The 111,823-nt window shown below is 47.6% G+C and overlaps 6 protein-coding genes across 8 annotated transcripts; 3 read left to right on the forward strand and 3 right to left on the reverse strand.

Moving 5' to 3' along the window:
• The first annotated feature begins 842 nt into the window (after positions 1–842).
• LOC149339697 (uncharacterized) lies at positions 843–9,280 on the forward strand. Of its 2 annotated transcripts, none has more exons than XM_089548377.1 (3): positions 843–999; positions 2,563–2,774; positions 9,024–9,280. In XM_089548377.1, exons 2-3 carry the CDS (start codon positions 2,601–2,603, stop codon positions 9,249–9,251), a joined length of 402 nt encoding a protein of 133 aa, XP_089404503.1. In that variant the 5' UTR covers positions 843–999; positions 2,563–2,600; the 3' UTR covers positions 9,252–9,280. The 2 variants fall into 2 exon arrangements, with proteins under 2 accessions (XP_089404503.1, XP_089404504.1); XM_089548378.1 differs by having other exon boundaries at positions 846–995.
• Positions 9,281–19,109: 9,829 nt separating this feature from the next.
• Tap42 (immunoglobulin binding protein Tap42) lies at positions 19,110–39,582 on the reverse strand. The gene is made up of 10 exons (XM_089548384.1): positions 39,430–39,582; positions 39,110–39,222; positions 36,252–36,336; positions 34,390–34,541; positions 31,113–31,221; positions 29,572–29,641; positions 29,401–29,489; positions 24,706–24,863; positions 22,764–22,906; positions 19,110–19,323 (listed from the first exon to the last, which is right to left on the reverse strand). Exons 1-10 carry the CDS (start codon positions 39,568–39,570, stop codon positions 19,283–19,285), a joined length of 1,101 nt encoding a protein of 366 aa, XP_089404510.1. The 5' UTR covers positions 39,571–39,582; the 3' UTR covers positions 19,110–19,282.
• A 144-nt stretch (positions 39,583–39,726) lies between these two features.
• Positions 39,727–58,967, forward strand: LOC149339699 (protein FMC1 homolog). The gene is made up of 3 exons (XM_089548391.1): positions 39,727–39,854; positions 55,374–55,526; positions 58,659–58,967. Exons 1-3 carry the CDS (start codon positions 39,783–39,785, stop codon positions 58,764–58,766), a joined length of 333 nt encoding a protein of 110 aa, XP_089404517.1. The 5' UTR covers positions 39,727–39,782; the 3' UTR covers positions 58,767–58,967.
• Positions 39,777–45,845, forward strand: LOC149339700 (sentrin-specific protease 1-like). Its single transcript, XM_089548385.1, has 2 exons — positions 39,777–39,854; positions 43,325–45,845. Exon 2 carries the CDS (start codon positions 43,415–43,417, stop codon positions 44,396–44,398), a length of 984 nt encoding a protein of 327 aa, XP_089404511.1. The 5' UTR covers positions 39,777–39,854; positions 43,325–43,414; the 3' UTR covers positions 44,399–45,845.
• Positions 58,968–64,195: 5,228 nt separating the features above from the next.
• Positions 64,196–79,437, reverse strand: LOC149339701 (sodium-dependent phosphate transport protein 2C-like). The gene is made up of 8 exons (XM_089550974.1): positions 79,185–79,437; positions 76,214–77,011; positions 75,053–75,313; positions 74,027–74,218; positions 73,819–73,934; positions 73,572–73,689; positions 68,519–69,097; positions 64,196–65,113 (listed from the first exon to the last, which is right to left on the reverse strand). The coding sequence occupies exons 1-8, from the start codon at positions 79,435–79,437 to the stop codon at positions 64,866–64,868; spliced, it is 2,565 nt and encodes an 854-aa protein (XP_089407100.1). The 3' UTR covers positions 64,196–64,865.
• Positions 79,438–91,220: 11,783 nt separating this feature from the next.
• LOC149339702 (sodium-dependent phosphate transport protein 2B-like) lies at positions 91,221–110,890 on the reverse strand. Of its 2 annotated transcripts, XM_089548387.1 has the most exons (7): positions 106,944–107,129; positions 103,837–103,952; positions 99,131–99,233; positions 98,411–98,553; positions 95,524–95,858; positions 93,671–93,872; positions 91,221–91,461 (listed from the first exon to the last, which is right to left on the reverse strand). In XM_089548387.1, the coding sequence occupies exons 1-7, from the start codon at positions 107,101–107,103 to the stop codon at positions 91,267–91,269; spliced, it is 1,254 nt and encodes a 417-aa protein (XP_089404513.1). In that variant the 5' UTR covers positions 107,104–107,129; the 3' UTR covers positions 91,221–91,266. The 2 variants fall into 2 exon arrangements, with proteins under 2 accessions (XP_089404513.1, XP_089404512.1); XM_089548386.1 differs by lacking the exons at positions 91,221–91,461; positions 93,671–93,872; positions 106,944–107,129 and adding an exon at positions 110,568–110,890 and having other exon boundaries at positions 95,460–95,858.
• Between the last annotated feature and the right edge of the window lie 933 nt (positions 110,891–111,823).

Consider the following 111,823-nt stretch of genomic DNA (forward strand, 5'->3'; position numbering starts at 1 on the left):
CTAGAATTTGGCCTCAATCGAAATTCGACCTCCGAGACCGGGATCGAACCCGTGTATTTCGAGTCAGCAGCCAAGCGCCATAACCACTGAGCCATCGCAGTGGGTTTGTACGTGGTTTGCAAAGATCGGACAAACCTGTTTTTACGAAGCAGTTTTAAAAATGCGTATCAGCCTTCGGATCGAGACCGCATTGAAGAAGAAATCACTACAAACAATAGCTGGAACAACGGAATAGTTCCCGGGAGGGACATATACAACCCTCATGTGAGTAGAACATGAAATTTCTCCGAATTCAACATGAAGAACTGCCAGCCGCTATACTGTCAACAGCGCCGCTCCACAGTGTTCTCATGCCCCACATGACATAAAAAAAAACCAGCACCACCGCCAGCATGTAAGGTACGCCGATGGCTCACGCACGAGGAATGCCATATTCTCTCGCTACATATTTACATGGGGTACATCTGTGTTTCGCCAGTCTATGTAAGCAAGGAGGGAGCTTGCCAAGTCAAGTGAGCCACCGTGTTTTCCTTCATCTTTGCCCTTGACACCGATCGTCCCCACCATTTGCGCCTATCTGTTGCAACTGCGGGCGCGTGCATGACATTGTTGTCAGGTCCGGCAACTCTGTCGTCGCTGTGGCACAGCAAAAGAGAGGGTTCCCAGATAACATGAACCGGCGGCGGCCAGTCCACTGCCTGAGAGCTTCGTCACCTACACGGGCATAATTGGCCGCTTGAGCAAGACTGATGCAACTGCTTTGCAGTGACCCAAAGCTGAAGGGGCGGGTGTGGACCTATCAACGAACTGCTGGGGTTCGAGGTCCGCGCACAAGGCGCTGCGTTATACAGCCTGAGGCCCAATGGCGCCCAACCTGCTTATCAAATGCGAGGAGTCGTAAACGGGCCGGGGGGTGATTGTACACGCTGCGCATAAGAGCTGCGGCCGCAGCCCACTGCGACACATTCGAGCCACGCGGAGCTGTGTGAGCAGAGGTGGGTGAGTGTACGAAAACAATCCGCATGCGGGCAGCGCTTTGGCGTGAGGAAGAAACGATGGCTCTTAGTGTTTCCTGAGCCTTGTACGACAGTGTTAACCTTAACCTTGAGCCACTCTGCGTTGGTTTGGTTTATGGAGTTTAACGAGTTATGAGGGGCGCCGTGGTGAAGGGCTCCGTATAATTTAGACTACTTGGGGTTCTTTCACGTGCACTGCCATAGCACAGCAGATTAGCCTCTAACATTTTGCCTCAATCGAAATTAGACCGCCGCAGCCGAGATGGAACCGGCGTCTCTAGAGTCAGCAGCCGAGCAGCATAATCAGTCTGAAGTTTAAGTATAATGTAGAAAGCATGAGCTCTACCAACAATGGACTAAAGTTGCTGTAGTCTAGCAAGCCATGCATGCACAGATCTTGAAGTTTTTGCCGCCCAGGGCAAGCGAGCGATAGCAGATGCGAGATGCTTTACGGTATTTTAGAAGCACGTTTACCATCTCCCCCCTGCGAACACATTCGCAAGTTCTTCATACAATTTCGTGTTATTAACGGCAAGTCATACGATCATACGTCACCAGAAAGACGAAGGGACGGTAAGCGCGCAAAAAGGGCGATCACGAGTGAAGAGACAGGACGGGGCGAGCGCAAAAGAAAGTTCACGTAGACAAGTACAACATAATTACTGAAAGCTAAAGGAAAGATAAATAGTTCGATTTTTGCTCTCTCCCTCAGTAAGAAATAACGATAGCGACACTCTTAGCTCTCTCTATCTCCCTACCCTTTTAAGTGAGGCCACACCCAGGCCCATCTGGATTGCATGGACATTGGTGGCACATTTTTGACATGTCCCAAGGCCATGGTTCAGACACATTCGGATATTATTTCGTTAAGCGAGCGCGAGAGCTCAAGACTGGCGTGCAAATTATTACTGTATATGTTGCATCCAGCAACTCCTACCGCCTATGAGAAGTGACAGTGGACATGTCAGCACACTTTCGCATGCAGATACATGCGCCAGCAAATTTACTTCATATTCTACCTCAAAATTTAATTTCTCTTTCTTATTTTTCTTTTACTTCAGCCGACGTTTCTTCAAGCTTTGAGTACAGTCAGGGACAAAAGTCTCCGGACCACGTGTTCCTCAAACGAAGCTTATAGCTCTACTATCAGAAAGCGGCTGGAGACCGCACTTGCGGAGATGAAAGAACAAAAAATTAACTTTTACCTCCACAAGTGTGGTCTCCAGCCGCCGACCAATAGCAGAGCTATCGGCTTCGTTAGAGGAACACTTGGTCCGGAGACTTTTGTCCCCGACTGTACATTTGTACGCTGTATGCACCCTTTCATGTTGTGCTTGAAGTACCTATAAAGACCATAGCATAGCTGAGTGCAGTCTTCCTTCCCTTCCCACTCACTGATGCTGTCGGCCACTGCCTGGATTGTGACTTCATAGTCATTTTCTCTCTGTCTCAAAAAAAGAAAAAAAAATCTGTTTCGACACATTTCTGTACTTAAAATAAGCAATGCGGGTGTTTATTACTTTTTTCTCCCGCACTTTCTTTACAGGACCCGTTGCCCTGTTCTTGTTGAAACAATAGTTAGCCATGCAAGCGAAAGTAGTGGTGCCTGTTTTCGTGGTCGTCGCTGTCGTGGCTGCGGCCGGTGTCCCGTTGCTTGTCCCAGATGACGTGGTCTGTCCCATCGTGGACGACAAAGGCACCAACGCCACGCTGTTCCCCAACAAGTACAACTGTTCCACATTCTACCTGTGCGCCCAGGTGAGAATCTTCGCCTGTGTCGCGTGCATGCGCCACCGTTTCAGGCGATACTGATATTAACAGCGTGAACGATTTAAGCGGAACATAACAGTTACCATTACATTAAGTGCTGCACCTAAGCCACTTTCAGTAGTAGTAGTAAAAGACCTTTATTCGACCATAATTTATAGGCCGAGCATGTCGACTGCCTGGACGACCAGAAGTCGGCTGTTCTTCCTCCCCTTCAGCGCCAAGCCAGTCGAGCCAGGTGGTGTTGGATAGAAATGGTGGGCGGTAGGAACCCGACTGCTGAGCAGCCAGGCAATAGAAGAGGCAATGGGCCAGTTCAGCATAGATACAGGGGCAGTTGGGACAGGAAGGGTCCGACCGATAGCGATAGAGAAAGAGGCGGGACGGTGTCACCCAGACTTCGCGCACTTTTACGTGGGAAGCTCCCAGACACCCTTAGAGCGTGTGGGGGTAGCAGTCTCTGACTCGAAGGAGATGCCCTCGACTCAGCGTGGCAAACTCAGCGGAGACCAGCTACCAAGTGACAATAGGTTTTTGGGCGTTCGGTGCCCAGCTTTCGCTGGTCGCAAGCCAGAGAATGGGTCGGAGCCAAAGGTTCCCAAAACAAAACAAAGTTTATACAGCAAAGAGACGATACAGAGGATTTCACAGTCACTAGTACAGACACATACAAAGTGATTAACGAAACAATGCAATTCGTGCAATGTTAAACTCGAGAGAGAATACAATACAGAGTCAATATTGCACCTAAAGTGCACTAACACAAGAGAGAGAGGTAAACAAACAAAACACAATTTGTTCACCGGGCACTGCGGCAGTCCGACGACCAGAGTTCCATGACGATGCCGTCCCGCAGACTGGCGACCGTTGCCTGGTTGGTCCGTGGCTGGCCGAGTGGTGTTTCCCGGGAGTCGAACGGGTGCGCTTCGATGAAGCTTGAACGGCGGTCCGGACTGACTGATAGTTGTTGTTGTTGTGACTGAGAGAAGGATAAAAAGGAAATTGCACGGGCCTGCTTACTGGCTCAAGCCGAGCCACCACCGCTGCCTCGTACAGACAGAGGAGAGTGAAAAGATCAGAGGAAAGAGAGAAAAAGGGAAGAAAAGACGCGCGTCGCAGCGGTCAACGCCTTCATTTATAGGCTCGCTTCCACGTCTGTTTGTTCAACGCGCCAGAGTAGGCGCGCACATACACGCAGCATTTGCAGTGCTGTCTCCCTTCCCTCTTCTCACTGGCCGCGCGTCCCCATTGGTCAGAGTCAGGAGTCGTTTCGCGAAGGTTCCAGCGTGTTCTAGCGTGGCGCCGTCGTGGCGGCGTCGCCGACGTCCGAGTGCAGAGGAGGGGGACGTGACTTAGTGCACGCAAGGCTACGCCCTTTTCCTCCGGTGAGCAGAAGAACCGACTCGCATGTTCGAGAATCTTCGGCGTGGATGACTCATTCCTTCGGAGCACGCCGTGGCGATGGAGAGAGAGGCACGCGCTCGGCGGGGGCTTTCCCTCTCTCCCGTTGGGCTCGTGCCGGCGAGACGCCGTGCGCGCGGCGGTTTTTCTTTGTTTTTAAAATGCGCCGAATTTTGTGACACTGCCCCTTCCTTTAAGAATATTGTGTAACAATATTCACAAAACACAAAATTCGCGCGCACATGCATGCGCTCACAAAGTCAGTGGCGAATGCCAAAATACATACATCAATACCTTGATGCTTTCACATACATAACACAGTGCAATAGACAGAGTGCACTCCAAACTTCACAACACTTCAAAGCACGCCGCGTTTCGGCGGTACAATTCGCGCGCACATTCATGCGCTCACAAATTCAATGGCGAATGCCAAAGTGCATACATCAATACAATGATGTTTCCACATGCGTAACTCTATGAAATGTTCACAATGTACATAAAAACACACCGCGATTGGGCAGTACATTAACACAAGGCTACAAACATGGAGCACGCAAATACAAGGCACACTTTCGCCTATATTTCCAAGTTTGGCTGACACAGCGGGCGCGGAGCAGTATTGTTTCGCTCAAGGTTTCAGTCGCACTTTTAATTCTCTTACGCACGCGACTCTGACCTTTCTTTCTGTCGCGAGCTCTGCTCTTCTTTCGCCTCATGCTGAGGCTTCTCTTCCGAACGCGGTTTTGGCTCCGCTTCCTGCTCGTACTCCTGTCTGGTTCTGCGGCCAGTCTTCGAGCCCTTCGTCTTTTCCTGCGGCCAGCGCGTCTGTTGCGAGCAAATTTAACGCCAGTTCGCTTACGACGGCTGCGCTTCAGGTGTTCGCTCTCTTTTCCGTGTGCGCTCTTCTGTTTCCGTTTGCGCCTCCGCACTGAGTCCTTGCTGTAGGCTGGGCTCGTTCCTCTGAGCTTCTTTCTGACTTTGCTGCGATGTTCGGGCAGCTCGCTCGCATTCGGCTCGGCTGTCTTCAGCTTGGTTCTGTCTCTGTTCTTTTTCTTCCTGAATTTTCTCCAGGGCTTCTGCTTTTCGGCTTCACCTGCTTCGGTGGTGTCCGACTCATTTCTCTTTCTTTTTACTTCCTTCCGAACTCTTCTTTGGGCTGAGCCCGGTTCACTGACGATTGCGTCATCCGAGTTGTTCTCTCGCGATGCAGCCACTGGTTCAGCTCTCTTTTGTTCTTCGAGGACTGCTTTTTCTTCTTCCAAGTCCTTTTTCCTTTTCTTTCGGAGCCTTCCTTGTGAGGGGCATTCTGAGCATGGCTCATTAGTCGTTGATGACTCATTCTCCTCACTTTCGCTCAGTGTTGCTTCCTCAGCTTTCTCTGATACTTTCCTGAGCTCGTTAGTTTCAGTGCAGTGGTGCTCCATTCCTTGTACTGCACTGTCTCCTTCCTCCGAGGCACAAATTTCCTCGCCTTCCTCTTCGGGAAAGCCCTCCTCGCTGCTCGAGGGTTCACTCGGAACGGCTTCCGGGTCTTCACTGAGTGAGCTCTCCTCAGCTATGATTACATCGAAGCATTCATTCTCTTTGACATTTGACCGCTCTTCCTCACGGTCCCTACTGCAACCCTCAGGCGTGCAGTACAGTGATTTGTCGCTGGAGCTCCAACTCTTTTCATCATCTTCAGGCAACTGCCCTAAGATGACCTCTGACTGAAGCGTCAGGTCGGCCTTTACTTCAGTGGCTACTACCTCAGCAGTAGCTACACTTTCATATTCCTGAGGAAGCGTCACTTCGGTCTGTTCATCACATTCTGTGCTTTCAGTTGCAGGAACAGGCTGTTCCACAACCTCACTCTCACTAGTTGAGCTAGTTACATGCTCTTCAGTAGTTGTCAACAAATCAGACTCGTTAGTCTTCCACCCGGCCTCTCCGGGGTTATGCTCCACTGGATCCCTGACGCTCCTCAAACGCCGCATTTCAGCAAGCTTCCTCTGAAGGATTGCCATTTCTATTTCAAAAGCTCTTTCGGCCGCTTCTTCGCGCCTTTTCCGTTCTTTCTCTTCTTCTTCACGTTTCCTTTGCCTCTCTTTCTCAGCGGCTTCTCTAGCGCGCTGTTTTTCTCTCTCTCTTTCTTCTCGAGCCCTCTCTCTTTCCTGGTCCACCCATTCTCGCAGTTCGGCTCCGGTCATCCCCATCTGGAGGCCGGCCTCTATTAGCTCCTTTAGCTCCTTTAAGCTCATCTTTGGAGACCGAACTCTACATTAAAGGCAATGGATACCTCTACGCGGTGAACCTCACTAACCGCTTCGGCGCGGCACCTCACAATATCGCTCTGCTGCTAACACTCGTTTACGAACGCTTCGCAAACTCCTTCCGACTCTTTCTCCGTTCCCTGTGCTTGCAAACACCAAACGTCCTGTCGCGGACGCCAGAATATATTGTCACCCAGACTTCGCGCACTTTTACGTGGGAAGCTCCCAGACACCCTTAGAGCGTGTGGGGGTAGCAGTCTCGGACTCGAAGGAGATGCCCTCGACTCAGCGTGGCAAACTCAGCGGAGACCAGCTACCAAGTGACAATAGGTTTTTGGGCGTTCGGTGCCCAGCTTTCGCTGGTCGCAAGCTAGAGAATGGGTCGGAGCCAAAGGTTCCCAAAACAAAACAAAGTTTATACAGCAAAGAGACGATACAGAGGATTTCACAGTCACTAGTACAGACACATACAAAGTGATTAACGAAACAATGCAACTCGTGCAATGTTAAACTCGAGAGAGAATACAATACAGAGTCAATATTGCACCTAAAGTGCACTAACACAAGAGAGAGAGGTAAACAAACAAAACACAATTTGTTCACCGGGCACTGCGGCAGTCCGACGACCAGAGTTCCATGACGATGCCGTCCCGCAGACTGGCGACCGTTGCCTCGTTGGTCCGTGGCTGGCCGAGTGGTGTTTCCACTCGGCCAGTGTGGAGAATTCAAACCTACCAAGACCTTTTATGATTATTTTAAACCAATTTTTGCAAGCCAGTGAAAAGGACCCGCGTAATAAGTTCTTGAAAATCATTTCCATATTGATGTTTAAGCTTGGCACTCCCTGAACATGACGAGGCGCAAGTTCTCCGCATTTGCCCTTCATTACAGCAAGAGCTGTTATTGGTACGTACACCACTACAGCGCGGCTTCGGTCGGTCCACAATCACGTGACCATCACCTGCACGCGCTACCATTGCCGTCTGCTGGTGGGATGCCCCTTTTCACGCACGCTTCGTGCAGCCTTTGTCATCATCGGGTGGGACGCGTGGTAGTGACAACGTTTACTTAACCTCTAGCTGCATTTTGTAATTTACGCAACAAGTACAATCGTTGTACAATCACAAAGCTTATCAGAGTTGCAGAGGATCAGTGCTTTTACCAAAATTTGCATGATATATTTTAATATGTGTGTGTTGCGGTAAATCGTAGTTCAAGATGCTTCCGAGTTACGGATACAACACGACCAGCGTCTGCATACTGCGACTCCTACACTAAGCCATAGCGCATGTAGAGTCGGAGTACCCGGGTTCGAACCCGACCGCGGCGGCCGCGTTTCGATGCAGGCGAAACGCAAAAGGCGCCCGTGTGCTTGTGATGTCAGTGCACGTTGAAGATTCCCAGTTGGTCGAAATTATTCCGCAGATCTGGCACCTCTTGCTGTCTTTCTTTTTCACTCCTACCTTCCTCCGTTTCCTTGCGGTGCGGTTCAGGTGTCCGCCGAGATATGTGAGACAGATATTGCACCATTTTCCTTTCCTCAAAAACCAATTTACCAATAAAATTGTTATTGACGCAGGCCTGAATTCTGTCACTGCAGGCCTAGGTTGGCAAAAATTTTCGCTGGAGCCGAGAGTCAAACACAGCGCACTCCAACCCCACTTCGGCAGCGCAACACGTCGCGTCAACCAAGAGGAAATAATGAATAATGGAATTGAGTGGGCGAGTTGGTTTTTCATTTTGACAGTGAAAGTGCTCAAAAGGACAAGGACGACAGAAAAGGAGAGACATAAAAAAAAGGAAATAATGAACGTACGAATTATTCCTAGCTCCCTCAGGGCGTAATCAAGGTCATCCAATCGAGAGCGCCACCTCAAACGTTCTCGGAAATCATGAGATATTGCTCCCTGTGTTTGTGCGAAGCTCCGGTCATCTCTCTCCGGCGTCGAGACGTTCTGAAGATAACCTGCTAGAGCTATAAACGTGTGACGTTACCGAAGAACTTAGCTAACATTCCCGTCTACTTCTGCTTTTGCTCAGCGAGGTATTTATAGAAGCAGTTAATTAAAGCCGATGGACGGCGGTTATTCGTTGTCTGTGGATTATCAAAAGAATAGTTTCGATAACGACCTCAGCGGTAAAAAAAAAAGGCTTAACACGCCTGTCCTTATGCCTACAGAGTTGAAATAATGTGCGCTCCCGACACTGTGGGGCACCAGGCTTTCTGTATGTTCCTCTGTACGATAGGGTGCACGTGTCCCTACGCGAACACTATATCGTACAGGTTCGGTTCCCAATCAAAGAATACCGCGTTACAACCAGGAAAGGTTGCGAAACGGACTTAGTTCTTCTTTGCATGAAAATGAACGCAGGGAGGCTTGGACTAAAGAGAGGTAGAATAGGGCCTCGTGAATCTCATACAGTTGACGTGTGCCGCCTTTTATCTGTCTGCCTGAACGTGATGGAATAACCTTGAACCCTAGCAAGATTTTTTTTCTTTTTCATGAGGCATCGCGCAGCCAGCTTGCTCCATAAAAAATTCACCCTCCTTCTCTCTTCTCCCCCAAACCCCTGACGTCTCGTCCAGGGCGTTCCGAAGCTGATTCCGTGTCCGGCGGGCCTTCACTTCAACAGCGTGCTAAACGTGTGCGACTACCCGTCCGAAGCCAACTGCATCGAGGTCGAGCCCGCTGTCCCTGAAAAGGCGGATGAAAGCACCACCCTGAACGAGCAGCCAGCCACCGAGAAGATCATCATCACCCAGGTCGTCAAAGAGATCATTAAACCCGCCGAAGATCCAGCGGCAGCGGCATAGGCAATAAATGATCCGACAGCCTTACACAACTAGACTTCATAATACTGGTTCTGTAGAAGGACTGCCTCTAAAACCTGTAGGCGTCAGTGAATTTGGTGGTCCAGGGTTTGTGGGCCGCTAGTCAATGCGCTATACATATTACTGCTGGAGTATACGACGTATGGTGTTCTTGGTGGCATTAACAAGGAGATGAAAGGGCGCGGGCAATTTTTTTTTGTTCAGAGCGGTGTTTATTGCCTCAAGGAGTTATAACTGGTTTGGTTTATTGGGGTTTAACGTCCCGAAGTAACTCAGGCTATGAGGGACGCCGTAATGAAGGTCTCCGGAAATTTCGACCACCTGGGGTTCTTTAACGTGCACTGACATCGAACAGCACACGGGCCTCTGGAATTTCGCCTCCATCGAAATTCAGCCGCCGCGGCCGGGATCGAACCCGCGTCTTTCGGGTCAGCAGCCGAGCGCCGTAACCACTGAGCAACCGCGGCGGGTTGAGGAGTAATAACTAAGAGATAATTACGTGAATGGGAATGTCTTCGCTTACGTAATCAAATTCAGAAGACACCAATGTTCAGTCCCTAGTGGGAATGGATGGATGGAAAACTTTATTATGCGAGCGAGTTTGGACCGTGCAAGGTCTCTGGGCCACCGCACAGCCCTCACATTTCGCGCATGTGTCCAGGCCACGTAGGGCCATGGCACCGGCACCCCGGTTCACACAGCGAAGTTGCGTGTCCGGGTCCTGCGACGCAAGGAGGGCCTCCCATGGCATATTCTGGCAGTTGGCACCCTATAACATCAATAACGAGGGAACTGCTCCCGGTTTAAGCAGGAATTTATATTTTATTTCGGCGTTAAAAGTCGCGTAAAAATGCATGGTGGCGACCCCAAACGTTCATTTTGTTCAAGAAGGTGGTAGTCTTTTTTTGTAGAAGCATAAGTGAATATACTAGGTACCGTTTGTACTCGTATGTCCCAATGTCAGAGAAACGCTCGTTTTGTTCTAGTAAACTGTAGAAGGCGTACCGCTCGCTTTTTCTGTGTCACATGAATATTTATAGCTACACGTACGCAAAATGCAGGCACATTCCCACTTTTAGTTCAGCGTATGCCAGCAGAGACGCAAAAATAAACTCAGCCTATAGTGGCGCCATCTGGTTGACGGGACGGGAACCATTGCTGAAAACAAACCGACTCTCCACTTAAGCCTAGGAGCGGCAGAATCGTCACTCTAATTATTAAAATAAAGCAAATTTATCTCTTATATGTTTTCTTATAGGCGAGATGAGACGAACCGAAAGACCGGCGCCCCATTTATAGCCAGTGAACGCACTGAAAAAGGCAGCAACAAAGACCTTTTTCAGGTGCGTGCGGCCATCTTTCGACAGCAGCGACGTCTTGCGTCTGGCCGATTTCTCCGCCATGCTGGCTTGGGTGGCCGCCGCTGCAGTACAGGCAGCGAGTACTCGCCGCGCTGTTCAGCCTTATCCCAGTGTTGATTTTTGCATGATTTTGACCTGCAAAGTGTTGCACTGTATGCACTGAGCAACTGCCAACAAAATGGCCCGTGCTTCGGCGAGCGGCGACGCGGATGTTTCTTCGCAAGTTGTGCCGAAAATCGACATTGGAGGTGCGCTTCTACGAAAGTGTGCGCAATTCATTTAACGGCTTTCCGGTATCTATAATGGAGACATTTATTAAAGCGAGCACGAAACTTGCTGAGCGCTTCTATGTTGTAGTTATAATTATAAAAGAAAAACCGCTCCGTTCCGATCTAACAGCAGTGTTGCAGTCAAGCTCTCAAGCGGTCTGCTCTGCGTTGCGCCGATGACACGAACAGATTGCAACTGCGTTCGACCGCGCCCTTCACTACATTTTCCCTCTGCACTGTCCTAAAAAACGGTACTTTCTGCAGTGCTACATGGAGAAGGCACCGCTGGAGCGCATAAGCGCACAGAATTCTGTTGCGGCTTTTGGTTTTGCATAAATTTTTTGATTACTTCGTACTAACGGCAAAATAACTGGCGAAGCTTGCAGATGTAGGGTGGTCCACTATTAGCGTGAACATGCGAGTGTGTGGCAGCGCTCTTCGGAGCGCCAGCGCATCCGTCGGCGCCGCGCGTCGAAGCAAGGTGTCGCAGGAACAGAGGAAACTGGATTTGGAGCTTCGCGTCGTCTGACATTTCGCTAAACTCGGAAAAAGATGTAGTAGAGGCATCTGGCCTTCGAACGCGATGTAATTTATACACTCGAAACTGGTACACCTGCAGTGACAAATCCTGAGGGGCGTATCTGCTTGGTCAGTCTCGGGTGCGGCCGCTGATTAATGCCGAAAGAGCGAGAAAGCGCGTGCGTGTGGTCGGGTGGGCACTGCGTGCCTGCTGATTGCACGTCCTTAATAGGCACTCTTTTTTTAAACAATCGGCACTTTGCATTATGGCGTCAGTTGAAAATAGCATTTGGTCGAAGCATGAGGTGTCACGATGCAAGGTGGACGCGTCAAAGCTGCGGCCTTCAGTTTTTTAAGTCCTGCTGGTTTATCGGATATTTACTGCAAGCAAACAGCTGTGACATTTGCAGAATGCATCATGGCTTTCAAGTACTGTCAAATAGCCATGTTTACAGTGCCGTTGTCGTTGATAATCAGTCGCCAGTGTCGGCAGTTATAACAGAAATGTTCCACGTAACCCTCAGTGCTGCTGCATCATTTCCCCGAATTATTACTTATGTTTTGATTTTGCAAGGGTCACAGACAATACATATCTTAGCGACATTAGCAGTAGGTGCTCGCGTGTAATGTATATGTGTAGCAGAAACAGCCCGCAACCGCACTGCCGCCGTGGCTCTCTGTGTTATTCACACTGCTCCGCTTCAAGCCGCCTTCGCGTCCTGTAGTTGTTTGAACAGCAGACGACAGCGCAGTTGGTTTCCCGAAGGCTTTAATCACACATACACCCAAATCGGGCTACCACAGCTAAGCAACCGCATGCAGTAAACACGGAGAACCGCAGAGAACGCACGGGACGCACGGACACCGCCTTCCCGAACCAGCCAGAGAAGAGGAAAGCAACATGGCGGTGTTCGGCGCGCTGGGAGCGAGGCTAAAACTGAAAGAGGTCCGGCTTCGACGGACGCCGCCATGTTTGTCGCCGCGCGGCGGAAATCTAGATGGTTGCCAGATGAGACTACCATCTCATACAGATGTGTTCCCACATCAACAAATTCTATTTTAAAATGTTCTACCGCACTTCTTGACACCACATCTGGCTAAATGGTAATTTGAGTAAAGAGCTATCGGTTGCCGCAAAGAAAATATGGTCGATAAAATTCAGTAGACTGACCCTTTAAGGGTAACGGAGTGAATTACAAGAGAAGGCAAACGTAGCTGGAGGCGGCAGAAAGTTAGGTTGGCGGACGAGATTAAGAAGTTTGCGGGGATACGGTGACCGAAATTGGCAAAGGAGAGGGTTAATTGGAGAGGCATGGGAGAGGCCTTTGCCCTGCAGTGGGCGTAGTCAGGCTGATTATGATGATGATGAAAAACAAGAACTAGAGTTTATTCCCTAGTTTAGTGGCAGGGACTCCACTTTTTGCATCACCGTTCTGTTCACCCCCCCCCCCCCCCCCCCCCCCCCCCCACAGGCGCCGGTTGCGGCACGGGTGCTGCTATACACAAGTGCTGCTAAGCGGTCGTCAGGGGTTACATACGTAGCTGAATGCTGGCGACTGTTTTCAAAGAACAGGGTGCTTGGTAGCTTGGTGGCGAACCCCACGACACCCTGCTGATTCGCTGTTCATAAGAGGACGACCACGAAGGGATTTCGCGTTCCTTCCCGGAGAGTGCAGAGGCTGTTTTTTAAGCGAAGCATATTAAAGTAGGTTTCGGGCCTTCGCGCGACGCCCGGCGGTGGCCACCATTGACCTTGAAGTGAGATCACATGATGTGACGTCACGTGATGACGTCACACCGGCTGCAGATGGGGCCTACACTAGAAAATATCACATGGACCTGCCCTGAGGCAGACTTATAGCCAAGAATAAACCCGAGTGTGATGCAGTGGGAGCACTTGCTGGCCAGCGAGGACGAGGAAGCGCAACGATGTGCGCCGAGCCACGATGGCAGCAGTCAAGTGCGGCATCCTGGACCAAGGATCGACCACGGCGCCCAGTGACCCGTAGGGGTCACGAAGACCAATTTATTGGCAATAAAGTTTTTTCCATCCATGGGGCCTCATATCGCGCCGTCGGACGTCGCCCGGCGGAGGCTTCCACGCTTCGGTTAGCGCCGTCGCGCGCGACGCGGCGGCGGCGCCACCATCGCTGCATCACGTGATATGTGACGTCACTCCAGGGATGAGGCAGCGCGCGCCCGCCGTCGCGTCAGTCTCTGTGCCCGCAACCGCGCCAGCGTCTTTGCGCCGGGCGTGTATGCGGTCAAGATGCCTCCAAACACTAAGGACGTTAATAATAAGAATGCAAAACGAAGGCTGCTTCGCATCCACTGGGCTTAACCTTGATAAGCCTCCAACTTTTTTTACTTGGGGCTCCCATTTCTTCACTATTTCATTTTGTGTTATTCAAGCAAAGGCCAAACGAGCCGTAAACCGAGCTTAAGCTCGATCACTTTGTACAGTTCATGAATTGGAACACATTCTATGGGATGAAAATGTCATTTACAGCTAACTAAAACTCAAAGTTGATTGCATGTTGTTAAGAACGAGTTGTTCAGACATAGAGGACGAAAACAGGAAAGACGATACAGAGGGAAAGGGATCCCCTTGCAAGAGGAGGCCGGAGTCCTTAGTCCGGTATTCTGTTGGCGAAAGCTGTTGCCCTTGCTCGTTCAATAAGCTGACGATGACGTCTTTTGTCCGAGCAAGACAGGGCTGCCTCCCAAAACTCCCTCGTTAGCTGAGTTATATCACTGACTTGGTTTTTATGTCAGGTTCATAACATATGGCACAGGTGTGTCTTCTGTCCGCAAAATTTGCATCTTGATTCGATGGAATCCGGGTTTATGGCGCATAGTATATGTGGGCTGTGGAACGTCTGAGTCTGTAGTCTATACGGAAGTAAAGATCTAATCGTTACAGCCACTGTGACTGTTTTTTGGAGAAACAATCACAGTTTTGGAAAGGAAATGGCGCAGTAATTCTCTCATCTCGGTGGACATCCGAACCGCGCCGTAAGGAAGGGATAAAGGAGTAAGTGAAAGAAGAAAGAGGTGCCGTAGTGGAGGCCTCCGGAATAATTTCGACCACCTGCGGATCTTGAACGTGCACTGACATTACACAGTACACGGGTGCCTTTTGTGTTTAGCCTCCATCGAAACGCGGCCTGCAACTGTTACTGAACTAGAACATAGCGGTAATGAAGACTAATGGGCAAGAAATATAAAGGGACGGCACTGTTTCGTTCTACATCCGCCTTCAGTGGGTATCCAAATTACCCTAATTACGACGAATAACACAGGAACTGCTCCTTTATCTTCCTACTCAGGGCAGGCACGTGCGCGTGCAAGGCAAGCTTCAGTGTTATCTTTGTATACCTTGAGTGCGAATGCCACATAGCTAGCTCCTATCGCTCGCCACAGCATGCCGGAGTCCAGAAGAGAGCCGCTTCGGCTGTCTGAAACGCCTTCTCGGGAGAGTAGATAAACTGACTCAATCACTACACTCCGTCGTCCTGAACGCCTGAGCCAAAAAATACACTTCTAGGCGGAGCAGAGAACCCACAAAATAGCGCGAAAGGCGGCGGGTCCTTCCTGGCGACTTTATCATGCTCACGCCCTCCTCCTTTGCGGGCTATTGGTAAGATTCTTTCAGGCGTCACGCAGCTCAGGGGCGTAGCCATGGGGGGGTTCGATGTCAGAACACCCCCTCCGAAATTTTCTGAGCTATGCATAGCGCACACCCCCTTCAGTGGAACCTTCAGGTCAGGCAGCCTTGTCTGCTTGCTTGATCAAGGGCAATGTTTCTGTCAAACATATCGGACTTCCCACTAGCAAGTGACCCGAGAAATCAATTAGTTGATGCATTGTAAATAGCCACTGTTTTTCATATATTTTTTGAGAAAATAAATGTTCATTATAAATCAAGTCCTCGGAGTCGTGTGCACTCGTATTTTATGTAGATATTACAATACAATTACAAACTGACCCTTCGGCTTTATTAAAGCCGAAAAATGACTAAGATATTGCTTTGGCGCAGGTTCTTTCTTTTTATTTTTTATTTTTGGTAGCGAAAAATACCCCCCCCCCCCCCCCCCCCCCCCCCCTGGAAAATATTTCTGGCTATGCCACTGACGCAGCTACCATAGCCGCAGCCAGTCAGCATCGTCGCTCCGGCGTGATTGCTCTCGTAGCCATTGCCTGCCAACAAACGAACCTCAAGTGCATGTATGTGGCACTTTCTCTCCCTGCATACTGTCGTCAGCTTTAAAGGGAACGCGGGAGCGCGTGGCAAGACAGTCTCGAAGCCTACTGTGGCGATGCGCAGCGGCTGCATTTAGCAACGAGGTTGAAAGGGTGCTGCTGCATTGCCTTGCCTACTTCTTGAAATGGAGAAATGCACCTCCACTTCCACTTGGGTTCTCGAAGTGGGCACTGCGTATCGCCACACGCAGGTAGGGTTCCAGGCTACCTTCCAAGCGCTGGTGCATTCCCTTTCATAAAGCTGACGATAGTACGACGAGAGTCCCACGAAGCCATCCTCGATGCTCTTGAGGAGTCTTAGCATTGGTGACGAAATTTTTGTCGATGCACCTATTGTTCTGGAGAATCTTGTGTGTTGTGAAATAGCCAGGGCGTCACTAGATGGTGTAACCTACAGCTCTGAATGTCTGTGCTTCTGCAAGGTCGTCCAAGAGACTTGGGCTATCTCATCGTTCTTTGCTGGGCTAGTGAAAAGCATTAGGCACACTCGCTGCACAATAACCTTTGTGCGCAGTTAACTGAAAGGCAGGGAGGATAAGCCAGCGGCCCCATCATTTTTTTACGAAGAAGCGCACGAGCTGGTGGACAGGACGTTAAGCCTACCCTCAGCAGCGTCGTACGTAAGCTGGCCAGCTGGCAGTTGAGGATTCCCCATCGTGCTATTAAGCGCTTTAGAATGCAAAGAATAAAAGCAACCGAGCACTCATGATAAAGGTGTAACCTAAAGACCCATCTGCATGTTGCCGATCTACCACAGTCACCCTGAGTAGTGCTGAGGGTGCCAGTATGCTGAATCTTGCATGAATGCGCAGCGACTCCAACAGATCAAGTAGTTGTCTCGGTGCGGTACCGTAGTGGAAGCCAGATATAAATGCAGTTTCTGCGGGTCTGGCGAAGCGTTGCACGCTAGCTTCTCACCAGAATGACACAGCACTCATTCCTCTGGCGGGAGCAAGATGGCGCTACCGGTGCCACCTCTGTGGTATATTGCTTTTTTGGTTCGTCATCGCTACATACAATGGGGATTTTAGATTCTTACTGAATTAGGGAAGTACCTCACCCAACGTATACAAACACGAGATGCAAGCAAAAAATCGTGAGGCACGGGCACAAGGAAATCGAACGAAATGGAGTGTACAAAAGCAAAAGCATGTCAAATGCATCCTTTTGTGTGTGGTCCGTGTGGGCGATGGCTTGCAATGCAGGGATGGAATCATATCTTATATAACCCCCATAAACCATAAACCATATCTTATATTGTCAGAGCTTTCACAGGCAATCGCTAGGTGTGGCAGTTTGAGAAATAAGAAAATATTTACCTAGCTCATTTCTGTTTAAAAAGAGAGTTGTTTTAACCACTCTCAATGCCATAGCTGTCATTTGGCCCAGAAATCATGGTGCGAAACTTTGTTCACTATCCCTCTAGCGGATTTTTTTACATCACACCTATGGGGAACAACCAAATGTTCTCAGATTGTTCGTAATATCCGAGAATTTGTCCTAACAGAGTTCATCTTAACGGAAGCCATCTGTACGTAACGCAACATCTGACACAACAATGCAACATTTTACTCCTTCAAGATGTTAAGTACCACAGTGAAGTACCATAATTAAGAAACCTGTAATTTCACAGACTGAGTAGAATATCAGGAAGTGGCAGAAAGCATACAAGTTAGAAGTTGACATATCTGATTAATAGCTCCCTTCGGATTTCAAGGATCCAAAAGGAGTGAGAAAGAAAGTTCACACAATGTGAACTGTGAGACACACAGTCTATGCGAGGTTTAACATCCCGACGTTGTACAGGGAAATGACGGGCACTATAATGTTGTGCTCCGGATTAATTTCTACCTTCTGAGGTTTTTAACAGCAATAGATCCGTGGTTCGAATGACGGTGCCGTCACAATTCTCCAGCGGTAAAAAGAAAAACAAAAAAAGGGTTGATCGAATTAAGCGACCAGGCCTGTCCCCTGCCCGGAGCACTAGTGAGGCCATGCTAGTCAACTTTCAACCCCATTAGAAAGGCTCACGGAGGGAACAATGAAAATATGTTCCCTCACTAGAACAGGATTTTTCCACCAACTCCTGTATGAACTTATAAATACAGTACAACCACCGCCCTCAGACCACAGCGGCTGCGGAGCAACTGACCAAGGAGGCAGTCAGACTCATTACACAGCAGAAGGTGCTAAGACTCTTAGGATTTAGAAATAACTGATGGTCCCCTAGGTTGATGCTTGCTGGGGTATGGTGGCCGCAGCTAGAGCAGGACACAACTATTTGGAGGTTAATGGGCGAGGGCTCTGAACCTGCAGTGAACATGATTAGGGCGATGATGATGATGACAAAACTGCACTGCACAAAGGCTGCTACAGCCGGGATTCAATCTTACGACAGTGGGATCAGCAGTCAAACCCCAAAGCCACCGAGCTACCTAAGCGAGTCACATTCAAGAGATCTGAAGCACTGATGACGACACACGAACTATACACTGAATGGCATAGAAGATAACTGAATGGCATGCCAACTTTGCAGGAAAAAGAAAACGCGATAGCCGGTCAGCTGGTGCCTACATGCCAAAGGAACGTTGCAAGTTATGAGGCGTGCTGTAGAAGAGTGTTCCAGGTTCATTTAAACCAACATACTGCGAAATCTCAAAACATGAATGCTTTGGCATTGCACCTCCGTTAAAATATGGCCACTGTGGCCAGGAGCAGACGTACAACCCCACTTACAGCAGCCAAATGCCACCAGTGCCGAGACGTGTCCGCTGGAAAGGCATGGCAATTCAAGTACGACCTACATACTACAGTCAAACCCACTTATAACAATACCGGTTATAACAATATACCGGATATAACAATGGTCAGTCGTGGCACAGTCAGCTTTTGCATGTGTTCTGTGGTATTTTCAGCACAACCCTGTTATAACAATTATTGGTTATAACAATGGTATTTCCATGGCACTTCAGTATTGTTGTAAGTGGATTTGACTGTACTAGTTAATAGCACATAAAAACGGGGCCTTCTTCCTTCAGAGTTCATGATTCATGTTTTACTGATCATGGAGACCTAAATTCCATGACCTACTTCACAATCTACTGATCATGAGCAGAGGTAACAAAAGCTCCTTACATCGGAGGTTCATAATTCATGACCTACTTCAAAATCTACAGGCAAGGTCAAGCAACCTCGGATTGTTTGTCCTGTGCATGTGCCAAATCAAGAAAAAAAGTTGCCCTAATGTGAGCAAAGCAACACTTTATCCTCATTACAATAACACAGTCAAGAGCGTTTCGGTGATGCTAGTATGACCAATTAAAGCTTGAAGATCTTAAGACTAATGTCGCATACAGCTGAAATCTACAACAAGGCCATTTTAATATCATATCTGCAATATGTACATCACAAATTGAAGGAACATCAAAGAAAATTAATGTATTTTTTTATTACATTCTTGTCAAGCACAATAGACACCACAAGGAAATTTTACTGGGTGACTACGATTGAGTTATATGCCACGAAAAACAAACTAAATACACAATGCCCAAAGGGGTTCCTATGAATCTCATCATGTAAACACACATGTTGTTGATCTTCTTCAGCCCATGTTTTTCCTGTTGCCACTGCCTCTTCGGTTCTCTGAAAAAAAAAAAAAAAGAGTCATTTCCCCGCACTCAAAAGATATGCTCCTAACATCTACTTGTCATACTCCTTTTTTTTTTTTTGAATTTCATTTCATTCATTAGGGCCCATTTACAAGAATATGGAGGGGGCCAAAGAACAAGCTGCTACTACATTTGCACGATTCTAACATGCACCTTTTTAAAATGCAAAGGCGTTCGAATCTGCAAGTGCATTAAAATCGGAGTCAAAAATTGAGATGAAACAAGGTAATTTTCCGATTTTGGGGTTCAAAATATAGCTGTGTGTTACAATCGGGGGCGCGTTACAACCGTGCAATTAAGGTACTTCGCAGCTTGACTGTTGGAGCAAGACTTCAAGCAAGAGAGGATTGAAGCTGTTGCAGTACCTACACAGGGAGGCATTCATTTTAAGGATAGTTTTCTTTTCAATAAAGAGCTGCCTTTCTCTTCTATGGCGTCCTTCCTACCCCATCAGGTGGAGCTCTAACCATGAATGAGTCAAAAATGAGGGTACTGGTTGAGAAAAAAGAACAACCTGCTTGAAGGGTTAATGTAATGAACACTATGAGCACTTTAACGAACCCTTCAACTTTGTGAGTATGACAAAATGAAGATACGTTCGTGAATAAAAACAAGGAGAAACTTGCTCAAGGGATTAAACAACACTTCAGGCAGATACAGCCTTATGCAATGTGCGATTAATGTGAGAAACGGCAAACTTTTCTAGAGGTAAAAAATTTTCTCTGCATGCTTATTGAGCTTACCAGTAAGTGGCATGCCACTGCTAAACTGCACTTCGCGCAAGTGAGAAAGTATATCGAAATAAAAACGAAAAATAAATGTTTTCAACAGACTCCAAGGCAGCTGTTGACAGATCAAAACCACAGCACAGATGTAAACGCTCTGGCTCCGGCCAAAAAGTATGCGATGAAATGGCATCTGTCAACAGTCCACCCACTGCACACACACACATGTAGGCCTGCAGCCAACGTCAGAAATGTGAAAAAGAGATGCGAGCTATCTGCATTTGCGGCAGAAGTCAAGGGATTTCTTTGATGCCAAATAATCTTGCTAGCGAAAGTTTACGAAATGTAATATAGAGCTGTGCACGGGCCGCAAATTTCAGCCCGCGCCCAGCCCGAGCCCTACACTACTGACGGAGGCCCGGCCCGGCCCGACACTGAAGAAACCTAAGCCCGCCCGTGCCCGGCCTGCAAAACTGAAATTGAAGTGACGATGAAACAGAAAGAGATAATTTAAGGAAAATCAGTTTATTTCAATGTTTTTAAAATGCTCGGCTCTCATGGTCTAGATGAAAATTGGTGAGTATATGCAAACACGGCGCATGTAGAGAGTTATCACTGCAAGGTATTATGTAAAAACAACAAATCGTCCATTGATGACGGCTTGAGGCAAGTGCGGCGCTCCTGCAGATTAGTTTCGAACCTTGCAACAGTAGGGCGGCTGGAGCCACGCAGGAGCAATCGCGATCGCGAGGCCCGGCCGGCCCGTTCGAGACAAAAATACCGTGGGCTGAGCCCAGCCTGGGCCCGGGTGAATAGACTTCCGCAAGGCCCGAGCCCGGCCCGCGGGCCGGGCCGGGTACGGGCTTTCGGGCCGGCCCGAGCCCGTGCACAGCTCTAAAGTAATACTCACACACACAAAAAAAAATATTTTTTGTATCTTTTCACATAGCTCGGAATAAGTATATGCAACCAAATTCTGAGTGCGTGAATTACACACTGCACTACTACGTCTGAAGAAATCCACCTGAGGGATGTAAATTTCTTTCCCAATACCGTATTTCATAAGCTTAAGGCAGTCAATGTACCTCAATGTGCACTATTATCTCGCAATCAGTCTTGGTTGTCCACTTCTGCCCTATGGTGTGTACGGCAGGCAGCTAGATTGTGGGGCTTAGCCACACGTTAGTTGGCTGGCCAACAGGTGAAAAAGGTACGACTACCAGCTCTGCTCCTTTTTTTACTAACTGAGCAAATCTTGGATACTGCTCATAACATGGCCGAAAAAACTGACAACTGACTGGCAAGCCCACCTAAGCAATTACTACTAGCTGCAATCAAAAAGCAGCGAACATCAAACGCAATCATTCACGGCCGTCATTGGGCATTTGTGACAACACTCCTCTTCTGTACACCCATCACAGATGATATCCCCACTGCCTCAATTTCAGCACTTATGACCGCACAGAGCAGAACCACATTATTCACAGGATTGTTTTAATTGCTCAGCACTTTTGCTCTGCTATTCAAATCTCATACTAAACAGGCTGCTCTAAACAAGATAATTCATCAGACTCCAGGTGCCAGGTTTCTAGCAAACAAACCATAAAACTCAGCCAATCAACTTTCTGGTTATGAAACGGACACCATCCATTGTGCACTAAGTGTATGCAGTGAGTTGTCCTGGGGCAGGTATTATTTTCTGCCTTAGTAAAGCTTTGCGTCTGGTGCAATCTGCATACTTCATATGCCCAACAGATCCTGCACTGAACTGGAATGATGCAACTTAAATACTAAACTCTCGTAACCCCCCCTCCCCCCCCCTCCCCCCCCCCCCTCCCCCAGCTTCACTCAGAGGCTTAACTCTCACTACTGTGCCCACTGAGCATGACTACGTGTGCTGATTCTGGAACCATCCGCATTGCTTACTGGTATGTTGTACCAGTTGAAGTTGCTTGCAGTTGAAGTTTGTTGTTGATGTAGTTTTCTTTCTTTTTTTCGCAAGGCAGCATTTTTTCAATGCACTCCGAAGATGCGGTACTGAGACCACTGCCAGCCAACGACTTCGCCACTTGACTTCGGAGCCGTCCGCAATGTATATGGGCACGCTGCCTTAGCTGGCTTTTAGTTAGGCACCTAAACTTTTGTTTTCGACATAGTGTTTTTTTCTCCGTGAGGGACCATTTTTTTTAACACGCACTATGCAGTAGCATCAGTCACTTTGCAGCCTCAGCATGCGCAACACATACTCCAACGCGTCTCAAATCTCAGGATTCCATTTTGCTGCGAATGATCTCGTTTTTTGGCAAATAAATTTCTATGGTGCAACACACAATCTGTTATTCACGCTTATATACCTAAAAAGCGCATATATTTAGCTTTGTTTCATATATTGCATAAAACTTAAATGTAATAGTTTCTACAGGAAAATGAAAACTACTGAAACCTACAAAAAACTGTCATTTTCTCCAAGATAGGGAAAGAGTTAAAAACCACACGCAAAGTTTTCACTTCAAAGGTCGTGTGTGAACTTACTAAGTGTGAGCCCAAGAGCCCTAAGGAAGGGGAGATTTAAAAACACGCTATGTTTCTTTTATCTAGTTATATGCACCTCTTGAAATATGCGGAATGAATGTTGCCTCCGAGGATTTATGCTAAAAAGCCAAAGCAAGAATGGACTCCCACTCCTCACCGTCCTTCCAGTCGTCCATGGCCCGCTTGTAGTCCAGGGCAGCCTGGTCGTCCGCTTCGACCAGCTCCTCCTTCTGGGCCTCCTCTTCTTCCAGCTCCCGGGCTGCCTTCTCCGGGTCAGCTGCCCAGTCCTGCAGGCTCCAGCTGTTGTTGTGCAAGAGGGGAACGCACTGAGCCAAGACATGACCTCTGGACTACATGTCTGCGTATATATATATATATATATATATATATATATATATATATATATATATACAGTGCAAGTTGTTATACAGCCAGGCCCCACCCCCGAGATCTCATGGTTGTGGTTGGCAAGAAACAACGCGACTGCATAGCAAGGTCACAGACTCATTGCTGTTGGCCACATGTCTTATGCGGCACCATGCTTAGCTCTCACTTTTGCAGCTAGAACTCAGTAAATGAAGAAGTGAACACAATTTTATGTCACCTTCTTTCTTCCATATCTCGCTTACTCATAGCTGACAAAGAAACTCAAATCACATTACATCAATGCCACTTAAACTTTTAGGCGGATTTAAGTTACCCAGGATTCTTACACCCCTCCACTTTTTTTTTGATGACTGCATTCAGTCCCCAACCCACAAATGAAGCATCTATCTGGGAAGTATAAGCACATACTGCTATGTCAAAATATGCAAATTAAAATAGCTAACCAAAGCTTTCAAATGACAAATCAAAGGCAGGGTAAAACCAATATATTCACTATTTGTGACCAATAACACTGAAAAACAAAAATCAGGCATCATGAGAATCACCAGCATGTCATCAAAAATCTGTGCATGCAACCACTGCTGCCTCGAAACAACCATACAAATGTCAGAATGAAAACTGATTGCTCTTACACTTGGGGTAATACGGTCAAACCTCGATATAACGAACACAGATATTAAGAATATTTGGCTATATCTAACTCTTCGTAAATATTTTTGACAAATGCATGCAATTTCACTCTATATATCGAATGTGGCTGGATATGAAACAGGTATATCGAACTTCCGAGAGCCAAACTGTGCCCATTCGGATGGCAGGTGGGAAGCTTCGCCACACTGCACAAGTGACTGGTGGTGGTGCGGCAAGCATTCGAGCCAAGGTTTGCACTTTCATCTCGCACTTGCCAACAGCAGTGTGTAGGGTTGCAGTCCAGCAGTGAGCACGCGTTAATGCCTCTGGCATCCGTCGACAGCACCATGGAAGCAGCAACGGTTGTTGTAAGCTCGCAGTAACAATCCTGCGCTCATGTCAGCTGTTTGGGGTGGTGGAAACAGCGATAGTTTTAGCTCTGACGTGCCGCTTTCCAAGCGACACGGCTGTGATGCGAGGAAGCCACAGTAGCCGGTAGCTTGCGGTGCTGTGCGGAGGAGCCAACCTTACTGGCATTCGCTTTTTTGCGATCTTCGGAATAGGCGCGAGTGGCTTCGAAACACTATGAAAACCTAGAAAAACGTCTCTCCATTTCTCTAGTACGGATCACCAGAACTGCTGTGTCTTCAATAACTAAATTGAGCCGCTGTCTTGCGTGCGTTTCTGACGAAATTTCATATTACAAATTTCGGCTATAGCGAACTATTCAATGGTTTTTTACTTGCTCGCTATAATGAGCTTTCACTGTATCACAATACTGTGTAACAGGGTGCAACTAAGGTAGATGGAGAATTATTTCAATGGCTGTTCGTGCACTATAGGGGAACGGTATCAACCAATTACCCATGAATGATAGCAACCTTTCTTTCATTAATATGCAGCCCCAATGGAATGATGGTACATGAATCAGGAAAAGAAAGGGATGTCTGGGCTCTCGTCGATCCGTCAATGCCAAAGTCCCTCACCCTTTTCTCTTGAAAAATTTGTAGAAAAAGTCCCACAACCATGCAATACCCATCCTAATCTGAGCATGAGTGCACATAGAGAAGCACGATGCTCACGGTTTGACAGCAGAGCTGTTTGATGACTCCTGCTGTGCATGCTCGGGGTAGCGCTTAGCGTAGAACTCGTCCACCGTCATGCTGGGAATGCTTGGGTAGCCCACTCCGTACACTCGCTTCTGGACTTCATTGCGGGTTATGATGATGGGCCGCAGTGGCTGCAAGGAAAAAATACCTTGCTTTGACAGCGCATCAAAAGTGGACAATGCCAGCCAGGTGAGCAGGTCTTCGTGCTCTCAAGAATGCGATACTGCCTTGCCAAATGAGGGGCCAGTATAACGCTCACAAGATGCGCCAGTTCACCGAGCAAAGCTTCATGCTCATCACTGAGCTAGATAATCTTTCTTGATTGAAGAGCCTGCAGGGGAACCTTGCAGTAGCTAGTGCATGCAGACTTAAAGGAGCACTGAAGAGGAATCTGAACTCATCTTTTTGCCGCGGGAACTTGATCTACACGCTCCCAGCATTCTTAGAAACTGCGATTTAATGTCCTGTGCGGCCAATTTCCCAATTAAATCGGATTAACGCCCGGCTCCCGCCTTTTTCTTTTTTTAATTCCCGCATACGGTGGGAGGAGTCGACCAACGCATGGAGTGCCATTCAGGCAGTCGCGTGGCGACCTTGCTTTCGCTTTTATTTTGTTTCGTTTAAGTTTCTGTGAATAAATAGGTCTAGTCAGAGACTACATAGCTGCAAATTATTCCCACGAAAATAAAAATACGCGTGGACTCTTTGCTTCCGCCGATCACTTCGTATAACTCCGCCGATGGCAGAGCGGCAAGCCGCCATGGGACAGGGTGAAAGGTTGGTCGACTCCTCCCACCGTTTGCAGGTAATTAAAAAATAAAAGCAAGGCTGGGAGCCCGACGTTAATTCGATTTAAATTAGGGAGATCGGCCGCACAGAGCAATAATTCGAAATTTCCAAGAATATTCAGAACATGTAGATCGAGTTCCAGCGGTAAAAATACGAGTTCAGATTCCTCTTCAATGCACCTTTAAGACAAATGTAATTCCGTTTGTTCAACTTTACGTTCAACTTTCCGGCTATGTATTCAAATGCAGCCTGTAGCGACAGCTTGTCCCAAAAGCTTTCTAAGCAGTGAACATGACCTAAAAGGTAACACAGATCCAGAAATTAATGCCAATAATTTTGCAAGCTGCTAATTTTGAGTGCATAAATATAAAATTTGCCAGCAAGTGAATTATACCAAGAGAATTTAAGTTGCAACCTGCTTCATCCAAAACACAGTGCTTACCCACTGTGTCAGAGCACTGATGCTAGGACTACATTTAGCTGTGCTTTTATCCGTCGTCATAAAATGCGTCCATTTTTTCGCTACCTGCGGCTAACTAGCTGGAAGCTGTGGTGCTGTACCTTTCAGAGAACAGAGTCATGCATGGTGACTTCGATGTGCTGGGCACAAATGAACTGGGCCGAGATAAAGTCCCTATTTAGATCCCTAGATAGCAAGTAGTGACAAGTTCGTCCCGTGTCTGCCATTTTCTTCCTAACTTGCGTACTCAAGGGTGGCACTGATAACCACTCTTATGCACTTCACATGAATTCCAAAGAATATGGGTCGAATCGATTAGTTGAGAGAAAAAGCTGCTTTGGTGAAGGCAAGATGCGACGTCCTCTACACCCTTCCTTGAGCTTTTTACACCTTCTGTCAAAAAGGGAGTCAGTCGAGTTGCATTCTGTGAAGTTCATGTAAAATGCTGGTATAATAACCCCAGCAGCTTCAGAAGCAGCTACAATCTTAGATTTACTTTTTATGTGTACGTTTGGTTACGAAGAGAGAAAATGGAGGGGGGGGGGGGGGGGGGAGGTCGGCCTGTTTACCTTTGTGTTCGAGCTCACTTAACCCGCCTCCTGAAAGGAATGGAGGAAGAGGAATAAAGATGGGATGAGGCGGAATAAGCACTTTTCATTTTTGCATTACACTTGCATTACGTGTCGTTCTAGAAGATGTACTAGCACTGGTGAGCAGTGTTAGGAAGAAAACGACACGTGCGCCGGGAGCTTTCGGCCATACAAAGGTTTTCACTACTTAGTTTGTTTCTTTTCTTCAAAGTCTATTCAAGTATTTTACAGCCAGCCACGCATACCCTTAGACTACATCGGGCAGACACTTTGCACTTTCTTGTTTCTCACTCTTAACTCTCTTCATCCCTTCCCTAAAACACAGTTCATGTGTGCACCTAGGGTTAGACAGCCCTACATGTTTGCTTTCTTTATAACTTCCACTTAAAGGTGCACTGAAGAGGATTCTGAACTTGTCTTTTTGCCGCAGGAACTCGATCTTCACGTTCCGAGCATTCGTAGAAACTGCGACTTATTGCCCTGTGTGGCCGATTTCCCTAATTAAATCGAATTAACGTCCGGCTCCCGCCTTTATTTTTTTAATTCTCCCCGTACGGTGGGCGGAGTCGACCAACGCGTGAAGTGCCTTTCAGCTAGCTAGTGGTGGCTTTGCTTTCGCTTTATGTTGTTTTTTAGGTTTCCGCGAATAAATAGTTTCATTCGCAGATAATATAGCCGCAAAATAAGCCCGCAGAAATAAAAATCCGTGCGGACTATTTGCTACTACGGACTACTACGTATTACTCTGCCGATGGCAGAGCGGCAAGCCGCCACGGGACTGGGTGAAAGGCACTCCACGCGTTGGTCGACTCCGCCCACCGTACAGGGGAGAATTAAAAAAAAGGCGGGAGCCGGAAGTTAATTCGATTTAATTAGGAAAATCGGCCACACAGGGCCATAAATCGAAGTTTCTAAGAAAGCTCGGAACGTGTAGATCGCGTTCCCGCGGCAAAAAGACAAGTTCAGATTCCTCTTCAGTGGACCTTTAATCTTCCCTGTGCTAAAATTCTTGTCACTGCAAGCCTCTATACTGCCTGCCCATTTCAGCACTGCGTGGCACAATATCTGTCTGCTTTTTATTTCCGGCACAGTTCATGCCTGTGCCACATCTTGACATTAAGTGAAACTGGCACGATTTCCAGGCAGTTGCAATGGTGGAAACCTTAAAGCAGAATGCTACATTCGGAATGAATAAAATAATACCACGTGATTCTGGAAGAGGTTTCAGTGGAAGAACTGCAAATTGGGCACGTCTCTAACTTGGGAAAATAGTAGTAGATGAAAAATGAACAGCAGGACACAAAGTACAAATGTTCATCTTGTGTGCTCACGGTGATTACGCATACAAGTAGTTTATCATGCAAAGTAAGCGGCAAGCAGCAGAGGTGGCAATTAAATCTTATACAGGCTTTCTAACTGGAAAACCAATGCAAAACTGCGCATTACAAAATAAAGAGCAACATATTACTCTAACAGTGCTACCTCCCATGCAGAGATTCATCACTCATTCAGTTCAGCGTCAATGCCACAGTGCAATTAACTTATAAAGATATTGAGAAAACCAGAAAATCCAGTCATTATAACTGATTACTGTTATATCTGGACCGGTTAAAAAAAAAAAAACACAGAAAAGACCACACCCAAGTATTCTCCCATGCATGTAGTCACCGCCATCGGTGCCCCTGTCAAGGGCACACTAGGGTGCCTTGATGTGCGCACTCACCACCACTTCGCACTAAAATGCACCAACACCAAAACATTAGGGACAGAAAATCGAAGAGCGAAAAAGGGGAGGGGAGGGGCTTCACAAGCACTTGGCTTGCGAAGGCTGGCCGCTTGGCGTCGCACTTCCTCAAGTTTTTTTTCCCTCCATGTTGCAGGGCGCTAACCAAGCAAGCTCTTCTCTCCATCCTGCACCGATTGCGACGATGGTAGCGCTTGGTTTGCAAGACCATAAGCAATGCCCCCTTAGAGTTTTTTCGACACGCCAGTCCGGTTGCAGAGTTTGCACGTCACCTGCTTCAATGTCTTTCAGAAAAAGTTTGATGGTTAACACCTTCTGTGCAGCCAGAATCCTATCACTGTATCCATTATTTTGCCAATAATTTTATCGCTATATATGCTTTATTTTTACATATGGGCAATAAGACAATTGATAAATCTAATGAATGTGATCGTTATAAGTGATACATTATTATATCTGGTATCGTTATAAGTGGATTACACTGTATTTTGCAAACCTTGTCAACCAGAACAGCTAGGGCGCGGTGAACAAAGCACTGAAGTGTACATTTACTACAGCATAGGAACATGAGAACTGATCCACATGTCACTGTCATGCATACTCCCTTCACATAGCTCTGTCACAGTTGATTCAACCGATCGGTGTACTGCAGGTTTACAATGCACAGAACACCACCAGCTCCTCTTTGTCCCTGCCTCCAGAAATCATCAAAGCCACAACCAGATATTCAGCTGCATTCAGCATCAGTACATGCATTTTCACATGTTGAGTTGTGAGTTCAAATTATTCTGCAGTCCCTTCGAGTTTTGATATGTCCAATCAAAACTCAAAGCTACATAAATCAGGCTTCCATGCTGGCCCATGAAGATGTAAGAATGAAATGTGATGGCACTGACTCAACTAACGCAGCATAAAGGATTATCGGACCTAGGCGAAACTGGCCCCCCTCCACTTCTTTTGCCAAGCCCCCTTAAAAATTAGATGCCTGTAAGTCAGCCCATCTGCCACCCAGAAGGCCTAAGCCAGCTGCCCAAAGCTACAAAGTAAAGAGGATGACATGAGCCTCTCGAAAGGGCCACACCAACCTTTTTGGGCTCTTGCTGAGCTGAAACCTCGTGTGCTGGCTTTCCTTGTGCCTTCATCTTTGCCATGTACTGCAGGATGGGCTTCTCCTCTGAGGGTTAATAAAGCAAACTAAAATCAAGCTCTGGTGACCATACTGGGCAAGCAGGGCTGCACAAGATGTTTCGACACACCTTCAATGCTCCGAAGTTCCTCGATGGAATTGTTGACCCAGTATTTCAGCAGCACTGTGTAGTACTCTCTCTACAAGTTTTTGCAAAAGGGAAAAAAGAAAAGAGAGGTAACACCATACAATTCATCAGTGCTTGCTCTGTGTTAAACCCCTCGGCAGATTCAAGGACACAAATGCACTAAGGAAAGCATCCAAAAGTGTAAAGCATGAGAAAGACACATGTGGCCAAAACTTCTAGTACAGCTATAACTGTTTGTCAAGAAGAGAACACTCAGAGCCCTGACAGATACCAACTGCTCTAGACCAAAAAAAGTTCCTGCCGATAGCACGCTATTCAGTCAGTCACGGTGAAATAAAAAAAAAAAAACTATGGTGCACGTTCAAATGTGAAAAATCATATTCTTCACAGAAAGTGAAGCAACTTCTTTTTACAAATCATTACCAGGACAGTTATGAAGCAACAGCTCCCAATACAAGTCCAAAAATTAGCTTACCTGTCACAAGTACAAAACTAACAACTTTGCGCTACCAACAGCATTCAATGTTTTTGCGTGACAGCTGCCCTGAAAAATCGCCAGATTTCACATGTGGATGTATAATTCAACTCCTGAGCGTTTTACTTCTTTACAGGAGTTATACAAGGTGATTGTTTCCAACTTTTACAAATTTTAATTTTAAAAACAGAGATATGTAGGTGCAGTCTGTTGAGCTGGATTTTACAGTAAGGCGCACACTGTGTACTTCACATGAATCAATAATTAAATGACTAATTAACTAAAAATACCCCGCCGCGGTGGCTCAGTAGTTACGGTGCTCGGCTGCTGACCTGAAAGATGCGGGTTCGATCCCGGCCACGGCAGTCGAATTTCGGGGAAGGCGAAATTCTAGACGCCCATGTACTGTGCAATGTCAGTGCACATTGAAGAACCCAAGGCGGTCAAAATTTTCGGAGCCCTTCACTACAGCATGTCTCATTGCCTGAGTTGCTTTGGGACATTAAACCCCAATAAACCAAACTAATTAACAAAATTAACTAATAAATTTTTATTTTTATTTCAGGGTGCAAAGTTATGCTGCAAAATTTATGGCCATTAACAATGATGTGTTAGTTTCAGCAACATTGTACTTCGCTTCCTACCGCTGAACGCTACGTCGGTGCTTCAACCCTTGGACCAAGGGATAATCTGCATGGTGAAAGTTAGTTGTAGAAAACATCTGATTGAACGGCTCCTTCAAAACCCAGGACCTGAACAGACACTGCCATCTTCTTCCAGTTTTTGATCACCGATTTCTGTTTACCACTGATGTCATGAGTTCGAACTGAATGGCAGCAAAATGCATCTTCCATTTTATAAATCCATAATTCCTAATAATAAATGCGCCTTTTGCTGTCAAACAGACATCAACATAGCCCCAAATAGCCTAACATCTGGATTTTACTGACAAAGAAGACTGAATGTACTTGTCCCGAGTGTCATATTTGACAAAGTGCCAAATATGCACCGTAGCTCATAAAAGCATGCTCGGCTAGGACGCACACACCAGGGTCTCGTCGTCCACGTTGGGGTTGTCCATTAGGTACTTGAGCTGCCGCTGACGCTCCTCCATGGCCTTCTGCTCTGTGAAGCGGGCAATCTTCTCTTTCCGCTTCCTGGTGGAAACCCAAACACCGTCAGGTCATTCGCAATTGACCCAGCAGTGCAGAAGAAGCAAATTCAAGTTCAAACAGAAGGCTCAATGGGCAGTCATGACTGTGCACTTCCTTTGAATGAAGCCACTTGAGTGGCAACTACGTATACAGTCTAGCCCGTTTATAACGAAGCCACTTATAGCGAAATAGCGGTTATAACGAAGGGATTTCAATTTCCCATTCCCATTTTTGCATTTTCAATACATTTTGGGTCCGGTTTTAACGAAGTAAATAAGAGCGTGTCAGCGGATATAACGAAGAGATTTAATACCAACCGAAAAAATAATCTGCCAATCAACACGTTCTTGCGTCCTTGAGGAGATTTTTTCCGCGAAAATAAGAGCAAAATTCGGCTGACGGCGTCCTTTCGTGGCGTCGTCTGCTCTCCTGCGGAGCGAAAGGTTGCTTCACTGCATCGCATGGCACGCCGGTCTCGTGTTGCGCCGTCCTTGAACGGCGTCACGGCGTAGAGCGGTAGAGCACGCCGCGCAGGGGAAAAATGTAAAAAAGAACAGAGACGATTTTTTTTTTTTTGATGACGTCACAGAGAGCGGCCGTCTTGGCCAATCGCGGTTCTCTATTTCTCCCAGGCAGTTGGCGCCACGGCTGGACTGCAGTCTGCAGGAGGTGTGGCAGCGCGCGCTTTGTTTTATGTCGGTGCCGCGGTGCGCAAGGCAGGGAGAAAGCGCGGCAGCATTGTGCATGTTGGAAGCATGGCTCATTTTTATCGTTATCGCGGATCGTTGTATGCTGTTTATAAGCACAGAGTTATTCGACTTGATCTAGCTGGTAAACGGACAACTGAGCGCAGTGTCACACTGTTCCAGGTTGGGAGCACGGCGAACGCTACTGAGATCGCGCGTGACGCCATCGGTATGCCGATGTTTGCATTTTTTTTCCGTAGTCCGCATAGTACGAAATAGTGGATATAGCGAAGTGATTTCAGATTCCCGCCGACTTCGTTATAACCGGGCTAGACTGTACACGCCATATTTCAGTTTTATCACAAGGCCCAGCAATTTAGGGCTCTTGATAGGGCCCTGAAACTGGTTAAAGCAGCAGGTCCTTTGTTCTTAACGATTACTCTTTCTTTCCACCACACTGCTAGCATAACATAAAAGACAGGCATGGGTCTGACAGAGAACGCAAATCTTCCTTCATGCACAGTATATCATTATGTCAGTATGCAGTCACAACGCTTCCTTTAACTTAAAGCAAACTTGGCCTGAGACAAAGTGGAAAGACTGATGGAGCTGCATTGGCAACAGAGAATGAATGAAAGGTGCGACATATACCATGCTGATATAGTATATCATATATCATATCCATGTTTACTAACAAAGCAATAACAGGATGTTCAAGTGCTACAATAAAAGATTTGGTGCACAAGTCCCTACAGCTTTAAAATGGCGAGACAATAAAATGGCAAGAGGATAGAAATGAGGGAAAATTAATGCCTAATACATATATACTGTATTATTTCATCCTTAAAACATTACCAAGTGATTTCTGGATGCCTGAGGTGATCACAGTTAAACCTGTGATATGCTGTTTATATTCTTTTTGTTCGCATATGAGGTTGCATGACGGACCTCTTCTTTCTCGTCTGCTACTAGCACCTTTCTAGAGCAATAAAAGTCTTTCCTACCTACCTACCTACTCCTACATAAGCCCTAGTTAGGATGATATCTAAATAAAATAAAAATAAAACCATGAAGTGCAAAAAGATGCAGCTTAACGCTTATATATAGTGTTTAAATACCTACATAGAAACACTATTTTAAAGGGACACAGACAACTCCATCCAGTTACTGTTTGCAGTAAAAATTGATTCTCTGGTTCCTTCTGGCTATGCCGACGTTTTTCCGGTAGCAACACATTTATTTCCCAGAAATTGCATTAAAAACTCTTCCTGTCACTCATGAGGGTGGCCTCTTTGAGCTTAGAATGCGGTACCTTATCGATACAAGCCGACTTCTACTTGTCCTCAGCATCCTTTTAAGCAAGGGCTTCGAATCTACACCTGACAAGCACTACATATCAACTGGAGCAAATAAATAGATGTCCCATCAATAACTACACAGGGGAAAGCACAAATGAAATGGTACAGCATCAAAAGTACTTTTTTTTTCTGCCTTTGTGGCCTACTCTGCATAACGCCCCTTATTTTCTGCAGCGGAAAACTTCAAATACTGGGAAGACTCCAGTGTGTTAACGCATGCGGCCTTCCACGCAGCACAGGCCGCCATGCTGTTGCTTCTTGACGGGCTGATTAGTGCTGCACAGTTCTGTGCCCATTCGCCCCTTTTTTTTTCTTTCCCTACTCCTCACAGCCCCTTCACTGCCTTCTCTCCTGTTTCAATGGCCGGTACAGCCTTTTTTTTCCTGTTTGTATAGGAACTCCTTCTTGGCAGCGTGTGCCGCACAGGTCACCCCGATGACCAGTGGCACCGAGAAGTTGGCTTCTCCTCGCACCTCACATGCTTGGTGCGTGTCGAAGAGTGGTGAAAGAAATTTGCGCTATATTTGTAATTCAGTTCCGAACCAAATATAACGAAAAGTTCTTTCAGAAGAAGACTGTTAAAGGCTTTAGCATACTGTTAAAGGCTAAATCTCACGCTACATTTGTGCAAATACGGTAGTACTGGTTTTGACTGATTACCAGTACAGTGACTAATCCCACAGAAGCTTGCGGGCACGTTGCCGCCACAGCCGCAGTGCTTGACGCGTTAGCTTGCTGGAGCAAATGGGGAAGCAAGCTTGTCAAGTCATTACCAAAATTTTGTTTGTTACAAGATTACAAGTTTCAAGAGAATTCACACGGTAAAAAAAATTACATTCCCGGCATTCTATCATTTCTACAAATGCCCCCAAACACAATGCAATCAAAAAATGAGAATGCTAACATGACTCTGCAAAAAATGCCCCAATCAGAGATTTTTCGTGATTCGCAGAATATCAGGGGCCTTGGCTATTCAAAATGCAAGTTCACATCAGTGCTGCCATGCATTCCGTTATGCAACAGCCCACCCTTGACACAAGCTTCAAGGCCTTTCAAAACAGCAATGAAAAGGTGAAAAAGATCAAGGCGGCCCAGAGAATCTAGAAATGACAGAATGGAATTCCAACCTGCACGCATCCACAAGGCTGTCAGCTTCAGACTTCTTTGGACTAGCAGCGTCAGCCTTCTTATCACACGCATCCTCATCTTTTGCTTCAGGGAGCTCGTAGCTGGTGACCCCATACTGCCGGCAGCGTGTCAGGTAGTCACGGAAGTAAACCTGTCCAACAACATGCACTATCAGCCAAATACAAAATGCGGACAAGACAACTGAAACAGAAACAACAAAAGAAGATTTCAGATGAAGGAGACTAAATACTAGCACGCTTAAAGGGACTATGAAATAAATTTATTGAGATTATGTAAAGATAGGCAATCCATCACTCGTCACCCCAGCGCAAGAATTTTTGAGCTAGCATCAATAACAACGAAGTTATAGGCGATTAAAAATCACGCTCCTCCTCTCCCCCCTCAACTCGTACGCGCGGGGCACCATAAAAAAATTAAGAAAACAGCTCCGGGACTGGGCTCCGCCCATGAATACGTCATTCGCTGACGTTCGGTTTACGACTTCCGGTTGTCGCACTCCCGAGGAGCAGCATGCGTCGGCACCGTCTCTCCGGTCTCTGCGCTTTCTTGGCTCCTGAACTCGCGACAGAAAGAGGCGGCAGAGGTAAATTGAAACCATACGCGCGAAGGCAATGCCTTGCTGGCTCGCGCTTGCCCGAGGGGGTCGCGCGGCGGCTCGAGCAGACGATTTTCACCGCTACCGGAAGTGTGCCTGTGACGTCGTAGCTGCCGTGGCTCGAGCGAATGACAGCGTGTGGTGGCCTGCCGACGTCATGGGACTAGTGACGTCTGTTTTCCCGATTTTGGTTCCAAAATGGCTCCCTACGAAGACACCAAACGGCCCGCGAATTTTAAAAAACGCGATTTTTTAAACATTCATAATAAATTGGCGGCTCAGTTCCGAAGACTCATACTTGGTGTCAATGCTTCTGAGCATCACTTCTAGCATTTAGAAGCGGCTTTTAATTCTTTGCATGGTCCCTTTAATTTTAACTTTGATGGTGCGAAGGTCGTTTTGTGGAAGTGTTATTGCACCCCAACTGCATTTCTTCTCTGGCAGTTAATATTTTTTACTCCTGTGCTTGCGTTACAAGCATCATGTTCACATTTCATTTGTTGCTGATAGTATGCTATGCAATACAGTGATGCACTGGGAAATCAGCAGTGGTCACTGGATCTGCAAGATGACATGGAAAGAGTGCCCCAGAAATCTGTGATGACATGCTCCATCTGATATAGGTAACCCTCAATAAGGCGAGAACACATAAGTTTAAGACTTAAGTTTTTTCACCATGTCTGCAACACTCAGTTGGAATAAACCACAGCATGGAAATTTTTTGCGACCCTTTTAGGCCAGTTTACTTACCAGTTCCAAACTGCCAACCCTAATAATAATAATAATGATGATAATAATAATAATAATAATAAAAACACATTCCATCTGACATTCCAGTCCAAGGCATCAGCCCATAAACTACAAGGAAATTTTAAACTGTTCATTTGTAATGTTGCGAGGCAGTCTAATTGGTGGAATTGTAAAGTATGACAACAATATTTACTTTTAGTGACAAGCGCATCTGTCTAGTGGCATGGCCGGGACACTTTAGTTTTTTTTTTTAATTAGTCCCACCACATTTGCGCATCTGTCAAGCACTAGCATGCATGTTCGACACTTTATTCTTGCCTCACTCAAGGCCAGTGGTACCACTACTAGGAATCGGTGTGACGTGAGAGAGCCAACTGAACGAATTATGAAAGGAATCCATTTCTTGGCAAAATATTTTAAAACACTTTAATGAAGTTGCACGAGCGATACCTATGTAATTAGAGAGGAATTCCAAAGTGCTTGCTCAAGACACACCTCTGATAACCGCAGGATTTCACTTCGGTCTGCAGTAACCTTCTTCTGGGTTAGAGATCCAAGCAATGCTGGTAATAGGAGAAATCTGTAGCATTCGAAAGTAAGGTATGAAAACACAGCGATGAACACAAGACATGTAAAAAACTGGGTGGACACTGAAGCTCCGCCTTACGGGTATGACATGATAGTGTTAATGCCCCCATATTCAGAAGTTGCTCTTCCCGGGCAACCTCTCGCGACCAATCACTAATTTAACTGCCACCTGCCACGGTGGTCAGTTTGCTCATAATCTGGGGAGCAGGTTGTGATGACACCACAAGTTCACGTGGATTTTTCGCTCACAATGCCGACACCGACGATGCTGATGTCAGATTTTCTGCACAGAGGGAGCCTTAACGCTATCATTAAAATGCTCAGATTGTCACAAGTAACAGCACAGCGCTTTGAGATACACTGCAAGACCTACCAATCAGTGCAAAGCGCCAGAATTTCTATCGGCGCTTGAAGTGTAGCATAAAAGTGAGCTCAAAACATGTGCACCTTATTTTATCCCATGGCACGGTATAAATGAACCACAAACAAAGCTGAGATTTTGCAGCAGCCTTTCCCAGAGGAGGCTTTCCAACACTACCGTGATGCACTAAGAAAAACAAAAGGAGTCCTCAGTGGACTAAATCCCACTGAAATATTTGACAAGCAGTGTGTCCTCACTAATACGTGGCGATAACCAAGAGACATCTTTGGGCACACCGAGTCTCCCCTAACAGCTGGCACATGCTGCCTAGTAGCTGGAGAGCAGAGCAGATGGAATTCTAGACAGCACAAGCTTGAACAAGGGGAAGGAGGGAATCGTTGGTTCGCTGAACAAGTTTCAACAATAGAAAATTGGTCGGTTTTTGAATTGGGGCTTTTCTCCTACCCCCCCCCCCCCCCCTTTTTTTTTGAGTGAATTGCCTAGCTGTAACATTTTCACTCCCTGGCAAAGCTGCCTATTCTAATTACCAGCCATAACAATCCCGAAAGCATACTGGCACTGAAAAGTGAGCAAGAACCTCATTATTTCGCTACAAAAGCTTTCTACAAGGTATCCTACAACACACATAGGACTCCCAGGGGACTTTGCCACAGTTTTCCTTCTCTATGTTTGTTGTGCTATTCTAGATCATGCTTGCCTTGGAACATAAATCACAATAGTACCCTTTTTAGTCGCCTAGGCATGTATATATTCTGTTTGGGCATGAAACTAAATTCAAGGTCTCCTCGATTTGACTGCACTTTCTGCACCAGTTCACGAGGTGCAACACTTTCGCGCTCGATTTGACAGTGCAGCTAGCGCCCTCTGCCCTTTAGCACTCGATTTGACTTCGTGCTGCACGAGTTCTTCTGCACTAGCCTCCTGGCAGGTTCTCTTCTCGAGCAAGCAGCGCAAGGTGGTGCACTCCATGGCAGACAAGTAGCAGGCAGCTCCACGGCCATGCTTGTTTTAGTGGGCGGTGCTGAGACAGCCGCATACCCGTGGCAGACGCAGCATCTACGCTGTGCCCTCACCAAAGAGCTGAAATGGCAGTGCGCGTGCATGCGTGCCTGTGTACACGTGTGTAAGCGACTGGCTGGTTGGTGTACGGCGTATTGATTCTAACCTTTCTGTCCAGCCTCTCACCAAATGGTCTAAAGCCTGTCCAGCCTTTAGACCATTTCTCATTTGTGTGCAAATATTGTTATCACACGCGACACAATGGAGGGTTTGTATAAGAGGCAGATAGTGAGGTGTTTTTTAATATGTGGATGATCACAACGTTTGTGATGACTCGCTGCGACATCATCCGCACCTCTGCTTATAGTAGCGAATATGGCTTTGAGGTCGCCGTCAGCAGACGCCTTCGCCTGACAGTCAGTCTCCGACAGTCACTCCACCGCACCGTCCGCCGTCAACTAACGCAAGTTGTTGAGTTCAAATAAGTTCAAGTTATCAGGAAACTCTTTTCTGCAGTAAATGACGGTCAAGAGCACATTCAGTTATAACGGCAACAGCCTGAACCACACATATAAACTGTCAAAGGTCGTCTCGAGAGAGTTTTAATAACTTCTTGAATTCAAAGTCGGTAGCCTCTTTAAAGTACCCGCTGACTCGGTGACAGTCAACCTGCACCACTATGCACAACGCAAGGGAAAGGGCGGTGTCAAATTCTTCATCACTTTTGGAATTAATGGCCGCTCCACGAGATGCGCCACTTTGAACAAATGCACAGTACTCAATACAACTAGCACAGATGCGCGCATATGCCAGACCACGTGACAAACACCAACACACAGCCGCAACAGACGAATGTTTCTGCACGTTTGCATTCGATTTGGCCGCTGCACCGAGAGCACTAGTGTCAGGCCACACTCGCGCCGTAAGAACTGGCACTGCACTGACACGGCACTTTTGTAAACCAGTGCAGAACGCGCAGCCAAATCGAGGAGACCTCTGAACAGCCCTGAAAAAGTTACTACTGCCATGTGAGCACCACCAATTATCTGCAGCAATGCCTTTGTACAGAGTTCACCTTTCGCTCTGCGCGCAATCATGCACTCATTTCTGAGCGCGCTCTAACATTTCAACAACTTTTAAACACAAATTTTCAGCGTGCCCTACAGGAGTTTATAAGGAGCAGAGATTCTAAAAAAAACAGAACAAAATTAGGAGCATGACAATATAGTCATAACGCACGACTGCAATGGCTAAAATAGGTTCACAACCTGGTTCCCAACCTGGCACAACCAAAATAAGTGGGGGCTTCAAATGGCACATCTAAAGCAGTGACAAACATATGAGGACAGGGACACATCACTTAACTTTGTAAGAACTGCCTTACTTGAGATGCGAAGTGGCTACTTCTTCGATTTCTTCATTTTCACTGAAGATCCCAAGTTCATTAACGAGATGTGTCGCATTTTCAAACTGTGACGTTGCCTCGCGAACTTTGTCCTAGAAAAAAGACCAGTATGTATCATTACAAAAACGCGTGCACAGAACAGTTTTTTGCAAACTCAAAACAACAACACACTATCTGGCGGCTCGCGAGACGAGCGGCTTTTTGGCACGTCCACAGCCGACAAGGATGAACCCCGACGAGTTCAGCAGAACACCAACTTGAAGTTAGTAGTGAACACGCGCCATTATAAATCTGCTCACTTGGTAGGCCTTGTCATTTGCGCTGACTGTCGACTTTTCGATTTCGAGAAACAAATTAAATCCACTGTCAAAGAGGTCGTTTAAAGAACTCAAATTGCTTTCTCCACTACCCTTGCTGTCGCCCACCACGGAGTCCCCCATGTTTGACAATTGAAATAAGCAATTTATCGGCCACAGTAAGTTTCGTATTGCCCATTACTTTTCTTCACGGCTGTTAAAAAACAAATTACTCTACATAATGATATACTTTTTTAAGACTTACTGAAATATTATTTATATTTGATGTTAAACGCGGTACAAAAGGCACCAGAAACGGCGGCGGAAAAACGAATCCTAGCGATACGTTAGGCGTCATGGCGGCTTCCAGTCAGTCGCGGGTTTTGATCCGTTCTGTTCTCAGTGAACTGCGAAAAAGCCTGCCGCAGGTGCGTAGCTCTTTGTATTCTGCATACCAAAGTGCAAAGTTTCGTTTTTGTGCCGCTAAAAGAACCTTCAAACATATGCGACTAAACGCTGTGCCGTAATTGCATCGGTCGTTGGTGAGCAGTCGCGACTCGAACCGTTACACACACGTTTCTTGCTAGCCGGTCTAAAGCTTTGAATTCCTAACAGCCAACTGATATTACTGTGGTTTATGAAGAGAAACCAACCCCTTAGTCTTTTGGAGTTTTTCCGCCTGATTTTATTCGGCGAATATGAGGCCAAATATATTTGGAGTGTGGCCTCAGAAATCCGTGCAGTAGTTTTGAAACACTGCGGAGTTGAGCGTGTTTGGAACATGTAAATGACGTGATTGTGCTTGTAGTTTATATTTCGTTTTTTTTTTCAACTTATACCCGTGCCACACGGACAGATTTAATGCCATTAAGTGCTTACTGCCTTAAGTTTTATTGTCATTCGTGCGGTGCCACACGCCTAAATTTGATGGCATTATAGCCTAGTAGTGCCATTCGCGACCTACAGAGTTCGCCACAACTCATTTGCCCGTGCAGTGCGTACTCTCGTTCCCATTCCACACGCACAAGAGCATGCAGCTTTGTTAGTAACAACTTCCTAACCTGTAGGATATGGTTGATTCTTAACTTTCAGTCAGATGAGGCATCTATACCGCATTTTCGATGCGAAGCGCGCCATATTAACCAGCCTTTTTAGCAGGTACTCTCGACTTCTATGCTGACATGCGAGTTTATGGCTACTTTTTCGACTTGTCAAGCAGGAGCAGCTGCATTTTCTGGAAAATCGTTTTTACGTTACATTTGAACAACATTCCCAATTTGTTGTGCTCATTAGCACTGTTTATATTGAGATGAAACTTTCGACTGCCTTGCAAGCGTTATCGTCATCGTCACTTTCTATAATGGCATTAACAAACCTAAAGCCTTAAGTATTTACTACCATTTATTGTTGCGCGCGTGCGGCTCGAGTATTAAGATCTGTTCGATTTGCCTGCACTCGATGCACCAATTCAGTAAGGTTCTGCGGCAGTGCCACCTAGGTGCTGCGAGCGCGCAGTGCCAGTTCCGGCAGTTCAAGCACAGCTTGGCACTGTCTGCTTCCAAAACGAATGGTCTAGTGCAGGCCTGGTCGTCTGCTAGTCTTGGCATCGCAGCAAGTTGCAGCCAGCTTTGTGCCACCCACCTTAATTGCCGCCAACATCCCGAACTGCGTAAAGAACTTTCCAACAGTCCATCGCAGTGAAGTGTTTCCATATACCAGCCTTGATGCATGTGCGCCTCGCAGCACACGCGTCGCACAATGCACGTATGTTCTTTTAGAACACGACTTAGGTGTGCGCGCGCTGAGTTACATGTTACGTGTTTTTCACAACAACGTGCATCATGCTGCATGCACTTGTTTGTTTTCTAGTTAACATACTGGGTGTCAAGTAATGCTGTTGTTATTATACCTCAATTGGTCTATTGAAAGACGTTGATAACAGGTCCATCGTGAGGTTCCTATGGGGGTCACCAGCCCAATCCCTCCGTTGCCATCTTCTAAGGTGGAGCCGTAATTACAGGGCCCCCGTCTATGCTCCATATGAATTGGGCCCGAGTCAGACACTGTTCTCTTTGATGAGTGGAATAACTTCAGTCTCTTTGCCGTTTATTACACGCGCAAGCCATCGTCTGCTATAGTGGTGGCTGCAGGTGCACGATTTCCGCACTGACCACTGAGGAGGTGCAGTTTTCCTGAATTGTTTCTGAACTGTACCTGCATGACATCTGAACTTTTTTTAAATGAATGCCGTGAGCAGAGGGTGTCATGTTTCACAGTGTGAAACGAATGGCCAAATGCAGCATCGCAAGAGCCAATTCACTTAGTGCAGGCATATTGAACGGACCAGTAAATTAGGCACGAGGTTGTGTTCTGTTTAGCTCGCTGCATGTCGTCTTCTGTGCAGTAAGTTTAGCAGATTGAAAGCATTGTTTACACCCTGCGGTCCTTGCTTGCGCTTCTAGCAGATGTTTTGTACGCTCTGAAGTACTGAAATAGAGGGTCATGTAATCAAGATAAACGTGAGTGATGCATGAAATTGGGGTGAAGGAAAAGAGGAGTCCATAATGACTGTGTGTCTAGCCCTGTTGTGACATCTGTTATGAGAAACAATAAGTTCCAAAAGAATTTTTATTTTGCAATGTTTTCTGCTTATTGCAAATGGCTTAGTGGTGCCTGTACAAATTTTGTAGAGTTCATCGCTGTTCGCAGGGCAATATTTTTCCGTATTTCAGCGTTCAGATCATCTGTGTGTCTGCTTCCATGTTGGGAGATACATACACATTGTATTTTCTTCCGCCGCTCCCCTCCATCCAATTCCTGCTTCTCAGTTTTTAAAGTGACTGTTCCTTAAGCGACTTATTTTGCAGAACTGGAGCTGTTTTAGTTGTTCATTTATGTTGCTTCTGCTGGCTGTCGGTATTGCAGTTTGATAACTGTGGCAATAAATTAAAAAAAAAAAGTTATGAGCACTGCTTTTACGTGCTACAGGTGTTACAGCAATGCTATGATACAGCAGAATAAAGAGGCCGTAGTGAGTTGGTAATACATTGTAGTCATGCTGTGCAATAAGTTAGAATGTGCAGAAGAAGATCTGGACATGCGCATGTGCAATGTCTTCTTCTCTGTATTCGGTTTTGTTTTTTATTCTGCTCTACCACAACACCATGGTGCTGCAATAGTTGTCAAAAAGAAACAAAGCTATTGTACATTAATGGGAGTTTTAAGTGTGCTTAGCAGAGGTGAGGCATAAACTATTATAATACGCATGGTGCTTCCATCACTTTCCTTTTGCTAATCAGTTCAGTTAAGCTTTTTAAAATCTTTTCTTTCATTTTGCAGTTAAACTCATTACTTAATTTACTTTGTGCTAAAATTTTTTTTCTGTTTGTTAGCAGCTGGCGGTATTGGTCATCACTTCGTTTTTTGAATATTGACACTATAAAGATCAAATTATCATTTTTTGTGGTGGGAGGCTTAAGGTTCATTCTTGAGAATATGAAGGCCATTACATTAATGTGATCAGTGATGCTACCTCACGACATTGCCCACACCAAGAAAAGATACCAAAGGATGCTAGCATCGATTGAAGCTCCCATGTGTCCATCTGCTATTTGGCACCAAGCTGAAGAACCTTCTGGCCTATTATTCGAAAATGTTCTTCACTAGAAGCCACAGTGCCTTACATGCAAGATCTGGTGAAGAAGATGGAGCAATCTGTGTGTAATTCATTGCATGAAGTCTGGAGCCTGGTTTGTTCACAGAAGGAGTGTGTTGACCAGTGGAGCTTGCTTGAGAAAACATGTACTGAGGTGGCACTCCCTATGTGTCCTTCACTGTGGCTGCTCCATGAAGGCTGGCTCACTGATTAGTTTGTCACCTTTGTGGCCACTGATTGCAGGAGCAGTTTTGCGTTCAAGCAAGGAGCAGGCCCTAGGAAAGCGCCTCATGAGCCCCTGTGTCACCTGTGCCTGCCTGGCGGAAAGAACCGATGGACTTCAAAGTCGTGGCCCTTTTCGAATCATCCTGTCCATGTCGTGCTGACCGTTGGAACTTTGAATCCTGCCCTGTATTCAAAGCGTGCGCCTTCACTTCCAACATGCCTGGACCCAGCGCCAGTCAAAGTGTGTCAAGTCTACTGAAGATGACGCAGGAATGTTCGGTCACACTGCAGCGGCTAGAAGACATGATGCCTGGCTTCCGGTACAAAACAAGAACAGCTCGTGCTTTGGCAAGAAAAGAGCGTCGCTTGAGAGCGGCGGCTTGCACAAACGGTACGGGAGCAGTGGCAGCCAGTGATGACTGGATCAGAGACGCTGTCCACAGAGAGCTGAGGCGGCGCCGGAGTGATGAGCATCGGGTGATTAAGCGTGGCTGGGGATACACTGTTACCCGCAAGGACTTGAAAACCGTGCTGGGCACGGACTGGGTGAATGATGTCATCATCGACTTCTACATGGGACTTATCACTGAGCGTGCAGCAGAGCATCCTGATGGCCCCCGTGTGCATGCTCTCTCGGCACACTTTTTTAGTGTGCTCCGTAACCGTGGCTACGACGCTGTGCGTCGCTGGACCGAAAGTGTGGACCTGTTTTCCTTTGACCTATTGCTGGTGCCCATCCATGACCTGGACCACTGGTCACTCGCTGTTTTGAACATTGCTAACCGGTCGTTTGACTTTTATGACTCAATGGGTCGCAAGAACTGGAACTGCTACCAGATCTTGATGGCTTATCTGCGGAAAGAACACAAGGACAAACGGAAATCTCCTCTTGTGCCTGATGCAAAATGGGACTGCCAGTATGTTAGGGGCATTCCACAACAAACAAACAATCATGACTGTGGGGTCTTCGTGTGCCTTTATGCGGAAAGTCTTTCCCGGGGTGCGCCTTTCAACTTCACAGCTAGGGACATTCAGCGACTCAGATATAGAATCGCCTATGAGATAATTTCTGGGAAATTGATGGAACGATAAGACTACACTGACTTCCTCTACAGAAAAAAAAAGTTGTTATTTAAGGTATGAGGTCACTTTTCTGGAAAATTTTTTAAATAGCAGATAAGAACAGAAATTTAGTTGTCTGTCTTTAGAAGAACGCTGTTTTATCCAGATCAAAATGTCGACAAAGATGTAAAGAAAAATAGTTATTTTTGTGCTTTTAAAGTGAACAAAATATACATCTGACGCAACTTTAATCCATTTCAACACAAGTCAGATTGCTTTTGCTGTTATACACATAAAAACAGGAGTTGTGCAGTGGACCAACTCAGTTGATGTTATCAGTTGTCATTGTCTAAATGGCGAATGACCATTCATATTTAGGCATGTTTTTAAGAAAAAATGTAGCAGTGAAAAACAGATGCCACAGTTTTATTGTGGTTCATTGCATAGCTAGACAAGTAAGAAATGCGTGTACAAAGTTTCAACAGAAATGTTATACAAAGATAACGTTAGATTTCACATGTAAGAAGGAATGGCAAAATGTGAATGAGAAAAAACATGAAAGATTGGTATTAACTGCAATTTTCATGAATGAATGTCCAGAATTACATCATGTTTACAGCTCAGTTTCTCCATAGTCTTGCATTTTGTTGATTTTCCATGTCTAGCAGCTCACTTTTGTTTTTTTTTGGCGGTATCAGTAGACCAAAATGAAGATTTCCAGATACGCTGTTCGTCAACTGTGTGGCAAGCTTTCTGGGTGGGCGGACCAGGTGGTCTGATCCCATTGTGCTCCATAACATCTAGTGTACCTCTGTGACCATTGTTAAAATGACACCTCATGACACAAACTAAAGTGTTGGTATCCTGGCATATCCATCCGAGTTATTAAATACAAAGAAAAATAGACATGGATGGTAAGAAACTGTTATTATAAGTCGAAACTGAAAAATTAACAAGAAAAAATAACTAATTATAAAAAATTGGGTTTTTGTTTAGCTGGAAAATTTCAGGAAAAGCTTTGGTTTTGCGAGATGTGCAGGGGGTTATAACTTTGGCTCTATCTTTGTTGCGGTATTAACTAGAATGAATTTTTGTTGCAGCTGATTCAGGAATGAATTGGAATTTTGATGAAGCAAAATTTGAAAAGTTTAGTTTTTATCAAAAATATCTTTTTAAAAGTGGCTTCATACCTTAAGAGAGTTGTGGGTTGCAATTTGCAGCATTTAGTGCCTGTTTTTTAACGTCGCTAAGTCTCCTCTGGTTAGGAAAGTCATTTACTCGACGTCCGAGCACATTAAATATCCCCTCCTTGCTCTGTGTCCGCATATGTGGATATGTCCTAAACACTGTCAAATCTCGTCTACGATATCCACAAATATAGACACTGTAAAGTGCTTAAAGCCTTAAAGGTGCACTGAAGAGGAATCTGAACTCATCTTTTTGCCGCGGGAACTCGATCTACACGTTCCTAGCATTCTTAGAAACTGCGACTTATTGCCCTGTGTGGCCGATTTTCCTAATTAAATCGAATTAACGCCCGGCTCCCGCCTTTTTTTTTTAATTCTGCCTCGTACGGTGGGCGGAGTCGACCAACGTGTGGAGTGCCTTTTAGCCAGCTGCGTGGAGGCTTTGCTTTCGCTTCATTTTGTTTTTTAGGTTTCCGTGGATAAATAGTTTCATTTGCAGATAATATAACCGCAAAATAAGCCCGCAGAAATAAAAATACGCGCGGACTATTTGCTTCTACGGACTACTACGTATTACTCCGCCGATGGCAGAGCGGCAAGCCGCCACGGGACTGGGTGAAAGGCGCTCCCCGCGTTGGTCGACTCCGCCCACCGTACGAGGCAGAATTAAAAAAAAAAAGGCGGGAGCCGGACGTTAATTCGATTTAATCAGGGAAATCGGCCACACAGGGCAGTAAATCGAAGTTTCTAAGAATGCTTGGAACGTGTAGATCAAGTTCCCGCGGCAAAAAGACTAGTTCAGATTCCTCTTCAGTGCACCTTTAAGAATCTTGTTTACAAAAGGTACCAATCAGGCATGCGATATGAATCCTGGGAAGCTTTTTTTTTTAAGAATGGCTGCGTGTTTTACGGTAGGTGTGGTATTGCTCTGGTCAGTGTCGCTTGCTTGTCTTGCAAGCGTAAATGCTTTAAATTTCCCAAAATGTGTTGATTTCTTTGCATAACAACTTAGAATGAGTCATGATGTATAATACAAGGACACGACAGAAATTGCATAATTAATCATTGGAGATGGTTGGAATTTTTTTTGTGCAGTCCTTATAGAGATGTGAAATTACAAAAATTATTTCCTCCACTGTATTAAGCTGCTCGTGACGGGAATATTTACAATGTTACACTCATGTGGGCTGTGGTAGGTTTTTTTATTTTTTTCTTCAATGCAATTTACTCGTCATGTATACCTCTCCACTGCTTATACATCAAAGCTAGGTTTATTACACATTTGCACAGCAGTGCAAAATTCTTTCACTCTTTGTCCAAGCCCTGTGAAAGCTTCACTCATGTTGGCTGCACTAAGCCCAAGTTTTTTTTTTTTGTGGTGTGATATAGATTTTATTTCAGTATACATTTCAGTTGCTTACACAGAAGAGTAAAAAAATCATTTGCTCTTTGGACCACTCGAAACAAGTGCAAATTGTGAAGCGGCCAAAGCCCTGTGCATGCTTGGGCCCTCTGCATATACGAAGGCCAACAAAACTATGGAGAGTTTCTGTCGTGTTTCAACAGGATGCCTGTTCGTGTTTTGTTGTGTACGAGGGGAATGGTGAGGTTTCATTCTTGGTCAAATGGTTAGGGTTTTTTTTTTACAGTGGATTGTAAACAGTATGTGGGTCGTACATACTGAAAGGGGCCCTGATAATCAGTTGTGTTTGAGAGTTGTGATCAGTTGTAGGCATGTAACTGACGTGCTGAATATACTAACCAAGCTCTTTACAGGCCATGCCATGCAAGCTCGTATCTCATAATTTTAAATGGCTATCTACTCCATTGAACTTGTTGCTGCAGGTCTGAAGCGTTATGTGATGGGAGAGATTTGGTTTTTCATGTCATCTATGTTGTTGTGCAGTTTAAATTCTCTGGAAGAAAGTACAGTGTAAGTGTCGAATTAAGACAATTAAGACAAAACTTGATGCAACTTCATATGTCCTTGTCGTGGTCGATTTCTTATCGGGACATTAACAGTTGATGACCAACTTGAAATGCTCTTCGTGCATTTGACTGGTTCCAAAGGTTGGAACAGGCTTTCTTGCTTAACCCTTTGCAGCACAGTATTTACGTTTGTGTATGTGACATTTCAAATTTTTTGCAAAGTGTCTAGTGTTGTTTTCATGAACTTAGTGATGCTGGCTACATTTTAAATTCCTGCTGAGCAGAATGGTAGGGCCATTTCGCATCTAGAAGAAAGAATTGCTTTTCCAAACCAAGAAATATAGATGGATATCACTAAGTTCTAAGACCATGCACCCTGGTGTCTGGTGCTTCCAGTTGCTCTGTGACATGGTGAAATATTTTACTAAAGGTCGCTATAGCCGAGTTTTCATTGCAGAATTGTCTTCAGATGATAAGGAAAATAATCAGTTAGGCATAAATGTGTTAAAAGTATAAGGCTGCAAATCCGCAAGTATGGAAGTGTACGGCGTGCATAAATTCTAAAGATTTCTGAGCCATTTAAGTTGTTTTGTAGAATAGGTTATTGTTAATATACCTATATATTTTCAGAATTTTCTCAATACTAGAACATAACGCCTGTCTGAAAAGGTTAAGCTGTTGAAAATGCATCATCCATGTTTGCTAGCAGCGTTGAACTGTTGCCAGGATACTGCAGCCTACTCGTAGCTCTTTGCTAAAGACACTAAAATTGCATGAAGTAGCTTTGGTAATGATTCATGGTCAGGGGAATCATTGTTCAATGGGACACGCTCCTTTAAAGAAGTATGCATACAAAACATGCCTTACATCGCACTGCCAGAATTCATAGTGAACTTCCTCGCCAACTGAGTCATTGATGGGCTGGCAAAAACTATTGTTGGATGCAACTCTAGTACTCAGAGGCAAGTGGCCCTCAATGGAGAGACCCTTCAGCCAGTGACGTGGGCTCATTGCCATTACACTACGGTTAATCTCCTTATACATGCCAGCCACCGGCTATATCGCAATATTTATTTATTTCAGGTTTCTTCATGGCCCTTGGAGGGCATTAGAGAAGGCAGTGAGCAGTTACAAATACGTACAGAATATATACACAATGGGTTATTTAAAACAATAGCTAACGCGTGTATTTAGCAGCATTATTACACAAGATTTCGAAGTGAAGAGAATACAAGTAAACAATATTGCAAAAAAGTATGAAGCGCGAAAAAACTTTAGGTTTGAGAAACAAAAGTATACAAAGTAGTGTTAAGGCATAAGGTCATTTAGAAATATTCATAACACAAGCTATAATACAAAGCAATGACAACACAGTTAGCAACAGTAAGCGGCAAAAATAACGAAAGTGCATGTTTAAAATTGGCGAAATCGCTGTATACAGGATAGCAACGTGAAAATAAATAAAATGACCATTTTATCTAATCTACTACAAAATGATCCCGCAACCGTTTTTTAAATTCTTCAATGTAAGGCTGCAGGTAGGTGGTTCCACTCCGATGACGTGCAAAGCAGGTGCAAAAGCATCAGTATGGTGGCAAATTCATGACAGTCGGTCATCACCATTGTCTGGAGAACCTCCATTGAGGAGCACTTGCTGCTGTGTTCTTGAGTTGTATCCGATTAAAGCTCCCCTATGGCGCTGAAGTGAAGCTGAGGCTCCTGGGGCTGTCGCTCATTTTGCTTATGTGCAAGCTGCAAACATTCCCCACTGTGCCATTGGAGTACACAGCCAGCTTGCCTTGTCAAACCGGTGGCAAGGTGCATTGAAGAAAGTTTTGTTTGCACCGTGTGTCTTGCCAGGGAATGGGCTTCTAATATTAGGAAGGAAGGAAAAGGGTTACTGCTTTTTTGGTGGTACCAGGTCTAGTGCATAGAGTTTCTTACTATTACCTAGAGGGAAAGCTGGCGGCGCTGCACTTCAGCCACCATGGACGCTCAAAGCATCATGGGGCGGTGAGCTACTTGTTGCGGAACAGTCGTAATTTTTCAGGAGCACGGAGTGTCATTACTAAGATGTTTCATTCCAAAAACGCTGTCCATGTGTGCGCAGACGACTTTCGCGCGAACGCAGTGTGCAAAAGCCATAGTAGTGAAAACACGATGACACACGACGCCAATAAAAGGTTTTACTCTTCCGAAATGCCATTAAAAAACCTCTTAAAGTATCTAAGCAACAACATTTTTTTTAAAACATATTTACTTTTAAAAGTGCTACTGTTAATTACGCAATATTAGTTTTTATAGTGTTCTTTACTTGGCCAATAGGAGAGCGAGTCGTCTCTTATTTTGGGCAAACTTTGCACTTAAATCCTTTTCTGCTCGTTTGTTGCAATCATTAGACAAGATATTGAATGTTAGGACGTTTGTAGTTATCAAACAGCTTTATTTTTCTATTATTTTTTGGACAAAAGTTGCAGTTCCGCAACAAGTAGCTCACCGCCCCACGATGCTTTGAGCGCCCATGATGGCTGAAGTGGTCTCGAGGGGTTGCCATGCAAACTCCCATAGACGGGCTGCCAGCTTTCCCTCTAGGTAATAGTAAGAAACTCTATGGTCTAGTGTAAGGGGAGACAGAGAAAAAGCCTTGAAGGCAACATTAAGTTCGGTGTTAAGAAGCCACAACAGTGCTGAGGTGCCTGATTGCAGCTGTGTTGTATGGGCAGAGAAGCTAGGTGGTGATGTGAGGAGCCAGTACAGTGTGTGTGCGTGGATGATGGGAGGTAGTGGTTTGTGTGAATTATTTGGTGCAGGGAGGCAGCGCAGTAGAACCCTAGAAAAATGAGCAGGAAGCCACGAGTACGTCTTTACAGCAGCGGCATGATGCGTGTACTTCCCACCAGTCCCACATTAGCCCAATGACTGCAGTTTCCTAGGAAACTATGTACATGTCTCATAATGTACTGTGCTGCACTAATTCTAACCTCATGCATATATCAACTGTGTTCCTTCTATTGCATTAGTGGATCCATGGTAACAAAGTTTCCCATTGAACAAATTTTTTTCTATGGGATTGATTTTGTACATATGCTTGGCGTGCTGTTTTGCAGGCATTTTGTACATCGTTGTTGGGGCGGCAGTTGTTAAGTACAGATGTGAAAGCTGTTGCACATCATAACTCTCTGTAAATAAATGTTCACATATTTTTTTACTGTTAAATTTTTTCCTGCACACTTGTTATTCCAGGTTGACCATTTTACCTGATTTGGAAACGACACCGCATATGTGCTAATGTAATGGGCGCCTTCTCAAGTGAAAGGGTGATATAGATAGGCCACTTGGGTGTAGAAAAGCACCATCTTAATTGAGAAAAAATTGGTTTCGAGGAAAGGAAAGACCCAGTAACTGTCTCATTTCTTGGTGGACAGCTCATCCACAACACCAGGAAAAAAAAGTAACCTGAGGGAAGGTATGAAGGAGAGGGAGAAAGTTGCTGTAGTGGAGGGCTCCGGAATAGTTTTGACCACCTGAAGAAGCGATTACAAACAGAAAATGGAATAAGGATAGAATCTGGATTGGAATAGATTATCATATGAAAGACAATGGAATCAGAACTGGAATAGATTGGTGGGAGAAAAAAAATTGCTGTCGCATTTCCTCCACATCAGTCCAATTGATAGCCCCTAATTTTTTTCGGACATTTTCGAGTCTATAGTCGCGTCACATATCCTTAGGGTCTCCCCTCTCCACCGCTTAAACCGTTTTGCAAAATACTGACTGGTACTATTTTAAAATTTAAAACAGCCAACCAAGATTCTAATGCAGCGTGAGACGTCACAAACATTACTTACAAAGCACTCGTAAGCATGTTGAATGGCTGAAGCAGTGACTGAAAACTATGACTGACTGTTTTCATAACATGTCTGAAGTGACCTAACACAAACCACAAAATTGTGTTAGTAAAGTTTTTTTTTACTTTTAGTTGTATGGGGGTTTAGCGTCCCAAAGCGACTCAGCCTATGAGGGACGCCGTAGTGAAGGTCTGGTTTGGTTTATTGGGGTTTAACGTCCCAAAGCAACTCAGGCTATGAGGGACGCCGTAGTGGAGGGCTCCGGAAATTTCGACCACCTGGGGTTCTTTAACGTGCACTGACATCGCACAGTACACGGGCCTCTAGCATTTCGCCTCCATCGAAATGCGAACCCGCGTCCTTCGGGTCATCAGCCGAGCACCATAACCACTGAGCCACCGCTGTGGCTGTTAGTGAAGCGGGGAACAAGTATTAACGGGCGGATACGTGTGGGTAAATTACGTGACGTTACAAGTGCAGTGTTACGTGTGGAAATAATCTAAATTGCGCCCACGTAAACGTCATACATTAAAGGTGCACTGGAGAGGAATCTGAACTCGTATTTTTACCGCTGGAACTCGATCTACACGTTCCGAGCGTTCTTGGAAACTTCGAATTATTTCCCTGTGCGGCCGATTTCCCTGATTCAAATCGGATTAACGTGGGGTTCCCGCCTTTTTTTTTTTTGAATTCCCCGCAAACGGTGGGAGCAGTCGACCAAGCTTTCACCCAGTCCCGCGGCGGCTTGCTGCTCTGCCATCGGCGGAGTGATACCTAGTGATCGGCGAAAGCAAAGAGTCTGCGCGTATTTTTTTCTTTCCGTGGGCCTAATTTGCAGCTATGTCGTCTCGACTAGACCTTTTTATTCACTGAAACCTAAAAGAAACAAAATAAATGCGAAAGAAAAGTCGCCACGCGACTGCCTGAAAGGCACTGCGTGCGTTGGTCGACTCCTCCCACCGTATATGGGGAATTAAAAAAAAAAAAAAGTGGGAGCCGGACGTTCATCTGATTTCATTAGGGAAATCGGCCGCACAGGGCAATAAATCGGAGTTTTTAAGAATGCTGGGAACGTGTAGATCGAGTTCCGGCGGCAAAACGACGAGTTCAGATTCCTCTTCAGTGCACCTTTAAGGCTAATTTGCCTTGGAATGAAATGTTACATGGTCGCCATTTGGTGGAAGTAATCAGAAAGGAGAAATAATACGTTAACTTCGAAAAACCCGATTAACACGATAGCCCGGGGACCAGGCGTCACGTGACCTCTCACTTCCGGTCTGTCTGGTTCACACCTGGCCAACAATGTTGGTAAACTAGCATGGGGAATGACATGTCCCTGGTCCGCGGGTGAACAGTGGGCGTCTTATGTGTTTCGCCTCCATCTCCGCGAAGTAGCAAGATATCCGACGGGGTCCAGTCAGATTAACTCGGGAGCTGAATCCTAAGCGCCCATTGAAACATGCACCTCTGTTTCGCAGAACGAGAAAACTTGCTCCCGACCGCCGATTGGAGAGCGCCATTAATTTGGTGGGACACGTGGAAAGTTCAGATAGACGTGCCGAAATAAGAATTTGGCGCTCGAAAAATTAGGAGTTGGGATTTCATTGGAAGGCGAAAAGTTAAGAAGCAAAACGAAAAATGCCTTCAGTTAAAACGCGACTTCAGAAACAAAGTTGAGAAAATTAAGGCTATACTTCGGGCTGTTATGTAGCATTTTAGGTATGTTGCTCCTGCGCAGCTGCTTTGTTAGCACTCCAATTTCCCGCGGAGAGTGCCTTTCTAGGTCTTCATCGTGTATTTGCGCGTTAGGCTTTGGTCCTGAATTGCCTGCCTTGTGCGGTAGGGACGGCGACCCGGCTCTTGCAAGAGCGAGCTCAGTCAGCTATAGCTGATTGGGCTGAGGCTGTCGGCAGATGACAATTCGTTTTGCCTGCGGTCCACTGGTCTGGCTGAGTCGGCTAATCAGCTTGCTGCTCGGAGGGCAGGGCTCGCTGACAACGCAGTTTTTCATCTCGGCCGCACGAACCACGAGGGTGCTCGGCTACTGAGCCGGACTACCCGGGTTCGAACCCGGCCGCGGCGGCGGCGGCCGTGTTTCGATGGAGGCGAAACTCAAAAAAAGGCGCCCGTGTGCGTGTGATGTCAGTGCACTTAAAGATCCCTAGGTGGTCGAAATTATTCCGGAGCTCTCCACAATGACACCTCTTTCTTCTTTCACTCCCACCTTCCTCCCTTCCCTCACGGCGTGGTTTAGGTGTCCCCCTTGCATTGAGACAGGTACTGCGCCATTTCCTTTCCTAAAAAGCCACAAATTTTCTGGTGTCCACCATAATTAAGTGAGATAGTTACTGCGCCTCTCCTTTCCTCGTAACCAATTTCAACTGCCTCCACATTATATGAAGCTTACATTAATAGAAGTCAGATCTATTCTACGATTTGGTTTATGGGGTTTTAACGTCCCAAAGCGACTCAGGCTATGAGGGATGCCGTAGTGGAGGGCTCCGGAAATTTCGACCACCTGGGGTCCTTCAACGTGCACTGACATCGCACTGTACACGGGCGTTTAGCATTTCACCTCTATCGAAATGCGAACCTGCGTCCTTCGGGTCAGCAGCCGAGTACCATAACCACTGAGCCACCGTGACGGTCAGGTCTGTTCAACGTTGTTGCCGTTGTTGCAAGTTGTTGGGTCAGTTAACGTTGCCGGAATCTTGCATGCCAAAGTTTCCACACCTAGGGCACCGTGACCTAGGGCAACGCGCCTCTGCAACTGGGTGTGCTTCTTTTTTATGCATGGTCGCAATTGGTATTAGAGAATAAAATACGCAGTAACTGTCTCACTTCTCTGTGGACACCTCAGCTGCGCCATGAGGGAAGAGACGAAGCAGGTAGTGAAGTAAATAGTGAGAGGCGGCGTAGTGGATTGCTTTGGAATAATTTCGACCACCTGGGGTTCCACCGTGCGCTGACATCGCTCAGTGTAGGGCGTCTTTTGCGCTGCGTGAAAGATGGCTGGCAGAGATGTCAGGACAGCCGAGCGCTGTGTTGTCTTGCCTTGTCTTTGTCGGTCGTTTTTGTGCTCTTGCAGCAACGTTTCGTCTGTGTCGTAGATCCGGCTTTGGAAGCATAGACGCTGCTGTCGGGGCAGGTGCGAACTCGGCGGGGATTCAGACTTCCCCTTTACCGTAATTTCAGTGTGTACTGGATTAGAAAGTTCTTTCGCTCCCCCTATAAATTCTTTGCTTAGGTTTTTGTTTGTCGATTAACTGGTTTCTCTTTCTTTTTTTGAGGGAAAATGGCGGGGAGGATGCCTTCTGGTATCTGCGGCTAGCGCGAATAGAGTGTCGGTGTTCCTGTAGCCACACACCGTCTAAATTGGCAAAAGTTTTTCTTACGCCTAAACATCTGCTAGCATCCAGAATATATGGCCTTGCGCCACCAGTAGTGCCACGCTGTCTCTGCAGCTGGAACGCCACTATACATGGTGTGCAAAATTGTCACCTAGTTAACAGCGGAATTTTGTTCCTTACAGTTTACAAATGATCTGAGGTTTAGAGGTACCGTTTTTTTGGCTCATTATCGTGTATCCTTTTGTGGCTGTCAGTGAACATGTCCATGTCCTGCAGCCGTCTTCTTGTCAGTGGGAGGCAGGGAAAATGCAGCTAGCATGTTCTATAACTGTGCATGGCGTGACTACTGGGCAGAGGTTACCGTGGATGAATGCGGCTCAACTAAGTTTCGTACCTGTAGAGCGTGCAAAACAGCACGCATATTTATGCCAACAGAAGTTTACGACTCTTGGCCGGCCAATCTAACGAATGTTGTCATCGCTGTAACGCTATTAGTGGCATGGCTCTTGATGAAGCAGCAGAACAGCTTGCATGTGGAACGTGTCAGACTCACCAAGCGTAGAGACGTTCAACAGTGCACAACATGGAATCCGAGGTGGCGAACAAATGACAGACCAAGCACTGAAAAGCCGCGTGTGATTAGTAGCACGCCGTCCACTGACGATTGTGCCGGCGCGTACGCACCGTGCAGAAGCCGCTGCGTAGCCACCTGGCGGCGCGCTACCTGCTGTCCGAGGCGCGCAAGCACCAGACGACCGAGAAGCGGCTGTGCCGAGCCCACCAGGAGCTTCAGGCCAAGATGGACACCTACCGCTGCTACCTGGCCAGCTCGCGCAGGGGAAGGGTGAGTGGCTCCGCTGACCGAGTTCCTTTCTTCAATGGCACCAACCGTTACCGCTGCCGGAGTACCTGCAGTCCGCGCGCCGTCGTGCGCATGCGCATATCGACTTGAGGGCGCCAGATGGCGCTGTGTACCCGGCAGCTGCTCGTGCGTCTGCCCCATCAGGACCAATCAGCACGCGCGCACTGACGGTGGGTGGGCTCCTGAGACTCCGGGGACGGTAACGGTACCATGGTTAGCATACTGTGCTGCCGTTACCGGAGTACCGGCAGCCTGGGCGCCATCAGTGCGCGTGCGCAGATCGCCGTGAGGGCGCCAGGAGTCCGGCAGCTGCCCGGCGCCTGCCGCATCGTGACCAATCAGCGCGTGCGCACTGGTATTGGTCTCCGGTATTGGTACTCCGGTAACGCTAACACAGTACACGGTATGCTAACGGTGTCTATTATACCAGGCGCTTTCAGCAACAGCAGCTCCGGTATGCACTCATTCATTGCCATGTTTAGGTCAGCGCTCACTCTTGGTCAGCATATGGAGCCGCCGTGCGCGAGCGCACCTCGTGACAGCCAGTCCCATTGCGCTTGATCAGTTTAGAGGGAGAGAGTGAGATAGCGACGTTATTTGAAGCACATGCCACAGAGGCGTCGATGGTAATGTTTTGGGCTTGGCTGAGCTAGAAAACTTTATGGAGCTAGGATTATTTGAAGCATAATATTTGAAGGAAAGCTGCACGTTTATTTCTGCCAGCAAATGGACAAGTTAGTGCTTCTGAGCTTATGGTCCGCCACAATCTACCGTCTTTCATGTTTTCATATCACCTGAAACTGAGTCTGTACATATATAAAGAGATGACAACAAATTCTGCGGCGTTTTGTAATCTGTACCTTGATAGAGACACCGGTTATTCATTGCGCCGTACTACCTTACTGACAGAAAGGCCAAGAACAAATTATGGTACACAAACTATCCAACATCAAATTTCAAAGTTCTGCAATTCCTATCCAGATATAATAGCTACTGCAAAAAATGTTACATCTGTACATCAGTTTAGGCAAAGAGCACGTGCCCTATTGTGTCATTGATGTTCTTGTATGTTTTGTTGTTTTTGTTTTTTTTTGTTTTTGTTAAATATTCCTATGTTTCTGCATGTCGCTATTAAGCAAAGTGCCATTTATGTCTCGCAGCTTGTGCATATTGCATGTAGGATTATATAATGATCTGATCTGATCGTGATTAGGATGTATACTTAAGGTGATATGGTATGTACTACTGCCTCTGCTGCGCTCGGCGAGGCCAAGACCTAGTCAGAAGACCAATAGTCTCCTTTTGTCTTGCTTCGTGGGCAATACTTGTATTGCCTAAAAAATGAATAAATAAAAAATAAATAAATAATGTCTTGGGCATGGCTGAGCTAGAAAACTTTATGGGGCTAGGGCTTTAGGCTCACCGCGACCAGCTCACGAAGGCAGGCAAAGAGGAAAAAAGAGGAAGGAAACAAAAGCACAGGCAGTTATGTGTGATGCGACGAGTCAGCGTTAGCAGTACATTTCACTTTTACTTTGATCGCCTTCCCAATGCGTCTTTGCATTTGATTGCGCCGTCTATTTTAGAGCGCAGAGGTCGACCTCCAAGGGGCGAAGTTCATGGTCTTTCATGGGTTGAGCGGCGTCCCTCGCCGTCGGCCTCGACGTAATCGGCAGTGCTTGTTCTGTGTGCGGTCGCCTAGGCTCAAATACCGCAGCAGCTGCGCTCCAAAGTCATATAACCGAGGGCCGTTATCGTCGGCAAGTTTTATCGTTCCTCTGCCTCGTCGGCTTCTCGTGAGTGAAGGCTCGTCGGTTGGAGGTGCATTTAGGGGACGGTGGAGGTTCGAGGCTTGTAGGTGGGAGATGGGTTTGTGGTGGAGAGTGCTGGTGGGTGGGTGGGTTGTGGCTCATGGGTCGCAGATACACTGTGGGTGCTCGGAGGTGCGTCTACCGGAGGGTGCTTCCGGAGGGCGACGGCTTCACACACATCAAAACACGCCACGGATTTTTTTCGGTGGAAGAGGACTCAACTGCTAACGCGGTGAAGCAGGGATCCAAATTCTGCGCCGCAGCGCAGTTTCTGGTTTAGCCCTGTCTATCACTGAACGGTTGACGGTACAAATGAGCAAAATATTTGGCCCCTGGAAGTGCGTCTTTTACTATTCCTTTCGCTGCAATAAGTGGCGCAGTAAGCCGAAAAATACTGTGCTTATGTGTGTCGTACTTGTCACTTGCTTGTGTTGTATGTGGTGATTCCTTGCCTTTTTGCGTGCGACTTTTGAGCACTGTCCTTATTTCCTGCCGCCTTTTGTAACTAGGGGTCGGAGTTCTCGGACTTTTAACCTGCGCGAACAGGCGTGCTAGCTTTGGTATAGCGTTGACTCCTATGTATGAAAGGGATATAGTGCCATGGATGTTCTTATATTTCGCTATTTAGAGCAAAAAAAAAATGCCGTAAGGAAAGCAGCGCCTGATTTGACCACTTTGTGTCGTGAAGGCCAGGAGTAGTGAAGGCGTGAGCGCCTAACTGACCTGAGCACGTCCCTTTTCATCTCTCACTGCTTGCGGCCGGTGTTGTAAAAAGAGCAGGACCCTCCCCCCCCCCCCCCCCCCCCCCCCCACCACCACCCACCCCTCGAAAAAAAAAAGAAACCGAACATGCATCAGCACTCCCGTCCTCCCCACCATCCCTCTTCTTGAAGGGACACTGAGTGCAAACCCATGCTGTTCTTGCTTTTTCTGTACCAAAATTTTTATATTTGGCTTTTTGTGACTGTTCACGTTGCTTCGGCAGCAAAAGTACATCGCCGTTGGTCTCGATGATGACGCCAAGTGCATTAGCTGGCGGTGTGGTCAGGCTCAGAGATCTGCAAACAAACAGTACTTGACGTCCGCGAAGTTAGTTTGCTAAAACGACACGTGGCGGCGACACCTCTGTTTCATTTTTTTTTTCTATCTTGTAAAAGGTTTTTTGGGATAGAAACAGAACGCAGTAATCAATCGATATGGGCCAACTTCACTTTGTCCCTGGTGCTCCTTTAAAACATTCTCTAGACAAAAACTGTTGGCTACGACACCGCTCTGATGACGTGGTCTTGTTTTTTCTTTGCAGGAGCTCTACTTACAGTACCACGCTCGTGGGGAGCGAAGCGTTGAGGAGTCTGCTCGCCTCGTGGGGCTGGGCCTCCCGGAGCCTTTTGACAAGACCCGAGACTGCTGAAGGCCGCTGCCTCCGATAGCCAGTTAGTTTTCGCTGCGTAGGGCAGGAGTGGTCGGCCTTTGACGCGTGCTAATGCGTGCGGGTTGGTATACCGCCTAAGAGAACGGGACGAATAGCCTGGAGTTTCCTGTTGAAGAGAACAAAACCTCGTCGTGATGTTATTGGTCCTCACATCAAATAAACACCGCTTGTTGCAGAGGCTGATGGCTGCCATGTACAGATCTCTGCAGTAGTCCAAACAGTCAGGATGCTAATTATGAAACAGGGATGTGGAAGAACCGGACATCCCGGTGGTAATGAAAGAGGAAGTAAAGAAAGCCTTGCATGAAATGCAACCCTATTACTACTCCTTTCCGCCCTCTAGACTCCCCCTGTTCCCGGCAATTCACCGACTGCGTCTTGGCCACTCCCTCGTAGTGGGTATGCGCCATCTTTCTTTGAGGCCAACCTACCAACCAAAGAGGAAGAGGGGCTGGTGAGGACCAGGTAAATGCAGATTTTTTGAAGTAAGGTGGGGAGGTTGTGGTAGAAACACCAGTCACCCTGTATACGCAATCCCTTATGACTTCGGGCATAGCGGAATCTTGAAAGAACGCTAACATTGTCTTAATTCATAAAAAAAGGGACATCAGGGACTTGAAAGATTTGATGAATAAGCTTACTGTCCGTTGTTTACGTAGTGTTTACTAAGGTAATCATTAGTCATATTAGATCAACCTTAGACTTCGGTCAACCCGGTATTAGGTGATGGAGAAAAGCGTAGAATTTAACCATGCTCTATACATAGAGCCCTTTGTTTTCTTTTTGCTGAAATATCCAATTTCTATCAGAATTAGAGCTAAAAAAGATATGGCCCGATTTTACCCCCCCCCCCCCCCCCCCCCCCACTTCCCGAATTCTGGAAAAAAATGAAACCCTAAAACGAAGGGCTCTTCTATACATAGCCATCATAGATTACAAAAAAGCATTTGACTCGGTCGTAACCTCGGCAATCATGCAGGCATTGCGCACCAGGGTGGTGAAGAAGGCACTGGAATAAATAAAAAAGGGTGGGGTTGAGTGCATCTGGCAGGCGGGATGAACAGCTCTTTGCCAATATCCCTCAAGCGGGAAGTATATGACAGCTGTAGCTTAGCGGTGCTCATCTGTGAGGCAGAAACGTGGAGACCAACGGAAATGGTTTAGCGTAAACAGGACAGCGCTGCGAGCTAAGGGAAGGAAACTCATAGGTGCAACATTAAGAGAGGAAGAGAGCAGAGTAGGTGAGGGAACAAACTCGGGTTAATGACACCGCAGTCGAAATCAAGAAGAAATGGGCTACCCATGCCCATAGGTAGGGACTGCAATGCGAACCAAAATAACTGATGGTCGATAAGGAACCGTATACTGAATTTTAAGAACACAATCTTTTTTCGGCACAACGGAAAACTTGTTCCCTAAGGTGCTCGATTCCGCAACGGCTTTGTTGGAAACGCCGTAGATTTTTACCGAGAATTTTTAAATCAGTGCGCGCACCCATTGTTATGTATCCCGATGCTGGGAACCATGATCAACGGGCGCGATGGCGATTGAACGTCGGCAAAAGTGCTGTACCGGAAACTCACAGAAATCTCGCCCGCTAGACAGTAATAAGATATTTTTCACATTCAAAGCTCTTACGGCACAGTGCTGTACGCCTCGTCGAGGAAAGTTTTAGTGGACCGTGGTTGTCGCTCCATCCAAGAGTTCAAAAAATGGTGGCGTCATCTAGTGAGGAAAGCTAAAAGTAGAGTCTTTGTCAAAAGTTTAGAGCCCAGGGGGTTTGCTTCTAAGCCTCGCAGTGGGACTGCTGTAACATTCGTGGTAGTCCTACCCATTGGAGGAGGCAGGACCAGAAATCTTCTTACCTTCAGCAAATTTGGAGCGCTGGTGACGCATTACGAACCAGACAGTGTGCTTCAGAACCAAACCCCCTGGGCTCCAAACTTTTGACAAAGGCTTTACATGGTTGACGATGCGAAGGGAGCGTTACTTTTCATTGGAGGACGCACTGGAGAGAGTGTAAACTATAAAACAAGAATACTCCTGAAAGGAAAAAAAAAACACTATGCACTTAAAACAAGCGATATTACACTGAGATGTGGTCACGCGGTAGGCTACTCTGATAATGGCGAGTTTCACCTAAAGATGGTTTTTAGGTGATCTTCAATATAAAATTAAAATTATAAAACCCTCGTTTCTTTCATATTGCAGTGTCAGTCCTTGCAATGTGATGCACGGCTTTTCGCCCTAATCTCATGTTTTGGTCCGTGTTCTCAGTTCGTCATTTTACCGCGGGAACTCGCTCTGCACGCTCCGAGCATTCTAAGAAACTTCGAATTAGTGTCCTGTGCTGCCCATTTCCCCATTCAATCGAATTAACCGCCTTTTTTTTTTAAAACTCACTTTCGAAAACAGGAGGAGTCGGCCAACGCGTGGAGTGGCGGCTTGCCGCTGTGCCATCGGCGGAGTGATACGTAGCGATCGGCGAAAGCAGAGTCCACGCGTATTTCTGCTTCCGTGGGCCTAATTTGCGGCTATGTAGTCTGCGACTGAGACTATTAATTCACGGAAACCTAACAAACAAAATAAAAGCGAAAGCGACGCCGACTCCACGCGTTGGCTGACTCTTCTTTTCAAAGGTGAGTTCAAAAAGAAGGCGGGAGCCGGGACGTTTAATTCGATTTTGTAGGGAAATCGGCCTCACAGGAAAGCAATTCGAAGTTTCTAAGAATGCCCTGAGAGTGTACACCGAGTTCCCGCAGTAAAAAGACGATTTCAGATCCCGCTTCAGTGCACCTTTAAGGGCAACAGTGATTCCAAGAGAAGACAAGCATAGCAGGGAGCAAAAGAAAGTCAGATGGGAGGATGAGATTAGGAAGTTTGCGCGGATAAGGTGGCCGCAGCTGGCACAGGTATTAATTTAAGGGATATATAGGTGATACTTTTGTCCTGGTGTGGACGTAGTTAGGCTGTTGTTGATGATGATAATGCACCAGTTTTATTAATACGAGAGGAAATGCGTAGTTCGTGCTCAAGTGGCTAATATATTTCCACTGTTGTGCCAAATTTTAAAAGTCAATGTAGGGGTCACGTTTCTGAGGGAAAACAGTTTAGAAAAAAACAGAATGAATACACAAATATGCACGTTGCCGATATATGGGGAGTGATGCCGTTTACCTTACGCCGGCATTACGATACTTTTCAGGTTGCTTCGGTCTGTACTTGTGACCTTCACTCAGGACGACAAGGTAGATCATACCGTGTCTTACTTCGTTCTTGTCTTCGTAGTTATCTTTGTGGGTCGGTCTTAAACGGTGGCCTAGGTGGTGTAACCCTTTCCGGGGCTTTTTGCGAGGGCCTCCAAATCATTGCGGTAGCACTGGAGCGCCCATGCGAATGAAAACCCGGCACCCTTCTGTAGGTATACGAGGTCTGTTAGAAAAGTATCCGACCTTTAGCCGAAGAAAAAAAACTGGCATAACTGGAGCGTTGGGAACCTAATCACCTTCAAAGTAGTCTCCTTGGGACTCCACATACTTCTCCCAGTGGTGCTGCCATTGTTGGAAGTATTCCGAAAAGGCCCCTTTCGGAATGGAGTTAAGCTCAGCTGTCGTTGCAGCCATAATGTCCTCTCTTGTCTGAAATCGCGCTCCTTTCAATGGCCTCTTGATTTTGGGAAACAGCCAGAAGTCACAGGAGGCCATATCAGGAGAGTAAGGAGTCTGTTGAACTACAGCGGTCTGGTTTTTCGCGAAAAAAGTGTGAATTTAGTGCGAGGAATGTGCAGAAGCATTGTCATGATGGATGCGCGGATTTCCTGTTGACCTCAACTTCGGCCTCTTGCGCCGCAGTGACAAAATTGGAGCCCACGTGCTAACGCATTTCCCTCCGCTTCAGTCGCATTGATCGCCAAATTTCGCTCTGCGAATGTGTTGGCCTCACCTTAGCACATATTGTCAAGTCACCTTCAACAGTTCGTTTTCAGCGCCAGTGTACTTAGCTATCTTCATATTCGTAAACAGTGCACCTGACGAGCGCAGTGACTACACCGTCCAGGATTTTTAACTCTTAGAGTGTGACATTTTGTCTGCTGTTGTGGCCAGAACTTGCAGCTTTTCGCGCAGTTTCTCCAAACTACACAGGGAATCGTTAACCCAGTTTGGCTGAATGCCACCCTGCTCGCATTTTCCCGGCATGACACCCGTGTTATTGCATGAACACGGGTGTCATGCCGGGTGTCATGTCTGCCGCTGTTCGAGCATGTGTAGACACTGCTTTGGTCCGAATCATAGTAGTTACAGCCTCGTGCTGTTGATACGAGGGTTGCTATCCGGTCGTATTTGGAAATGTATTCATGCGCTTCAAAACAATCACTGTCGTTCGTTCTCGGTGGAGTATGAAGCAAGCTCTTAGCAACATAAGTTTGGTTAGTGGCCTGACCGTTTGGAGCATATTCAGCATCCCAAATGAGGAACTGCTCGAAGTTTTGCTCGTCCCATTGTTGGTCAGACGAAAATGCGTACAATGCTTCGTAGATGGTGCCTGCCTGCGAAAGCGACATAGCATGGTTGTGACAAACCTGAGCGCCGGAGGTCGTACTGAAATTGCTCTTCGACATGCAGTACTGCAACCTTCCAGAGTATGCCGGTTGGTCGAGGCATTTGCGGAAGGACTGGTCAAGGTTGTGTGATTTGCTGCCATCGCGGATCACGGAGTACGTTTTTCTGCAGCTTCGCTTGAAGAACCATGGTATTCGATGTCCAAAGCAGACCGTCGCGCAGGAAACGTTCCAATCGGTTTCTTGAATGTCGAACGCAATGACGCCGTTAAATGCGCTCGCGTCTTTGTCCTGGAAATCGAACCAGAACTCCGTCAGTTCGAATTATGCCCCTAATGTAGTCGACCAGTGTGTCGTGCATCGCAGATACATTCACTAGCTCTGCTGACTGCGCATTACACCGTGAATCGCTTGTGCCGCTTCGGCAGCCTGCTCGAAAAGCAGTAAACTTTTTATGACCCTTCCTCGGTTGCGATGCGCCCTGGCCCGTTTGAAAGGTAGAACTCCGTCTCGCACAGGATAGTAATGTTGCAGTAATCGCAGGTGGTGGATACCCCCGAGGTCTTGACGCGAAGGTCTTGCGGGTCGCGCTAATCCCACGATATGATCTTCGATTCTCCGGACGCATCGTCGGTCCCAATGTCCTGGTTTTCCAGTTCAAGAGGCCTACTTCGCAAAGGCAATCAATCCATAGGCGTAGGCTACGCGTTCGCCAAGCTCATGGACACGGTTCGGCACTGAAGCGTCGACTCGCTGACAGTCGGCGGCCTCTCCAGGCTCAGTAGGTGACAGTAGGCACGCAGTGGTGCAGTTTCGAATTAGATGCACTCCACGGGTCTTGGCTCGAGGCTTGGCGATGTGGACTGCGCGCCATTAGAGGCCTGGAGATGGCGTCACTGCTGCTTTCGTCTCGTTTAAATTTTGAGACCAATTGTATTCTCCGCAACGGGTGGCCATACTTCGGCCTCCTCTTGCAGTTATGCACCCCACGGAGGAAAGCCCAACTTGCAGCTATTGCTACCTTGTCTGTGATGCCTCTGGTCGTGAAAACCTTGCGTGTATGTAGCATACTGTCCAGTGCAGAACTTTGTGTGCCGTTGTTTTTGCACGCAACTATAACAACACAAGGCAAAGTGAATGTCAAATATTTACTTCATTTGTTCATTGCACACTCCACTATGAATGAGGACGAAGATCTAGGGTCCGCCAAAACGCAGCGCTCATTGCATGCACAGTGCAAAACGCATGCACAGTGCCGTCTGCGTCGAGCGTCTAAGCAAGCACGCGCCTCTCGGTTATAATCACAGGCGACAGCTACGCACCGCACTTCGAGATCAAGGCATCGGTGTCTCGTAGGGAAGAGAAGAATCCTCCCATGGTCTATAATATACATCAAGTTTACACAAAACAGGTCATTTTAAATCGCACATGCATCGAGTGCGTAACGAGAATCTGTGAACGAAGCACGTCTTCGAGCGGGCGCTGGTGCACAGCCACCCGGAGCGCGCCTGGCTGCGTCCCTAGGGCATGACCGGGGCTGTGGCAGGCGGCCCTAGGAAGGCGTCCAGCATGCGGCAGCGGCGCAGCAGTCGCTCTTCGAGCAGCGCGTCGAGCGGCGCCAGCGAGTGCATCCACAGGGGCAGCCACGCCCAGGAGCGCAGGAAGGGAGGCAGCCAGTGCGGGTGGTGCCGTTGGGCCGTGTTCAGCGCCACAAGGAGAAACGCGGCCAGCAGGAGCGGCACGCCCACGGCACTGAACAGGGTGCTGCCTGTGTGCCGGGTGAAGAAAGGGGAAAGACGTTTAGAAGGGATTCTCAGGTGTCGCAGGCTGCACGACGGCGGGAGGCGGTAGCGAAGAGTTCTCAAAGTTTTCGAAAGACAGCCAGGAGATTTCTTAACCTCCATGTACTTATATTTCAGTACAGAATCATGTCTTTGGTTCGCCTTATTCTAGATGCAGCCTCCGCAGCCGGCATAAAACCCGGGAAATCGGGCTGAGGAGCTGAATGCCGTATACGCAGAGCCACCAAGGGTGAACAAGAACTTGTTTGTTGCCACCTGGAAAATAAATGCTTCGCAGGAGGGCACATCGGTGCCAACTGTCTCGCTTATGGAGTTTCTATGTCATTCGACGAGGGAAGATTACTAAAGAGACAATGCTGTTTTATTTCCGTAATGCAGTTAGCTCTGAGAAGAATGCAGTCACTGAACAATGTAAACATGAAGGTGAGACGTTGATTACATTATCTGCATCGCAATGAACCAGCGGATCTTGTACAGCTTGTTCGTTGGGGAGACCATCAAACAAGGGGGCGAAAGAATTGCCTGCATCGTCGCGTAAACGTTTTACAGCTCATTCTTTAGACCTAGGTCTTTACAAGGCAGTTTCATGGCGCCAGCGACTCAGAAGTATTTGAGGCATTCTTTTTAAATAAAAATTTCTAATGTTTACAGACGCCTAAAGAGGGGGTGCATGATAGTTTATAGAGACGAGTCAGCAGATACTACTTTACAATAGACCATATTCACACTGCCAATCAGATGGTACAGAATTGCGCCCAATATAACCAACACCTATTTATAACCTTCATAGATTACGAAAAAGCATTTGACTTAGTCGAAACGTCAGCAGCCATTCACGCATTTAGGAATCAGGCTGTAGAAAACCTTATGCAAAAATACTGGAAGATTTTTGTAAAGGATGTAGAGCTACCTTAGTACTCTATGAAGTCAGCAATAAAATTCCAACGAGGAAAAGTGTCAGGCAGGAACACACGGTCTAGCCAATGCTATTCACCGCCTGTTTACAGGAGGTATTCAATGGCCTGGATTGGGATCAGGTGGGGATAAGAGTTAATGGAGAATACAATAGCAATCTGCGACTCAGTGATGACATTGCCTTGCTAAGTCACTCAGGAGATGAACTGCAAAGCATAACCAATGAGTTACACAGGCAGAGCAGAACGGTGGGGCTAAAAATTAACATGCAGAAAACCAAAGTAACATTCAACAGTCTCGCAAGGGAACAACAGCTCACAATTGGTTACAAGATGTTGGAAGTGGTAAGGGAATACGCCTCTTAGGGCAGGTAGTGGCATGCTGATCCGAATCATGGAAGGAACTAACTAGAAAAATAAGAATGGGGTGGAGAGCGCTTAGCAAGTCCTCTCAGATCATGAATGAATGTTTGCCGATATCCCTCAAGAGGAAAGCACATAACAGCTTTATCTTACCGGGACTTACCTCTGGGGCAGAAAATTGGAGGATAACGAAAAAGGTTCAGTTTAAGTTAAGGACAGCGAGCTATGGAAAGAAAAATGGTATCTGTAACGTAACAAACAGAAAGAGGAAAGAGTGGGTCAGGGAGCAAATCCTACTTAATGACATTCTTGTCGAAATCAAGAAGAAATGGTCTTGTGGAGGGCATGTAATGCAAAGGAATGATAACGAACCGTTGGTCCGTAACGGTAACGGACTGAATTTGAAGTAACGGCAAGCGTAGCGGCAGACAGGCTGGCGGATGAGATTAAGAAGTTTGCGGGGATACGGTGGCCGCAGCTGGCAAAGGACAGGGTTAATTGGAGAGATATGGGAGAGGCCTTTTCCCTGCCGTGGGTTGATGATGACTTGTGGTTACGACAGGCCTAAAAAAGGCATAATGGCAGTGCACCTAGCCGCGAAAGAAAGGAAACTACGTCCTATTTTTCTTGATGGAAAGACTACTTGAGCAATGAGCCCATGCTAAGATGGCGGAACGAGATTAGAAGAGTTAGCACTGCGTGCGAAGCAGCCGGTTCTTCATGGGAGAAAAAAAAATGGGAGGCTTTTAACGTAGATAAACCGGCTGAGCCTGATTGGCTCATGGTTTTGCTTTGCTGGGTCGGCGGCACGTCTGGCGATTTTAGACCTAGGTTAAGCTCTGATCGAGGTTAAGCTATTCTGATCTGTTCGCGCCGCAGACGAAAGTTGATGAAGACGACGACGTGCAATGCACAATGCGAGGGTGTAGTGCAGTATAACGCGAGGCCTGATCGGCTGCAGGCATGCTTCTCTCGAGCAGCGGCCATCGAGGTTGATCTGTTCGCGCCATCGCGGGTTCGAATCCCAGTCGTGGCGCAGTATTTATTTATTCAAGGTCAAGATTAAGGATTTGGCGATGAATCGGATCTTGCAGCTTTGGTCGGGAAGTACAGCTCTAGCTCTAAAAACTCGCAGGACGGTCACTACTGTGGACGGCGGGATTCAGCGGCAGCTGTTGAGGTATTTTCAACAACAGTATTTTCATTTCGCATTATATTGACGTAAGGAATTTGAAAGCGACATGCATGAGCAAACTTTTTAGCTCTCCACACAAATTCGTTCTTTCACTGGCTGCGCTCTCCAGTCCGCCGCCCCAGGCGCGTGGCGCCACCGTCGCTGAGCCTCTCCTCGGCTAGCGCGTTTCGCAGCACCGGCAACAGACGGAGCGTGTTGCTTAATCCGCTCTTTCCCGTTACTTCCCTCCTCCTTTCATGGCAAAAAACAATCCTCGCGATTCCGGTGCAAGCCACCCTCCGGTTGCGCATTCCTCTGTCCTCCCCACACTTTCTATAGGGCAACCTTCCTCCTCCTCCTCTTCCACCATGGTTACCACCCTCCGGTTATGCCGGCTACATTACTACTACGACGACGCGAAACCCAGGGAATGGAACTTTAACAGCTGTCGCCGTAAAATGTGATGAAGAGAAATCTCGCGCCAATTCTTCGGCTCATATGTAACCCTGGCTTTCATCGCTCTTGCTCGCATCGCACAGGGGCTATTGGTGCTGTGCGCTGCACTTCTGAGGAAGACGTCGCTGCTGGGCATGTTCAGCGGGAATTCTGAATCTTTGAGATAGAAGGCTTTACTGTTTACGCAATATCCCCTGCAATTGACAAGGAGCGTAATCGCCGGCACGCTACTGGCGCTACTGGCGCGGTTCAGGTGTCTGTCCTCAGCGAGACGCACTGCGCCATCCCTTACTTCACACCTCCCTCCTCTCATATTCCATTCCGGCTCACTGAGTGTTCTAAGCTACAGAGTCATGCTCGGGCGCCTTAAGACGTGCGTTGGCTGCCCCAGCAGGTGTGAGTCACTGCGGGGGTAGATTCTTATCCGTACGCACGGGGACTCCTTGGGAAAGCGCTCCACTCACCGGCGAAGGAGAGCAGCAGCGCCAACAGCGGCAACGTGACGAACACGACCAGCAGGTAGGCGACGGCGAACCAGCGATAGTGGGCCGCCGTGGCCGCCAGCAGCTGCGCCAGCGGCACCGGGAACCGCATGAACGGCACCGGGTAGAAGAGCAGCGCTCCGTACACGTTGAAGAAGCTGTGGCACAGGGCCAGTTGGAGCGTGTCGGGCGTCGGGTCGCCGGCAAGCGCCGCCAGCAGGCCCGTGCTGGTGGTGCCAATGTTGGCGCCCACCAGCGCCGGGTAGACCCGCTGCATCCCCGCCACGTGGTCGCCGGCCGACGCGGCGAGCAGCGCCAGCGCCGAGCTCAGCGCCGTGCTGCTCTGCATCACGAGCGTGGCGACCAGGCCCAAGCAGAAGCAGGCGTAGCCCTCGAGCAGGCCCTGCGGCATCCGCGACAGCGCCATCTGGAGCCGCACAGCGGGGCTCAGGGTGCGCGCCAGCAGGCTCAGGCAGCCCAGCATGAGCAGCAGCGACAGGAAGAGGAGCACCAGGCCGGACGCCTGGTCACTCAGCTGCAGCCGCGCCAGCGCATTCTGGCCTGCAGCGACAATACGGCAGTTGCAGTCCTGCAGGTCTTCCATACCCAGCAGTTCTGGACGAAAGCATTTTTGAGCAGGAAGCCGTTCATGAACGCAACTTTTTCACATAATGCAAGATTTCACTATAACAATCAATATATCCGCAGATCAACCGTCGGCGCTCTCGTATTTTTTTTTGTGTGTGTAAACGTTTTTGCTGTCGACAAAAGCGTTTCCCATTGGTTTTCTATGGCAGTCTTAACTGTTCGATGCCATCGATGGAAACCCTTTAAAAGAAAGATTTTGCTACATATAAGAAGACTGAACCATTACCTTCTATTTTTTTATAAGAGTATCTTACATTTTGCTTATTTTTCCGGGAATGTTGAACGTGGTCAGCCTCAGACGTTCTAATAGATGTGCTTTTTAAGTACCTTCTCTGTATGTCGTGCATATATGAATTTATGGTCGGTGTATGGGTTGCAAGTCGCGCATTTAGTATGCTTTGTTTCCGGAAGGAGGCTGGGAATCTGGTTGCTTCAAAGGGTTCGCACCCAGTCAATAGCGAAGAGAGATCCTACAGCATTTAAGAATATACCTTCACTCCCTTTGTGCTGACCGATTTTGTTGCTGGAAGGACGGTTTGGGACGTGGAGTGTTAGAAAAGAGGGCTACCCGGTACGTCCGTTAAGAAAAAGCGCCTATTTTTGAGTTTCTATTGCAACCAATTCTTTCTCTATATATAACTATGAAGAATTGGTTGGTTGTGCTGAGAGCCATGCCGAGCGACCCGATGTATGTATTGAGAGCTTTGCATCCTATCTCATATTCTGGACCGGATACTGCCCAACACGGACTAAGCATTAGCTAGCGTCGATATTTCGACTAAGTGCCTGTACTGGAGTTGATTTAAATTTACGGGACTGTCCTGGGCTAAAGCTTAGCAAGAAGGCCAGCCGCATATGCTGTTCAAAGGTGACAACCAGGGTACGTTTGTCATTTGCGCCCTTTGTCCAACCTGACAAACATTAAGGAGACGTCTATTGTGCCGTGCACGTTTGATAAGACCAGTGCAGCAGTAAATTTCAGGTTCTTCTTCTTCTTCTTCTTTGCACCACAGGTGCACCGCCAGAGACGGTTGGTAACTCGAACTGAAGCTCTTCGCACCAGGGGTGCCACGTCAGAGACGCTCTTGTGATCAGTTGACACGCAGGGATAAAAAAAGGGCAATAACTGAGGTTTATGTACAGATATTTACAGCGTACAGAAGTTTAGACACTCGAGACAAATTAAACGGCAAAAGACAAACAACAAAAAGGTGGATCTGGCTAATACTAGGGGAGGCCCCTACTCGGCGTTGCCGAAGATGCGTTGCATCTGACCTTAGCGCAGAACCCTGCTTCCAGCTCCGGGGCCCGGTTTTAAAGCCCTAAAGGCCCGGCCCACATTTCGTAGCTTCCAATCATATTGTGCTCTCAACATGATTGGTTCTTCAAGAGCCTGGCCAGCCCTCCAGCTGCCGTAAAGTAGAGCACTCTCTCCACCACAAAATAAAAACAAACACAAATAGACATCCGTGCCAGCACGTGTGCGAATCAGTACCGCGGGTGGGGGGGACACCCGTATACCTGCCGGCGCGCTCGCGAGCGGCCGCGTTCCAAGAAAGGAGACGCTTCGCTGTCAGCACCCCCAGCCGCGTTCCGATGAGCCCCGCGAACGCTACCGAACCCTTACACGCCCTTCCCAAGATTCTACAAAGGGCTCAAATGCCACTTTTAGAATTATAACAAAGGGATCGGTACGGGTCACAAAACCACCCTGTGGGTGACATACCGCAGCTACACAAACACTGGCACGAACAAAACCAAAAACAAAAAAAATGCACACGGGCACCAACACAACACAAGCAAATTGCACACTCAAATACACGCGGTGACACGCTTGCTGTGCGCCGTAAAACGGAGTCCAAGTTGACAGGCTACTCAGTTCACTTACATGCACGCCGTCGTCCTGCTCGCGAATGAGCACACAGACACAGACACTCGCGACTGGAGCGTTCACAGCACTCGCCCAATGCCCACGTGAGCCTCCTTAGTCGCACCGAGCGTCCCTGTGTACATTCGAGCCACCACGTGTTGTCAGTAACACAATTAACGCCTAAACGGTAACTAACTCATTAGGCTGGCGCCACAACGGGGCGCGAACTGAAAAGATGGTGCCCTCCAGGATCAAAAACGTCCCGGGTTTTGATGGGTCCAAACCCCTCACTACACGACGCACCTGAGGGCCCGCTCTCTCTGGCGCGCCGGTACGAACCGCCTGCTGCGTAAGAAACATCTCTCTTGCCGAGTTCAGCTGTAACAGTGCGGCCGGCTTTGCTGAACATAATTTGGCGTACCGCAGCACGGAACGTACTGTTCCACGCGCCGACATTCACTGTGAAGGCTATGCGCCTGTCCCCTGGTACTTTGGAGCGTTTGGAGCTATTTGCACCGTTCCTGCACGGGCAAACATTTAAATCGCCGCTCCCTGCTTGATAGACGCTGGCCGGCTTCGTGGCATCGTCTGCTGCACGAGCTGACTCGCCGTCGCTTGACCCGAGCTTGCCTTGCGGCAAGTCGCCACTCATTTCCGGGTACTCAAATGACCTGGCCAGACACACATCGGGTGCGTTCCACAACTGTGTGGCGCTCTGCCCGGTCGGCCCAGCAAGCCCGCCTCCGTTCCCTGGCTCGCATGGAACGCTCTTTCCATCAATGACGCTACGGGGCCCTTCATGCCCTATGACCGACACAGTGTGCGGTTCCAGCAACGCTAGACTTTCTCCTGTCACTAGGTCCGCGATCTGACATCTGTCGTCGCTGGCCGTTCCCTGCTGAGCTAAATGCTCTTTTCCGCAGCTTGCTTGAGACTGCGTTTTTGGAATTGTGAGACTCACTTCCAACAATCCTGAGCACGCGTCCGCGTCCCTGGTGTCATTTGGGATTGAGCTAACCTGGGCGGCCGTGTCGTCGGCGTGCGCGTTCACCGCCTCTGATACCGCGACGCTGCGTTCCGTCAGGCTGCTTTCTTGAACTGCGACTCCAGCTTCGCAGAAATCTGGCTCACTTTTTACTCCTGCCTGGTTTTCTTTACCTGTGCTTGACAGGCATATGCCTTTGCCTTCCGACATTTGCGTCCTCTCTGCTCGGGACTCGGAGCAGTTCTCCCTGCCTAGTTGATTAGCTCTCCTTGACTCCTTGAGCTTAGCCAGCTCAAGCTCTAGCTGCTGGCGCCTTGCTTCCAACGCCTGCAAATCTGGAGGTTTTTCCTCGCATAGCGGCGCCTTTCCTCCATTAACTTTTGCAAGCTCAGCCTGATAGTAAGCTAAACGCGCCTTCGCCAATTCCACTCGATACCTCACATCGAGTGAGGGCTGGCATGGATAACTCTCCATACCGCCGTCTGTATCCCTCAACTGTCCTACCGGCTCGAACACAGGGACGTGAACAATGCGACCAAGGAAACTCACGGTTTCGATGCGTCGATCCGCATTGCCAGCTCCTTGGCGTCGGGGTCCACCGCCACTTTCCCCGTACGCTGCGATGAGCTGCCGCACGCCGCTGGTCCGCCGCCGGTGATCGTCGAGTTCCCGACGCGCTGCTTCCTTGACCGGACGCAGTCCCGCGTCGCTGGACTACTGCCGTGGTCCTTGCATCCTTGCCGCCGTGTCTCCGCAGGTCCGTTCACGAACGCTGACCTGTCGCCTTGTCGTCACCTTACTCCCTGCCTTGTCTTCTTCCTGCGTCGTCTTCCGATGGCCGCAGGATCCTGTCGACTGCGCCAGTAAATTTCAGGTTCTTCTTCTTCTTCTTCTTTGCACCACAGGTGCACCGCCAGAGACGGTTGGTAACTCGAACTGAAGCTCTTCGCACCAGGGGTGCCACGTCAGAGACGCTCGTGTGATCAGTTGACACGCAGGGATAAAAAAGGGCAATAACTGAGGTTTATGTACAGATATTTACAGCGTACAGAAGTTTAGACACTCGAGACAAATTAACGGCACAAGGACAAACAACAAAAAGGTGGATCTGGCTAACACTAGGGGAGGCCCCTACTCGGCGTTGCCGAAGATGCGTTGCATCTGACCTTAGCGCAGAACCCTGCTTCCAGCTCCGGGGCCCGGTTTTAAAGCCCTAAAGGCCCGGCCCACATTTCGTAGCTTCCAATCATATTGTGCTCTCAACATGATTGGTTCTTCAAGAGCCTGGCCAGCCCTCCAGCTGCCGTAAAGTAGAGCACTCTCTCCACCACAAAATAAAAACAAACACAAATAGACATCCGTGCCAGCACGTGTGCGAATCAGTACCGCGGGTGGGGGGGACACCCGTATACCTGCCGGCGCGCTCGCGAGCGGCCGCGTTCCAAGAAAGGAGACGCTTCGCTGTGAGCACCCCCAGCCGCGTTCCGATGAGCCCCGCGAACGCTACCGAACCCTTACAGCAGCGTACTTACAAGGTCTCACACAGCGACTTCCATTGAAGGCGCAGCATGTGCGTACGGTGTGTATTACAAAGCCGCTGCCGTCGGAATGCTCGATGGCCATCTTCTGAGGCGGCTTGGCTTCTTCCAACTGTAACAACACGGTTCTGTTCAGTGCTGAGTGTGAATGTGTGTGCTCCATTTACTGCACGAGTGCACCAAATGGAACAGACACGATTGTGTATGCCACTCTTCTTCCAATGGCACGCAAAACGCGTACCTGAACGATTAAGCTGGTCAGCGGCCGGGTAAGTGCACGCAGGTGGTTGTACCGGTGCAGGCGATGCTTGCGGTCGAGGGCCTCCACTGCCATCCTGGATGACGATTCTAAGAACGCTGTGGCGACAAGTGTTTGCAGGTTGTAGCCGAGGTATACACAGCGTAAGTGCGGTGCTTTCTTTACGAAGCACAGAGGGCTAGTCTCTCACCGAAGGCGACCTCGAAGGGAAGCAGCACGACCAGCGTGAGCCAGTTGAAGAGGCAGTGCGCCGTGGCCACGGCGAAGGCCCTGCGTAGCTCGTCGCGTCGCGTCACTTGAGACAGCGCGGCCACGCTGCTCGTCACAGAAGTGCCCAGGTTGGCCCCCATCACGATCGGTATAGCCTGCTTCACGCTCAGCACTGCAACCGCATCAAATAAGTTGCGCACGAAAAACATGCAGTAAGAAGAAAGCCCGCATGCTGCCGGTGAAAAGGATGTACTAGCCGAGCAAAAAAAGAAAATACCTGTAGCTGAGCGAAAGCAAGTTTGCCGCCTTACAACAAAACACGCTGCCGGGTAGCGCGCCATGTTATCTTCACTGTCAAACAGGTTGCATGCACATCGACAAGAGATCGCAGGGCGTGCACTATAGAAGTACTGCGAATTTAAAACCGCGGTAAGCAAAATTCAGCATAAATTCGCTAAAGGCCTTTCGTATCTTGTGTCCGATAAGTGCGAGTGGCGACAGATGTGTTTTTGGGATGCGATGTCCCTAACTCCCGGTATAGCGCAAACATTTTAACGGGTTCGACTTTCATTGTTGCCAGACAGAGCCCCAAATGTAAAGTTTTGCAGTAATGTGCAGTGTTCTTGTGACCTGCAACTCGCAGCAGTATAGTATATACTTGATTGCATTTTCTTTGCACTGTAATGCCTCGCGTAAGCAGTCCGTTCAGGTGTAATTCCTCATTAACTTCCACATGAGGACCCCCTTATGATTAAAAAAATAAAATAAAATCTAATACTCTTTCATAAGAGCTTCGCAGTTAAAGAAAAATTCCTCGTCTGGAGCAGCTCTAAGGAAGGTTGTGTTGCGCACCTCTCCTAAGGTTCCTAAGGCGGCTGTGAGCAGGCGAACTGGGACTAAACTGGGCGATTTGTTAGCGCGAAACGCTTCTCATATACAAGGTGAAGATAGGACGAGTGAGCGGCGAGGTCGCTGTTTTCAAGCAAGGATCATGCGGAGTACGCACGCTGGGATCCGACCAAGGTGATGGTGATGGATGTGGACGATGACGAACTCTGCACGAGTACGGTGACGAGCAGTCCCGTCATTATGCCCACGACGGGGTTGCGGATCACATCGCTCTTGGGGCCGCGGCTCAGCGACTGCTGTCCGGCAAAGAGCTTGAAGGCCGAGCTCATCAGGTCCAGCGAGACCAGGAACAGGTACCAGCACCCCAGCAGAATGGCCGTCTTAGCCGCCATGGAGGCCATGAACTGCGCCGAGCCTTCTGCGTATGGGTCGGGTGGTACAGGTCATCGCAACTGCGGTTCTGCAGGTTTATCTGTGCTAGCCTGGAGCTCCACATGAAGTTCAGTGAATTGGAACCTGCAGCATGCGCTGCTGCTTCTCAGTGATAGGCCAGTAGACAAAACCCATATGAGCATAAGCAGGTCAAACGGCGAGGTTACTGCGTGAGCACTACGTCCTTATTTCCATTCTTACAAATGTGTGCGCTGTCTAATTGCTATTTATCGCAACCTGTCCCATAGTTTATTGAAACCTGTCGTTCTCGCATGGTTTTTTTCGTGATAGCGAGTTCCTGCAAATGCTGGCGCAAAACAAAAGGCGCACAAAAGAGATGCCCCGGCAAGGCTGCTTATCTGCACCAAAATTATGTTTATGGAAGACGCCGCAGTACTGGCAGCCGCCAGAGTTACCATCCTTTGTATGAACAAGTTTTACTGGTATCCATAACCAACACGTTTTTTGTGCCGGTATGTCACGAGCTCAAATGAGTGAACTTTTAGTTATTTCCCATTATGTTGCAAGCAGGCATTAACGCCGATTCGACAAACGATAGAAAGCGAGAAAGACCAATCTGTATTCCGTTATGCGCAGTATACAGGGTTTTCTCATAATAAAGTTCACTCAATACGGTCCCACCTCTAGCCCGTAAGATCTTTCTATTGTTCACTTTGCCTGACACAGTTGTGCTCTAAAGGAGCACTCATGTTCCATCGGCCGATCAATCCCTTGATCCTGCCCTGTGCATTGTACTTTTATCACCGCTGCCGGACCGGCGTTGCGAATCAGCACTCGCGACAGGCATTGCTAGATTTCATTAGGTATGTTTATACTACACGTAAATGACTTTTATGGCTTTGCAATTGTACCGCGTGGTCTTCACCTTCTCCCTCATCTGGCTGCCGGTTGCTGACGTCGGGGTCCTCCACCTGCAGCAAGGAGCGCACCGACAGAACACTCGAGAAGGTCGCCTCGCAGCTTTCACCACCACCGCCTTCGCCCTTGGCTGAGGAACCAGCGACGGCGGGCACGGCGGCCGCATTCTTCGGCTGGCGCTCTTCCGGGACTCCGCCGACCTCGGGCGACGAAGGGCGCTCGAAAAAGCTGGGTATGGTCAAGCGCGGCGGGCGCGGCAGCGCACCGGACGCTGAGTGGGGCTCCCTGCGGTCGCCGAGCGTCGTGCTCATCTTTCCGACAGCCCGACCAGCTGGCTGGGCCAAAGAGGTCGAAGGAACTGTGGCAGTAGCCGAAGAATCCAAGGACCTTCCAGCCGCCTTGCTGGGCTCCCGGTACGAGGTTCTCCGGAAGGTTCTTTCTTCTTGTACCGGCTGTGGTACGACTGCAGCTCTCTGGGCGCTGCGCGTCTTCGCCGTGACGCTAAGTGCGTCCCGCGTGGCCCTTGCCTCGTTCGAAGGCCGAACGTCGCGCCCGCTGCCTCGCGAGGGTGCGGGAAAAAAGGCTCTGCTTGCCGGTGCCGCTGCAGCCGCCGACTCAACCGCACGGCGTCGAGCAGGGACTTCCAGGGCCGGTTGTCTTCCGCTGTCTCGCGTTCGGCGGCTCCGTGGCGCGGCGGTGGCCTCTGAACACGGCTGCGCACTCGCAAGCGGCCTGCTCATCGAGCTCGAAGGCGAACATTCGGACATCGCCAGGAAGTTGCCCGCCGTTTCGGAGCATGCCTCGTCTGCAAGTACGAAGGCTTCTTTGAAGTTTAATTTCAGGGGTATGCACATGTCCAGCTTAACGGTAATGATAACTAATGAGTATCAGTTGATAAATAATTGATTACAACATTGGATGCCACGCTTGTGCACGGTAGGTGCTGTTGTACGTAGAATTCTGTCAGCTGTGATGAAATATTTACGGCAGGATGGTAGCCGCTTTATTTAGATGATCAGTGAAAAGCACTGAGTACTCTGCTTGTCACTGTTGCAAAGTGGCGTGAAAATGAATGGATCTAATCGAGTGGCGCAACCTCTCTCAAGCATATTCCCATAGAGGGCATGTGCGACTATTTAAGTCTCACACAGGACCATGGCGTCCAAATAGCCGTACGGGTTTCAGCGGTTTCTTTTGCAGATTCCATGTTGAGAGACATGTCTTAGAGTCAGCCTTCTATGATATTTAAATATGGCTGTAACACAGCCATCTTGCTGGTAAAACGATGTGGCGGTCTTTTTACAGAAGCTGGAAAAAGACGGGACAGCTAAGACTGAGCGCGTACAGACAAAAAAAGCGTCAGTTGTAATTTAATGTGCCCTTTCTTGGTTGACAGGTCCACTTCGCGCTTTTGTAAAAAAAAAAAAAAAGACCTCGTAGCACGTACCAACTTGCTCTAACTACAATTTTGAAAGGGGAGGAACACGTGAGCAATAAGCCTATTATCTGGAGCATCTGAGCACTTGTTTAACAGAGCTGTACCCTGTTTAATAAATAGCGTGCAACCACGCTTCTGTCTAGCCTCCCACCGAGCTATCGCGGAGTGAGTTGCGACAGTGTGACACACCACTGGAGACGCCTGATCGCTCTCACGGCATCCGCGCTCAAGAAATAGTTCTCTATCAGTAAAATTTATAAAGAGAACGTTCAATAACTGAACTCCTGACTGCCTTCTCCATCATTTGCAATACCGAGCATGCCGTTTCGTACCGCTCCATGTTTTCGTCGAAACCCTCACCAAGGCTTCAAGTAGTATACGAGTGGTTCGCTTTTGCAGGCGCACTATTATCGTAGCCTCCACATAGTGCGCTGTGAGTGTAAAACGTAGCGACATTAAAAAAAAAGTGAGAAAAACATAAGCCAAAATGTGCGGTAACACTCGCCTGCTTGAGCTCGTTCGCGCTTCATGTTGCGATGAGTTATTAAATTGCTTTTTTAAGAAAGAAAAGGGCGTAGTAACTGTCTCACTCCTGGTGGAGACGCGTGAACCGCGCTGTATTGGAAGGGACGAAGGATGGACCCGTCGCTGTGGCTCAGTGGTTAGGACTCTCAGCTACACAGCAGGAGTACCTGCACGAACCAGGCCGCGGCAGCCGCGTTTCGATTAAGGCGAAACGCAAAAAACGCTCGCGTGCTCTGCGATGTCAGTGCACGGTGAAGATCCCCAGGCGGTCGAAATTATTCCGGAGACTTCCACTACGGCACCTCTTTCTCCTTTCACTCTCACCACCTACCTCCCTTCTGTTACCGCGCGGATGAAGTTTCCAACGAGAAGTGATGAGACAGCTGCTGCGCGATTTTCTTTCCAAAAAGAAAACAGTAAAATAAAAGGCGGCATTGAGATGAGGAAGAGGGAAACAGGCGTCGCAGTGGAAGGTGCTGGACTAATTTCGAGCATTTCTGGTTTTTAGTATAGTGAACTAGAACACTTTCTAGTTCACTATACTTAAGTACACTCTAGTAGAGTCTTTGTAAAAAAATATAGAGCCCAAGGTCTTTGCTTCCAAGCCGTGTAGTGGTGCTCCTAAGCACATCTGACAATCCTAAGCCTGGGAGGGTTGAGGACTTAAGTTCCTCCCGCCTTCCTAAGATTAGGGTCCCTGAGTGTGCAAGAGGAGCCGCGCTGCAGGGCTCAGAAGCAGACCCCTTGGGCTGCACACTTTTGACAAAGACTGTACACTATAGTTCTTAGACGTACACTGACATCGCACTGGATGTGCGCTTCTTTTGCATTTCTCCACCATCGAAAAGCGGCCGCCGCGGCCGGGCTCTGTGCCCGCGACCTCGATCTCGGCAGTGTAAGACCATAAACCCTTAACTGCGCTTCATTCTAACTTCATCGCTTGTGCGCGCTCACTTAGCGCTCGCATAGCACCGCAGACCCAGCTTTTAACGACTGACGGGTCGTAACAGCTCACCTTTTCCTGTGCTTGCTGAAAGGTTTTTTTTCCCCTGAGGTTGGCACACCGGCCGTTTCTTGCTTCGGCGACGCGTCAGGGAAGTCTGGGAGTCCGACATCACGTCAGGGGCTGCCTCGGACTTCGGAGGGTGGCTCGGAAGGCTGCCAGACAAGCGAGTCGTTCCTGCGGCGCGGCGCTCGCTGGGCTCTTCTTCGTCGAACGTCGAATGTCGCGCGCTGGCACGAGGCACGAGAACCGTCATCTTCAGCATTGTTGCTGACGTTGATAGTGGCTCTCATGTTAATATTTGCAAAAATTTGAAAGGGCTTCAGTAATTCAATAAAACCTCAAGTCACCTTGGGCTCGGAAAATGATAAAAACCATCTAGTTTAGAAAACACAAAAGTGTACTGCGGGCAGCTGCTGGAGTGTTAACAAAGAATTAAAATTCATTTTTATTAGCATTTAGGATGCAAGCGTATTGCCTTACCAATTTTCACGCTTACAAACACACGACACAATGAACGAGAGACGATTGCTACAAAAAACTGGATGGTTAAAACGCACTAAGCAGCTGTGACTGTTCCAGAAATGAATAGGCGGACTTCAGAGAGAGAGAAAAATGTTTAATGCATAGTATAGTTGGGCTTTTGTTGCCGCTCTTGCCTGGTTCACCAGCGAAAGCTGGTCTTCCAAATGTGAGTTGGACAGCGCCGATTCCCAGTCCTCAGTTTTTTGGTTATTGATTCTTTGTATAGCTGGGTTTTTCTGGCATTCCCGTTACCGTATGGTACAAATGTCCTGTTGTGTCCCCTTATTGCTTTTGTGTGTGTGCGCCCCCTCCTAACGACCACTCGCATTCCCCTCCTAACGACAGTTCGCATCCTCCTCCTAACGACCGCTTGCCCCTCGTCGCACGCTGTCGCCGGATGCCCCCCCCACGGTGCGCCCCCGCACCCTCCTCCTGTTCTGGGAAGCCACTCCCTGCCGTGGACGCTTCTCCACTCCCTCCTTTCTTCGGGCGGCCAGTTCGGCTCCTGCCTCGGTCGACGCTGGTCGCACCCTCATCGGCTTTAAATAAACGAAGTCTTAAAGTACCGTGTGCGTCTTTCGCTGCATTCAACACAGCGACCGGACACGACAGTGGCGACGAGAAAGTGGATTCGACCCGCGCTACGCAACGCTATTGACAAGCCATGGCTACGCGAGGGTTTCCCAATCAGATACCAGAATTCAACGGCTCATCGTGGTCATCGTGGGTTGGACGCCTTCAGTTCTACTTTGAAGCTAACAACATCACAGACCCAGCCTTGAAGAGGGCCAACCTGCTGACGCTGTGCGGGGAGCAGACCTACGATACTGTCTGCGCCCTTATTCAGCCAAGCACACCAGCGGCAGTGTCTTACGACGACATCGTAAAAGCGCTGCAAAAGCACTACGACCCAAGGCCATCCGAGGTCTACAGCCGGGCTCGCTTCCAACGACGAGATCAACTGGGAGGAGAAACAGTGAGCGCCTACGTAGCAGCGCTCAAGAAGCTCGCTGCCGACTGCAATTTTGGAACGCTGTCGACAACAGCTACCGGGCAGGAAATGGACGCAGCTTCTTCTGCTAACACCACCATGCTTCCCTTGGACGTGATGTTACGCGACAGATTTGTGTGCGGACTGAGTGACGAGTCACTGCAGCAGCGCCTGTTCGCTGAGAAGGACCTCACATTCAGCAAAGCTTACGACATCGCCGTTCGAGCGGAGAGCGCCGGTCACCAGCAGAGAGGGATTCGCCGGAACACCGAGCCGGTACACCAGACAAGCAACCAGGTGCGCAAGCCTTCTGTTGTTGTAAAATCGGTCAAAAAGGCACAACGCTGCTGGCGGTGTGACGACCAACACAACCCCCAGGGATGTCGATTCCAGTCAGCCACGTGTAATTTTTGCCACAAGCGAGGGCATATCGAAAGAGCATGCATTACGAAACGGAGACTTGCCAAGATAAAGTCACCTTCCCAGCCTAATCACAGCGTCAACGCCTCAGAGAATACGCCGCTATCTGATCTCCATGGAACAACATCAGCAACACCATCTGTGTTGTACGACCTGAACACCATGAATCTCGGCACGCGACCGAAGATTTTTACAGAAGTAAGCGTACATCACCAGCTGATTAAGTTCGAGGTGGACTCCGGCGCAGCCTGTACTCTGATCAGTGAGGACACGTTCCGAACTTCATGGCCATCTGACGCACCCGCCCTGCAACAAGACGACACGCACCTGCGAACGTGGTCAGGACAGAATCTGCCACTATTGGGCTCTGCCAACGTGCAGGTTAACTACAACGGCCAGACCCATACGCTACCTCTGCTTGTTGTGAAGGGCACAGGATCAAGCCTTCTAGGGAGAAACTGGTTTTCTCCACTAGGCGTGATGATATGCGGCATACACCAGACGCCGAGCCAGAACATGGTTGAGCAACTGCAAGAGAAATACGAAAGAGTATTCTCGGAAGAGATTCCAGGAAACGAAGGGCCCCCGGTCACACTGGAGTTGTTGGACAACGCGCAACCCAAATTTCTGAAGGCCAGGCCGGTGCCGTTTGCTCTCCGAGATTCAGTTGAAAAAGAGTTGGACAAACTGGAGCAGCAAGGTGTCATCGAGCCGACGCAGCATTCAGAATGGGCCACACCACTTGTCGTAGTTCGCAAGAAGAACGGAACCATACGCCTCTGCGGAGACTACCGGAGCACCGTCAATCTTGCGACTAAAGCGTCCTCTTACCCGCTACCGACACCTGAAGAAGTATTCAGTGTACTACGTGGCGCAAGAGTCTTCAGCACATTGGACCTCACCCAGGCGTATCAGCAGCTGAAGGTGAGCGAGTCAACTGCTGAATTATTGGCAATTAACACACTGAAAGGCTTGTACAAAGTCAAGCGACTGCCTTTTGGCGTAGCTGCAGCCCCGGCCATATTTCAAAAATTCATGGAGACAGTGCTTCAGGGCATCCCAGGAGTTTGTGTCTACCTTGACGATGTCATCATCAGTGGCACTTCCACTGAAGAGCATGCAGTGCGCCTAGAGCTCGTTCTCGAAAGGCTAGCAAACGCTAATTTGTGCATAAGCAAATCGAAGTGCTGTTTTGCGGTGCCAGAGGTGCAATTTCTGGGACACCGAATTGATGCGGAAGGCATTCACCCTACCGAGGACAAAGTGCGAGCGATCACAGAAGCACGAGCTCCAACAAACAAGCAGGAGCTACAGGCTTTTCTCGGACTCTTGACGTTCTACGACCGGTTCTTGGAACAAAGAGCTACCGTGGCCAACGACTTATACCAACTCCTTCGGAAAGATGTGACATGGACATGGTCGCCACGCCATCAGCAGTCATTCGATGCCCTGAAAGACCTGATTCGAAGATGTACAGTCCTCCGCCACTACGACGAAAGGAAGCCTCTGCTTTTGGCTTGCGACGCATCACCGTACGGAGTCGGCGCGGTTCTATCGCAAACTGACGAGCAAGGAAGGGAAGCTCCCATCGCCTTCGCCTCACGTACGTTGTCGCAAGCAGAACGCAACTACGCGCAACTTGACAAAGAAGGGCTAGCCATCGTCTACGCGGCGACACATTTTCACCAGTACATTGCCGGCCGGAAGGTGACCTTTATAACCGATCACCGACCGCTATTGGGCATTCTGGGACCACAAAGGCCTATGCCACCAACTTTGTCTCCGCGAATGACACGTTGGTGCATCAAACTCTCAGCGTACGACTACGCTCTGGTCTACCGCAATGGGAGTAAACATCAAAACGCCGATGCGCTAAGCCGTCTGCCACTAGACGCAACTGTTGACGAACCATTTCCACCAGGAGACGTTCTGATGTTCGAAGCACTGCCAGAACCTCCGCTTACAGCAGGCACAGTTGCAGCATCTACGCAGAAGTGCGCAGCTCTCCGGCTAGTTTACACAGCTGTTCAACAAGGCAACGTGCATAAACTCAAAGGGGACAACTTCGACGCTTACCGCAGGCGAGCTACAGAGTTGAGCACCCATCGCGGCTGCATCATATTTGGGTCCCGAGTTGTGATGCCGAGAGAACTACGCGCACAAGCTATGTCTCTCATCCACGCCGGACATCGGGGCATCGTTGCAATGAAAAAGTGTGCCAGAAGCTACATGTGGTGGCCTGGCATTGACAACGACATCGAAACAGTGGTGCGAGAATGCAAGCCTTGCCAGAGCAGCCGGAGCGCCCCGCCGAAAGCTCCTGTCCCAGAATGGGAAAAGCCAGACACACCATGGCACACACTGCACATTGATTTTGCAGGACCAATTGAGGGCTGCACTTTCCTTGTGGTCGTAGATGCCTATACAAAGTGGCTTGAGATAAGGCAAATGGGACAGACGACTTCGGCAGCAGTCATTGACAACCTCCGATCACTATTTGCAACGTTCGGCCTGCCGCGCAAGGTAGTGTCGGACAACGGAACACCGTTTGTGTCTGCGGAGATCCTCAAGTTTTATCGCGACAACGGGATCTCATCAGTTACATCGGCCCCCTACCACCCAGCGACAAACGGACAAGCCGAGCGCTACGTAGCCGAGCTAAAACGCGCCCTTGAAAGAGATCAGACAGGCTCGCTGCAGCGCCGCCTTGCGCGCTTTCTCTTCAAGCAGCACACGACGGTTCAGAGCACAACAGGCGAGACCCCCTCGAAAATGATGTTCGAGCGTGAAATGCGAACCCAGCTCACAGCCATCCTCCCCGAGCCAAAGGCAGAGACGTTCCGGGAAGAAAAAGCAATTCCGCGCTGCGGCACGCTTAATGAGGGGCAGCGCGTCCTCGCCCGACAGTTTCTGAAAAAGCCACGCTGGGAGGAAGCTACAATTGTCAGACGCATAGGCCTGCGCTCTTGGCTCGTCAACATACATGGCACAGTAGCACACCGACATCTCAACCAGCTGCGTAGATTTATGACGCCGTCTGAGAGCTGTCCGCCAGCGGAGAGAACACGTGCACCATTTTCCCACATAGCCTGGCACCTCTTCCCGGAAGAAGAGACTTCGCCCAGGACAGACCTAGGAGACACAGCGAACAACAGCCAGCCTACAAGTGTTTCTCCCCCGAGCGCACAAAGCCAGCGCGCCTCCACGCGTGAGCGCCGACCCCCTGCACGATACCAGGCAACTTTCTAAGGGGGAAGGAAGTGTTGTGTCCCCTTATTGCTTTTGTGTGTGTGCGCCCCCTCCTAACGACCACTCGCATTCCCCTCCTAACGACAGTTCGCATCCTCCTCCTAACGACCGCTTGCCCCTCGTCGCACGCTGTCGCCGGATGCCCCCCCCCACGGTGCGCCCCCGCACCCTCCTCCTGTTCTGGGAAGCCACTCCCTGCCGTGGACGCTTCTCCACTCCCTCCTTTCTTCGGGCGGCCAGTTCGGCTCCTGCCTCGGTCGACGCTGGTCGCACCCTCATCGGCTTTAAATAAACGAAGTCTTAAAGTACCGTGTGCGTCTTTCGCTGCATTCAACACAGCGACCGGACACGACATGTCCCAAAGCGACTAAGGCTATGAGAGACGCCGTAGTGGAGGGCTCCGGAAATTTCGACCATCTGGGGTTCTTTAACGTGCACTGACATCGCACAATACACGGGCCTCTAGAATTTCTCCTCCAGAGAAGTTCTAGAGGCCCGTGTACTGTGCGATGTCAGTGCACGTTAAAGAACCCCAAGTGGTCGAAATTTCCGGAGCCCTCCGCTACGGCGTCTCTCATAGCCTTAGTCACTTTGCGACGTTAAGCGCAAGGCGGATTTCAGGGCAAAAAAAATTTTAGCTTTGAATGGCTATGTGCATATTGAAAACGTTTGCTGTGGTGGGTATCGGGCGAATACTTTAACTCAATATAATTACCTCACAAAGTTTTATTGTTGTTGTTGTTGTTGTTCACCTCATAGGATGGCGCATACCCACAGAGGGGGATCGGCCAAGAAGAGGGGTGCCTTCTAGACAAGCAGAAGCACATCGTTTTTTTTTTCTCTCTTCTTCCTCCATTGCGGTGGAAAGATACCTCGTTTTTGTAAAATAATATTCGACGAAGAGTATCATCTTAGTTTGAGAGGTCTCCTTTGATTTATTAAAAATGTTAACGAACAAGGCGTACCTCTCAGTTACTTAGGCTTGAGGGGTGCGAATAATGCTTTCTCGAAACCTAATCGAATGCACTGGCTTTGCTACCCCATCGATTAAGAATAGCGTAGCTAAAAATGAATCGAATACAGATCTAAACGAAAAAGAACAGAATCGAATACGAATGGAATATTTGTGCGGTTACTCGCTGCTCTGCGAATATTCGTAAAAATGACTACGCACTACAGCGGTTCTCCTTGTACGCGGATCAAAGCGATTTACCTCCCCTGCCTTTACGTTCTTCTTTCTTTCTCTCTCTCTCTCTGGCTTGCGTGGTCTGTCTGCAGCATAATTCGTCGAAACTGTACCATTTCTTTTCTTCGTTTGTCCTATTTTAGAGTGCTTTACGATGGAAGTGGGCGTGTCAAAATTCAGGTGCGGCACCTCCTACGGCAATAGCGTCTGCAACTGCTCCCTCTTATCTTCATAGCTCTGCCATTCATAGAGTATACCGGGTGTTTTTTTTTAGAAGGTCCAAAATTTTTAAAGAAAGGAAAATTTCTTTAGATTTATTTTAACCCTGGGGCTATACTGAGGGCTACGGCGGACACCAGGTAAGAGGCAAACTACTTTAATTAGTTCGCTGATTAACTGAATACGTTAATTAACTTTTATAATTTTTATTTTAGGGGCTATGTTGTATTACCAGAATTGGAGATCGTCTTCCAAACAGTCCAGCTAAGAAAAAAGATTTTCATGAGAAAATTTTTTGCGCGCGTAACGAAGCGAGAAAAAGTCACCCTGGTAGGCAGCTTCACACTGTAACACAGCGTCTGTGAGCGCCTGTGACGTAGACCGCTCCGCCCTGCACTTTGTGTCAATGCGTTTTTGTTCCAGCGCGGCATTCCGTGAGGCCGCGGAGCGAAGCGAGATAAGAAGCGATAGCGCAGGCCGCCAGTCCGGGACGCCTGACGCAAAGCGCAGGGCGGAGTGAACTACGTCAGAGGCGCTCCCGCCGCTGCGTTACTGTGTGAAGATGCCTACCAGGGTGAATTTTTCGCGCCTCGTAACGTGCGTGAAAAATTTTTATTTAAAATCTTTTTTCTCCGTTGGACTGTTTAGAGGACGATCTCCAATTCTGCGAATACAACATATCCCCTAAAACAAAAATTAAAAAAGTTAATTAACATATTTAGTTAATCAGCGAACTAATTAAAGCAGTTTCCCTCTGGCCTGGCGCCCGCCGTAGCCTCCACTATAGTGCCAGTGCTAAAATAAATCTAAAGCAATTTATCTTTTTTTTTTAATTTTGGACCTTCTAAAAGAAAACACCCGGTATAGGTGACATAACGATACCCATCGTAGAGGTTTCAAGTTTTGATGCCCCTAGATAGTTAAAAAGAGAAGCAACCTTTCCTAAATGCATGAAAGCTTTTCTAAGGATTTCGAATTGTTCGAAATCTGCCGCGCATCTGAAGCGGGCAATTATTCGCTCGTCTGAGATTGTTTCGGCTTCAGCTTCTCGCCATCGTGGCTCCAGTGACGTCAACATAAAAGCCTGGGTTTCCTTATATGTCGTCCGAACAGGATGCAACCAGTCCTCTTTCTCCGGACTATTGGGCCAAGCCTGCCTGACGAGAATACTGCAGCTGCGTCCAGTATTGCTATCGAAGGGCCTGCATGGAAATCTGATGCGGAGCACCTGAGTTTGGAAACTGTTCTGGCCCGTTATGTTCTTCCCGCAAGTTATTTGTATAGAACTGGAGGTTAACACGTCTGCGCAGTGTAAGATGGTTTGGTTTATGGGGTTTAACTCTTTCGCTACCGCGCCATAGGCCATCGATCGCATATGATCGATTTAAGTCGCTCGCGCAAAAAAGTTCATTTTGGAGAGTCGTGTACGTGCTCCGCCATCTAGCTAGCGAGCTCAACAACTGCTCTTTCGATTGCAGCCTTGGTTTCAGTGGTTTGACATGAGGGGGCGCCGTGAAAAATAAAACTTTGAAAGGGCGCAGCGGCGTCAGCCGGAGAAAATAGCGTCCGCGTCGCCGCGCGCTCCTCGAAAACGAAAGCTGACACCGAGTACGTCGGCCGGTTTCGGTTTCGTTTTTTGCGACGAAAGCAGCGGTTATTAGTCGGGCAACAATGTACAAACGTCGGATTTCGGTTTCGACAGCGAGACTTCGCCTCCGGAGCCTGGAACGTCAGCGCGTACTTGCATGCAAGTTCTGTTTTCGTTCGCTGTGGGTTTTCTGCGGTTCATACGGTTTGTAATTGATGAGAGTGGTTTATTTTTGTGCTTCAGGGTCTTCACAACGTATGGCGAAGGCAGTTTGCCAAATGCTCAAGGTCGCGTCGCGTTTTTCAACCAAGACGACAGCTAGGTGTCCATATCGGCACATCGCTGCGGAGCGGCGCTCGGAGATTAGCTCGACTTCTCGACTTTTTTTTTTGATGCTCTTCACGGCGGAAATGATGACGATCGTGTGCGGAAACACTAATAAGTATGCATGGATGAAGATTTTCAGCAAGTTCGGCGTGACGGCTCATGGGAAGACGTGAATCTGTTGGAGATGCTGATGTTCATTGGAATCATCATATACATTGGAATTCTTGACCTTCCGCGACTTTATTTCTACTGAAATACCAGAATAATCTCTTCTGGTCCTCTGCCATCAAAAATCATTTCTCAAAATTGGTTTTTCGCTTTTTTTGTTTGTTTTTTTTGCACGTAACGGACCCGGATGATTCAGTGGCGGCAGCATCTATTGGCAAGACTTGGAAAGTGTCCTGGCTTTCGAACCACATCGCTAAAACTTATTTCATTGATTCTCATGTTTTAGAGCTTGCCTAAAATGCCAAATTTTATCAGCTGGCTTTCAGGGAGCAGCTCATTCAAGAAATCTTCGGGTATGATGAGGGAAATGAAGTCCACGCCCCCAATCCTCCCATAGAATCCATTCAACACCAACCAAAAAAAATTAAAAAAAGAAGAAATTGCAAGCTCGGCTATCAGAGAACAAGGGAGGAACAAAGATAAAACCTTATGTGAAGCACCTGTCAGTCTACCATTGCTTCACATCTTCACCCGTGATTGCTCTTCACAGTGGCACCACAGTCATGACCCCTGACTTGACAGGCCATGGAAAGTGCAGTAAATTTTTCTCATAGCTGAAACTGTGAATATTGACAGCTATAAACATGTGCAACAGTTTGTATATTCCAGTTTTCCTCTAATCAAGTTCTGGCTTAGTGCAGCCGGTAATTTTTGTTTTTGCTATATACTTTTTTTGTGTTTTAGCAAATTTCACAAATAAATGTTCATTTACTTTCGCACACACAACTCTTCTGTTTATTTCATTCAGAAGTGTAACTAATAAGCTACAATTTCATGCATTGCAATATGTGCTGGGTGTATTAGTTCTTGTGAAAAAAATTTTTATTTCCGTACACTCCAAATCGTCCATTTTTCTGCGGTAGCGAAAGAGTTAACGTCCCAAAGCGACTGAGGCTATGAGAGACGCCGTAGTGGAGGGCTCCGGAAATTTCGACCACCTGGGGTTCTCTAACGTGCACTGACATCGCACAGTACACGGGCCAACGGAGATATCGATGGGTATACAGGATCATGATTCAACGTTAGGTTTTCGAGATTCTGATGTTTTCAATAAAGGGCCCGATAAGGGCGATAAACAAGGCACGTCTGACGCGCGAGGCTTTTCTTTGAGAGTAGACAAGGTACAAAAAAGTAATTCTTCGGACAGCTGGTGGAGCATTCAGGATTGCGACCGCCACAGTTCGCATGAGTCAAATATTGTTTTTAGTGTATAAAAATGACAATGCATACAAAAATAAATTTCACAAGTACGATTTTCGCAACAGTAGATGCACAAGCGTTAGCTGAGCACCAAGAAATTGCTGCGCACATGCAATGACGCAGTCTTTGGTGTATTTCCCCGCTTCGATCACTATACGTACGTGTAAGTGTAGCATTTCATTTATTTACCCTATACGGGCTCATAAGAGGACATCACATAGTGGCTGAGAAAAGCTCCAGTACACAATAAAAGAAATACAAATATGATTACAAAGTACAAGAACAACCGCACTTCCCTGTAACCGTCTAAATTGAAAAAGTTTACGTTTTAGGTTTATGGGGGTTTAACGTCCCAAAGCAACTCAGGCTATGAGGGACGCCGTAGTGGAGGGCTCCGAAGTTTCAACCACCGGAGGTTCTTTAACGTGCACTGACATCGCACAATGCACGGGCCTCTAGAATTTCGCCTCCAGGATCGAACCCGCGTCTTTCTGGTCAGCAGCCGAGCGCCATAACTGAGCCACCGCGGCGGCCAAAATAATAATAAAAAACTATAGAAAGTTAAACGCCAGACATCCGCTGAGGAATACTAAACACTTAACTGAAGTCATGAATGACATTTCATTTGATCTTTCGACTGATAGTGTGCCATAGCAAGTGCAGAAGACGCGTTCTCATTTGCCTAGCAGCAACTAAGTACGAGCAGACATCTAGCGGGGAAATATGATAGTGGACCGAAAGTTGAACGGAGGGATGACAAAATTGCAACGTTAGGATTTGGCGAAACTCTGAAACTCTCTACAAAGCAGCGTGCAACTTTGCAGAGAAAGATTGTAGTCTTTGCAGTGAACACGAGGTAAGCATGGTTTGCTTCAAGTTCTGTGAGGATATTGCTGTCAGAGAAGGGTTGGAGTATCATTCTATGTCCGTCGAAACTTCATGATCATTGGTTTTCGAACGAGTATCTTATCAGTCTGAAGCACTCCTGAAGAACTGTTGCTTTTGAAACAATGAATTAATTTTACGCTGTTGCAGTTTTCTTCTGCCTGATGAATGACTCTGATGAACTACGAAGACAATCTACAATGCAGAGCTAAGCAGCTGATCCGCCTTCGAAGGATTCTTTGCGGTGTGCAAGCGGCAGAAGCAGGGGAAGAAGAACATTCTTCATGACGTGAGTTAATGCCTCGCTGTTATTTAAATTGTTATTGTTTTTTTTTAGGAAAGAAAATGGCGCAGTATCTGTGTCAGATATCTCGGCGGATACCTGAACCGCGCCGTAAGGGAAGGGAGGAAAGTGGGAGTGAAAGAACAAAGAGAAATAGGTGCCGTAGTGGAGGTCTCCGGGATAATTTCGACCACCTGGGGTTCTTTAACGTGCAGTGACATCGCCCAGCATACGGGCGCCTTTTGCGTTCCGCCTCCATCGAAACGCGGCCGCCGCGGTCGGGTTTCGAGTAAACCATAATTCAACGTTTAGTTGTTTCTACATGTATTTCCGATGGCACATTTCATGCTACAAACACCTCAGGCGAGAGCGGGCCCTCCCTGAGAATTTCAGGTAAATATCTACGCTCACGTCTATAGAAATGATTTCACGCATGTCGACAAAACGAACAGTTTAATGGAATGGACTAGCGCACACCCTAATGCACACAGTTCGAAGTGTGTGTTCGCATAGGTCTAAATGGTGCGCAGAACGTGAACAAAGACAATAATTCGTGTAATGCGGGTATCATCTTTTTAAGTGCCTACGCGCCCTCATACCTCCATGGTAAGCTCATGAAGAGAACAAATGTTACCATGTGTATTATACATGATTAGCGAACCGGTAATGGAAGCGCATAAAAAGAATGGCGCCCCCCTGCGCAAGAGGACGCCACAAACAAGCATTTAAATGCCACACACTTCAGGTCCCGAAACATAATTCTGCGGGTGGTCTAAAATGTGCCATCCAGTTCACCACTATTTCCTCCGATGCACGAATTCACGTGTGTAGAGACTAGAAAACATGGCATACATATTTATGATACTGGAGCACAGGAATGTCCAGGCGGCGGCAGTATCTTTTGGTGACATTCGATCTGAGGTGCATAGTAACGTATATACAGAGAGCGGGAGTAAGACGCTAACGGTGGTAAGGCGCACAAAACTAGGCGCCTTAAATGTCGACGACGTTTCCTTCAGGGCCTGCGCTCTCGTGCGAGAAGGACATCTCGTTGAGGAACACCTCGCAGAAGGGTACTCGCTCCAGGCGTCGCTTGAAGAAGCGGTCCATAGGCTCCAGCGAGTGCATCCACAGTGGCAGGAAGTCCCACTTCTGTAGGAACACTGGCAGCAGGTCCGGCCACTTCTCCTGCCACGGGCGGAATGTGAATGACCGATGGATGGTGACACACGGCAGACAGAGAAGGTGGCGGCAAAACAAAGAACAAGGGGCTGGAGGGAAGTCGCAGTACGTTGATCAACGGTTCGGAACGAAAGCTTATCTTTATCCGTGCAAATATTCTCTTCGGAACGTTGGTGAAAAGGACAATGCTTCCCTCGATTTCGCCCCGCGTTCATTTTGTGATGGTGATGATTTTTACGGCGCAAGGGCAGCTTTAGTCAAACAGCACCATGACACAAGGTGTTTTTCCTTTACACAAGGTGGCGCGCAGTACTAATTTTACGAGCCGTTCACCCCAGGTAAGCGGAGTACCAGGGCTGGGAAAAACGTACTCATTTCATCAACGATGTGTACCCTGCGGCACTAGGGATCGAACCGCGTACCTCCCGCATGCAAGGCGGATGTTCTAATCAATAGGCCACCGCTACGACCACTGCTGCGGCTTTCATTTTATGCTGTCATCGCATGGTAACGCATCTAGGATATATGGTTGTATTAGGCTACACCAGACGGCCTTGTTTTACTGTACGCGGCCGCAGTTTACATCCCCTAAGTTTTTTACAGCGAGAGCTATAGGTCAGACTCTCTTTGGGCTAATTAGTCCCACCATCAGCGTACGACGTCGTAACCGGGCACTTTCAGCTTTTCACTCCGCGCGAAGACGGCCACTCCCGAGTTCCTTTTTGTGTCCGTCAGCGTTACTGCGTTGGATTCAGCCCGTAAAAGGATCTTGGGGTATTTTTAACGTAACTGTGTACAGCTAACTTTTGTGCCGGTGAAGAAAAGTTTGCTTTTGTATTTTGGCATTTTTTTGCACGCGCCTGGCTTCCTGCATCCAATAGCATTAACATTCTTTTTGGGCAGTCGTCTGTGAAAAAACGTGGTGAAACAACAGCCCAATGGAGCCATTATTTGCCAGCAGCGTGGTTCAGTGGTATCGTCCCTGAAAGGCTAGAAAAATTGCTGAGAGTTGGAGCAAAACTTATTACGGCAAATCAAAAAAGGAAGAAAAACCGTTCACTTTATGCCACCGCGCTAAAAAGCGGTGGTGACTGCCTTGTCTTAGCCACATGGGCGCAAATTTTGTGTAGATGGCCCGAGAATCGGAGGCTTGCCGGCAGGGTTTTATAGGATTTATAGGCTAGCAAATTTCTTGTGCTCAGATGCAATTATAAAACGCACTAAACATTCGTCGCTGTGTCCTGCTGTTTTCAATGGCTTCCCTAAAAAAGTTAGTTTGGTTACAAGTGCAAAAAGAAAAAAAAAACGTTTTAAATACGAACAAAACCTCGACATTTGTGCAGTGCACTGTTGTGTTACAGTATGCTTGGTAAATTTTGATAAATATCGTTGGCACTGTTGCCTCTGCCTTCCGGATAGCGAGCTCATTAAGGCCGGCTGGTACTATTAGCGATTTCAGGACCAGCAGTGACAGCTCCACACATGACACTGTGGTAGCGTGCAGAACCATGATTCGGTCAATAGGACCTTTAGCATGTTCTGACAGATTCGTACGTAGTTTTTTTTCTTTGTAATCATTTGTTTTAGTATTGAGAAAGGCAACCTACATAATTCAAGAAGTAAAGCAAAAAAAAAAAAACATTCATGGCACTCATCTCTCCATCCATTCCTGGATTAACAACTTCAGGCCAGCATGGCAACGAACCCTACTCGCGGATCGACTTGTCTGCACTCTCCACTGCTGTAGTGTGGACCAAATGTTTAGGGGAATTCCCCAAGGTGGAGTAGATTTGTAATAAGGGAGTAATTACTTAAGGAGTAATTAAGGGAGTAACTGTAGCCGTATGGCTGCGCTCAGGTGGACGTCAATGAGTAATTACTCCCTTATTACAAATCTACTCCACCTTGGGGGATTCCGCTAAACATTTGGTCAACACTGTTCCCACTTCGAGTTATTGATCAATTCGCTCTCGCCCTACCATAAGCTTGCCGTCCCGGTTAGCTCAATTGGTAGAGCGACTGCTCCGGTGAAGCGGTGGTCCCGGGTTCGAACCCCGGACCAGGACGAATTTTTCTTTAACTACGAAGTTTCTGAGAAAGCTGTATAGCTTTCCTTTGTAGCCGTATGGCTGCGCTCAGGTGGACGTCAATGAGTAATTACTCCCTTATTGCTGTAGTGTGGTGTAATTGCGGGATGCGATTAAAGGCAGCGCACCTGCAGCAAGTTTATAAACATCGTTGCGACTCCAGCGAACACGACAGCGACCGTGACGATGCTGAACGGGAGGTCGCCCAGCAGCGACAACAGGATCGCGGCCACCGGAATAAGCACGAACGTCAGCACCAGGTAGAAGAGCACGAACCAGCGGTACTTGGCGCCTGTCTCCCCTAGCCGCCGAGCGATGAACAGCGGCAGTCTGCGACGACCGCAGCGTTGGTGTAAGCCATTCGCCTCACCCGCATTTCTTCGGGAGGAAGGAGTGGGAAAATTTCAATTCGCTAGGTAACTAATTTTCAGACTCCAGACACGAAGTGTTTTTTTCGCAAAAAAGCAAAAGGAGGGCTAGGAATGTCAAGAAGAAAGTTCGCCACGCACAGACACACATTAATATGGGTTGTAGTATCATTGTACCTGCCGTTGTGAATCAACGGCTGTGACGCTCTGCTATTGGCCGCGATTACGGACGATACCATTTCCGGCCGCGGCTGCTTGATTGAGGTGTAAGCAAAATGAAAAGCCGTTCGTGCGCTCGTATTTCGGTGTACACTAAACTTCGAAACCAAACCGCAGCCCTGCTCTACTGCGTCACTTATAGCCAGGCGGTGCGGCTTTGGCGCATGAAAAATACTTTTATGTTCCTTCAGTGTCACGACGTTAAACTCATGAGAACGGACCGAAGGATTTGAACTTATCTTGCCCAAATGCTAAGAAAAGAACGTAAGAGCGAAGCTATTCACTGGGTGATGATGCTTTTCATTAATGCTTTGTGTTAATGCCAGACAGCTGTGTTTGCGTGACGTCAGAATGCTCTTCATGTAATGACCAGTGCCGTGAGACTGGTCACCTGATCAAGCTACTACTACGCCAATGCCTACAGATACAGCGAGAATGACCTGCCAACAGCTGCCCGGCATTTAAGTTCTGCTCACACCACATCGACGGCGATTAATCAGTGGCCCCGTATGAGCAAATGATTCGGCCCAGGGCCACTGTCTTTAGGTGATTTTGAGGTGGTACCGAGTGCACTGACACCCTGTACGGGTGGTACTGGCACCTTACACAAGGCAGCTCACCCCACCTCCGGGTATTTCCCGAGTGTGCCTCGGAACAGCAACGTATAGCGGGAGACTAAAGGGTCCTCACTCTCAGTAGCGAATACAGTGGTCCTAATGAGTATCCTAGGGCTACACTAGCGAAAGTCTTTACCGTAAAACAACAGCACTCAAAAGCGCACCACCCACAGAAAGCACTGCAGCAATTTCTTGAAAACCCTTCGCTTGAACCGCTGCCGCCTATCGATGCCTTCACAAGTTGGAAACACACTTAGATTCGCCAAGAACGCTGCTCCTGTCATGGGACCTAGTGACAAACTTAACAAACTTAACAAACTCAGTTATGAAACAAACTGGTGTCCTCCGTTGTCAGGTCTGTGGTGGTTATCATGACAAACGTATTCGCGCCCAAGAGTCACCCCACTTTTCCTCCAACACCTTGTCTCTCTCCATTTTCTGTTTACACAACTACTGCGTGAACCATTTCACCACCGGGCCATCACACCATCGTCTGGCTTTGCACAAGACGTCTCCTACGTGTCACATGCGACCACAGTGCCTTTACAGGCTCCTGTGTTGCCCACCAGGACGTGCTCGCCTATAATCTTCACAACCAGGACGCGGAACGTGTTGCAAAGCACTTCACTCATTTGTCCAAGAGCACTGAGGACAAAAACAAAGTTGCTGCTACCAAGGCACATTGCTGTTATGTGTATACACTCCTTTACCAAAAGACCCTAGCGCTGCTAATGGCTGCGGCATCGCCTTCTTCATAGAAGTTGGCCGCTGACTCGCCTAAGGAAGGGCACCGGGTAGAAGAGCAGGATGCCGATGACGTTGAAGAAGGTGTGGCACAGCGCGATCTGGAGCGCGTGCTGGCGGGTCACGGGGCTTCCGGCCAGCGCGGCCACCAGCCCCGTAGCCGTGGTGCCCACGTTGGAGCCCAGCGTGAGCGGGTACACGCGGTTCAGGTCGAGCATGCCCAGCGCCGCGAACGGCAGCAACGCCGACGTGAACGCCGAGCTGCTCTGGAACACGAACGTGATGAGGCAGCCCAGCGCCAGGCTCAAGTAGCCGACCAGCATCGACGTGGGGAACTGGTAGTCGCGGTTCACGCATACCGTCAGCACCTGCGTAACCACCCGAAGGATCGACTTGCGTTGTTCCTGAAGGTAGCACCCAACGCGGCACCGCAGTGGGAACACGAGGCTGTGCGGTGTTTGTTAGTCACTGTTACTTATCGTTTGTGGCCAAGCAACGCCATCTAGTACCTTGCACAAGAACTGTACTTATGTTCCGGACACGGTTTTTTTCGTCAGCCTTATGAGAGAGTGTTTTAAAGCTTTCATCGAAACCTGTGATTCGTGAACGCGGAGCGATACCTGCGAGCATGGCGTCCAAGGTGGTGTCGTGGGATTGCGCCGACGCTGCTCAGCATGCGGCCGGGCTCCGGCCGGGCTCTCGCGATTCCTCAGCATCGACACTTGATCTTGTAGATGCAAGTGTCAGCTTTTTGCGAAAAGATGGCGTCCATTCGTCTAATTTTATTTCGCATAGAGATGACTGCTCCACCCAGCCCGAGCTATCGGCAGGTGCTCGTCAGTAAATTTTGTTTTCGGAGCTGCGGATGAGATTCGCTGCTTCTCGAGCCCCTCCGAAGGTACCGGGCATGTTCTGAAGGAATCCGTACCAACAGGAGTGTAGCGGCCTGAGTTTTCTCGAAGGCGGCCCTGGATAGATCTTGGCACTGCACTGTGGAATATCCCTCAGCGCTTCGCTCGAGCTATTGGTTTTTTTTTACTGGTCAGAAAGTTCAACATGAAGAGTTCTGTAACATTAAATACTCGTGTCTAACAAACAGTAACCCGTCAAATTTTTTATCCAAGAGTTTTTATTCTCCTATTTCCGGACTAACCAAAGTTCATATTCAGATTTTCTGTGCGAATGTCTCAGATTTTGCCAATAGATTTTTTCTTCGTAAGCAATAAATAATCTGCCTTTTCTTTATGCCATTAGAAAGAAAGCTCTTTTAACTCTCACCTACCCTCACGGCGGGGTTGAGGCGTCCACCAAGATGTGACATAGTTACCCATCCTTCCATTTTCTGATACCCAGTCAGTCATTTTAGCTATACATTATCATGTGCTGAAATACCTGAAAAAAGTTTAAATTTACAGGTGAATAATTTTTTTAAAGCACGTCACTCCGAAACTGCCTGTTTTCCTGAGGGAAGGAAAGAGATAGAGAAAACTGGATCGATTAATTATTGTACTCCTTAAGAGCTTTCAGGCTACTCCGGGATATTCCTGGATTACCCTACTGAATGAAATTCAGTAGAATCTTCGTTTGTGCAGTAAGTTCTTTATCGTTAAGACACTGAGACCAAAGTAAAGTCTGTCTATATTGATAGATTACTCCACTACAAGGACAAAACGCTCTTTTCACTATAACTTTAACTTTTATATAAACTAGAAAATTTGCCAAAAAACGAAACACAGTTGTCGCCATCCCCGGGCGATTTCGTAAGCAAACTGCTGTCCATCACAGCAATTTTTACGGCGCGGATACTTGAAGCTACGCATTAACTTCTATGCAGGGATCATGAAGCCATTTACGGCTTTGACGTCACGAGTTTAAATCGAGTGACGGGACAATTTTTGAACGCATCTTCCTCAGCAATAAGTGCGCACTTTGCTGGCCGAACAAACAGAAGCATAACCGGAAAGAGCCATGCGGTCAATTTTGTTTGGAACAAAAAAGAAATGCAGTTTTCCTCGGGTATCCCTTTAACAGAGTTCATATGGAGGTCCATCTATTCTTCGAGGCTATCATCCATGCTTGTGAATACATTGGTGCTCCTCGCTTCTTATTCAGGTGAGCTTAGAGGCGCACTGATGAGGTGGACTTCCACTCACACACACCTCTCTATAAGTCGTACACCTTATAGGTTAACTCCTCTTATATGTGTGCATCTCTTACAGGTGTACACCTAAATTAGCTCTGCATGCATCTTTAGGACCTATTTAATAATAATAATAATAATAATAATAATAATAATAATAATAATAATAATAATAATAATAATAATAATAATAATAATAATAATAATAATAATAATAATAGCCTTTATTTCCATCAACATGATGGGGGAGGTTAGGGAAAAAAAGCTGAACAGCTTGACTGGTTCCCACCCCCCCATATCAAATACATGATTGCTTCCATCAAGGCAGAAATCAGCGGACAGCAGAATACATTTCAAAGAACAATCATAGCTGACATGACAAATAAGAATAACACGTAATAAAGCAAGTTATCATGAAAAAAGAGACAGCGTAGTAACAAGAAACAAACAGACACCATTTGTATATACTGATATAACTCTAGTGCTATTTAGGATATATAGCATTCACATGGCTCTAGACATACACAAAACTACAAATGCATATTTACGCGTGAAAAGCAGCAGACAAGCCATAACAAAAATTACATACAAAAAGAGGAGTGTTGGCCCTTTTCACGACGCTTTCCGCGTATGTGCGCACTTATGCGCAAGATATATGCAATTTCAGAGAAGGGTATATAAACCTTTGCACGGGTGCACCAGTGCTCCCATGCAAAGCGGTTATACAGGGTGCACGTTAAAGCCGAAATGCAACCGATGCATCAGTGAGGAAATGCTCACCTTGACGAGGTGGCTTTGCGTGAGCCCGGTGAGCACCTTAACCATGACGTAAAAGCAGATCAGGATGACCATCACCGAGAGCACGAAGCACAAGACTCCCGTCGCTGTGTCGTCCATGTTTAGCCAGTTGAAGAGCGCGGTGCCTGCGGGCCATGCTTCGGCAGTCACTCCATTGCCCCGGCCTTGACCCATCATCCTAGACAACACTTTTTCTAACACGATGGACAGTGTCCAAAGCCAAGACTATATGCTCGCTTATCAACGGCTCACTTCCTCCAAAAAGATCCTCATTTCAATGCCTAGCGTTCAGAAGAGGATTTCTGCGTTTCTATTCGTTCAGATACCAATAATCGAAGTATCCAATGTTATCTACTAGAAGCATGGATGTAGGAGGCCATAGTGTAATGAATAGTATTTATTCCACATCCCGACTATGATTCGCCCGCGAAAGAAATTTTATGTTTGTCTTGTTCTCTTTCATTATCACCGTACTGCTCGGCAGGAGTTTCTTCACTAAGGGCCAGACGCTGTCCATGGCTCCCAATTAGACACACCAAGATGCTACCAAGCTAGCGCCTAGGCTGAAGATGAACAGTAAGCCAGAGTGATTCGGGAGCTCCTACGACATCTTGGTGTTAAGCCTCTCGGAAGAGCGGCGCAAGAGAATCGAAAGCAAAGTGCCGCATCCCGCGCCGGAGAAAAGTTGAGTTCGTGACTTACATTTCGCGACGCACTGGGAGCCGTTCCTTTCGCAGCATTGCTTCAGGATGGTGCCATTATTTTCCACGCCCAGCGCTATGTCCCTTGTGACCTTATCGTCAAGCTGTAAAAGAAATCGAAACAATCAAATAATTCCTGGGTCTAGGGAAGGCACCCTGGGCAAAGCTCATCGCACGTGCACTGTTTATTAGTTAGTTTAGTTTATGGAGTTTAAAAAGCGACTCAGGCTATGGGGACGTCGTAGTGAAGGGCTTCGGAAATTTCGACCCCCTGGGGTTCTTTAACGTGCACTGACATCGCATAGTACACGGGCCTCTAGAATTTCGCCTCCATCAAAATTCGACCGCGCGGCCGGGATCGAACCCGCGTCTTTCGGGTCAGCAGCCAAGCGCCTTAACTACTGAACCACCGCGGCGGAAACCCTGTTTAATTAATTTTACATGGGTCATTATGTGAAGAGCACCAGCAATCTTTGCAACACATACGCCTATGGTGAGAACCCGAGGCCGACCCAGTGCGTTTTTAATGCAGGAATTATTTTGTTGCTATATACTCACCTCTCTTTGTCCGCAGATTTCTGACGTCACAAATGAAAGAAATCACAGGTGAGAAAATGGCGCTTTAGACCTTGTGGCTACACAAGCTTTAGCAAGGCGTTGTGCATGAGGATACCTTCCGTATATGCCGCAGCAAGGAAGCGTCGGCGACAAGCGATAGCCTAAAGCGATTATTGCAGACACCTGCGAAGTGTAAGATACGTATATTATAGTAGATAGGTAGATTTTATTGGCATTCCCTCTGAATTGGAGTTGTGTGAATGCCAGCCCGTTAACTAAAGTTTCTGTTTTATTTACTTCTTACTCACATTTAATTCTATTCTGTTTCTTTGCCATTCTAAGTTATTCTTTATTTCTGTGGCGGGTCTTGCAATTTTCATCCAGCTCTTAAGCCACCAGTGTTCTAATGTAATCTTGCTCGCCTCTAGAGCTAATGTGTTAATTTTGCTTTGACGATCTTTAAAATCAGAAAGTAGTAAAACGCTCACTATGCCCTCTCCGACATCTGGCAGTATAGTTGTACACTCTACCAGAGCATACTTAACGCTTTTTTTTTTTACACTGCTCCCGCACGCTACACAAATATCATCTCCCTGCTCATATTTACTACAATGTTGTGCTTTTCGAAGGCAGCCCGATGTGGTCTCAAATAGGATATACCGCCTCTTGAACGATTACACAGCGTTTCCTTCAGAATTTTGGTCTATCTGGCTCTGCACTCGCGCAATGATCTTTTTCTCTTCCTGTTTTGTCTTCATTCTCAGTCTAGCTTCCGCGGACTTACTTTCTGATGTTCGCGTTAAGTTCATTCTTCTCATCGTTGCCTGTGTAGCGTTTAGTAAGGTCTCTGTAGTCATTTTTCTCAATCGCGTGCCCACACTTGAACTGCACAAGTTCCTGAAGACTTTGGCTACCCACCTCTTTTAATCCGATTTTCTTAGTGTCTTCTGAAACGAAATTGGGATCTGCTTCCCATGCTTCAATAAACGACCAACCGATATTCTCCTGTTCAGCTCCGCTTGTTGTCTTTCCATGGGCCCCAAGAACCAACCTATCAACCATTATGTGATTAATCTCTAGGCTTATCTAGCACATCTGATTTTGAGTACAGTACAGCGTTCGCAGCAGCCCTGGAACCATTACACCCTATCCCAGTACTCGTATTGCTCCGTATCTATTGTATCCTCTTAGGGCTCTTTGACTGGCTCTCTGTGTGGCCCCGTTCCTCTTTTCTTTCGTTTTGAGATGTTCTTCATGGGTTATTAAATATTCTGTTCCTTCGTTAATCCATGCCCCCCTGAATATGTGTACTCCCCCCCCCCCCCCCCCCGTTCTCCCTGCCCAATAGAGTCTATAAGAAGTCTCTGAAAAGTCTACAGACCATTTTTATAAGGGAGGCTTTCATCGCGTGCTGTGTCTTCCATACAGCTGCCGCAGTACAGAACGTACTAGCGCCATCTGAACGCCGACATCAAGAGTAACTTAACGTACAGTTTTGCAGGCTATAGTTCGTACACACTGAGCTGGGCAGGCTATAATGAGAAGAGACATAGACGACAGAAACTACGTGGATGGGCCATGCACAGAGCTTCCCGTCCAATTCCTTATCGTCTGTGCCTTGACGAGCCAAAAACATGCCATGGCTAACTTGGCTGCAGCTGTGCACACTGAATTTAAGCGAGACCAGCAATATTTCAGGATGAACTCACGTCAAGTGAACGCAAAGTTACCAGAGCATAACGACTTCATATCATTTGATTTCAAACGCTGGCAGCAGAGGCCAACCAGTGCCTATTCACTGAAGCATCCCTGTCACACTGGAACATTTTCAAACGCATGTCATTTTATGTTTTGTATTTGAGAAAGAAAAAGTAGCCGTGATGGTATTAGACGAAAGCTGTGATGCGTAAAATGCGCCATGCATAAGTTTTTGAAATTATTATGTAATGTTGATGCCCTAGAAAGCCTTTTTATATTCACTTGAAGAAAGAAAACTGTTATGCGGAGTTGTTTCAGCCGGGCGTATATTCATCACAAAGCATAGAAAAGCTGCACATAAGCAGGAAATAATAAGTTTAAACCAAACACGGCAGACTTTCCGGGGCTGCGTACAGAAGAGATTAATGCAGAACGTCGGCATCGTGAAACATCCCGCACTAAAAAGACGGGACATAAAAGGATTGAACAAACAAGAGCGTTTGTGTTCGTTTGTGTAGGTTTGTGTTCCATCTTTTTTTTTTCTGCACGTTGTTACACGATAAAGAGAGAACTTGATATGTTCCAGGTCTGGCTCACTTAATTAAAAAAAAGACTGCTTGAAAGGCGGGGTTGTAACGCTGTGATGTGTCTGAATATTAACCCCGAGCTCGGTGTTTTTGCACAGGCATTATCCAAGAGAGCCTAACATGATCGAGTGGCATGCTGACGCGCGTCTTCTGCTGAGATCTTGAAGTTGTATGGCATAATGTGGTACTATCAAATCTGAAATTAAAAGAGTCCTTATGGAACGCGAATAATAATGGCGACGTAATCATGCCTACGATGAAGTAATGAATTCAATTGTGCGCAGTTTTCTTTTAGTGCTGATTCTAGGTCAATTATTAGACGTGCGGTTCGAGACTGACAACGATTAATTTTCCTGAACTCTTTGGTTCGAGACTGACAACGATTAATTTTCCTGAACTCTTTCAATTACAGCTTAATAATGCTGGTTAATGGGTTTTAACGCCTCAAAGTGACTCAGGCTATGAGGGACGACGTAGTGGATGGCTTCAGATAATTCCGACCTCCCGGGGTTCTTTAACGTGCACTGACATCGCACAGTACACGGGCCTCTAGCATTTCGCCTCCATGGAAATACGACCGCCGCAGCCAGGATCGAACCCGCGTCTTCCGGTTCCGCATTCGCGCGCCATAACCACTGAGCCACCGCGGCGGCGCAACTTAATGCTCCTTGGTTTAAAAGCTCATTGTTGGTTCGTTTGGTTTTTGGTTCAGTAGTTCGCTGTTCGTTTAGCAGTTCACTGTTACTGACGCTAGCCTGCTGTCATAGGCTAGTGTCAATAGTTCAGGATCCAGCTCTTCCACTGTAATAGCGGCAAGGCGCGCTCTGGAGGGAGTGACGACATCTGACACGGATCCATCAAATGTTTATTCGGGATTTTTCCTTCCTAAGCACTTAAGTGCGAAAGTGCAGAAACTAAGAACAAGAATGAGTAGACTTAAAAGGTGAGGTTGTTAATGCGGTTATCGACTGCATAAGCAGAGTTCTCGGAAAGCTAGAAGGCTTGCATCCGTGGCACCAGACTTTTCCTTTCAAAGTCTGAGAAGGCATGAAGTATTTCAGCGCAGATATCGTGGATACGACGATCTACTCGTGGACTTGGGAGCTGATGTTAGTCGTATGGAGGTGCTAGATTATTTCCTCTTGTGAGCACTCCACAAAAGTAGGACATGTGGCTTATCATTGCGTGAGCAGGTTGCCGATATTGGCGGCATATCCTTTTAATCCAAGTTATTATACCGACGTATACAAGTTAGGAACTGGAGAACGATTTCGACCTCCTATGGTTTCTTTCACAACCGTCGAATCTCGAGTGCGCGGGTGCACTTACATTTCGCCTCCATCGAAACAGTGGTCGCAGTAACTAGTAGGAAAACAAAGAAGCAAACAAACACACAAACAAACAGTCCTGAACGTCATTCCCGTGGGAGAAATAGATTGCCGCTGATGCACAGGACGGCTGACGGCATGTAAGCAAGCTGCTGCACCAGGATACACAATGCAGAAACAGAAAGGGTGGTACGACACGGAGTGCAGAATTGCGCCACTAGTGTTATTATTCTTCTGATAATATCGCACTGTCTTCGCTGATGCCATTGTACAGTGTTCTTTTCTAAGGTCCTTTAACCGTTGAGGTCCCGAAGGGTGTTTACTGTGTGCGTGTTATTTCCATTAGAACAAACTGAAAGCTGTAGTTTACTGAAACGCTGCCTATGGTGCTTAGCATACCGTTAGCTTCAAGTAGTTTCGCGATAACCTTACGCACCTGTTGTGTTGTTCTCTATATTGGCACTGTTGTAATTGTTTGCCCACACCGCTCTAAAGGAGAGTACGACAGCTCAAATTGTTGTCTTCTCTGTGCCTACCTGAACGATGATCTTGGCGAAGGGCTTGGTCAGGACGTTCAGGTAGTTCCTCGACTCCAGTCTCTGGCCCTTGTCGATGACGTGCACGAACGAATCGGACAGCTTCTCCAAAATGTCTGCGTGGTGAAGTTAAAAAAGAAGGCTTAAGGTATATTTACGCAAGTTGCGAGGGGTACCAGAGTCAGCTGTTAAAGATGTAAGGCTGCACAAAGGTGTCAAGGCTGTGTGTATAAGTTGCGACAGGTCATTTCGACCCGTAACAATTACTTGGTCACATTACGCTTGGTCGCGGTATGAACACGCGATATAAACACGTGATAATAGGTGAAATATCCTATTTAAATCACGCGGTCAATGGTTCATGCGGCCCAATAATTACCAATGGACGAATCAGAAGACATGTTTAAATAGTCACGAGAATAGGTCATTTATTTAATCACGCGATTATGCGACGAAACTGGTCACTACATGGAAGAACACCCCGATATAATTTGATACAACCAATATCATCCGGTGTATTAAAAAACCTATTTACTTTTCTACTGGACTCTTAACAATCTAACATGCGGGGGAGTGTGTGGTGAAATGGAGCACAGGGCAAAACACGACATTCTGTTAATTAGCGCCGTGTAACTTTTAAGCACGTAATCAAATAATTGTAGAGAGACGGAAGGAAGACAGAATTCTAGACAACACAAAACATAATGAACAAGTGTCGAGGGCGAGCCGCGGTCCGCTTGCTAGACGAAAACAAGTCCTCTTGTCGGAACCTTGGCTAGCCAGCCATGGCACCTCCTGCACCCATGCTCATTTTGTTTTGTGTAATCGAATTAATTGAGTATTTAAGAGTAAAATTCTGCAACGTGTCCTCACCGACTCAACTTAAAGGTGCACTGAAGAGGATTCTGAACTTGTCTTTTTGCCGCGGGAACTCGATCTACACGTTCCAAGCATTCTTAGAAACTGCAACTTATTGCCCTGTATGGCCGATTTCCCTAATTAAATCGAATTAACGTCCGGCTCCCGCCCTTTTTTTTGAATTCTGCCTCGTACGATGGGCGGAGTCGACCAACGCATGAAGTTCCTTTCAGCCAGCTCCGTGGAGGCTTTGCTTTCGCTTTATTTTGTTTTTTAGGTTTCCATGAATAAATAGTTTCATTCGCAGATAATATAGCCGCAAAATAACCCCGCAGAAATCAAAATACGCGCGGACTATTTGCTGCTACGGACTACTACGTATTACTCCGCCGATGGCAGAGCGGCTAGCCGCCACGGGACTGGGTGAAAGGCACTCCACGCGTTGGTCGACTCCGCCCACCGTAGGAGGCAGAATTAAAAAAAAAGGGCGGGAGCCGGCCGTTAATTCGATTTAATTTGGGAAATCGGCCATACAGGGCAATAAGTCGCAGTTTCTAAGAATGCTAGGAACGTGTAGATCGAGTTCCCGCGGCAAAAAGATAAGTTCAGATTCCTCTTCAGTGCACCTTTAAGGCCGACGATATTGCTTTTCCCCAAGCAGAGAAAAAATTCTGAAGTAAGCCTCAGTGAAGGAGTAAACAATAAAAAAGGAGCGAATTTCTGCAGGCCACCTTTCTCGGTACTGTGCAGCACAATTAAAAAAAAAAATTAGGATAAACGTTATCATTTATTAAATACAATCAGTTATTCGTTTTTACTGATGAAAAGTGTAAAAGGCTTCGTTCACTGCCTTATTATGTTAAGACTATTTTAGCAGCAGGCTACATGGGGGGCAAAATGCCACATCGTAGCAATCTCCAGGGCCTAAAGTCAAGATTATGGCTTTATTGCATGCTCGAAAGCTCAGCCTTTGTGTTCTCGCTTTCTGGGATGGTCCGATCGTACTAGAGGAACAGTACACTGATTGCCAATAGGCGCTAAGAAGACATCGAGGACGCTCTGAAGAGCATCAAGCAGCCCCGGTACCGCCTAATGTTTTAATGTCCATAAAGACGCACTCCACAGAAGAAGAAAATGATGGGAAAATGTCGTGAGCTGCGCGAAGTTTCTTTGGATTCTAAGCGGCGAACTTTCTCCGACTGTAAAGAACGGCGACTTGTGCAGCACGCTGTGACGACAGAGCAAGCTCCGTTCTGTCCGCCGTACATTTACGTTCAAAACCGCGTGTTCACGTTCTGAAAATCGCGCAGTATCGCATATTCATTCGGTACGGAAGAAGTGCAAGAGCAAGAGCTGTGGCCCCTGAACAGAAAAAAAACTGCGGCTAAGGCAGGGAATTGAAAACAATCGCGAATCCGGGCTGCAAGCAAAGCCTGGATGAGCACTGCCAAATCTGTAGCGAATTGAGGGGCAAAAGAGGGCCGTGTTGTGTATGGTTAGATACTCCTCATGCGAAGAGACAGAGATCGCATTGGTGGTCATGTAGCCAACTTCATTTGCATTCATTGCAACACTGAACAGCGTGTTTGTTTTAGAGGGGCGTCCCTTTTGCCCCGTGCACTGACACACTTTATCCCGGGGGTCGAAGCAAAATTGGGACATGGTCAAATGTTTAAGGGAAACCCCCAAGGTGGAGTAGATTTGTAAAAAGGGAGTAATTACTCATTGGCATCCACCCAAGCGCAGCCATACGGCTACAAAGGAAAGCTATGCAGCTTTCTCAGAAACTTCGTAGTTCAAGAAAAATTCGTCCTGGTCCGGGGTTCGAACCCGGGACCACCGCTTCACCGGAGCAGTCGCTCTACCTATTGAGCTAACCGCGACGGCAAGCTTATGGTAGGGCGAGAGCGAATTGATCAATAACTCGAAGTGGGAACAGTGTTGGTCAAATGTTTAGGGGAATCCCCCAAGGTGGAGTAGCCGTATGGAGTAGCCACGCGCAGCCGTGGCTGGATGTCAAAGAGTAATTACTCCCTTATTACAAAATTGGGACATTTTGAAATTTTGCATATCCGGTTGTTAATTGCATATGCAGGGTTATTTGGGGAGACATCGGAGAGGCCTTTGCCCTGCAGTGGGCGTAGTCAGGCTGCTGCTGCTGATGATGATATCCAGCTGTATGGACAATAATGGGCAGGCGACAAAGCAGAACTGCAAGTGCAGCCTCCACTGTGGAGGTGAATACTGACGGAAGGCCACCTCGCAGGGAAGCAGGACGAGCACGGAGAGCCAGTTGAAGACGTCGTGCACGGTGGCGGCCGCGAAGCCCCGGCGAAACTCGTCCCGGCGCTTGATGTGCATCAGCGAGATCATAGTGTTCGTCACCGAGGTGCCGACGTTGGCGCCCATTATGATGGGCACCGCGCTGCGCACCGTCAGCACTGCGAACATCCGTCGGCAACGACGGTAAAGAGCCGGTACTAATCTTCCAATACTTCACTGTCCTTAGTAGCAGAATATACTCGTCGGTTTTTATGCGCGCTCAGACGCAATTCTTTCCTAAAGAATGCGTTTTCAATGTGATCGCTTCTGTGCAGGACGTTCTACCTAAGACTTTACACAATTTTTTTAAATAGCCATTTTGAGTTACAAGAGCGCTTATTGGGCATGGCATTGTCAGCGGTGTACTACGTCAGACTACAGTAAAAACATGCTAACTAGCAGGCTGGTAACTAATATTGAATAGTCAACTGTTTAACTATTACTGTTGGGCTCCTCGGTTATTGAGAGGCGTGTAACCCACCGTAAGTAATACCCATATCAGTTTTTAGAATTACAAAAAGGCGGTTGCCGTCGGCGCTGTGTCTCAACAAATTTTGGCTTTTTCGACGAGTTACGTGCACTGGAGTGGTTGCTTTGCCTGCAAGCTTCTCGAAAGCGCATGTATTTTGGCGCCTTGTAGCCGAAATTTGTTGGGCCATCGCGCCGATGGTAACCGCCCTTTTGAAATTCTAAAAACTCATATCGATATTACTTACGGTGGGCTACACGCCTTGCAATGACAGTAATAACAGCCTAAAAGTAACAGAAAAATAGTTAAGTATTCAATATTAGTTAACCAGCCTGCTAGTTAAACTGGCATGTCTTAGCTGTATTCTGATGTACTATACGCCGGTGACAGTACTATGTCCAAAAAAGCGCTACTCTAATTCAAAGAGCCTATTTTTAAAAATTGTGCGAAGTCTTGGATGAAACACCCTGTATTTCAGGCAATGCAACTCGTAGTGCCATCCGCGATGTTGTTAAAAGAACACTGATGAGCAAGCACTGTGTAGTTAACTCATTCAAGCCTCCCTTTGGATATATAGTTAATGATATTATTTAAACTCAAGGCGTAAGCCGCTGGTTGAGTGAGCATACAAATGCCATCATGGTGGCCAACAATACAAAAGCCAAGGGGCGGGCCAGTCACGAAGAGTTTTTACTTGAAAACTGATTTGAAGTCAGCCCTTAGGCTAACTCTTACTTTAGCTTCTAGAATGCTGCAGGTTTCGCGACATTTTTCATCGAAAACCGTTTGATTGGCAGCAGCCTGTAGACCTGTTTTTAACACACACTTAAAATTTGACGGCTATTAATTGCACAACAAATAATAAAACAAAAGCAGCGATGAGTGTAATTTAATGCGCTTATATCGGAAAATTCGAACGAGAGGTAATCGCGGCGGGTTCGTATAAGCGCTACGAGGTGTAGGACGGCTTTTACACTGAATATTCTTGCTGTTACTTAAGAACAAATTGAAAAATTTAAAACTGGTTTTTGAGGAATGAAAATGGCGCAGTATCTGCCTCACATCTCGGCGGACATCTTAACCGCGTCGTAAGGGAAGGGAGGAAGGTGGGAGCGAGAAAATAAATCAAGAAAGAGGTGCCATAGTGGAGGACTCCTGTTGTTATTATGCGAAGCATATTAACGTAGGTTTCGGGCCTTCGCGCGACACCCGGCGGTGGCCACCATTGACCTTGAAGTGCGATCACATGATGTGACGTCACGTGATGACGTCACACCGGCTGCAGATGGGGCCTCATATCGCGCCGTCGGACGTCGCCCGGCGGAGGCCTCCATGCTTCGGTTCGCGTCATCGCGCGCGACGCGGCGGCGGCGCCACCATCGCTGCATCACGTGATATGTCACGTCACGCAAGGGATGAAGCGGCGCGCGCCCGCCGTCGCGTCAGTCTCTGTGCGCGCAACCGCGCCAGCGTCTTTGCGCCGGGCGTGTATGCGGTCAAGATGCCTCCAAACGCTAAGGACGTTAATAATAAGAATGCAAAACGAAGGCTGCTTCGCATCCACGGGGCTTAACCTTGATAAGCCTCCAACTTTTTTTCTACCAAATTTGTATTCTGGGGTATGCAATAGCCCGCGCAGTTCTTTTAAATTGAGAACAGAACGGTACTAAACGCAAAGACAGACAAGGAAGAACACACAGAATAAGACGAGCTTATCTTTTTTGGGCTGTCATGAGAGGTACGTATCTTCAACTGACGGTATCTCTGGACTACCTACAGCTAAGCTATAGCTTGTGGTTGCTCCATCCACATTTTCCGCAGGAGGTTAGAGGCAAGTGGGTGAAATTTTATATTTAGCACCTCGTGAGCCGTTACGTTGCCTTTGCTTCTCCTTATTCGTCACTTGCCTTCAGTTGCGGTAAATGTGTGCTTCAGTGAGTAGTCAACCGAATGAACATAACTACAGTGTCCGTTCGATGTGGACGCGCGACGTGTACGCCATCTGTCACACGCATGGACAACGGGACTATATCAAAGCATTTCTGTGCACCGTTCTCGACAAAGACGCCGAGGAGCAGCGTTCGACCCCAACTGACGTGTCATAATCGGATACAACCCAAGAACATTAAAAGAGTTAAGTGCTTGGCTCGTTGGTATTCTGGCATCACACTCGTCTTATATAGCGCAGAGGACAGGATAACAGACGACAGGACAACCTGCACAAAGATGAATGTGAACTAAAAAAAAAATGGACAATTGAGCCTATGTAATTAGGCCAAATGGGAATTAGGCGAACTCGCACTTCCGTTTTCACTTCGGTTTGAGTGCAATGCTCGGTTTTCAACGCCAAGCAGGCTTCAGCCACAGATCGGTGAAATCGGTGAGTGGGGTCCTCTAAAACGAAGCAGCAAACACCTCTCAAAGTAGGCCCTCCAGGTGATGGCGACGATCAACTGTCATGATATCGCAGTTAATCTCATTTCACGAAGGCTCATCTGGCAGCCACTTGCGTTGTCATGCTATACCACGACGTCATGTCAAACGGTCGACGCCATTGCCTGGACGGCCTTATTTGATGGATGTTTGCTGCTTCGTTTTTGAGTTGTGCTCGGCTGTAGATGCATTTAAAATCGCAGAGTGGTTTCCCTCTCCAACTAGGCGTTGCCATTCACCCGGTTGTCGCTATACTGCGACCGCTTCCGGAAGCGAGTATACAAATCGCAATAGCGAGGTACTTTGTTAGCGAAGGCTGGACGGCTCTGTAATCTGAAGACTAGAAAAATAGGAAGCGTCTTACTGTCTCAGCAGATTTTGCGTCTAATTCGCGGAACTATAGGAACTGCGCCTACTAAACACGAACACCGAACAAGAAACGGATACCTAGAGGACACAGACGTTTTTTTTTTCTGTATGTTCGTGTTTAGGAAGCGTAGTTCGTACAACTGAGCGTCATGAATCAATTACATTCCGAAAAAAAAATCTACCATTATCGCAAATCTGGCGCAACATCATCATTTTGGGCCGGAAACCGACAACAGATGCGACGACGCTTTGACTATGCACAAAGAAAGAAGCTGCTTACGGTCCGACCCGACCAGAGAGACGGTGATGGATGTGGACGAGGAGGAGCTCTGCACCATGACGGTGACCAGGACGCCGATCATAAGCGCCACGACGGGGTTGCTCAGCAAGCGGCTGTTGGCGAACGCGCGGCCCGCCGCGCGGCCGCTGACCAGCTTGAAAGCCGAGCTGAGCACGTCCAGCGACACCAGGAAGGAGAGGATGGCCAGCACCAGGCACGACACGGAGTACATCGCACCCAGGCACGTGTGCACCGTGCCATCTGTGTGCCCTTTTCCATCGTGGTACGTGTCACTCGTCTCTTACGGTGATGCGATACATACTGTGATGGCATATACTATGACACACAGTGACGTACTATGATGTGTATAATGATGCACCAAGATGATGGTGACGATGGGACGTCCACAAGCCTTAATTGAGCGTCATGTTGTTGTGGCTCAAAGGATGGTACTGTCGGCTCTATTTTGCAACAGCAAACGCTGAAGAATTCGTGCGGTCATACGCGCTCATTCAAGCGTGCTTAAGGGAATCTCCAACATGCGCTTTTCTTTTAATTTCTTGCTTCTCTTTTTACAATGGCGGTTATCGTTGCGGACGATAATAAAGTACTCAAAATTCTGGAAACAACTCGCCTAGGCATTGCGTTCGTTCGTTTCGCGCCAACGAGATCCGGTACCATAGCCACTTGCGAAGAAGGTCCGAACCCACCCAACGGCGCGAGCACCACAAAATGGCGGATGCTGTGACGGCCTCCTGTCCGTGCACAGCTGTTACAAATGTGCAGTACTTTATTTTATAAGCAGCCCTGTGTTCTGTGGCTACAACCTGTCCCTATAGGTGCTGCGGAAAACCTTTTTCCTTGGTGTTCTGTATGCTGAGTGGATGAATATCTATAGACATTCGCCCGGGCCCTGTAGAGCATTGACAACGTTGCTGTGTTGCTGCGATGGGAACTATAGCATGGCGCCGCCGCGACGGGGACCGTGTTGTCCCTACGAATGCTCCACCCCACTGCGACAGCGTCCGGCTCCTTTAATAGTGACTGTCACAAATTCATGGTTCTGTGGACTTGCCCGGTTACAGCTTCCGTGAGACGACGCTTTCTAAAGAAGGTAGGCCTGCGATGGGACGTTGCAGGGGACTATCGCAAGTGGACCCATGATAATCGCTTTATCGTGAACTTTTGCCACTTTTTGAGCGAGGCTTGTTTACGCTCCTTCTTATAACTTTTTTTCACTTTTACATTATGCCTAA

Source organism: Amblyomma mixtum, chromosome 6, assembly GCF_055824585.1.
Source record: "Amblyomma mixtum isolate Tamu chromosome 6, ASM5582458v1, whole genome shotgun sequence".
Taxonomy (NCBI): Eukaryota; Metazoa; Arthropoda; class Arachnida; order Ixodida; family Ixodidae; genus Amblyomma; species Amblyomma mixtum.

Bases quoted from the DNA above. Each gene is read 5' to 3' on its own strand.
- LOC149339697 (XM_089548377.1), top strand. From the start codon at position 2,601: ATGCAAGCGAAAGTAGTGGTGCCTGTTTTCGTGGTCGTCGCTGTCGTG. The intron at 2,775-9,023 runs GTGAGAATCTTC...CGTCTCGTCCAG, and splicing joins CATTCTACCTGTGCGCCCAG to GGCGTTCCGAAGCTGATTCC.
- Tap42 (XM_089548384.1), bottom strand. From the start codon at position 39,570: ATGGGGGACTCCGTGGTGGGCGACAGCAAGGGTAGTGGAGAAAGCAAT. The intron at 24,864-29,400 runs GTTGGTGTGGCC...TTTTCCTTGCAG, and splicing joins CTCAGCAAGAGCCCAAAAAG to CCACTGCGGCCCATCATCAT. The intron at 19,324-22,763 runs GTGAGGAGTGGG...TTTTTTTTTCAG, and splicing joins CATGGACGACTGGAAGGACG to AGAACCGAAGAGGCAGTGGC.
- LOC149339699 (XM_089548391.1), top strand. From the start codon at position 39,783: ATGGCGGCTTCCAGTCAGTCGCGGGTTTTGATCCGTTCTGTTCTCAGT. The intron at 39,855-55,373 runs GTGCGTAGCTCT...CGCACCGTGCAG, and splicing joins TGCGAAAAAGCCTGCCGCAG to AAGCCGCTGCGTAGCCACCT. The intron at 55,527-58,658 runs GTGAGTGGCTCC...TTTTCTTTGCAG, and splicing joins CCAGCTCGCGCAGGGGAAGG to GAGCTCTACTTACAGTACCA.
- LOC149339700 (XM_089548385.1), top strand. From the start codon at position 43,415: ATGGACTTCAAAGTCGTGGCCCTTTTCGAATCATCCTGTCCATGTCGT.
- LOC149339701 (XM_089550974.1), bottom strand. From the start codon at position 79,437: ATGCTGAAGATGACGGTTCTCGTGCCTCGTGCCAGCGCGCGACATTCG. The intron at 75,314-76,213 runs GTGAAGACCACG...ACCCATACGCAG, and splicing joins GCAGCCAGATGAGGGAGAAG to AAGGCTCGGCGCAGTTCATG. The intron at 73,935-74,026 runs GTGAGAGACTAG...TTGTCGCCACAG, and splicing joins TCCCTTCGAGGTCGCCTTCG to CGTTCTTAGAATCGTCATCC.
- LOC149339702 (XM_089548387.1), bottom strand. From the start codon at position 107,103: ATGGGCGCCAACGTCGGCACCTCGGTGACGAACACTATGATCTCGCTG. The intron at 99,234-103,836 runs GTAGGCACAGAG...TTTCTTTTACAG, and splicing joins TCGCCAAGATCATCGTTCAG to CTTGACGATAAGGTCACAAG. The intron at 98,554-99,130 runs GTAAGTCACGAA...CATGGCCCGCAG, and splicing joins CTCCCAGTGCGTCGCGAAAT to GCACCGCGCTCTTCAACTGG.